General features: G+C 40.5%; 2 protein-coding genes across 2 annotated transcripts; both read left to right on the plus strand.

Moving 5' to 3' along the window:
* Positions 1–37,376: 37,376 nt before the first annotated feature.
* On the plus strand, positions 37,377–92,024 carry LOC117491237 (voltage-dependent calcium channel subunit alpha-2/delta-1). Its single transcript, XM_034141115.1, has 39 exons — positions 37,377–37,523; positions 42,788–42,869; positions 43,085–43,201; positions 55,746–55,805; positions 56,542–56,577; positions 57,434–57,563; positions 63,539–63,670; positions 64,645–64,714; positions 65,101–65,151; positions 65,368–65,467; positions 68,852–69,010; positions 69,525–69,629; positions 70,357–70,435; positions 70,777–70,826; positions 70,920–71,009; positions 71,282–71,356; positions 71,445–71,525; positions 71,868–71,942; positions 75,352–75,423; positions 75,794–75,865; positions 76,541–76,602; positions 77,030–77,106; positions 79,586–79,646; positions 79,728–79,819; positions 81,699–81,780; positions 82,315–82,377; positions 82,978–83,078; positions 83,624–83,713; positions 83,813–83,880; positions 83,983–84,021; positions 84,149–84,220; positions 85,631–85,783; positions 87,165–87,217; positions 87,580–87,635; positions 87,801–87,930; positions 88,651–88,763; positions 89,562–89,644; positions 89,973–90,052; positions 91,858–92,024. The coding sequence occupies exons 1-39, from the start codon at positions 37,435–37,437 to the stop codon at positions 91,892–91,894; spliced, it is 3,237 nt and encodes a 1,078-aa protein (XP_033997006.1). The 5' UTR covers positions 37,377–37,434; the 3' UTR covers positions 91,895–92,024.
* Positions 92,025–102,549: 10,525 nt separating this feature from the next.
* LOC117491207 (hepatocyte growth factor) lies at positions 102,550–119,727 on the plus strand. Its single transcript, XM_034141065.1, has 18 exons — positions 102,550–102,678; positions 103,861–104,020; positions 104,271–104,383; positions 104,999–105,113; positions 106,956–107,104; positions 108,508–108,628; positions 109,806–109,924; positions 111,638–111,803; positions 111,887–112,020; positions 113,497–113,590; positions 114,818–114,948; positions 115,658–115,687; positions 116,222–116,327; positions 116,868–116,942; positions 117,161–117,310; positions 117,413–117,519; positions 117,975–118,117; positions 118,642–119,727. The coding sequence occupies exons 1-18, from the start codon at positions 102,630–102,632 to the stop codon at positions 118,819–118,821; spliced, it is 2,142 nt and encodes a 713-aa protein (XP_033996956.1). The 5' UTR covers positions 102,550–102,629; the 3' UTR covers positions 118,822–119,727.
* The last annotated feature ends 24,452 nt before the right edge of the window (positions 119,728–144,179 follow it).

The following is a 144,179-nucleotide window of genomic DNA, read 5'->3' on the forward strand; positions in this document are numbered from 1 at the left end:
TCAGTCTCTCATCCAAACACAGTTATAGTTACAATACCAGATGTGGTGTGGGATCCATCCAAAGCTCAAACCACTGAAGCAGTTCAAGTTAAAGCTTCTGCAGCTGGAGCCTCAACCCCAGCCCTAGTGGGGATGTCTACTCCTCTACCTGTTGTGGTTCAAATGCCGGACTTGGTTTCATCCCCTTCTCAGATGCCTATCAAAGCTCCGGCTGTTATACAGGTCTCAGCTCAGAGTCCAGCACCTGTTGTTGTCTCAGCTCTACCTACAACACTAGTAACAGTTACACCTGTTGTAGTCTCCAATCCAGAATCAGCCATAGTCCAGAAGATGCCGGACTTGGTGTCAACTACATCTACAAACTCTGCACAAACCCCACTGCCAGCAGTTGTATCTACCAACGCTCAAGTCCAAGCCAAAGTGGTCCCTCTACAAGCAGCCGTCACATCAATAAACCCAGTAATCCCAGCTTCATCTCAAGCAGCCCAGGTGTCTGCAGCATCAACGACTATAACTAAGAAGAAGGTTCCCCCCCCTCCACCCCCTCGGTCTACGTCAGTGTCATTACCAGAGCTGCCACTCGTAAAAACTGTTCAGGATGTTACCACTACTATGACCACAACAATAGCCAGGGGAGCCACAGTGACTGGCCAGCCAATGCATTCCATAGTTGTGGATATACAGCCAAGAATGGAAGAGATGCAACCAGAGAGTGCAGGTGTACCTCAAATAGTGACCCCAACCAGACATGGGCACGTTGTCATAATAGTGCCTAGTCTAGAAAATATGTCTTTGCTTGGAAAAACCCCACGAGATTTAGCTAGCATAGAGTCAATACCTGCTGCTGCTTCTCTGCCACAAAGTAGTGAAAAAGCTTCAGAAATACCCAGCACAGATATAGCTTCTTTATCGACTAAGGTGTCATCAGTGCTAGTAACTTCAGCTCCACCACTTCCGCCTAAACCTATGGCCAGGGCGCATTTAGTAGAAACAGTAGAAATACCTCTAGCATATATAACTCCACCACTTCCTACCACATTACCCAGGCCAAGTGTTTATCCAAAACCACTGGTTCCAACTGCAGTGACAACTGGTAGAGCAATAGTAGGACACGTTTTTGATACAACAACTGGTCATGGTCAAATTGCCAAGCCTCCTCCTCCCATACCACCTAAGCCTGTATCAATTCCAGCTGGACTGGTTTTCAGCCACAAACCAGGAGAAAGTGTCAAGCCACCTCCTCCTCATGTGGCCCCTAAAGCTGCAACACTACCCAGGGTTAAAGAACCTCCAAATGCTCTCTCACTTAGCCTGACACGACCTGTTGAATCTAAGTTGGGAGCTATCTCCCCTAAATCACCTTTGTCTCCGAGACACGCCAAATGTTTGCAGACCTACGTGGTAATAACACTTCCATCTGAACCTGGCTCACCAACTGAGGTTATAACAGTCCAGGCACCAGTAAGACGGAGCTCCATCCCGTCTACACAAGTGTCTGGGGTACGGACGACACCTTTGGAGCAAAAAACACTTACTGAAGCATTCTCAGCGCAGGCTACAATAAGAAGAGCCTCTGTCCCTACTGTTAGGCTTCCACCTCCAATAACCATAGCTCCAACTGTGGCAGTAGAGCAAGTGACTACCTATGGAGGAGTGGCTAATCAACTGCAGAGAGGTGATATGCCTTCTGAGAAGTTAGCACCATCTTTCGCTGATGTCATAGTAGTGTCATCAAGTCAGGAAATGTCTATTCAGGCACATAGTGTACCTCCCCCAATTAAGAAACCATATGTTCTACAGCAACAATCAATTACTCAGCCACTGACACATGATACAACAATGGATGAAGTAATGTCAACAACCCAAGAGCCTAAAGTTATTTTTCAACCACTAACAGTCGAAGCAGCGGCAAGAGCCCAGTCTATGCCACTTGAGGTTTCAGCTGAAGCACTAGTTCCTCATGCCCCTATACCAACTGTACCTGTGCAGCCACAGCCTCTTACAGAAGTTGTTTGTGTACCACTGCAGCCTGAAATACCGTTTGTTTCACTTGGTCCCGAAACTAGGGCAGCGGCAGTAACTACAACTGTTCTTTATCCACAATTTGCAACTCAAATTGAAATGCTACAAAATGAACAGGATGTGCCTTCTCATGTCATAGTCACTGAGAGAGTTATGGTAAGATCACCAGTAATAGGAGTGAGTCATCACATTTCCTCTCAACAGCAACTTACAGAGATTGAAGCTACAGAGCAAGAATTGCCTCCAGTTTTTAACTATGCTCACGCCATTGCTGAATACCCATCAGTACCACAAACTGTTCAGCCTTTAGAAGATATGCCTCTATTGACACAGCAGCTATCTTCGCAGCACCCATGGCCTCCAGCTGAAGGGTTGACCCTCCCTACCAAGTTTGAAATACCTACAGAGGTGATAACAACTGACATTGCTATTACTATACCAGGAGTAGAAACAGTGTATCCAGCAACCCATCCTGTACCTCAAGTTGTTGAAGTTACCCCAACACCGGAAGTGAATAAGTTAATGCAACTGACTACAGTTTCTAAGATGATAACTCCTACAATTGGTGAAGTAACACCTGAAGTATCACCTCTTGTAATGGAAGTCCAACCAATGGCAGTAAAACCAGAAGTACCTCATGTTATTCATATTCCAGAGGTCTATGGAGGACTTACATCCTCAGTCATGTCATACTCATCACCATTACTGGAGGTCATAGCAATGCAGCCTGAACGTGATACACCCACAGAGTTTATAACAAAGGATGTTGATGCAGGTGCTTCATTGCCATCATCAGTGTTGCATCCCCTAGTGGCAGGGATGCCAGTTAGAGTTGTTTCAAATGAGGAAACCACCAGTGGAATTTGGACATCTGTATCTTCCATAGTACAGCCAAGTTATAGCACAAGTGAACTGTTTTCCTATCCAGCAGAATATGAAACACCTAGGCTTACAACTGCTGCCTTTGCTACCCCCAGGGGAGAATCCATACCTATGCAGCAATCATTACCATTGGCACATGTAGTGAACATGCCAGCTGAAAAAGATGTTGCTTTTGATCATTATGCAGTTCAGGTCCCCTACAGGAGAGAATATGTTCATTCAACAGAACAAAGACCACAGGTATTAACTTATTCATCGGAATATGACCATCCTCTGGAGATAATAACCACTGAGGCATATACTAGGAAAACATCAATCCCCACTGCACAGGACATTCCACATGGTGTATCTGTTGCTCCAGTTACTATAACTAAGATTCAGCAAGAGTCTATTGAGAGCAAAGAGATTCGAGGACCAGAAAAGGTGGTCTCTAGAATGAGTCACATGATTTCTTCTTCAATTTCCACTTCAGGCCAACCTCCTGAGAGCCTGCCTAGCCTGGTCACGCAGGTGTTTACCACTGAGGTCCAGAGGACCACTGTCTCAGTTGTTCAACAAAGACTTCCACAAGTCCCTCAACCCAGTGTACACATCACTATACAACCAGATGTAGCTAAAATACAACCTCTGTCAAAACAGAACGGGAAGATAATCTACCCTGGTGATGTTATGGATTTACGAACAATGAAGGTTGGCATAAAGATGACAGAACAGGGCATGGACCTGACACCACCTGAGTCATGTCGACAGTCTTTTTCAAGTGACTCTAGTGGGCGTCAAATCACAGCAGTGCAGCCTGAGATAGTCAATCTTAGTTCAGCGATCACACCTGCAACCACGCTGTCTGTGGTCACTGACAGCATCACAATAGTCACATGCACAGCAACCATTGCCTCATACAACATCACTCCAGCAGAGAAACCAATGGATTTGCAGGGCCCTGATACATCATTGCCTCTGTCTCTCGCCACATACAAATCATTTGAACCTCTGGCTCAGATTGTTTATAGACCTGTGAATTCGCAGCCCGTAGTAAGTTCTGTAGCATCCACAGCTCAAGACATACCTATAAATCTTTCCTTTGGAGCTCTGGTCACAGGAGGCAAACAGCAAATCACTTCCCCTGTAGCTATAAGCAATGGAGGTCCTGTCCTTTCTTTGGAGGCCACAGGGGCCATGGATCTTTCTAACTACAGACCAATGAGAGCTATGGTTGCTTTGTCTGATTCAAGCCCAGGAGTCGTGACCACTATTGTAGAAGATGATGGGACTCCAGTAGACCTTACAGCGGGTAGGAGGAGTGTTTGCTGTGATGTCATTTACAAGCTACCATTTACAGGAAGCTGCAGAACACTGCCCGCAGTTACAGAGCAGCCTGAAAACCGTTTTGGCTACAGAGATGACCACTACCAATACGATAATGCTGGAATGTATGGTATCAAAGACATGACCGGAATAAAAGCTTCAATGTCTGAGACCAACCTGACAGAGGCAGGACTGTTTCCCTATGATCCAAAGAATGACTTTGACTATCTCAGTGGATCTTCAGATGGCGCTATAGACCTCACTGCTGCCAAACTTTCAGCTGGTGAGTTTGGGTGTATTTCTGCATGTTTACAAGTGTTTCATTACCATTTTCTGTGCTTGCTTTACGGACTTCCATTAAATGTCTTACTATAATAGAAACCTTTATTTTAAAAGTACCATTCGTCTAAAGCTTATACTTTTACGGTTCAATACTTTGCTTATTGAAAGCATATGTTTTTGTGTTCTTTTTCCAGTCTATCAATTCATGCTTGCGTAACTGTTTGATTTGCTTTGGTGTTATATGCACGTTTTCATTTAATATTAATACCTGCTTGTTTTGTTTTTTTCTTCTTACAGATGCATGTGTGTGCCTGCGTGTGATACCTCAATTTTTTGGTTTTGCATCTTGCTAGCCAAAATGACTGCAGATATGCATGTTGCATGAGCCTTTTATATCCAAATTGCATGACCTTTAACTTGTTTAAAAATGTCTCTGAATTATACTGTATTTGATAAAGTAAATTAAGTAAAATATATATCTTTGGACTTATTATGGCAGGTAAAGCAGTTGACTACACTAGCAAAGCAACTGGAGTCTACCCTGGGATGACTACTGCTCCATACTCCAAGATCCCCGCAGCTGGGTTTGGAGTAAATGGAGTTCTAAGAACCTCAGATGGAATAGTTTACTCCTCTGTTGCTGCCCCAGATCCTTCCACATATGCAGTTACAACTCAACCAGGCTCCATCTTTAGCAGTCCCCTACCACCTACATCAACAGTCCAGAACCAGTCATTGCCACATCCATATGGTTTTATTCCCAGTGCAGAACCTGGAGAGATTATTCCTTTTGATACAGGGCTACCTAAGGAGCTTCTCCCCACAGCTTTGGCTGACATCATAACAGGCTATCCAGACATGTACTCAGACACTACCCTGGAAGCAATTGCTGCCTCTCTGGATGCCTTGGCCTCTTCCTCAATATTCCCTGGTTTAGACAACACCAAGATGGCCCAGTATCAGATGGAGAGGGAGTTTCTAGAGCTAGAGAAGCTTAAGCAGCTTTGTCTCGCTGAGGAGCTGGAGTGGGAGAGGCATGAGATCCAGCGTTACCGTGAACAGGAACAGCTCATGGTCCAAAGGGAGCTTGAGGAGCTCCAGGCTTTGAAACAGCAGCTTCTAATGCAACAAGAGGAAGAGCACCATGCCCACGTGGTGGCCCAGCAGGAGACCTATGCCCAGCAGAAAGACCAGTTGCAGCAAATCCAACAACTCCAACTGCAACTCCAGAGCCAGCTTGATGAGCACTACGGTAGCACTGGTACTACAGGAAACTTGCTAGAAGCTAAATATGCAGGGGTAGGGGACAGTGGCCAGTACTGGCCTGTCAAAGATGAGTCTACAACTTCATCTATTGGGACACAGTTAGAGGAGGGTCAGAACCAGCTTAAACTAGTTAAGAAACTACAAGCTGATCAGGACACAGGGAAAAGAATAATTGATAGTGGGGTGCAGACAGATGATGAAGACTCAGCAGAGAAGCAGCCCGTAGGAAGGAGAAAGAAGAACAAGAGAAATAATGATAGCTCAGCTCAGACTGATGATGAGGACCAAGATGAATGGGATGCTCCAACAAAAGCTCGACGACGCACTCGAAAACATAGCAGTGAGGGAAAACATGTCTCTAAGGTCACTAGCATTGCAATCCAGACAGTGGCAGAGATATCTGTCCAAACCGACCACTCTGGAACTATCAAACGACCACATGTCCAGGTGGACACTAGGGTAGAAATTGTTAAACATATCTCAGCTCCAGAGAACTTTCAGAGGGGTGGAAGTCTGAGCTGTCAGACAGACTATGACAGAAGGTACACACCCATTGACGTTGGCTACAGCACACAGGTGAAAGCAGATGTCCCCTCGAAGTCTAAAGTCTTCTACACTTCAGTCTCCCCCATGTCCCCGGAAAAGTCACTTGGAGGGCAAAGAATGCTGACTGCGGACCCAACCAGATTTTCTTCTGGACCTCGGCCACTAAAGGCTGGTCAGAAGTCTCTCTCTGATCCTAAATCCCTTAGTCCTGCCACAGACGACAGGATCGGTGGATATTATGCAGACAGCTATTCTGTAAGTCATAGCAGAATATAACAAAAATATTGTGATTATTGTTTTTATTAGAAACAATTATTTTTGTACATATATTTTTTTAAGAATGATGACAATTATTTAAAGAACTATCAACAGGGAATTATTGGCAGAAATGGGACGTTTCCAAACTGTTTTAATGAGTGTATGATCACTTTATATCTTAGAATCATTGTGTTTTTGTGATCTTTCTATGAGGCCTTCGTATCTCCATTGGCAGCAGGTACTTTTTCCCATAGTTAGCCATGTTGTATTGGCATGTTTCTCGAGTAGCCCATTTTCAAATGAACTAAAGGCCAAAAGTGAGGGATTTGTGGGGAAGTTGTTTGCAACCTGCAACCACACCAGAAGATATTAAATACAAAAATAATAGTGAAGTATGTAGTTAATTGTGTTTGAATTGTGTTTATCATAATGATTGAAAGATTTGTATCATTTGCTTCTATTTTCTAGAGCCGTGGCTCTCCCTCTGGTACAGGTAAGAAGGTAAAGCGAACATTACCAGACCCCCCTCCTGAGGATGACTCCCTGACAGGACGTTCAGGCTACAGCACCAACTCTGCTCGTCGCCGTCTTGCCCGCAGTACAACAATGGCCCGGGCAAAGATCCTTCAGGACATTGACAAGGAGCTTGATCTGGTGGAGAGAGAATCTTCTAAACTTCGCAAAAAACAAGCTGAGCTAGATGAAGAGGAAAAGGAGATTGATGCCAAATTACGGTGAGATGCCACCAATCTAACATTAACTATTGAGGATATACTGTAGGCTTGCACTTTTTTGTGAAAGTCTACAGCATATCCTAAATAGTGTAACCAATGAATACGTTATAAGTGATATAATTGCGTTTATCCCTCTCATGCGAATCATTACTCCTAATTAATCTGCATGATTCCCCTCTTACCTTGATAGCTTAAGGGCTAAAAGGCTGCCTTGACATCATTCAGTGAGACCTCTCCACATTCAAACATGTCACACTCATATCAAAGGTACTAATGTGTGCAAACCCAGAACATTTTTGCCTCTTTGGTTGAAATGGCAAAAGAATAGTTTGTGCTAACAACATAAACCAATATATGCCCTTTTTCTTATTACTGTAGGTACCTGGAGATGGGTATCAACCGACGTAAGGATGCCTTACTTAAGGAGAGAGAGAAGAGAGAGCGGGCTTATCTCCAGGGGGTGGCGGAGGAAAGAGATTACATGTCAGACAGTGAGGTTAGCAACATCAGAGAAGCCAGGGGTGATGGCCTGGAGAGACCACGGACAGCTCCACAGTCTGAGTTTGACCAATTCATCCCACCTCAGACAGAAGCTGATTCCCAGTACAACACACTTACTAGTCCCTACTCTCACTATGCCCAATATGTTCCTCAGACCCAAACCACCAGTCATTACACCCAACAGAACCTATATCAGCAGCAGTCCCTTTACCAACAACAGGTATCTCCTTACTCAAGCCTTTCCCTCTCTCATGCCCAGGCTCAGTCAAGCAGCTACCAACATGCTCTGCTTTTGCAGCAGGGTAAGCAGCGGCAAACAACCCTGTCTGATTTAGAGCCTAAGATCAGAACAAACTATGAAGTTATACACAACCAGCCTCTGCTCATTGTGCCAACCTCAACAGAAAGTGGTTATGGGGTTGCTCACCTTGGGGGCAAGTATGGCAGTTTGGACTTAAGGATAGGGATAGGGGAGAGGAGCATGGCGTCCAGTCCCATGTCTAGCATTTCTGCTGATTCCTTCTATGCTGATATTGAACACCACAATTCTAGGAACTACGTGCTGATAGAGGACATAGGGGAACTCACCAAGGCCTCAACAGGTCTGAGCAACACCGGTTTGGGATCTGGATTCAACATTCCTGATAAGGAGTTGTCCAAGGCAGACAGACTACTCAGGGCAGCAGAAGTCAGGCGCTCAGCGGAGGTAAATCACGTGTGTATATCTGTCATTGATCACTTATTCTCCTAAATTTAACACGTGTACATTCATGCATTTGTTATTGTGACATTTGTTAATGTGTTCCATATTATTCTTCCATTTTAGGTGGCAGATTTCTTAGGTTCATCTCGACTTCAGGCTTATGGTAAAGGAGAAGATGACACTATGGAGGAGCCTTATGAGCTAAAACTACTGAAGCAGCAGATCAAGCAAGAGTTCAGGCGAGGAAATGAAGGACTAGAACACTTAACAGGCCAGCCCCAGTATCTCCCTAGTGATGGCAGCTTTCGCCACTTCCCTAAAGGAGAAAAATATAGCATTGGCAGGCTCACTCTTGAAAAACAGGCTGCAAAGCAACTCCCAGCAGCTGTGCTTTACCAGAAACAAATGAAGAACAAAAAGGCCCAAATAGACCCGAAGGCCATCACAAAATGTTCTCCAATTCAGGAGACTAGGGACCTGGAGCCCGACTATGGCAGCTACATGGGATCTGGGGCCTCTTCTGTGACAAATCTGGCTGCTACAGCTAGGTTGCTTCAGGATGAGATTACATTTGGGCTAAGAAAGAACTTGTCTGAGCAGCAAAAATATTTAGGCTCCTCCCTGGGTGCAAACTTAGCTGGTTCTCTTAATCTTGGGCAGTCCCTTGGACTTGGATCTACCATCAGGGCCACTGCCCATGATGATGGCACCTACCCAAGTGGCACCCGTTCCCGACCCTCATCACGCCCCTCTTCCCGCCCCTCTTCTGTCTATGGCTTGGATCTATCCATCAAAAGAGACCTATCCAGCTCCTCACTTAGACTTAAAACAGAAGGAGAGGTCCTGGATGCAGCATTTGCCCCTGGGGTGGCCAGAGCAAAGCCAACTAGTTTACCTATCAGCCAAAGTAGGGGCCGAATCCCCATTGTGGCTCAGAACTCTGAGGAGGAGAGTCCTCTCAGCCCAGTGGGGAAGCCTATGGGTATGGCTAGAGCCTCAGCTGGACCTCTCCCTCCCATCTCTGCCGACTCCAGGGACCAATTTGGGTCAAGCCATTCCCTGCCAGAGGTACAGCAACATATGAGGGAGGAATCTCGGACAAGAGGCTATGATCGAGACATCGCATTTATCATGGATGACTTACAAGGCGCCATGTCTGACAGCGAAGGTAAATGGAGCCTCACACTGTTGCAGCAACTTGACTGTGTGGACCTGCTTGTCATGCATGCTAATGCTGAGTGGTCTTACTGAGTTATCTGGTTCTATTTCAATCAGCATTCCAGATAATTGTTGATGTTGTTGGTTTCTATATTTCCCTCTATACGGTAAATGTCACATTAGATGTTTGCACGTTGTTTCTTTTTTTTTTTACGTAAGATTTTACTACCGGTACATAATACTCTGCTTGAGTTTATGTATGTCATTAATCAGTTCTACCCATGTTTGTCCTGTGATTAAATCAGCATGCTTTGGCTTTTTATTTTACAATAGCTTTACTTTATAGTTAAATTACCATCTTTACTCCTAAAACTCTGTGGTAACACAGCTGGTATGCACAAGTTCAATGGGCTTGAAGTCATTTTGTCCACATTACGGATGCCTTATTCTTAGAGAGAGCCCAACATTTATTCAAGGTTCAAGGTTCAAGGTTCTTTATTGTCAAACTGACATAGCTACAGAGTAATTATGTCGTTGAAAATCTTATGTCACAGGCTTCTCCAACAATGCAACATAATAATAATACAGATAGTAAAAGTAATACAAAAAGAAAAATAGTTCTAAAATAAAGTGAGTATGTGGAATAGTGCAGTACGAGTCTATATACAAGTTATTGGAATGATATATATTAGATAGTAGATATATATTACTAAGTAGCAGATGAATGTTTTGAAATTGTTTCAGCAGTTCAATTGTTTAACAGTCTCGCTGCCCGCCGGAAGAATATTATTATTATACCCAGCAATATATGTTTCACAGTCACCCTAAACTAAGTTTCTGCACTGGGGACACTCAGTGAATGCATCATAGATTAACACAGTTCACTCACTCACACTTCAAGTGTTTTGGCACATAATGGCAGAAATCAATGATTTTTCAGAAACTAAGCTATATGGCATGTAAAATCTTTAAAAGTGCGTTTCTCTGGAAAACGTGTAGTATAAGTTAAGCTTTGTATTGTGAAAAATCCCTTAACTGTGCATTCTTAAATAGAACATTATTATATTAAGTACTTATTTCATATGTGAAGTGCCTCATAAACATACATTCTGTTAACTTTTACATAATATATGTGTGTGTTTCAAAATGTTTGGTTAAGACTGTTTAAGCTGATGAACAGACTAGACCATCTGGAAGTTGCAAAGCTGTGGTAAAAGTATGTTATATAAACAAGGTATGACAAGGAGTGTCTAGGGATTCTCTATATTTTTACAGCCCCTCCCCCACCAACCAAAAATAGTGTCTTTGTGAAAAGTAGGACCTTACCTCAGAAAAAAAGTATAATGATTTACACCCTTTCAGCTGTTTGGGAATGAAACTAGAGGCAGCCAGTTCAAAAGAATACTGCTGAATCATTGTGTCTAGATATGTATTCAGGTGTTCTGCAGGTGGAGTGTAGGCATTCACTTAGTGCAGTTACTTCCCTCTAACTCCAGGCTAGGCAGTGACACACACCTACCAATATAAGGGTAATCTAAGTTTCAGGAGTGTCTGTGGACGAAAAACTATTCTGCAATGCAACGACTTTCATTCAAGGACTACATGCAGTTATGTTCAGCCTTCTGTTACAAATTACAAGTTCCACATTATTGTGTCTCTTATTTTGTTTTATTTGTATATGTCTTTAATTTTGTATGTGTATCTGCATGTGCATCCTTGCATGTTGTGAACTATATGTTATCCATTTCCATTTTAATAAAGTGAATGTTTTCTGCTTGTTGTTTGTTGCTGTGGGTGTCTCATTGCCATGTGAGATGTCCATGTTGCATAGTAATGAACAGCAAATGTTGACGTGTACTATCTCCATCTTTGTAAGTGTGGGATTGTAAGTGTGCCATTAGGTAAGGGAAATCTAGTTTGGAAGACTTCAATATAACACTTAATAAGTAATACGTAAGATTTAATTAGGTACAATATGTTTTGCATTTAGCAGTAACAATTGTACTTAGGCACTGCAAAAAGGGTTGACTTTCGCAAAACACTTGCCTTATTAGGACCAAATGGAAGAAGGTTTAATGTCATCCACATTGAATATGAGAAAACAATGCTTAATTTGTTAAGCAATTTTGCCTTATTTTCTGGACCATTTGCAAAAGATCATCATGGGTAAACTCTTTGTCACGATATTTGACCCAAGGTAAAAGTGTCCATTTGCCTTGATTACAGCACTAAGTGATTCCATGCTGGCTTTGAACAGAGATGATGCCAGAATCTTTCATGAAAGTATCAGACACGGTAGAGTATTTTACAGTACTAGTTAAAAACCTTTACTTTAATGTTTTTGCTATGACTCAACTTGATATTAAGTGATAGATGACCTTTAAAATGCCCCCGTCACATGTATTTTCTTATATTTTTCATAATGCTACTGCTCCAATTTGTAGAATGTCTGACTCAGACCTGCAGTATTTTGAAGCATGCATCTTGACTATTGATCTCAATGCATGTGCTAAAGTATACCTTCAATACAAATCTAGTCTTAGCACATTTGCTAGAGTTTGTTAGATTACTTAACATGTGTTGAACGCATTTCTGAAAAATACTTTGTACCCCAGCTGGAGGCCCAAACTGGAATATAGAAGGTGAGACAGCATCACAATTCCATGTAGTTGAATAGACGCTGTATGCCTCCATGCCACATATCATGGTTCTGAATGATCCGCTTTTCAGGATGTTTTTGTAAACACACCCAACTCATTCTAGTATGACCCACATCTCAAAAATATCTTCGTCATTTAGCAGATCTACAGCGTTGACATGTTAGAACCCATCTTAATGGCACCAGATATGTTGTATGTGTAATATACTTAAGTGAGTAAAACATCATTCTGGAATGATCATAGTGCTTCTGTAAGCATATCACACCCATTTTCAGTATTCATGTTCATGCACTTTTGCATCACAGTCACCTATACATGTATATTATATGATCATGCGTGATAAGTGTGAATTATTATTGCAGTGTGCATATGTGTTAAGGCATTTTATCCAACTTTAAAAGATATCTGAAGGCCGATGTTACCACTGTTGACTGATTCTACATCACCAAACTCTAATACTGATTAGAAGGGACAAGTGCCTTCTAATATAATAAATGTATCCACCAGGCAACATTTACCTTCAGAGTATATAGTCATCAAGTCATTTCTCCTCTTAATTATTGGTGCATTTCCTTGGTGGAATTATATCACTGATAATAAAAAGAGACATCTGCCAGAACTGCACATTATGTCCTTGGCGACAATGTATTTTGTCACATGTGATGATTCACATTTCTAAGGGAAAACATTCTCCACCAACCTGACTTGACTTGTCACTATGGCTTTAGATTACCTTTGAGCTTTGCAATAATTATGCTAAATACAACCAATACCATGTGTTAAAAATCCCACTTTAATAGTGTTAGATATCTGTATAAGGAGCTTTTGGGGGGGGGGGTCACATCACATGTTATTTTCAGTACATTATAAATACATTACACTGCCAGTTCACAGCTATATTTTGATCCTATAAGCTACTGTGAAGGACTTAAAACATTTATAAAATAATGCAGTGCTAACAATTGTTTGGAATTTGCATAAGTAAACAAGGTGTATGTTTATATATTAATTTTCTTATCTTGTTATAACTTGTATTGTCGTTTAGACATTGTTTTGTCTGAAATGATTAAATACAATAGATCATTTCCAAGGGTTTCTTTCAACAACAATATTTCATTTACAGCAGTTATTAAAATATGTACACAAAAGAGCCATCACACTGAGACGGGATGCACTGCATGGTATCAAACGCATGAAAAACCTTAGGCTTTTGAAACATATTCATCCTTCATTAAGTGCTTGTAGTGATCATTGGATCCCACAGACAGCATGGATAGGCTGGAACTGAGTTTATACTTCTTTGTTTTCACCTATCCAGTCAGGACAGATCAGAGATCTTCCTGCATCTCTGCAAGTAGGGATGAATGTGTGACAAACCTAATGCATACTGGAGACTGTTTCTAAAGCTTGATCGCAAGAATGATATCTGCCCAAGTAGACATTACCATGAAGAGATTTGTCAAGCTAATGAGCATATAGTGTGTGTAGGCTTGTAACAACTATATTTTCCTGTCTAGCCTACCACCTAAGGAGAGAGGACACCGATTGGTTTGATAAGCCAGATGAGGGGCATCCGCAGGCCAGGAGACAGGTGAGATCCAAGCCAACACAATTTAACCTCAAAATACTGTATGCCGTTTCCTTCCCAGATTTTTCAGCGTAAAATGTTTTCTAAAATGAAAATCTGTTTTCTTCATATTGTAAATATAAATTCAAATCCATCTCAGATGAAACTGGTACCATACGCCTTCCCTAACAATCACATCAAGCTGAAGAGAGACCCAAAGGACACCAGTGTGTCAGGTACAAGGCGGACATAAAACACACAGACATGCCATAGTCACACTTCACTTTTTATAGTTACCAGCTACTGTAATTAAGATTTGCATGTTTATTTTTCCCTCAGGCAACGGACTTGGTATCCGGGTGGTAGGTGGGAAGGAGATTCCAGGGAGCCGAGGACAGATTGGAGCCTACATCGCCAAGGTTATCCCTGGTGGTGTGGCAGAACAAACAGGACAAGTTGTAGAGGGTAAGAGAATAATGAATAAAAGGAGGGGGTATGAACTAAGTGTTTATCTGCCCCATCTGGCCCCTTAGTAACTAGTAATGTGTATCCTTTTTTAAGAGAACATGTTCAATTGACACAATAAATTCATGACTTTGCAGCAGATGGAAAGAAAATTCATTTCTGAGGCCTGAGAGATTAATGTTGAAAAAGCAAATATTTAAACTGTTGTTATTTATAGGGCAGTGTAAAAAGCCTTGAGTAAAAATCCCTTCCTAAATCACTGAATTCCAGATGGGGATTTGAGCTGCTGCTGCAGTGTTGTGGTCTGTCATGTGTGTCATCCAAAAACGTAAAAAGCCTATCAACTCACCGTCCACAGCACAGGCCTGTGCCGTGTTAGTCATTAGGCTATATTTAGCATTGTTATGGACACACAAATACACACACACGCAAGCACGCACACACATACACAAAATGTATGAATGCTCAGAAGTCTTTACTCAATGTGTACACAAGTCTATTCGAATGTTCTAATGATTAACCTATAGCGTATTGCTGGACAGAGAGGAGCCTGAATATCATTGGCAATTTACACAGCTTGATTATATTTTTAGGGCCAAATTGGTTCTTGTTTCCCTCTTTAAAAAGGGAACTAGGGACTGTGATGACTTTGCTATTACACAGGGGAGGGGGTGAAGGACAGATCAACTGTGTATTTCTTCTTGGTCTATTTGTCCATTTTGGATTGAAAATAATAACACTGAACATGTTAAACTGGATTATTTTTTCATGCTAATAATAGCTGTGATATATGGAAAGGAACAGTGGTCAGGCGGGCAAGCTTCACTTTGCATACGCAGAACTGCAACTATGCAAATGTGATGTTTATTTTTGTCTGACAGAATGGCAGAAGAACATGCCTTCAGGTGCAAAGAGAAATACAGTGGGGGAGGATATAGCGAATTATAGAGAGCAGAGGGAATTATTATAGTTTTAATACAAACATTTAATATAACAGCAGCTTATGAGATGCTTTGAAAGCAGAAGTAAAATCGGAAGACCGGATTCCAGTTGTTTAAGTGAGGCCTCATACAACTCAGACCTAGGTTGGAAGTTTGAGATTGCAGTGCACCGATGTTTGTAATTATACCATTAAGATACACATTTGAGTAATATTAGTAACTTATTCAGTCTCATTTCTTCTACATCTGACATGTCATTCATTGTTTGAGTAAAAACTGTAATAGTCCTTTATGCTCTATACTTGACCGCAGGTCATGGAGTGTAATAAGGTATCCGTAGACCTTTCTATGAGACATCTTTATTTACCTAACCATGGTACATACATGCATACTAGATGCGGGCTTACATCAAGCCCCCAGGAAGTGCGCCGGACTCTGTGCCCAAAATTCGTTGTGTCCAAACGGCGGTACTACAATTTCCGTATCACTCCGTGACGTCACTGGGCCCAGAAATACTTTCCCCCATTGACTAACATGGGGAATGAGACGTCTGTAAATCAGCGGATATTTTTTTTTAAACTAAATAAACTACCCAGTATGAACTATGTTATAGCCCTTATTAGAATCATTAGGTCCTTAAAGTTGTAAAATGCACTAAAAGCCGAATCTAGATTTATTTTCTCTCTCCATTCATTCTAGTGAGCCGAGAGCATGGATGTATAATAAGAACTGGATACAGCGTCCGAGGCGGGGTCTCGTTCTTTCCAATGAGAGCTGCTCATAGAGTGCCACAGTGACGCGTCCTAAAACCCGGAAGTAAACTTCTTCCGATTCCTTCGACAAAAACCAATGCAATTTCTCCATAGGATTTTGGAAAATAGCTCGAAATAAATCATAAATCTAATCGATAGATTTATGATTCGAAAATTATAAAAGTAGGGTAGACATGTGGATATTATCCGGCTGAACAAAACGTGATCTGTCTCTTCAATTTGTGTCTACCACAGACCTTATTTCAAGCTATTTTCCAAAATCCTATGGAGAAATTGTATTGGTTTTTGTCGAAGGAACCGGAAGTGGTAAAATGCTAACTTACTTCCGGGTTTTAGGACGCGTCACTGTGGCACTCTATGGAGAGAGAAAATAAATCTAGATTAGGCTTTTAGTGCATTTTACAACTTTAAGGACCTAATGATTCTAATATGGGCTATACAATAGTTCATACTGGGTAGTTTATTTAGTTTAAAATAAATTATCCGCTGATTTACAGACATCTCTTTCCCAATGTTAGTCAATGGGGAAAAGTCTTTCTGGGCCCAGGGACGTCACGGACTGATACGGAAATTGTAGTACCGCCGTTTGGACACAACGAATATTTTCCTCAGAGTCCGGCGCACTTCCCACTCTTGGCCGAGAGTGGGAGCTTGGGGGGCGGGGCTTAAGGGGCAACTCAACTGCGCATGCTCTATGAGCGCACATACGGGTACTTCTGCTCTGACAGCCAGGCATGACGGGTAATCTGTGACGTTTCGCTCTCTCAAAAGTTGGGCCATTTTGCCTTCATGCGCCAATGAGCAGCTCTAAAAGGAAAGAACGAGACCCCGCCTCCGACGCTGTATCCAGTTCTTATAGAGAGCCGAAGTCCCTCCCTTTCCGGTGGAACTCCATGGGACCTTATTTCGGAAAAATTATGTATTGAAGTCAAACACGCACGCACGCGCTCAGTCACAGGCTTAACATTTCCGTTCTTACGTAGGCTAATAGTTGTAACAAACCTCTATATTTACCCTTTTTACTTCCCCGTTTCAGTAGTGCAACCATGGACGCACTGTTTGTTGTATTTTTCACATTTACACTATCATTTTATTGACTTACGTAAAGTACGTAAAGTGTGCGTCAGATTGGCCACCTCCAAGTTAGGCCAAACAGGGAAATCATTAAGTAGTGTGTTCTCGCGTAATTTCAAGACCATGTGAGATACACAACATTTTTTTTTTTTAATGTTTTTATAATGATAAATAATGATGCAAGTAACCACAAATAACCTGTTATGTCTGAAGGACAAATTATTTTGGAAATATAGATTATTCTTGTTTTATATCAATGGGACTTAGAAGCTTTATGCTTAGAAACTATATTACCTCTATGTAAAGGCAAAGCACTTTCCTTAGCATCACGCTTCGTTTCATGCAGAGGGAGGGGTGAAGTTAATTAGCCTAGAGTCTACAACATATTGTGTGGGAATTGATAACACACTTTTGACTCTGAATCTGCTTGCTTTCATCACACCACAGGAATGCAGGTGTTGGAGTGGAACGGAATCCTTCTGATGGGAAAGACTTATGAAGAAGTGCAGTGCATCGTGGGCCAGCCATGCGCCGAGGCGGAGATCTGTGTTAGACTGTGAGTTACATCTGTCATCATTTACCCCTCTATCCCTCTGAAACTCCAATATGTTTAGCTGCAATATGGTAACTTCACAACCTTCTCTCCACCTTCCTTTCCCTCCTTTTTATTCCACATCCCTTCATCTGACAAGTATCACCCTCTGACTGATAACTGCTATGATACACTGGTTTATGTTCCATTATAAATGTCCTTTATGGATCCAAACAGCGACCTTGATATGCTGTCTGACCCTGAGCACCCACAAGCCCTGGAGCACCATGTCCAGCTTAAGGCTGGTATGTACAAGGATTTGTTGATTCGTCTGCATGCATGCATATATCTGTGTACCAATTTCACATAATTTCAAGGTGAATTACTGTGTTCATTGGTTTCAGTAGGTGGGCAGCGTTCCCCTGGTGTGGATCCTAATCAATTGGCAGCAGAACTGCAGAAGGTGTCCCAGCAACTGGCTCCTGGTTTGGCTGGAACAGGGCTCGGGTCTGGGGGTTTGGGGGTCCTCTCTGCACTGGATCGTTCTGCCCTCCTCCACTCGGGTACTGGCTCAGCTGCCTCCAGTGGTGTGCCAAGCCCTGGCCAGCCTGCATCCCCAGCCATAAACAAGAAACAACGACACAAGGTTGTGGATAAGACTTGCATATTTCGCTGCCACATAGCAGGCACACTTTTCAGTTGTCAATAATTGACCTAGATAAATTGTGTAAAACAACAATGTATTCTAAATGAATAATAGTATGGATCTGTTATAAGCAGCACTCTGTTTGATCTCTCATGCACCTCCATCAATATTAAATCATATATACATGACACTTCAAATGGAAGGTGGCATGTGAAAGTCAAACAGTGTGACTGTGTTCAACAGGACAATTATAATGGAACAAAATATAGTGTGTTACATTACATGACCTAGGGTGGTCTGCATGAAATTGGAAATATATGCATGTAGGCTTTGTAATAGGCAAATGTTTACATGTATTTTCATTGAAAGGCATGTCAAACTGATAGAAAAAATAGGAAGCATTATGGAATGATAAATGGAGATGAATGTCAAGCAGAAATATATTTGTACTTAATTATCTAAACTGTAAAATACAATTTTCACTAATGATTATGTAAAAATGAAATAATTAATGAACCTTCTCAAAATTCACTAGAGGACCTTTCAAGTCAATTGCACTCCTCAGATAGTCATATATCTCCTGAGGCTCATAGATCCGGTGAGAAATCTTTACTCAGCATCTTTTCTACAAGGACAACCCATTCATCCGTAAGATTACAATATAGAGAAGTCAAGTTAGGTCAAAGCACCTTTTAACAAAACCTAATCCCAGGGGAATGGCTTGCCTGAACTTTTCTTTGTGGGTCAAGTCATGAAAGAATCATTTTTCAACCATTGTATGCTCTCCCCTATTTCTGTAGCCGATAACAGAGGTAATGAGGATACCTCATCCCATCACTGGAGAAATTCAGGTATTAAAACACAAAAAGTACCAGATACTTTTCATCTGTAGTTAAGTCTGCCTCACACAGCTTCCCCATCCACTCTTTTTCCCTCAGCTCCAGATCAACTATGACAAGAACCTGGGAAACTTGATCGTGCATGTTCTGCAGGCCAGAAACCTGGCCCAGAGGGACAACGACGGCTACTCTGACCCGTTTGTCAAGGTCTACCTCTTACCTGGGAGAGGGTGAGTTCTGACTGTGTTTCACTGTTCATGACTGTCTGGTCTGTGTCTGCCTTTCTGCTTCTGTGTCTGTCTTGTTTACTCTCCCCCTATTTCTTTCTGACCTTATATTGTGTCTTGTACGAAATTGACTAACTACCTGAGCTTGTTTGAGAGAATGAGACTGGACATGATGATATGAGGCATTCAGTTGTAGTTTAATTTGATTCAATTTGATTCAATTTGATTCAATCTCTTTCGAATTTCTGGATGGGTGTTTTATACCTCATAGGAAGTTGTGAGAGGAGATCATTTGCCATACTGAAACATTATAATATGTTCAATTATCTGGTCATAGACAGCATATGTGTATGCTATCATACTCTAAGCTAGACTTTTGTATTTTCCACTAGTTGTATGTCCTGCTTTTACTTCTCTCGCTTGATCCACCCAATAGCTTTGTACAAAGAACCTGTGAATAGCAAGAGAAAGGATCGATATAGCCTTATCTGCTCTGTAACCGTATCTGCTCTGAGATAAAAAACCCATTAGAGCTGTTTATGAGATTATAAGACCCCTCTATTGCTCACTTAGAATGAAAGCTGTACAGGAGAGCCTTTTTGTTCCCCTGCTGTTTCATTTGAAGAGTATTTTGAAATGTATTTGTGGGTAGAGTGCACGGCCACGGTACATCGAGCAACAGTTCAGAATAGTGAATTAGTCATCCACCCATGAGCCAGTTGGAATCATTGTGAGATTTTTTGGTCTTGCGTCACATACATTGCTTGGGCACAAAAACAGTGCACCTGCAGAGAATATTGATTGCCTCAGCTCTCTATCCTTTACTGCCTTTTATTTAAGCTCTCTGGGCTTCTCTGACTGTGTTTTGTGTTTTTGCTTTCTTGTTTGTGATATCTGCCCTCCTCTTCCTCTTCTGGACTCCCTCAGCCAAGTCATGGTTGTCCAGAATGCAAGGTAGCGTGGTGCTGATCTTTGCTTTTCGTTGGTGTTTTGTTTTTTCTTTCTGTAAATTATGTCTCCAAAGTGCTTCTCCATCCTTTTGTTGTGGCCTTTGTTGTTCGTCTAATTATCTGCTCAATTTCATGTCGTTTAAGAAAACTCCTGTCATTGCTTTTTCTCTCCATGCCTCTCACTTTGAGCACTTCTCAGCTTCTATCTCTGAAGTGCTTTGTGATTTTGTAAAATCATCCAAGACAATTTGAACATTGACATTTGAAATTGTTTCTGATGTCTCCAGAGCAGGAGATTTTACAAGCATCTATTCAGCCCACAGTTTTTGAGCATATCATAGTGTAGTAAATGTTTGCCATGGGGTCAGGCAGGGAAGAGAAATTTCAATTTATTACTGACAACCAATCATTCTGAATATCATGACTTATCAGTGCTGATAACAAGAGAAGGACCAAGTATGCCCAGAAGACCATGAACCCAGAATGGAACCAGACTGTCATCTACAAGAACATTCATTTGGAGCAGGTACTGTGCAGAATAACATTATCAAACACCTTACACACAAACTCTCCCTTTGTCGTGCTTGTGCAGTCAGTGTTTGTGCTTCGGGCCACTTGAGGTGACGTTGATGTCTCATTATACTCTTCTTAGGATTCTGTCCCCATGCCTTGTCCGCAGGGCTGTCCTCCATATCCCTGTGCAAACTCTTATCAGCTCTCCAAAGACTCAACTTAACAAGCATCATTTCTGCTCTCACTGCATCAACACAGACAGCCTAACTATACATTCAACAAAAATGATTATAGAAACATTGTAATTGTGCCTGTGTGCTTTTCTGTCACACTGTGTTAGTTAGTGTGCATATGGGTGCTTGTGTTTTCTTCATTGATGACTGTGTCTGCTTGTGTTCTTTGTGTACACACAGACTGTAATTACAACAGTGAGGAAGTGCAGATGCAGTAGCTTTAGTGGTCAGATAGAGGCCTTCATTGGACTCTCTGGGGCTTCCTTCTGTTAATCACATCTCTGATGGCTGTAGCCTGCCACTCTTAAAACTGCTGCGGCATCACTCATTCAACCATTCACCCCTGATATATGTTACAATCTCCCCTTACACATACCAATATACACATTTATGTACATGTATTGGAACAAACCAAATCTAATGTAAGTCCTTATCTTCCGAGCATATTCAAGTCAATAACCATTCTAGGTTTGTTTCCTTTCACACTTTCTCCACTCACACGTACTCAGACGCAGGCCTACGCACACACAGTTATCTCCCTCACACATACATATGCACAAACCATCGTCATAATCTGTTTCCCTTTCTCCTTCACTTTTTCTATCCAGTTAAAGAAAAAGACGCTGGAGGTGACTGTGTGGGACTATGACAGATCCTCTTCCAATGACTTCCTGGGAGAAGTGAGTGCTTTTGGAATCTCAACAAAAAACTCAAAATGTCAAATGCTTAACTCACACATAGTAAACAGCGGCATTATTTTTTCGATGACAAAAGCTTTTCTTGCAACTTTATAATACAAGCCTTATCTCCCTCGCACAAATTCTGTAGTCAATCTTTGCTACATGCCTTTACCTTTTTTTTCTGAGAAGTGCTATTCGTCTCGTGCTAAATTCTGTATGCATTACAATTCTGTAGCAAAACAGTTTGGATAGGCTTTGATGTTATCTACCATCCAAATTCTACTCCGTTTTCCCTTGGGACTCTTTATACCTGTTGTACCTGAGTGATGGGCTTTGTCTTTTGAGTTTTTAATGGTTTTGTTTCTTCCTAACGATGTGTGTTTGTATGTCAATTGTGTCTTAGGTGTTGATTGACTTGTCGAACACTACCCAGCTAGACAACACTCCTCGCTGGCTGTTTCTGAACGAGCAGAGTGAGAGCATTGAGCACAGCAAAGCCCACCATGCTGCTCAAGGCCCACCAGGGTCTGGGTCAGGTCAGGGTTATGGTCAGGGACACAGCCTGGGCCATATGTCAGGCCCTGGGATGGGGCTTGGTATGGGACAGGGACCAGACGGGAGTCAAGATTCACCAAAGAACTCTGTCATCAAGAGCAGAAGTCATGGAATCTTCCCTGACCCAGCAAAAGGTACAAAAAAGTCTCCATTAATAACTTATTTGTTAGCGTCGGAACGACTTATACTGTATACATCCTCAATTTCCATAATTTCTGTGAATCGCCACAATGACACAGATTTTCTTTGGCAGGCGTTTGGGTAAAAAACTGTGATTCTTGATCTTGTCCTTTAATTATTTCTCATAAAGAAAGAGGCTGTTACCATAGAAACATAAATGAGAATAATTTCCTGACTGCAATAATTACACTCTATGCGCTCGTTAACTGCTACATGGCACAATAAGGACCGCTGTGGAGCAGAACAAAATAATAATGTTAACGGTGTGAATTGATCTTTCTAGTTCAAATAGCATTCATAACCCACCATCTCATCTTCCTGCAGACATGCAGATGTTGCCTTTGGAAAAGTCACACAGCAGCCCAGGCAGCTCCAAGTCTTCCTCTGACGGCCAACTGCGCTCCCATGGCCCCTCCCGAAGCCAAAGCAAGAGCAGCGTCACTCAGGCCCACCTTGAGGATGCTGGGATAGCCATTGCTGCTGCCGAGGCGGCTGTGCAACAGTCCCGCCTGCAACCAAGTAAATCCCACCCCTACCCATGATACACTTCCTGTGACATGCTTCCTTTTTCCTGTGCATGCAAGCTACTGTATGTTGATCGTTTGAAAAAACCTGAACCGCTGTGCGATTACCTCCTTAACATTCTACCTTTGCCTTTTTTGTGAGCACACAAATATTTGTTTTTAAACAAACATCTCTTAAGTTAAATGTTCTACTCCTCCTAGTTACAGTAGAGCAATCCTTCTTTCACTAAACAAAACCCAAGTTATTAAACAAAATAAGTGAGCTATATCAAATCCTCAACTTGCTGCATAATGTCTTTAAATCTTCATTTCAATGTTTATAAATCTGGCACATACAGTGCACTAAATAAAATATAGTGTTTGACATTTCCCATCTGTTAAACATTTTGCTACCTACTTTGATATCTTAAAGGTAGGTAAGTTCGAGAAACCGGCTCGAGATCGCTAGAATTTGAAAATACACAACCGGAGAAAATCTGTCACTTCCTTACAGAGCCCCTCCTCCAACACACACGAACGCGCACATGACCAATGAGGGCACGAGATAAGTTTGTGCCCAGATGGAAGGCTGACAGGCAGGTAGGCCATCCAGTTACTTTAGCCGGGCCGGCTAAAATGATTGGTCGTACTTTTTACAGTATTACGGCTTCCACAGATGACATTTTTTTATGGATTTTTTGTCAAAGCACAAAGATATTCATTGCTATCGGGATGTTAAGAGCATTTCATGGAATATAACAAAAAGTGTATCTCGAGCTGGTTTCTCAAACTTACCTACCCCACCTTTAAGTAGGACATTAAGCTGATATGTTGCTGTGAGTTACATACACAGAAGTATAGTTCAACCTTACCACAAAACTAAAGAAACATTTATATTTAATTAGCTACAAATAAGAGCCCCTGAACCCCTGTTTCTACATTAATTCTGCATGTGCCAGTCCCAAACATATTCTACATTATCTACATGCAGATCTCTAACCCAAATCAAGAAACCAAACCTCTTGGTCCGTATTAACATAATTTTAACAATATCGATTCATGTTTATGCATCATTTTAGTGTGGTGTCCTCAAAATAAAGTACTATGCTGTCATCCCTTCCTTAGATATGTTTTCCCACTGTCAGAACTATTTAAGCATGCAGTTGCAGCTTCCCTGGCTACTATTCCCTGGCCACTGAGGACTTTGTGATGCTGCAGTCGCTCTGTGTGTGTGCATGTGTGTGCCATATGAATGAACCCTCAGATTAGTCACAAAAAATGCACAAAGACACACACAGGTTTGGCTCCCCTCCCTACCCAATCCTCTCCCAAAGTTGCCTCCTAAAACAAAGTGGAAACAAATCTGAGACTGAACCAGTCAAACCAGGAAACACAGTCAACAGGACGCGCTCTCACCGGCCAATGACAGTAAAGCGGTCAGCTAACCATGAGAGGAGCAGGTGGGGAAGGTGAGGCAACATAGGAAAAATGTACTGCTAAATATGACTAATCCTAACTTATCAACCACAACACTAAAAACAACAATGAATTATTGATAAGAAACTAAATCAAGACATATAACCAAATGTGTAAAAATATTTAATTTATAAAAATATTTCTCATTTAATTATTTTCATTCATTAAAGTCTGTTAATGTTTGAGTGTGCATGTGTGTTTTAGTATGTTGTTGTTGCGTTGTTTTTGTGATAATTATGTTTTTATGTCTAGAGATAAACCTACTCCCCAGCTATTTGTGCCACAGATCGGGCTTCTATTAGTCCTTTTTTTAAAGGAAACGTAGGCAGAAGAATGTCGTGTACAGTAAATCCATCCTAAGCTAGACAGAAACACTTCACATATTCTCTGAACTAATCACACTACTGTATGAGCATAACTCAGCAGCAGTCAGGACCCAAGAATAACAAGGAAATATATCAGAGGACATCCAAATGATCACACCCTATTCATTTTCATTTGTGAAATAAACGTAGTCCTTAATTTAAGTCTACTGTGGGCTTGATGAGTTAACCAAGGTCCTTTACAAAGCACTGCTAAATGCAAGGACAAGCTGTCATCTACACTTATCTGCCTTCCCCTGATTTTCTGTTATGTGATGCTCAGTCAAAGTTATGTGACAGACAGTGGCACTGTCAGTGAGAGATAGCTGGGGGTGTAAAGCATTTCTGTTGCATGAGTCAGTAAAGATGTGCCATGTTGGCAGATAGATAGATAGATAGATAGATACACACACACACACACACACACACACACACACACACACACACACACACACACACACACACACACATACATACATACATACATACATACATACATACATACATACATACATACATACATACATACATACATACACACACACACACACATAAATACATACATCATTTCATCACAACCATCACACTTTCTCTTGCCATCCTAAGGACCAGGACACCGATTGGGTGATGTCTCAGGGTCAGTGGTGCTGTCGGCCCCGAGTCTTGTTGGAGACGCATATGGAGGTCTGGATGGGGAAGATGGGGAGGACACTGGAGTGGACAGTGCCATTTTTCAAGTCCCACGCATGTAAGACTATTTATAGCTCATTCGAACCACATCCAGTAAGGCTTGAGGCTGACAGTAATCCATCATTCATAATGTCTTATGATGCTCATATGTTTTGTTTCTCACAGCGGAAAGACTATTCCTAACGGCACAGACAAACACCAACTAGGGATCCCGGAAAATGAAGGCAAGTTCCAGAAATGGCCTCTGTTAACAGATGAAACTTGGTTGTAGGTCTCCATCTGCTGGGTACTTCATATAACAGCATTATTTATTTATTTATTTGTTCATTTACATAGACAGTCTTTTAACAACTTTTAAACCGTGTTTTCATAATGACTATTTAAATGTGTAGTCAAATGCTCAGTTAAATGCTTATTGTCAAGAGGCAATATTTACACAGCCTAATGACTTGGCTGGGGTGGAGAAAAGAGAAGCGGATGTCACACTATCCTACGCACTGTCATAACTATATCCACGTTTCATGTAGCTCAGGTGTCATGGTGCCTCCCTTTCTTCTCTAGTTACAATTTGTAACAAAGAGCCTAAGGTCATTTTAGGCTGTAGCGTGGCAGTTGTTGGACAGATGAGGGTCATGAGGTCATTTCCATGGTGCCTGATGACTCATTTAACACAGTTAAACAAGCCTTTCTTTGTGAAACGCTTACATTTAAATATCAATAGAGACGCATGACAGTTGATAAGTCCAATTTGAAACAGCTAAAATGTGGTTATGCTCTGAGTACATTATGCTTTGAGCACAGGTTTAACAATGCATTATTGTAAAATAATTTAAATATATCGCTTTCCTGTGCAACCATAGGAAAGTGCCTTTGGGAACGAAAAATTCAGCCAGCAATATCCAAATGTAGACATTTCCAAAAACTGATCACCCAATACCTCTTTTCATTTCTTTTTTCAGCCGGTAAAACACAAGTAATAGGCGAGATCAAGGTGGCTCTCAAGAAGGAGGTAAAGACAGAAGGGGACCAACTGGTTTTGGAGATCCTTCAATGCAGAAACATCACTTACAAGTTCAAAAGCCCCGACCACCTACCAGGTCTGGAAGTAGTCTGTTTTTTTGCACATGCATTAATGGCAGTATCTATGTGTTTTTAGAACTCTAAATAGTTTGCAGCATCACTAATCCTTATTCTTGATTTATCTTTATTTGCCCTTAGACCTGTATGTGAAGCTATATGTGGTAAATGTAGCCACTCAGAAAAGGATCATCAAGAAGAAGACCAGAGTTTGTCGACATGACAGAGAGCCCTCCTTCAATGAGACCTTCAGGTTCCCCCTAAACACAACTGGACACTCCATACAGGTACAAGAAAACACACAAGGACACCCTTTGTCCACCTGTCAAGCATGATATGTCATGCTTCAAATTGATCACTATACATGATTTTTAGCAAATCTGGTTGGTCTAATAATCATAGAAAATGAAAAGCTTTGCAGTAATTTGGTGTATTCATCCAGTTTACTTTACATCCAGCATCTCTAAAATGGTATTGCAGTTATTAAAACTGGAGGCTTGTTACTTCTGACAAAACAAGTCATAAACCTCACAATGGTAAATAAACTGGTCTGCTGCCTCATGTAGCAGCTGTACATATAGAACCCCCTCGTGGTGGGATGCAGGAAATGAGCAGGTACAAGTTGCTGATAAATTCTATAAAAAGTCAATTCAACACCGACAATTGCAGTTCAATAAATACTGGCAAATATAAAAGAAAAACATGCTCACTGACTCTTTTTTGAACTAATGCAAGAGAAACATAGATGTAATATGTAAGAAATATGAATGCATTTTCTGATAGTGTTGTTTGTTATACAGGACAATCTTAATGTGTCTATATTTCATCTTGATTTGAAGGTTTACCTAATCAATAGATGACACTTTGTCGGGTTGTAACCTCTTCACCCAATGGTGCTTACATCATTCATGCTGAATAACATAGCCGTGCACGTTTCAAGATGGAATGGGTTCTTGAGCTGACAAAGCATAAACACTATCAATCAGATAACTACAGAGTAAGTCATGACAAATGTGTTTCTCTCCGATGTATTTTCAGCTTTTCTTGGTGTCCAACGGAGGCAAGTTCATGAAGAAGACCCTGATAGGGGAAGCCTACATCTGGCTGGACAAGGTGGACATGAGAAAGAGAGTGGTCAGCTGGCACAAGTTGTTTGTTAGCTCCAATCAGACCAACCCCTGAACAGCACAACAACAAGCTGGAGAAAAGGTGATGGCAGCGTTCAGAGATCCATTTCTGACAACAAGACAAGAGAAAAATATTTCAAAAGAGGAACTAAACAAATATATTTAAGTTCATGAGTGTTAAGGAGGAAATTATCTGCTAATACCATTACAATTGTATCTTTCCAACACTGCCAGCACACATGTCCACCTCCTCCCATATCGATTCTGTGCTGACTGTGATTGTAGGATGCAAACATGCAAATACCACAGCAAGCTCTGAAACACACACAGCAGCACTACGGCTGTGTGAGCAGCGATGTCCATTACCATGGTTCCAATTCAATGATCGACATGATGTTGTTTTAGGGCTCTGCAACTAAGCTAACATATCTCTCAGAGGGAAAAAGGGAAAAAGAAATCAGCCACATTTGCATTGTGTTTTCTTCATCTGAGAGTCATTTTCTAAATGTCCATATGATGGTTGTGATGTGTGTGGACATCAGTGGTCTTGAAATGTTAAATATGAAGGAATGCATATTTTTTCTGTATGAAAGTCTTTCAGTTTTATGTAAAAATATAAAAAAACATAGTCAGACAGATGACTTTTGCTATGTGATGATAGAATATGTACAGCACAGATTGTAGATATCACACATGCAGATTACAGAGCATATCAGAGAACCACATTGTACAGTGTGATGTTTATATAATATACAAAGATATCAGATGCAGAATATATCTAATAACATATACAGTACAAGAGTTGTTCTCATATTACTAGATTATATATAATACAAAATAGAGTCTGTTTGAGGCTGTGAGTGACGCACTGACAATCCAGTAGGCTACTCTAGTCTATGGTGTAGGCAGTCTTAATAGCCGTTATGTGAATGTGGACCTATGTGAGCTCATGGATGTTCATGACAAAAAGCTCCTTTAGTCCTTTGATCACACTGATGCACCATTAGATATTCAACAGGGCTGTGATAGATTACAACATTTTAAATGTCAACAAGCAGTAACATTTAGCTATTTCACTAGCATGCTATTGTGTTAGGCAGGTTGAATTACAATACAAGGACCAGCAGTTATGCGTTTCAAAGTCCAAATCACTTGCTGTGTTGAAAGTCACAAGCCAACTGTTGAGGATGAGAAGAGTTTATTACATCTGTTTCAAGTGTATGACATTTTTACTTTAAGGCTGTTGCTTAGAGTATGCTAATATTTCTTTCTGTGTAGCCTATCATGTAATTACACTGTTGGTATGGACATGTAATTCACAAGTTGTGTCAAAACCATACGTGTGTCTGCAACTGTCATCACCTCAGTATGACGGCTCTGCTTTATGTGTGTAAGTAACGCCCATCCTAGTTTTACCTAAAAACATTTCAAATGAAGAAAAAATGTTCTTACCAGTCAAATGTCAAGGTTCCTCTGTGTTTCTGGCTGTGCTGTAAAACTCACCAAGCTGTTTTGTGTCAGTGACTCCCACAACACAGTGAACCAGCCTCTTTCACTGCCTGTGACCAAAACACTCACTCAGGCCCATTGGGGTTCACTCATATTTTCAGTCAGTCAGATGGGGCCACAATTATCTTGCAGAGTGTTGCCACCATATCTAAAGAATAGGGGGAAAAAACACTTTGAGTGACCCTCAGATCGACTGTTGTTGTGTTAAGGCATATCATAGGGCTGATGCAATTTTTTTTAAAGAAATAAATATAACAGAAGAAACACACCTAAAACAAGATGTCACCTAAATCTTATACCATAGGGTAACAAGAGAATATAATATGAAGGGAATGTGGCTGAGTTTTCCAGTAATTATTTTGTTGTGCCAACCTTGTTTTTTAATTCCAGAAACATTGATTTTTAATTCTATGCAACATAGATGTGTTTGAATGCATTTGTTTTTTTTGGAACTAAATGTTATTTATGTGAACATGTGGTCTAAAAATGGCTTACAGAAAAAAGAAAAAAAACTTTAATTTGTACATTATTGAAGAAAATATAAAATAAATAGATTTTTTTTACTGATTTTAATATAAATTGATGTTAAAAGCTGTTAACATCTTCATAGAGATTGTGCACTTTATTATTACATAGTTTATTTTCTTGTCTCCTTATAACTGTCATGACATGCAAGATTATGTGTTTTGTGTTTCTGCATTGAAATGAACTGAATAATGGTGTATGTGGTGGCAGAAAATATTGTGGTGTGCATTTTGTATCTATGTGGCAAAAGAAAAAAACATGCAGACACGTTGGGGTTTCTCAACACAATGCACAATTTGGGGAAAAATCACCTGTCTACATCATGCTCATAGTCTAATTACCAGTCTCTGTACAGTACAGTAAATAAGACATATTCCCTAAATGCTCAGTCAACCCCTCGTGTTTCATTAGACTTCCCTCAAGCTAATTAATGTTTGTTCAAATCAGCTGTTGCCTGTAATTGTGAAACCATCTATGTGTTGTCGTTCTGACAGGTGTGAATGTGACTCAAGTCCTTTGACATGTGTATATAAAGTGTTTATTTTCTACAAAGATTGAATGTTTATATTGTCTGAAGTTTGAGCATGTGAGTGTCGAAAAAAATCACAAAAGACTTATAACTGTACAGCAATGTGTGTCTATAGTTGTACAAGGGGAGTTGACTGTGTAATCAATCAAAACATGTTCTGTCAACCAATGACTATCTGTGCAACCACGTACCATACACGGCTGAAAACAACACAAAGGGAAAAAAATCTATTCAACTTTAATAGTTGTCTAAGACTCTATGTTTTGGATGTTGCATGTTATGTTGATGGTTTGTCTGTATATTTTGCCTACAGATTATGTTTAAAAGAGACAGAGATATGTATAGATTTATCTGTATGCTGACTGTAAAGAAATATGCTTGTAAAATTGTCTTGTTTTTCACACCGTGTAAAAACAAGGAATCTAACGTTATGGTTTTGTGGTTGTACACAGGATGTGTTGAGATATTATGCAAATTGTTCTGTAAAGAAAATCAGCTGTTTCCCCTGAGTCTAAAGAATAAATATTAAGAAGAGCTATATCAAACACGCAATGTGAAGCTTGGTTTTATTCTGAATAACAAAGGGAATTTTGAATAACAAAATGTGTTGTTCTTTGGACTTGACTAATGTGCATTAGTTAAATTCAATTGGTAATCAATATTATACTTCTTTCTGTTTTTTACAAAGTATCAGTTGCAGCATGAAGAAAGCATTTTACGTATGTTGTTGAGTGATGAGACCATAGATGTATTTAGACGCTGGGGGTAAACTGCCATTTACAACCAAAGAAGAAGAATACATATTTATAAAGAAACCTCGGGTCTGAGCATGCGCAGTGTAGAATGGCGCTGACTTTTAAATGTAAGAAGAGGAGAGGCCGCTTGGAAATGTACCGTTTGGTATTGTACAATGTTGTCTTAAGGTAAGTTATCAAGCAATACATAATTGTGTTTGAAAGTAGGTTTCTGACTGCTATCGCTAGCTAACTTTGGCTAAACTAAATGTAAACTAGCTAAAGAGAAGGAAAGCAAATCGCTCCTGTGTTTAGATTTGGGTGAGTCTGCTTCTTCTCTGTAGCTCATGACTCTTTTAACGTGTAGCAGAGTCTCTCCCACACATTGCCATAGTTAAATATAGATGAGCCAGTGCAAAATGAATTCCACTTAAGTGATTAAAGTCTGGATAAAAAATGTGCAGTTGCACACCACAGCTCCATGGCCTCCTATGATGTGTCAATTTGTCCTTTCCTTGCCTCTCTTGTCAGTCAGCAGCCTGTTATCTACCTAGTTTATTTCACTGCAGTCAAACAAATAGACAATTAGTGCATGTTTTTTCGAGTAGTAAAAAAGCAGTCTGTAGCTGTCATTCTTCATGCTACCACCAGATGGTGCCAAAATAATGCACAATGTGTTTTTGATTATTACGGGTGTATTTACAGTGAGAAAGTAACACCTTAACAAAACTACATGGAAAAGTATTCTAAATTATATTAAATGTTTCGATATGCTTTACATTTGTTTTTTGAATAGATCATGTTGCCAGTAGAAATCAAATCAAATCAAATCAAATCAAATCAAATCAAATCAAGTTTTATTTATAAAGCACATTTAAAAGCGATTTTTGGTCGAGCCAAAGTGCTGCAGAAAGGTAAACACTATAATTAATTCAGGGGAATAAACAAGATTATAGCTTTTATGTTTAAAAAAAGCTATTGACCCCATTCCTTTTGACTAAATTGTTATTATTTATTTATATTTACCTGCTGCAACAACAAAAACGTGTTCATATATTGTGAATCTATACATGAAACACAGTGGCGGCTGGTGGAAAATATTTTAGGTGGGGCTATGGAAATGGTGACCAAACAATACTAGGGTGGTCCGGGGGGATGGTCCCCCGGTAAAAAAAATTGAGAAATGACCCCTTAAATTATGACTTCTGGTGATGTTAGAGGGGGGGGGGAAAGGAGGCTTAAAAATATGAGAAGACTGATCAATACCTCCATAATCTTCAGTGTGGTTAGCTATGAATCTTCCAAAACTTCGAAACACCTTGTCCTGGACATAGTTTCTACAGTATAAACTGTGCAACAATACAGTAGGCCCACACAAACTGCAGAACACCGGGGCTTTGGGAACACTCAAATTATTTAATTCCCATTTAACCTGTTAAGGGGCTTTTCCCCCCCGTTTCTTTTCTCACGAAACTGTGTCTCAGGGCTTCTTAAAATGTAATAAACTATTCATGTGTCATACTCATTTAACGGGAAGAAACTCAGCTAACTGATGATATGAACCATTTTTACCGAAATAAAACACAAGTCTCACAAGAAGCTAACCTTTTGCTAAATGAGCCCTGAGCGAAAAAATGCTAACGCACTCTAGGTATAAATTGATCGATATACTTATCGGATATGCACAAACAAGCTTATGCTAACAAACTGAGATTCCACAGATTCTAGAAATATAAGTATCATCACTGAGCGATCAGAACTCGCGACAGGGGAAGCAAATACAGACATCACACGACGTAGCTTTAGGTAGCAAAACACGGAGATACAGTATGCTCACCTTTTGCTGTTATTCTGATCAAAAGTTGTGTTCAATTGCATTAAAACGAGAAAAACGCGGCTGAAGGTTAATCCATAGGTTAATCCAATGTGTCTGTCACTTTGAAAAAATTATTGATGATCCATAATTACATTTTTATGTCAAAAACTGAGTTTTCATATTAGCTGCTAATGATAGCTTCCAGAGTGTATGACAGCTCCCTGTTTTGTCTCCTTGGATACGAGTCAAAACAACTCACAGACTGCCTTGGGCCGGGCGCTGAAATTGTAGCCCTTGTATGGAGATCTGACGACGCTGATTGGCTGAAATTATGTTTCGGCGGCATAGTACTTTTCAAGTAGCAGTCAGCACTTGGTTGGCTGCTGCTGCACTTAGGGCTCTTTTCTTACCGCCCAGACGAGAGAAGGTAATGATACACGGGCAAAGATTTCTGCGGCCAGGCAGGAAACACATTACTTATCAGTAACTTTAGACATTGTAACACAATTTTAAACGAGATTTTATTGTAGATTATACATTTTTCTGATACCAACTATATAATATGGACCTTGTTTATTAAAAATAAAAATGAAAATAAAAAATATATTTTCTTTTTAAATATATTTTTTTATTTTATTTGTAATGACAATCTAAAATGTGGGAAGAGGGGGGGCAGCGCCCCTATGGGCCGGCCGCCACTGATGAAACACCTGTAGCAGGAACTAATATAGAAGATGTCTCAGTACTTTACCAAGTGTATATATGTTTTTGGTCGGTCTGGATACTTTATGTGTTTGGTGGTGATAGTTGGTATTAGATCAGGGGTGCCAGATATTGAGGGTAGGAAGTGGGTATTGGAACATTGCATTTGGACTTTAGACATATACTTTAGTAATATCATATATTTATATTTGGTTATGTTGATGTTTATAAAAAAGAACAACAAACATCTTGAAGTTCAGGAGGTAAATCAAGCATGTTCAAATGTTACTAAAATAAGGCAACTTACGGTGGCCCTGAAGTGCAAGTCAAAACAACATTTCACAAAACACTACAGCATTTCATAAAACGCTTCAGCATTTCAGAAAATACTACAGCATTTCAGAAAACGCTACAACATTTCACAAAACACTTAAACATTTCAACTTTTACGGAAAGGGTATTCCTTTAGGGAGAACACTTCTTGTTTGTGATTGGACAGAGCCAGCCAGAGAAGCACTGCTGTGATTGGTTGTTTTTGCTGCCAGTCAAGAAATGACGCTTCGTGATTGGTCAGCACCCGACAGTGCAACATGTCCCAAAACATCAGCTGTTAGCCGTTAGCACACAGAGCTCACAGCTCCTCATATCTGTTCAGAAACTGGACAAAAGTTAAACATGTACAAAACACAGACTGTCTGGCGAATACAGTCGCTGCTTTATTTCTGTCTGTATCATGTTGTTGTGAGTGTGGACGGAGCAGCTACAGGTTAGTTTAGCCTGATCGATCCGATCTCCATTCAGAAAACACGCATTTTAAAAGGTTTTTTCGCCTGCCGTCTTGTCTGCAGACTTGTCAAAGCACTAATTCATGGTTTTTACTAACTGGTATCAGTATGTTGTTACTTCGGCATCATTTTGAAAAGTGTATTACAATTAAATCACGGTAAAATATGTTCATTTTGTTGGCAGGCGAAAAACCTTTTAAAATGTGTATTTTCTGAATGGAGATCGGATCGATCAGGCTAAACTAACCTGTAGCTGCTCCGTCCACACTCACAACAACATGATACAGACAGAAATAAAGCAGCGACTGTATTCGCCAGACAGTCTGTGGTTTGTACATGTTTAACTTTTGTCCAGCTTCTGAACAGATATGAGGAGCTGTGAGCTCTGTGTGCTAACAGCTAACGGCTGATGTTTTGGGACATGTTGCGCTGTCTGGTGCTGACAAATCACGAAGCGTCATTTCTTGACTGGCAGCAAAAACAACCAATCACAGCAGTGCTTCTCTGGCCGGCTCTGTCTAATCACAAACAAGAAGTGTTCTCCCTAAAGGAATACCCTTTCCGTAAAAGTTGAAATGTTGAAGTGTTTTGTGAAATGCTGTGGTGTTTTCTGAAATGCTGTAGCGTTTTGTGAAATGCTGTAGTGTTTTGTGAAATGCTGAAGCGTTTTGTGAAATGCTGTAGTGTTTTGTGAAATGCTGTAGTGTTTTGTGAAATGCTGAAGCGTTTTCTGAAATGCTGTAGTGTTTTCTGAAATATTGAAGCGTTTCCTGAAATGCTGTAGTGTTTTTTGAAATGTTGTTTTGACTTGCACTTCAGGGCCATCGTAGAAACTAGTTTAAAGCATAATATTTCACAGCAGCTAATAGATGTGATTTGCATGAATTACCTCCAGATGGCAGTATCCTCTATCAAATAACAGCATCTTTCACTGACTTGCGATCCTTAACCAGTGGGGCTTTCACAAAGTATTGCATTGACATGATTACCAGAGATCTCCATGTATGCATGTGGTTCTCTCTTATAGGAATGCTAAAGGGGCTCAGGGTTAGCCTATTAGGCTAATATTAAACATTTTAGTGAGTGCATTTTTACTTTGGACCCAAATAAGTATGTTTAAATTGTTTGCTAAAATTCATGTTTGTATGGAGTAAGTTATGCAGGTCCATAGGGAATAACAGGTTATTACTGTAATAGGTCAAGTAAAACTGTTGCAATATTCCCGAGTTAAATTAAGTTTATAATGGTTCCAAATGTGAGTGATGTAACCATATAGAGCCTACGGAATGTGTTGGTGTTGCCCGGTGTCTCAGGCTGTAGAGAGAGGTGCATGCTCTGTGAAGTTCTGTCTGACAGATGTTATTAGTAATATCCATTTCTAAGATTAAACATGAGGAGATGTGTAGCAGTGCAGGCATTAGTCTGACACCTCTTCCTTTTCAGGATATAGTGTGATATGTTCCAAATGGACAAAAAGTATTGAATGGGAATGTCTGCAGTAGAGTACTCCATCCTCTCCACAACTCTCTTTGCTATTATGTTCCCTTACTCCACACCACCTCTCCAGTTCTCACCATTTACTTACTTTTCTGCCTCCCATCAGTAGGTGCATCTGTGCCTCTGCTGGGGGAAATGAGTGTGAGAAAGGTGCAGCGGGAGAGAATGTGGAGAGGGTGAAGTGACACGGAGGGAAGGGAGGACAATGGTGGAGAAACTGAGGGAGGAAGAGCAACAGTGCAGTGCAGTGAGAGCAGGGGGAGAGGTGGTGATGGGAGAGACAAAAAGAGAACTGGGGGGAGGGAGGAGGGGGAAGGGGAGAGGACACGAGAGATGGTGTGGTTGCCAGGCAACGATTGATAACCAAATCCCCAAGCATCTCGCCTGTGCTGCCCTGCCCTCCCTCCAGGCCTGAATTACACACGGACACACACACACACACACACACACACACACACACACACACACACACACACACACACACACACACACACACACACACACACACACACACACACACACACACACACGTGCACACTCCAACACACACACAGTTAGGTTTGTTTTCTCGCTTTCTTATTCAATTATTCAATCAAAGTGTTGATGTTCCTAATTTAAAATGATAACAGAAACTATGATTATATATACTTCACTGGTGTGGGAGATTATATGTTTTATAATTTGTACACTCATGTTGGGATGCACGGCATATCACAGAATCCAATCTTATAAAACAGGTATGATTGATGGCACTGAGATTTATTGGGCTCTTACTGTACTTTGCCCATAAGATTTTACACTATATGTGTGGAATCAATAGATCTGTCACACTAGCATTGAATCCCATGTGGGACGGCTTCTCTGCTTGCTGCCAATCTTACTACCAGGATGACTGATAGCGACCGCCAGAGATTGTGCTATCAAAGCCAGTAAATTCTCCCATTCGTCCAGGTTGCAGGGATTGAAAGGTTGCCGGGCATTTTAAAGAGCCAAACCTGAATCTGTATTCAGTGTACGTGCCGTTGTATGTGTGGTACCTGTGGTCAGACCCTCCTTTTAGCAGGTGTTTCTTTATAGGGAGGTAAAAGAAAACAAATTGTTGCTCCAAATAACAAATGCTGTGCACCTTGAGTAAAGGAAACACATATATAGTGATGCTTTGGAGCAAAACATATAGGTCATTTAAATATCACACCCATTGTTGTTTTTTGGGTTATATTTGCCATACCAAAATAAGATTTGATAATATAAAAAGTGGGTGTAATCAAAACGGCATTATATGTCAAAGCACTAACGAGTCATATTAGGCTACAAGATAAAAGGAGCATATGTTATGTGGAGCTAGGAGGGGAGACAGCAGTGTAAATGTAAGAGAGAGAGAGAGAGATTGAGAGATTGAGGGAGTGTGTGAGAGAGAGATCCAGCTCCAGTACCTGTTAGAGCGCCGGGTGATCAGATTAGAGGTGTCAGGGCTCGTTAATCTGACAGGGAGCGACACACTGCCACTCACGCTGCTGCTGCTCGCCGCTCCCATACACAGGCGGCGGAGGGTAGCGGAGCCCACTTGGTGTTGACGCGCGTCGGGGAATTTCCCCCCTTTTTTATTAACAATGGATACCTGCAGGGTACGATCCTGGGTGTTTCTGGTCCTGTTGTGGCAGGACGGGTCTTTGGCATCGCAGTTTCCAACACAGCTCATGTAAGTATGGCCCCTTTAATCCCATGTTCTGGTGTGCGCACTCCTGGTTTAAAGTGCTCGTCGTTCAGGCTATATTTAATGAGACAATCACGGTGGTAGAATTGGATGGGCAGGTCGTTTCATTCATGCATTATTGGTGATTTTGAAGGCAGACACTAGTTCAGCTTTGCTCTGGCTGCTCCTCTCCAGGCGGTTGTAGCCTACTGTCGGTGGTAATCAGCAGTTTGTCGCCGGTAGATGTCTGCGGCCACTCCGTGACAGCTCGTCTATGAAGTTGTAAAGGAGTTATAGGGGCTTCTGGACTGTTCATTTATTTAAATAAAAAATAAAAACTTGGCCCTTGTCGTTTTCCTTACAACTTTGGAAGGTCTTGTAGGTCCTTGACGTTAATTGATAATTTAAAAACGTGCTACACAAATAGGGCAAAACAATCTTATATTAATTTGCAAAATCAGAGATTGGATTTCTTAAATTGTATGCCTTTTTAGATTGGTAAACCATACAAGATTATCTGTAAATCCAGTTATTTTTCAGGATGGTTGCTTTGTTCACCAGAGCCACCAAACCTGTTTGGCAACGATTTAAAGTGAATATACAATTAAGGGAAGTTCACATATATTTAAGAGTTTGTATAATACAGGCTATACCTTTTATTAATAATTAATATACCTCATCTTCTTTAGAGAGACCCATGCCATAATAGTGAAAATGAAAGTGTATCAGTTACCTAATAAGTCTGCATGTTATCACATTTACTGTAGCACACATTGAATCATATTACATTTTTTATTGAATAAAAGGTTTGGTAACCCGGTCAGTTATTTCCAATATGTTGTTCACCTTATTCAAATCAAGGTATACATACTCTCAGCACATTGAAATACAATTATACAGCACCAACATAATGTTACAGTCAAAAACTCATACTATAGTTTGAAGTCACTAATTCAAAGGAGCTGGACTTTTGAAGAACATCATTTACAATCAGCAACTCTCTGGTGTACACATTATTAGTGTCAGCAAACATACCTATAGTTGTGCAGCCTATAGTTAAAACACAGAACTCAGTTAATAGACTTTTGTGCTAAATCTGCTGATGCCAAGTGTGAAACGTTTCAGCGTTGATTTGAATTTCTTTGTATTGGCAAGAAAAACAATTTACGAGGTATATACAGTTTGTTTGTTAAGCCTCTCTCCCACATTGCTCATGTAGTGTCATGTCCTCCGTAGGTTACACTTACCGCATGAAGAACTGAAAAGGGTCTTTTGGCGCGTTCACACCGGAGTACTTTTCCCACAATAGTTCATCAGAACTCAGATATATTTGCGTTCACACCAAAAAGCCCCCTGAACTAAATTAGTTCATCAGAACCAGTTTTACCCCCTTTTCAGTCCCTGCTAGAGAGCAGGGACTTTCGTGGGAGAAAAAGGTTCCTATGTCTGATTGGCTGGGCGGAATGCAAACCACGCCCCGTAAAACTCCCAAAAAGTTTTGTGAAGCTGCCATTTTATTATCCTCGCATTAGCATTATTAGCATTAGCCGTGCACAAACGCAGAGAAACTAACTTATGGCAACACAAAAGAAAACATGGGAGCGGTGGAGATGAGGAGGTGTCGGCGTTCTGGCGATTTACTCGAAAGGCTTCAGTAGAAGCAGCTGGGACTCCCAGCAGCTTCTACTGAAGCCAGTCCCCAACTCCGGGGACTTCCGGCCGGGGACTCCGGGTGGCAGTATACGCCGTGAAGTTGTTTGCGGCCTGCCAGTAAACCCAAAGCAGAAGAAGAAGAAGTGACGTCAGCGGCTTAATTTGCCTAATCCTCCCCCAGGGACTTATTCCGGTGTGAACGCGATCTGCTTTAGTTCATCAGAACTAAAAGAGTTCTCATGAACTGAGTTCTCATGAACTATTGTGGGAAAAGAACTTGGTGTGAACACCCCTTTTGGATTTGACGGTTTCAGGCCCCATCTATAATAAATGCCTATAACACTGGGCACCCTTCCATAGGTTTACTATTGTGATCGTGACCATTCAATATCACTATTTTTATATTCATGGCCTAACATCTTTTTTTTGATTGCGTTCTGAATTCAATTTCTATCGTTGTTTTCGTGCATCGCTGCTGGTGTGTCCATGCCTCATTCCGCTTTGCTGTCTGGACTTCTGTCTTTGCCTCTGTAATGATGTGTAATTACACTGCAGTTTAACATAGCGGCCCACTGAGATACACACCAAGGGCCAGCTCATTACTCTATCTAGAGCCAAAGTGATGGCATCACAACATCTGTCTCTCTCTTACTTGTACTGTCTCTCCAGCTCTCTTTCTGTTTCACTCTCATTTGCTCTTCCTGTGTCTGAAAAACAATGTAGGGCAGTGTCTGACCCAATTGCCATTTGTACGTGTGTGCTTGTGTGTGTGTGTTTAATTACCCAGTGTTATACCAGAGGCTGCAGTAATCAAAGCACAGCAACCAGAGCAGAACAATTTAACTACCTCAGCTCAACAACAATGACTTTATTAATGATTCGGGATCTCTGAATCACATTGCTATTTTAGCCATTGAAAATAGCTTACATTAAATATAATAACATTGTGATTATGCCAAGATTATATTCCTTGTCCTTCACCTATTTGTGAATGTTTAGAAAGTAATGAGAAACATTACATGCAGGAAGTGATCTGACTTCACATAGATCAACCGGGACAGGCAGAGAGCAGGACTCACCTTATGACATTTATGAAGCATCGCCATTAAACTAGGTTGGGACCTGAAGGGATGGTTGGAAATGCATGATTTAAGGATAAGGAGTTATGCAGAGTTGTGCAGAGATTTTCTATGCCTATGGATAATACATTTGACCGTTTAAGGCATATTTAACAAGGGAATTTCACTGCAACTATTCATACAAAGCAACAAGCTTTGTGGAGTCGGAGCATAACTTTGTATTTTATGGTACTTACTGTGTATAATGAGCCAAGTGAGAGTTTTACAGGGAAGACTTTCTTTGTCTGCACATTGCATTGTTTGGTTACAATCACAGACAACGCAATGACATATACAAGGGATTCAGTATGGTGAGAATTGGGATGAGCTACTCTGCAGATGAGGCACTCTCATGAAGCCAAAATATTATAAATAGATTTTAGGGGGGAAAAGTCCATGTCATCAATATTGGACATGCACATTGCCCACACACTGCAACCCAGCCTGTGTTGTCTCACTTATTTGTCAGCACCTGGGATTCTTGTTATAGAGATTAGCAGTACATTTCAAAGAAGCTAAACTCTCTAGAGAGGCATTCTACTTCTCTGGATGTCAAATCCCTGGAAACACACTCACGTCCAGACAAACATACACGTAACTCACAATTGTCTTGTCAATGCTTCAGGCTTACGAGCTTAGGGTACCAAGGTCCACTAAAACACCTTACAAACAGTTTGTTCTTTGTGGATTCAGGGACAAGGAAGGGTAGGGCAGAGGAGAGAAGAGAAGAGGATCAAGGGAAGATCATTTAGGAGAAGAGAAGAGACTGAAAAAAGGCTGAAAAGTGCAGAAAAGAGGAGTGGCAGTTTCTCAAAATCTCAATGCAAAGTTGTATTAAGTATGCTGTAACGACTACTGTATGTTGCAAGGATCATAAATATTGAGTTTTTATTAATAAGTTTGTTTACATATTAGGATCTGGGCACCCTCCATCCAGCGTCAAAGATTGATGTTCTGCTTTGATGTTTTCTTTAGGTCAGTTTGCAGGATCAAGAATGCACTTCATTCAAAAACAAACATTTGTATCAAGCAATATTGTCTCTATGTTTCTTTAACCCTTTTAGAACTGATACAATTAATAACACATTTCATGCTACTTTTATTGACCAGATCATGTGGTTGCATCCAGCACAACTGATGGTTAAAAATCTGTACCCAAACAACATTTGGTGGATTTAAATCCTCCTAACACCTTTTCACACAGCCATGAGCTCTACCAAGCCAGTACAGTGTTGTCCAACACTCCTCAACCATAAGTCTTTGCAAACTAAAAAATATCATCTGAATTAATTACTGACCCTGTTTTTATATCTCTACCTACAATTTCTGCCTAAAACATTTACCATTGTGCTTTTCCCTCGGGTATTCCTGCTATTTCAACATGTCTCATCTTTTTGTACTTGCTCCAAATGATCCCTATCCACTCTGTATTTTGTGTCCCTGGTGCATCTTCCCATATCTTTTCTGGCTTTCTGATCTTCTCTACCTTTATCTCACTGTTTTCTACCATCAATGTTATGCACACATATCTTGACTTTCACGACACTTATTCCACTTCTCCAATGACAATTGTTGTGGAATAAGTATTCATATCTTTGTTTTTCTATGTTTATATCAGTGTGTGTGTATGACATGTCTCTTTGATATTTGGGAGGATTGCAACTGAGTCTTTGCTGGTGTGAATGCATGGCAATGAGAGCATCTGTATCACATGCCAACCTGTTATTATTCTCATACAATATGAATAACCCTGTTTTAGTGTGCATGTGTATGTGTGTACTTGCATGGCAGTATATAAGTTGAATTAATGCATCCGCATGCACACATCTATTTCGCTCCCCTAGCCTCTCATTCCAGGTGTGCCTTTAGATGAGTCCGATAATAACAAGTCACTGTGTCACTTAATGCATAATGTCTCCGGTCTTTGACATTCTTAGCGCGTCTATCTCTATCCACAGCCACCGTGTTCAGGATGCAAGCAGTGATTTACTCTGTCAGTGTCTTATAATGCATGCAGTGAGCTTATTGTGGTTTGACAATTGATTGGAGGAGGATGAGAGGAAGGTATAACCCAGTTTGTGGCACCAGCAGGCTGGACCTGATGTCCCCAGAGCACTTTGATATACATAGAAGCATGTCGGTCCTGACCTGTCCACTCATATCACTGTCAGCGGTCACAACATTGGCTGACACTTATCTGATTGGTTGTCTTCATGTTTGAACTCTCAGAAAGTAATGGTATTGGTTGACACCCAGTGACACGTGTTTGATTAAATGACATTGTATTTGTTCCCGGTGATTGGAGTTTGATAACTTGACCTATAAGAGTGATTCTCTTTGTCCTTGTTTGTTTTTTGTCGGTCCAGGTGTTCTCCTGAGATGAAATGTTGACTTGATTGACAGTTTAATTGCACTGTGAAATGTTTGTGATGTCTCTTCTAAGCTGGTTGCATGTGAGTTACGATTAACTTTGGTTGTGTGCATTGCTTTGTCCCATAGGATTAAAGAATGGGTTGATCAGATGCAGAAAGAGCTTGTCACCCTGGCAGACACAGCCACAGCTGGGAAGAGCCTCACGGAGGTATAAACACACACATGCTACACACACATGCATAAAAAGCAAGCATTAAGCACATTCAACCCTGCTATGGACCTACCACACCAGTCATTCCATAATTTCAAGTAGTTGCACTATTTCTTAATAAAAGGTATCTTTTTTTTGCAAATAACACATTGTGTTTGTTAAATCGATAACTTTACAATTGTACATGTTCACTACTCTCTCTTTATCTCAAGATTTTTCTGCAAAACCAACACCTGTACACTGTGGAGCAAAACGATGCAGAAGAGCTGGTTGCCAGAGCGGCAACGAAAATTGAACAGCTGCTGCGGAAGAGATCTGTTGCCTTGGAGGTAAGACTCACTCCACTTAGAGGAACCAACTGTCACTTTGCAATTTTACTTTGGCACTAAAGCTGTACAGAAGGATATCTTCATTAACTAGGGCTATAATCTCCATCTGCTTTTTGTCAAATCATTGTAGACTTGAATTTGTATAATTAATAACCAAAACCATGTGGTGATTTTAATCTACTTTTTGGTTCAACTACTGGTGACTATTTGTTATTCACATGGCCCTTGTTGTGTATCTCAGTGGGCCGCTATGCTAAACTAAACTGTTGTATACTTTGGGACATGGTTAAGTTTGTGACGATCAATTATACAAATGTGATATTGTAAATTCCTTTTTTGATTACCAAGAGTGCGTTTAGCTTATATGCACATTTTGATGGACCAATACAATGCAACTAGATAGATATACGTACACTAAGAAAATAGATTTAAATGTTTAACATCACTATGGAAAATGTGTCTGTTGTTCTTGGCAGTTAATCTTTAAAAAGGAAAAACATGGATTAAACCCGAAAACTACCACAACTCATATTTGTAGGTGTTGATGGGAAAGTCTATTGGATTTTAGTCCTGGAAAAAAAAAATAAGAATTTCCATTTTTTTTAAATGTCCCCGCTGTGGGACAAATAAAGATTTTCTGATTCTGATTTTCTGTTTCCCATTTAGCAGGCACATGTACTACCACTTGTGGGTAATAAAACACACATTTTGAAGTGAATATCTATTTGATATCGAATGCCCCCAAAACATAACAAATCCTACTGCAGTAACCCTTCTGTCTATGTTTTAGTTTAATTATTTGTCTGGCTAAGGTTTCACACTAGTAAGATTGCTGTGGGTTTGGTTGAAATGATCCATTACAACAAATGGAAGCATGGGTAAAGCACGCACAGAAAGAGTAGAAAGTGAGGACTGAGATATTTCTTCTGCAGGATCCATTTGAAAATGAGAGCTTTGACCGTAGGGATGTTCTCTCTTTCTCCCCCTCTCTTCCCACCCTTTATTTCTACTTAGAAGTGAGTCAGAGATTCTCAACTATATCAAGACTTTAAACTGTTTTTATACATTCAGAGCGAGTTCACTTTGCCCCTTACTCTGCCTTTATAAGGCATCACCATTGTTGTCTTATTAGTAATGGAAAGGGAGTATTTATGAATGTCCATAAACATAACTTCTGCCAAGTGTCTGTCTTGTGTATTTTAAGTAAACACCCTGGTGTTCTTATCATTTTTCCATGTACTGGTGCCACAGGATGCGTAAGCAGCTGGGATAAAATTGGCTTCAGTGCATTTTCAAATGATAGAAGTGAGAGATAGTTGTGAGGATCAGCTTTTTGTCTGATTGTGTGTGTGTTAAGGGTAGGTGATGGGTGGCGGATCATCTAGCCTGATGCGGACAGTTCATCCAACCTCTGGACATCGATCACTTTTCACTCTTTATTGCATCTTTGTGTCTCATCTTCTACTGCGAGTAACCTTAAGGCGCTCTGATATTGAATTCTCTGTCCTGAGATATATGAATGGGGAGATAAATGGGTGATGTGAACGAAGGGCAAAAGCAAGAACTTAATGGATAAATGGGGTGATTGACAACTTGACCGTCTCTATGTCCACCTTTACATCCATCTCTATATTGGAGGAGACACTGAGGTTAAGCCTGGAGGAATTAAGGACCGGCAGCGATCCTAGCAACATGGATTATATCTGCCAAGCGTCCTGCTTGTCAATATACAGGCATAGGATAATACACTGGAAGACCTCTGTATCTTCATCAACTGTTATATCCTTTGTTTCTACAAACTTGTGTAAAATCCTGAAATTCGGAGAGTGCCATTCAACAGTTTAATCTATTTCTATATAATGATACAACCCAACAGAGGACTCTTGAAAGAGAAAAGGAGGAAGATTTTGCTTTATGGTGAATAAGGATTGTTATTACAGTAGGAACATTAAAATGCTATTCTGTTCCTGCTCACCTGATTTTGAGTTATTGGCTTTGAAATGCAGACCGTGCTTTCTACCAAGAAAATTCACTTTGGTCTCTATCCAAGTGGTCGACATTACACCAGAAGAAAGTACAGAAGCTGCCCTCTCGGACCTCTGCCTTGAACTGAATTGCTCACAGACCAATTATCTTTACACTGTAGCCGTTGTTGCTGGAGACTTCAATCAGGGTAATCCTAACAATGTTATGTCTGACTTGCATTAACATATATAGACTGTGGAATGAACTCTCTCGATTACTGATATTCATATTTGCTACAGAGCTGAATAACTATTTACTTATGGGAACAGCATCCATCTTGCTGAGGTGGTCGAAATATGTATACAAATGACGACACATGCCTCGATTGACACCTGAAGCGAACTAAATGATGCAGTCTGGAGCACGTCCCAGGACACCACTGTTGACATCACCAATGACATCAATGAATCATTCTCTCCAGTCTCAGGTGGACTTAATTTTAAAAGCAAAAATCAGTAACTGTACCCAAAAGTACAGTTAGATTTATTCCAAAACTAAAAACCATAGATCACTATGACCTATGGGACGCCATAAACATACACTGCAGCCTACAATTTAGGGTCTCAGTCTGGCAGTATGGACTATTATAAAGCAGCTAAAAGAGAAGTAAAAGGGGCCAAAGGGGACTACGGGAAAAAAAGTACAATTCCAAAAGGGCAATCCCAGAAGCATTTGACAAGATCTAAGAACTATGACGGATACAAGCCCTCAAAAGGAGTGTCCCCCCCCCAAACACACATGTATTGGTATTATTACTGGCAGGATTACATTTCACTGGAATTGTACCTTAAATGATTTGAATATGAACATTAAGGTTGATTATTTGATTGACTCAACAGTTTTATCTTTTTAAGACTTCTAGGGTACAACACATAGCAGTGACACCAGCTTTAAGACTGCATACACTGTCCCTGTAGATTGGATACCTTGCGATGAGCTGATTTTTGTCGATGGTTCATCTAAATTAAATAAAAAGATCACGCTGTTTAGCAGAAAGAATACAGCAGGAGAATCCTTATTGAAGTTTGGAGATCCTTTCTTGTTGAGTGTCTTTGATACGGTTGACAGTGACTCTCAATGTCAATATATTAAGAGATAGCCTAAGGCTCTTGAACCACTTTCACTAAGTTTATAACTACTTCCAAAGTTTTATCTTCCCTTTGCCTTTCTCTGTCATCTTTCTGTCTTTCCATCTCTGATTTCTAACTCTGAATGAAAGGCCACAGTTTACCTAACCACAGGTGTGTGAATGAAGTGTGTGTCTTTGTATTTCTACCCATGCGCCATAAATATGTGTGTGGCAGAGTGTCACATGCATTATTAATGAGTACTTGGCTGCATACTGTTAGGACAGATCGCTTTATCAAAGGTTTTACATTGTATACCCGGGTTTGATCTCAACAGGAAACCCACGGACACTCACACACCTACTGGGATGTATACCTACAGCGGCTATACTGTAGCTCAAGCCAATTCCTCTTTTCATTCACATTTTGCATATCTACTTTACCTTCTTGTAGTGAGAGATTACTTTGAAAAGGTTTGTCAAATCATTTGACCACATAGTGAAAGTGTGCGATGTGCCCGAGGCTAGAGTCAATTACTCTTTCTCTACCCCGTACACAGCCTGTTCTCTCCTGGTCCGGCTGCCTCTGTACGCTGTAATTAAACACTTAATTATTGATGAGTACTGTTATGAAAAACTGTTTATACAGTGAAGACAGATATGACATGGATGCTCACACATCAATATATTGTCCACCTAACAACCAGCAATCATGTGTGTGTGTGTTTGGGTAGGTGTCTACAGTATATGTGTGCCTGTGCAATTTCCTCTCTTCTCCTGGGGTGAAGGTGTCTAGTGACTAATGAGCCAGTCTACAACATTACTTAGAGTAATACCTCAACCAGCACCACTAATACTCTACAGGACACAGGTGGCCCAGTCCTGTGTGTGTGTGAGTGAGTGAGTGTGTGTGCTTGTGTGCTAGACAGAGAGATAGAGAGAGAAAGGGAGAGTCTCAGCATTGTTTTGTAGATGTTTTTGTAGATGTGTGTTTTATCCCTGTTCTTTACATGTTTGCATCATGTTTAGCTTGATTTCAGTCAGCTACATTTGCCTTGAATGATGATCTATTTTCACTGAAGGATAAATATTAAAAAATGTCCATTGAAATTCTAAAACCTGACCTGAAGCAGAATTCACTTCTCTCTTCTCGATCAATGGGAACATTGCACTAGTACATTTCCTAAAGCCAAACATGGCCCCATGTCCCAACCAACAACATAAAGGCTTTTCCTGTTGTGTGTAGTTAAGCCACATGCTCTTTAATATTATACACTTCAAAATGCATTGTTCATCATTAGTTATCCTTTAAGATATTATAATCATCAGTTGCCACCACAGTATATTCCACAATAATGTCATAGTCACAGCATAGTTCCATTGAATATTGAACACTTTTTATAATTTACTTCCTTCAATATCTATGCAATTTAAGAGAACGTCAGTATGCTGGACATACTTGATTCTGCTATTATTACTTTGCCTTTTGATACTGTCACCTTCAGTAGACCTTCACAGTCATTGTAACTGTAGTAAAATAAACTGTAATTCCAACGTTAACTCAAACAGCATATCCAAAAGATGTACAGATACAGTGAAGTGAAGCCATTTCATTGTGTCACAGGCTTAACCTGTATGTTTACATGTAGCATTTCACTGGATAAGTGAGTATAATGTTTGCTATAAAATAATCTTACAATATGCTAGACACCATGTCGTTTTTTTCTATTCATTGTACCAGTTTTGATTTTCAAGTAGAATTTCCCTTCATGACTTGCCCTTGAAGACATTACGGAGAAAACATTGGGAGAAAAAACAACCTGCCCTGGCAAATGTTCAAACATTCTCATTTAAAAAAGCTGAACATATTGTCAACTCATCTATTTAGATTAGATTAGATTATAATTGTATATTGTAACAGGAAAGACTAATTTTCTCTATTTGTTACATTGATACCATCTGTATATATATATGTAACTTGATTGTCTATTAGTCATTTTTATACTGTAATCTTTGGGATTCTCTATGCAGTGCATTTTGGTTCAGTTATCCACTTCCCTTCATTTAGAGGTGTGTGGTAAGTGTGTGTGGTAAGTATTCGAGGGTTATTTGTGCATGTATTCGATAGTCTTTAGGGCCCAAGTCTAGGACCATATTTTTATAAATCTGTTGCCTGCTGTCACAATGTTTTACTAATGAGCACAAGATGTGACATTAAGATGTTTTCAGATGTGTGTATGTGTCTGTCTGCCAACGTAACATAGTAATGAAAAGAGGATATGATAGGATCAGAGATATTTCAGTCTCCAGAGCAGATGTTACTCAACCTCCCATCTCTGCTTTGCACTGATCATATTAAGCAGACAATAGGTTTCTGCATGTGTTTGAATGAGTGCTTACATTTGTGTGTATGTGCATATGTTTGATATGCAGAAAGGGAGACAGGGAGAGTGGGGTAGAGCAGCGCAGATGGGGAATTCAAACTAGACGTATGGTTGGCCAGGGACAAGTGTCTGCAAGCATGTTGCGATTCACTAACGCAGTTTGGATCTCTTCTCAATTAATGCATTAGTAACATTTACTTTTGATTAAGAGACAATTACAACCTTTCACTGTCAACAGATGCAGTGTTTTCATATATAATAATACCCACCATTAATTAATTGTGACATCGAGTAGAACTAATATTGTATTGCTTTTTTATAATTACTGTCATTGAGACAAGATAATTAGTGACTTGTTCTTACACCAGTTAAGTTCTCAACCACTATCTTCGTGGACGTTGTTGCTTTCTGCCCCTGTTGCTCACTGTTTCCATCAAGCCTTTCAAAAAGTGTGTCTTTTACCTTTTGCCTTATTTGCAGCTTTTTAGATTTAGGATTGTATTAGCTTTAGTTACAATTTATGAAGTCTTTATTACAAATCCCTTCTTAGGAAATGGTCCCTGTATCTTTTTACCTTTTGAAATAGAAGATTATGACGCTCAATGTTTGTGTTGTAGGAGTAATCCAACTGATTCCCTGCGAACTCTGACTAGGTGACAGACTATAAATTCTCTGAAGTGGACAGTGGAGATACACACACCTTTAAGATGTGAGCCAAAGAGAGGAATGAGACTGGAAGCAGCTGTAGATTTACCGATCCCAACGGAGGGTTTGGCCTCTGAGAGAAGTCATGTGGAGCCACACGGCTCTCCCTATGGGCTCTCACGGCTGTAGATTCCTTTACTCTTCTTTGTTTCACTTCCTTTTCCTCTCATCCGTGCGTCCCCCCCTGTCATCCCCTGCTCTCCAGTCTACTGTATCTCTCATGTGTCCAGCTCCTGGCCTTTTGCCACACTTCTGTGTCAAACTGGAATTTCAAATCAGCCTTTCTTTATCTCTCCTGACCTCTGTCTTACTTTTATTATGCTCCCTTCTTTCTCCTACTGCATAACTTTTCCCTCTCCCTCCACCTCTGCTCTTTTGTATCACCCCTCTCTAACACTATTTTCCTCAATTTCATTCTGTCCTTTCCATTTCCCCTCTTCTCGATTTCTTGTTTCTCCCAAGTGTCTCTTGTTTCTGACGCACCTTTGTTTTCACTACTCTACTCCTTATTCACACACCTTTACACAGGAAACAAAATAATGCATTGCTGGATAAAGCTCCCATCATACCTCTCTTTTATCATCCCACTGCTCATTTTCCTAAGCCACATTTAATGAGAACTATGTATACTGTGATTGTGCTGAGTCTGAGTATTGTTACTTTTTCTCTGGACTGTCCTTTCTTGTAATCCATCTGCTCACAATATATAAGCCTTTTTCTCTTCCCTTTCAGACTCTCCTCTTTTATTTTCCTTGTGCTGACCCTTCACATCTCCCACACTTTTACTTTGTTGTCATCCCCTTTGAGTTTGGACTAATTATGGGGAAAAAGATAACCAGCGTTCACATGTGCGGACATGTAAGAAACAAGGATGGGAACGATGAGACTGGATGTGGGTGTTAATGATCTTTTAGACCGTTACTACTCTTGTGGGTATTGCTTTGTTGTCTGGGAGAGAAGGCAGTGTGCTCTGAATGGCCCATTGATTTCAGGCGTGTGGAGACTTTGACACACACACACACACACACACACACACACACACACACACACACACACACACACACACACACACACACACACACACACACACACACACACACACACACACACACGCATACACACACAGGGAGTCTGGGAGGCTCTGTGAGGTTTAGCAGAGCCTGTCTCATCTTCCCTGTCTATCCTTTAAGCTGTGCTCTGCTTTCTCACTAAATGCACGGTGGGCTGCTGGGCTGCCCTGGCAGAATGACAACTAAGACTGGTGAGAGCAGGGCAGAATATCTCTCTCTGGGGCTAGTCCAATGCAATCCAACACTCAGGCCAGCTCTGAATGTTTCCGTGCTCTTTATGGCTGCAGTGTAATGTTCTCAAATATCAATGTACATGAACAATAGATAGTGCATTACATTAGAAGTATTATGATACAGATATGGCCTTATTTGTCAGTTGGAATATAGGCCCAACAGTTGCGGTTATCATTAGGCTGTTCTCATGTTCATCTAAGACTAAGATAAAGCTAACCAACATGTATCAGCAATGCTGCCTGCAGATAGGAATAGACATTCTGTGCCTCGTAGTATTAGATTTCATTATCATGAATTCCTCTTTTCTCGTTTTTCTCACTGAAGCACCTCATTCCAAAACCACTCCACTTCCCCACGTCCACAGAACCAATTCCCAGTCTCCTCGTATTCATCCCCCCCCCCCCCATTAAGGCTGAAGGGGAGCTGTGGCTCTCATAGGGACTCCAGTGGTCATCCAGTGACAGAGTAGACTAATTATGATGTGGAGCTGGGATATCTTTACATTACATTACATTGCATTTAACTGACGCTTTTATCCAAAGTGCATTCGACCAAGAATATACAAACTTGAAGAAAACAGAATCATATATGTACACAGACCCGGCGGCAGACATACGTCTCTGGGCGGGCATTTGATTTACCAGGGCGGGCCCACCCCGAAACTTACATTTCCCGGGAAATCATAATTGTCAACGGGGGAGGGCTAGTAGACGCTCGAGATTTGTCAGGGGGGGGGGCATTTGATTTACCAGGGCGGGCCCACCCCGAAACTTACATTTCCTGGGAAATCATAATTGTCAACGGGGGAGGGCTGTTACGCTCGAGATTTGTCAACGGGGGGGGGGGGGTGAGGGAGGCGCTCGTGAATTGTTGTTACGGAAACAGAGGGGTTTTAGGTTGCCATAAGGCTGTTGACGGTCTTATTATAGGCTACATCCATTGATTGGTTTTGTGGCACATTTGTAACGCTAGCTGTGCCAACTTGGGCAAGCACAGGCAAACTTGAGGAGCGCACACAGGGTGGAGAGGTGGAGTGAGGTTGAGCGATGGAGAGAAAGGGAGAGAGAGAGATTGAGCGAGGCAGGCAGAGAGCGTGTGCAGCGGTCTGCTTGCACACAGAGCAGGAGTTTGTGAGAGAGCCGGCTTGAGAGTCAATTTCTCTTCAAAATATAATTGATTGCCAGCCTCCCTTGTCCCTGGCTGGCTTGCTAGCTCGTTGGTAACATAACTGATTTCTTCTAATGTGGCTGCATCTGGCGCTGAGTTGCCATATTCCTTTCATGAACCACTTCCTGATATCCATTGTTGCAGATAAATATAAATGATAATAGCCAAACTAACCAACAAGAGTAAACTGACAGGCTGCTGTGCCGCATCTCACTCAAAAACCCACACGACTCAACCCAGCGAAAAACCAGTCTCGCGCGCAGCCTTTCATTCAGAATTTCATAGCAAAATACAAAAATGATATTAAACTAATCTTTCAACATAGTTTAAAACAAAAATAAATATTAGGACAAAGCCCTACAAATAACAACAATAAACATAATAATAAAACAATTAAAATGTTGTATTGCCCTGATTAAAACAGCGGGCCCAAATCCTGGATGGGCGGGCCCGGCCATGACGCTGGGTCTGTAAGTACATCAGTTTTCATAGAGCCAAAACATTTCAAGTGCTACTCAACTGGCTTTAGATAAGCCAGTCCTTTATTAGTATATAAGTGCTTTGTTAGTAATTTTATGGCTCGAAGTGAAGTCGAAAGAGATGAGTTTTCAGTCTGCGCCGGAAGATGTGTAAGCTTTCTGCTACAATAGCAGAGAGGGATACTTATGAGCGGTAAGATCAAGCACTCTCACGCAAGTGTGTTTTCCACTGCCATTAAATAAACCGTTGTAGTGTTACATTTGGATGCTTTGACTGATTAATGCTGGTTTCTGATCAATTGGCAGAGAGGCAACATGCAAGGCCTCCGTAATGAACTGGTATGCCAGTTTGAGAGGAAAGCTGTCACTCAGGGAGCGGCCTCATCAAATCAAAGCTCTGAAGCTTAGTGCGTATTTGATTCTGGTGCTGCTTTCTTTAGGAAGTAACATGTTTGACAAAGAGAGAGATAGAAAGGGATAAAGAGGAAAAGGGAGAAAAAAGAGAAGGGTAATTAGGTATCTTTCCTCACACAACCCTCCCCACCCTCCCCCATATCTCCCAGAGGGGAGAGGAGCCTCGTCAAAGCCCTGTCATGAATTTTTAACAACCCTGTCGGCCTGCTATCTTAGGAGCTGTGTGTATCTGTGTGTATTTGCATGTTCACATACAGTAAGTGTGTGAGGAAGAATATATCTATATATTGACCCAAAATCCTGTAGTCCAATATTCTCCACTATTGTCAATCAAATTGCTAGAGCATTACGCTTAATGTATGGAGTATTGAACAGCTGTTGCTTAAGCTTCTGTATCATATCACTAACAAAATCAAGGAGTTATAAGCCATATGTTTATGCACTGCTTTATGTGTGTGTTTATTCATGCATTTGCAGTAGTACGAAACTATCTTTATGCATTTAGAATATTGAACATGGTAAAATAAATCTGTTTTTCAATAGTGTGACATTACCGTGATGATACATTGACATAACAAGAGCCTCAGCACTTAGCACTTTTAGCATAGCTATGAACTGTTTTCCCTCAGGTGCGCTCATTATTACAGTCTTAAATATGATCTTGTCTTCTATTTTCTCATGAAACACTTATGGAAGAATAACCAAGCTTTTGTTATGAACGTCGTCAAACTGTTAACTGTTTGATTCAGACGCAGATCTCTAGAAGGAATCAATGAAATAGTCTTAACACTTCTAACGTCTGGTCAAGGAAGGCCTCATCGTCAGGCATTTGATGGACACAAATATACATTTAAAACATATGTTTCAGTACTTGATGCAGACAGTTATGGAACTTGATATTTTTGCACATGACGAAATGGTGTATAATAACTTCATGGTCACTATTTAGTTTAAGTGTGTGTGTGTGTATGTGTGTGTTTCTGGCTTGATGGGGTGTATATCTAGCTGCTGACAGCCAGTGCAGAGGAGGTGGAGGCAGGTCTGGAACAGAGCCCAGGACTGGAGGCCAAAGGGATGGGGCTGTTGATCAAGAATAGAATCATTGCAGACAGCAGACACATGGTCATGGACAAACACATTCATACCCATACTCACAGAGCGAAATATACTAAAAGCAGCATCCATCCAGTTACTGCTTCAGATCCAATATGACGTTTGTTGTACTTCCCTGCAAGCACAGTCAGGCAGATGGGAATCGGATGGAAATTCATCCATTAATACATTTAACTGTCATGAATTATAATTGCATCAATTATGTCATGGTACTATGGTCACTTGCACTGCTTTTGTGAGGTAAGTCAGTGTGCCAGACAGATGGGTTTATTTAAGGGCAGTGCTTCCCTCCACAGTCTTGTCATTATCGGTAGAGTTTGAGGAGGCCAGACCAGGGCCAGGCTAACATTTGACCTGTGTGGATTTGCCTGGGTGAACATACACACTCAGTAGTGTCAGTTTTGTTTCTCTTCCTGCTGTCTGCCTTCAAATCTCCTTGTTTTTCTATGGTTAATTTTCAGCACTGCAAACACTTCCTATCTGAGTGAGATAATATTATATTTATTCTAAATACATTTTAATTGTAATTTTTCTAGCCTAACAATTACTCTCATTCTGGACCTGATCTTGCACAGAATATAGTTTTTGTTACAAATACTGCAATTCACATTCTAATCAAACAATCAAGTGATTTTCAGCCAACAAAAGTCAATGCAGATAATAATGTCAAAATCAACAAAGATGCAGTAATATTGTAAATTGTAGTTAAATTGTATCCACTATGATGTCCATTTAGTGGATCGGTGATACATCAGAATTGCCTCCAACATAAAATCTATACTTTTTCACATTTTCACAATTACAACACTCCTTAGATGTTACTTAATCTTCCCTGGTTATATTTACTAGGCAAATATCTCTGACTATGGACGGATTGACATATTGTCCTGAGCTGTTGAGCATTTCTAGCGTCTGTGGCCCTTGATAAAACTGTGTCGCACTTACAAGGGATAGTCATTGTATAGGGTGATACACTAGTGTCCACTGTGGTGGATGATGTGTAACTATACAATCAGAACCCATTCACGTACAAGAAAATGGCTTTGAATAGCTGTCTCTGCAGTGACCAAAATATGAGTGAAAGTAATCTAGTCGGACTTGTTTAAGTATGGATAGTGCTAACTAATCAATACTGTTGAGGTTATGGCTTGGCATGGTTCCTTACAGGTACTGCCTGTCTGAAGTTTGTGGTTGATCTTATTCTCAGAATTCTGGTAGCTGGACCTCCCGACTTATTTTTTTAAGGCATTTTATCAAGTGAAGCATTTGCGTGTTTTAAGCGTATATCTAAAATGAACACGTCGAAAGGGCATTTTTGCAGTGCATTTCAGTGCACTGTGCATTAGTAGTGACATTTTTGAAAGATCTTTTTGAAATGCATTTTCAATAAGGAACTACTCTTACCTCTGTTTTTCATTTTTCTCTATTGCTTGTTGTTAGAGATACGTGTAGAGCATTTGTCAGGCTGATTACATTTATATCCCCCTGTTATTTGATCCATTGTGATTGACAGCCTCTCAGTTGGTAATCTATTAGCACTTGACTTTATTCACTAATCTACTGTTTCTACACTGCTGACCCCCCCCCTTTCTCTTCCTTTTTCTTTTGCACTCATTTTCACACACAAAAACACGACTCTCTTACATTACAACCTTTTCATTCTGCTTGTACAATACTGTGGTGTGGCCTTTAGCTAACAGTGCTGTAAGACCCTGATAGCCCTGTGGTTTTAGATTCTAATTACTTCTCTGTCTCCTGAATGTTCTCTTTCGTGCTTTTTTTACATACTCTTCTTTGCTCAGGTTTTCTATAATTAGACTGATGCCGTGCAGGATGCGTGCTTTGTGCGATTTCCAATCTAAATCCCTGTCATATTTCACTCCCCAGAAACTGGCCACAGCTGCTGAGAACTTCCAGATGGAGCACGACTGGAAAGACGAATTTGAGGTAACGGAGGGACACGAAACTACAGACACACTCTTACAGCAATACCTACATAGGCTAAATGTTTTACCTATGTGTTCGTTTTATGCGTGTGCATTATGAACTGTATGTTTGTAAAACAAAGGGAGAGACATGAACACAAGAACAGTAACTGCCAATCACTAAATCCGGATTTACTGGCCATAAATTCTAGTCATAATAGATTCAATCTGTTTATGTCTGTGTCATTAGCAGTTATTACAGCGTCAATGTGTTTATTGCATTTTATACACTGTGTGATGACACCCCTAATTCCACATGGCAGATACTGTGCTTTCTAAGAATCACAGTGGCACACAAACACAACGCAGAGGAAAGCGGTGGTCAGGAAAATGACTTGTCACCCAGACAGTCAAAGATGTGTCTGAGCTGTGAATTACCATATTGCTTTCTCAATTGCGAGGAAAATGTATCCATGGAGCATTGCAAATGGCTGTGGGCACACAGACACAGATGTAAAAAGAGGATACTTTGCACACTCAGCTTAACTCATGCAGTATTCATTTGATCGGAGGCACAGACTAGTGTCTTCATTAACATAAAGCTGGAGAATTCACTAATGGAGTTGACTGCCAACAAAATAAAGAGCTGTTTAGAAATGTATTAAGCACTTCACGATGCACAAATGTTGCCCTTTTTTGTGCAACACCCTAAAGCAGCCACAAAGTGATATTTGGGCTTCCGTGTGACTTGTTTACAGGGCGATGACATCTCCTACTACAACGCAAAGGACAATGTGAGTGTGCTTCCTTCCGCCTATTTGCTCTCCCCTTCCATTTTAGCCCCTGCAAACACACAGGTCACACTCAGACACCGGCCGGTAATATGGTTTTGCTACACAGCTCCGTCTGTCTCTTGTCCTCCCTTTCAACTCCTCATTTTCACTCCTCTCCTCTGTTTCCTTTCCCTATTCACCACTTTCACATGTTATTCCTTTATCCTTGCCTCTTCTCCAGGCTTTTCTTCCTGTGTAGCTTTCTCTCCCTCATCCCTCCTCCCACCCTCTCTCAGGTGAAGAGGTTTTCTGCCATGTTTCTCCTCTAATTGACAGATGAGATGTATGAGCTGGCTACACTGTTGCTTTATTAGGAAGCAGCGGTTCACACTCTCTCTCCCTCCCCCCTCTTGCATTTTCTCTCTCCCTCTCCACCTCACCATCTCATTCCCTCTCTACTCTGCATTCCTTCCTCCATATCTCATCATGCTTTTCTTCATATATCTCCCCGTCTGTACTGCACTCATTGATGTAAATTGGTGAATGCACACTATGAGTTATACATCTCCACAAGGGGCATCGGCAATCTGGCTGTCTCTTGCTACTGCTCCAAAGTAAAGATGATAAGAAGGCGAAATAACAAGATATCATCAAGAATACGATGATGCTACATACACAGTATTTTCTTAAAAGTGCAGCGATGACATTATCTCCTCAGACAGCAGGATGTAGAATCAGTCCTGTGCTTTTAAATAAACCCGCAAACTGTGTCATGCATGCATTGAAGCTTCAGCAAACAAAATAAAGGCTTTGAATGATATCTTCAACACACAAAAAGCATTACTGTCTGCATCTTGATTTTCCTTTTTCCCCTCAGCTGGATGCAAATGAGACGGAGGGAAGGAAATTCAGGATTCGTCCAGACTTTAAAGAGGACCTGTCATTTAAACGTGTGACTGATTACAACCACACGGCTGTCCACATCCCCACTGACATTTATGATGGCTGTGAGTAGACACACACACACACACACACACACACACACCACACACACACACACACACACACACACACACACACACACACACACACACACACATACACACACACACACACACACCACACACACACACACACACACACACACACACACACACACACACGCACACACACACACACACACACACACGCACACACCACACACAACCAAGTGGTAACCATGGATACAAGTGACACACCAGCCCATTATGAAATGTTGTTTACAGATTGCTCCTCTAGCAATTTTGCCCATGGTTAAATGATGATTTAAAAAAAAAAAAAGCAATACAGCATAATAGCATCTTCTCCTGAGCCCCATTCTCTCTTAGCTAAGCTGTGTGTCCTTGGGAAGTAAATGAATGGAGGGTCCTCTAAATGAAATGAATTGATGTTTTTTGGCCTTTGTCCTGAGCAAACCCATCAAGCTTTTGATAATGAGTCTTTTGATTCCTTCTTTTAATGTGTCCTGAGGCTTAAATGAATTATTTGAAGCATAAGTGTACGTAAAAGTTGGATTGATTTAAATTCAAGCCAGTGGTCACACTAAAGGTGAATTATTCATTAATTTTAATACAATACTGTATTGACAAGGTGCTTATGTTTTCGGCTCAGTTTGTCTGCTTGTCCACTTGTATGTGCATGATTTTAGAACAACTACTGGCTCGATTTTCATAACATTTTGTGGAAGGAAGTAGTATATACCAAGACATAATCCAATACATATTATGTTTTACTTTTGTTAAAAGTGTGTGTTGCATTTATATGTCGTAGGAAAATTGGAAAACAGCTATCAACTTATCATTCAAGGGTGGTTTTCACTATAAGTAATGTTTTTTTTTTTAGGCGGAGGTAAGAATTTACCTTTTTTTACTATGTTCCATCTGAATTTACTCTGACACAGAAACATCTATATTGATTCTGACACTTCTACATCCAACTCACAGATGTAACCTTGCTTTGATAAAATAAATTATTCATATAACCCTTTTAGAAGTTAAGTTATAGTCATTTGTTTTGGGCATAGCATTTTCGAGCCTGAAACCTGAAAAACAGGCTTGGTGCTTAACAGGTTAAAAGTTCTGGGCAAAAGATCACGTCTGATGTTTTAATCATAATTATTTTACCTACACTTAATAATAATAGCATGTGTGCAGGATAAGCATTTTACAACCAAGAGAGGACCATTTCACTGTAGTGCCAGAACAGAACCTGCTTGATGGCCCTTTGAATGCATCAGGTTGTCAGTAGTTCTGGACGTGTATGGCATTTTAGTTCATGTCTTTTTGAAAAGAAATTAAGGTTATTACAAAACTTACTTGCATCCATTTAATTTACTGTGTTAAAAAAGAGAAATGTCTGATCATTTCATCATCATGTGGTGACATTTACCTTGAGTGGTTCAGAATAATTTGATTCTCTAGAGTGCCTGTGACATTAGCACAGCTCAAGTTGAATGTTAATGACTTAAGGATGTTTTTTTGAATATCTTAACTGTTGCCTGAATTATAGGCATATTATAATTGAACTGCTTTCTTTTTTTATCAAGTGGGACTTAAGAGCGATCCACACTAAGAACAATAACTAAAACCATAACTATAAATATAACAATGTGAGCATCCACACTGTTGATGACTGCTGTAAACACCGGCGCCGAGCCCACGCTGCGCACTCCAGCTGTGCGGGGCCCCAAAAACGATGTTGATGACCTATTACTGCTGTACATTGCGTAAAGAAAGAAATTAAAATAAGGATATGATTAAAAGACAAACAAAACAGTTGAGAGTATAGCTACTGCTGTGCAGCATAGCCATGGTGAAGGAGTGTGGTGAAAAGAGAGGCAGTATATTACAATAAGTAGACACACTTTATTGCAGCCTCCTGTCTTGAACACATACAGTACACCTTCATATTCGATTGGATTTTTTTTTGGATTTCTTCAGTGTTTTTATTGTAAATAAACCCGCTCTGAAAGTGATCCCAACAATATCCCTGCCACTGCCTGTCATTATAGGGTCTGGACTCTGGCATGCACTTGAGTAGGACAATTTCTTTAAATTATCTATTCATAGTGGTCTTTAAAGTTCTTGGTGTTAATGACCCTTTACAATGAGCAGTAAAGTGCACGGTGCCTTGCTCAGGGATACTTCACCAGGAGACATGGTTCATGATTACTTTAACAGTCCAATCACCGAGTACTTCCTCCAAACACCAGCCTGCTTAGCTTGTGCTTGTGTATTTGTATATGTGGTTGTATGAAACTGAGTTTCTTTGTGGGTGTGTTTAGATATTCAGTAATTACACTGGGATGTTGTGCGTCAGCAGTGACTTGGAGGGACAGCAGAATAGAGTGACTTCCTCAGCCTGCTGGGGAACCGTCTGGCCCCAAGGTTAACCACTTTGCCTGTCCTCTTAACCCCAAACACAGGGTCAGCAATGAGGCATGAGATGGGCACACACTTTTGTCTTTGTATTTTATCTGTAAAATGCAAGCCTGCTTTATTAGCATGCCGTTGAAATTGTTTCTGACTTTGTGATTTGTTCCCAGGGATACCTCTCTGGCCATAATCTGGGCTTGGTGCCATGACTCCTCACACTGCTTTTTTAGTTAAGGGTTGTGTTTATTGGTAGCCTGTAATGAGTAAACATAGCTGCTGGGACCTATACAAGATGGAAGTCTGATCTCAGTGAGATAAAACACACTTTTTTTAGAATGGTTCAAATAATATATATATATATTTTGTAAACAAAGAAGAGTCCCCACAGGAATAGCAAGAAAATATGTGTGTCTTTCAGTGTGACCTGTCGTATATTGTGTCAGATATTGGCACACATGAGGGACAAAAAAAGATTTGATCTTCACCCTATAAATGTTCCAGGAATAGCCTCTGCTCAACTGGAGAAAATTGAATTTTCCGGGTAAAGTGGGAGGCAAGTTTATGAAATCACCTTCTATAGGCATCAGCATGTCACGTGTGTGAAACGAGTGTACAATAAGAAGCAGATGTTCAGATGACAGAAAGGTCACATCTGTTGGCCTGTTAAGGACATGGGCACATGTGTGGCAAAGAAAAAAAAATGGTTGAATTCAGTGTATTGCTTTTGGAAACAGAAGCTGTAAATATATTCATGCAATTTGTCACCAAGGCTAGGTAAAAAAACACTATCTTCCGAGACGAACAGAATAAACCAACCAAAAAGAAAGACAGCAACACTCAGAGTCACAACAGAGAGAGTGAGACCGACATAATGAGATTGACAGATAATAATAGTATTGAATGAATAATGACATTCATGTTTACTCCTGTAATAAAGGAAGACCCCAGTTTGCCATAAATTAATTAGTATAAGTTTATTCAAGCCAATATATTATGTTATTCAGGAAGAGCATACCTTCTCTGGCCAAGGCTTGCCTTCTACGTGTCACCCTGCCATTCTCCACCCCTCTTTGGTTGTGATTGTGGTCTTTCTCATGACACTTAGCTCACCTCTTCATTGTTTGTAGGCGTTAGATAAAGAAGAACATTTTGATTGTGAATTTATTAAGTTAAGTCAGGTGGTTTTGTTACATTTGGTCCAGGCAAACTGTCCATGTCTTTTAGAGTCAAGCAAATACTGAAGAGCATTAAACCTGCAATTCTTTGTATATAAATGTGCTAGTTCCACATCTTCAATAAAACGTGTAAATTATGTTCCAATCTGGATTGAATTAGAGGATAAAGCAGGGTATGTTTTAGGCCATCTTATGGTTGACAGGTTGCTACCGTTGTCTGGTCTTGCTCTTTTCCTTTTTATAGCGTTTACCAACTTTAACCCTTTCACAATGTGTATTCAGTTCATAAAAGTTAAAAGCTATATATTGGTTGCATAAAAGTATTAAGTTAACTTGTGACTTCTAGTCCCAAATACTAAGATGGCAGCAGCGAAAATGCAAAATGTAAGGCTTAAAAACAGTAGTCTAAAACCAACTGGTGATGTCATGGTAAATAATCTTGCTTTTCATCAAATTATCAACAGAAAATCAATAAAATTATCTTTTGAAGAAGCCTAACTATTGCTTTGAACCTTTAGGACACTGTGATGATCTAGTAGGAGCTGTTGAAATCACTGTCACAACAGGATGAAACACATCCCTATATCATAATGAGTTGGTGGATTTATCATTATTTTTTATCCTTTTAGCACATTATGTGAGAATATGGGGATTGACTTCCTTATCTAATGCAGTGAAAAATAATGTACTCCTTTATTGTTCATTATAAACTAATCCATGGTATGCAAGTGAATTATATTGCAGCCCTTATATCCCACAGAGATGAATTCATCATAGGGTGTAGATTCAGTGTGGCATCAAAGCCACGCCGCCGAGTGCAGCCAGGGAATTCATTAGTGTCAGAGGCAATATGGGCGACTAGAGGATACTCTATCCCTTTTTAAAGCAGCAGGAATTTAGCTTAATAAATATTACGACTGACTCAGGACTACTCTGTTGTATGAAAAGTGCTATATAAATAAAGCTTTATTATTATTATTATTATTATTATTATTATTATTATTACTCAAAACCACTGGAAACACTAAAAAGCAACATATGACCACTGGGTTAGCCTTTTTGACTGTTTGTGTATGTATAAATGTGTATCTGACTACCCAACTATGTGGCTTAACAGCTTTGAATAGGTCTTTGTGACGATAGCCTTGCACCTACCTGTCTGTCTTCATCAGTCTTCACTCACAATTCACACATACAGTTAGTAATTTTCTCATCATCTAGAAGGGATGTCGTGTTATTTTCTCCTTCTTTTTCCTTTAAAAGGATACCCTTAATGAGGGAAATACATTACTGAACACACACACAACATGCTCTCTCTCTTTCTCTCTCTCTCTTTCTATAATACAAAACATGCACTCCTGGCAACTGAGGCTTCATTAACTCTCCCCTCTTGAGAGATGCATGCTAATGAACAGTGTTTGCTTTGCACATCAATGAGCCACGTCACACCCAATACAGGATACCAATCTATCTCACACGCTTTTACATACACAGAGGCATTCACATCTGGATGTACAGAGACACATTTCAAAGCTTCTATACAGTGCTACATTAATATAAAGAAAGAGAATGGAAGAAATGAAAAGAGGGAAAAGATAGCTGTATATAGATAGACAGAGCAAAGATGGAGTTTGGGCAGCATGTGCTGTGTCTCCATCCATCATAGTGAGTGTTATGTGGCTCTGAGCTGTCTGGCTGCTGTGTCATTACATCCATAATGCCTGTTGCCTCTCACAGCACACACCATCAATCACACGCATGCACACATACAACCACACATAGACATGTTAAATAAAAAAAAATGTAAATCATCGCAACGCCAGAAAACCACTCCTCAGTATCTGTTGCTAAATACTGGTGCAGGCTGGGTGTGCTGTCCTAATATTTGATCATGCGTCCCACTGGGTGAGTGGGCGGGCACTGTGCGGCTGAATCTCAATGAATGTGTTGATCCGCGATGTCCACATGTCTCGGACAGTCCACAATGTCCTTCTCTTCAGCCATGCTCTGTCCTTCGATCGTTATTGTGGAATACACATCAAGGCATGAATCAGAATCAGATTAGTTTTGTATTAACTTATTTATCCTGAGGGTCAAATTGGATACAAAATTGAATACAAAACCATAGAGGAGTTAAAGTCCAAATGTGTACATTGCACCGCAATAGATAACAACAATAACTGTACAAATATACGGCAGTGACTTATTACTAATAATTATATTAATGCTCAAAACCGGATTATTGCTCAAAATGTATGGTGTAATGCAGTGATCATTCTGAGAGTATTATAAGGGTGTAAACTGTAGCCCAAGTATTTATGAACACAATCTTCCTACAGTGTTTCCTGTTTATCTTGTGTATTGAAAAGTATGTGTTTGTGTGTGGATTTCCAGCCACCATCGTGCTGAATGAGCTGAACTGGTCGGACGCATTGGAGGACGTGTTCAGAAAAAACCGAGAGGATGACCCGACCCTCCTCTGGCAGGTGTACGGCAGCGCTACAGGCCTGGCTCGCTACTACCCAGGTAAAAAGCAAAAAAGGGCAAAAAAACAATCTTTCTTTGACATTTAGCAGAGAGAAGAAACATGATCGGTTATTTGGCCTCCTTAATTGTTTGTGTATCTGTTTATATGACACTGAAGCTGTTTGAGTTTCCTACCATAACAAATCAGAGGTGCACTTACTGTATGAGCCATAATAATTAGCTTGACCTCACGTGCAGCATCTGGCTGTTAATCATAACAACAAACAGCAAGGGAATATGTATCAAAGTGGCCTTGTTCACACATCACTGAGCAAATAAGCTCAATAAATTATCTCTATTGCACTACTGGCATTGATTTTGTATGTGGTTCTATACATAATGTCAAACTATCTTAAACTGCATTAGTCTAGTGCTGCACGCTATCGTGAGTTTTTTCTTTTTGCCAAGCTATTTCTATTCATGAGATTCCCTGTCATCATGGACACTATATAGCTTTATGGGAAAAGTTTATGTCTAATATTCATGAATTTTCATTGTCCCTGAATTAATTCCTCTTTGTTCCCGTTGTTACCTTTTAGCATGCATGATACAACAGGCATTCAGACAAGCGCTTACTTGTAGTTTGGTGTTCTTCACTTATAGCATACTGATAGAAATCAACTGAATATTGTCAAAGCAAGTGAATCCATTGACTTGAGCTTCACTTATCAGATACAAATGTTGTTTCATTTCCTTGCTGTTTATGTCTTCGTGAAAACATGTAGATGTGAAGTGTTTAAAATGCATGAGTCCAGCCAGCAAGCAAACTTTTCCTTTGTCAGAATTCTAACCTTTTTTATATCTTCCAAAAATGATTGCCAGTGATTAGATACGGCTAGACTTAATATAACACTGCATACTGCCAGATATTTGAAGATCAACATTTCAGTCAGTGTCAGAAATTGGAATTTGTGTTTTATTCCCTTTTAATAATGAAACGTTTTAATCAACACATACATTATGTCCTCTCAAAGCCTCTCCCTGGATGGATGCCCGCAAGACCCCCAGTAAGATTGACCTGTATGACGTCCGCAGGAGACCATGGTAAGAAACATCTATTTACTGTCGGTGCCAATTCAAGCCTAATATGTATAGTCTTATGGGTTTAGGGTTATACATGATAGTTAACTTATTCTAGTTAATTGATTGGTTGTTCTTTAAATATATGTGGCTTCAAGTTTTTGGGCTAGTTCTGATAAATTATTATTGTATTATTATTAACATACAGTGCAATTGCATTGTGACATATTAAAGTCATATTGTGTACTTTTTTTGACCAAATGATGTTTCATTCAAATCATAAATGTACAATTTGGTTTAAAAGAATTAGAATTGGTCTGAGAGATTTTTGTGATTAAGTGTAACCTTAAACTGCTCAGAGTGTGTGTGTCTCAGACCAGCTTGTCTTTCATTCATTCATGTTCATCTAGGTACATTCAAGGAGCTGCCTCCCCCAAAGATATGCTAATCCTTGTGGATGCGTGAGTTACTTTAAAACCTAATTGATCCATAACCTTCTCACATCAGTCAAGATTTCCCCTGATTGTAACACATGCCGTCCTAGATTTGTAATATAATGTTATGCATTTCCCAAGACAGAAGCAATTCTAATTATATTGAGTCAATTCTCATCTTACCAGAACTGAGCAGACAGATTGCAGTGAGAAGCTGCTAGATATCCTGTGTTGTTGTTACAGGAGCGGGAGTGTGTCTGGCTTGACTCTCAAACTGATCAGGACCTCCGTCAGTGAGATGCTGGAGACCCTGTCTGATGACGACTACGTCAATGTAGTTTATGTGAGTATTATGAAACCCATCACTTGCTGAGCGTTGGGTGGTCTGTTTGTCAGAGAGGAGGGGAGCATGATGCACGCTGAGAAAAGGGGCAGAGTGACAGACGGATTCAGAATGTAGCGCTTGAATGGGCTTATGTACATTTAAAAGAATATACACACATGGAGACCTGTTGTGCACATGCCCACACGTACACAACATACCCCTCCCCACACACAGACTCACACAGGAGAGACAGAGATGGATGACACGTAATGAAATATGGATTTCTCTGAGGCCTGGCCACCCTGAAACAAACCTTTAATGAAATACCCACTGCTCTATTTCGTGTACAGGATTACAACTCTGCACTACATGCCCTCTCCCCACCTCTTTCCCTTCGTGTGTGTGAGTGTGTTTGTGTGTACATTCCCACTTCACCTAAAGGAATTAAAGCTGCACTTCTGACAAGAGTGCACCCTAGGATACACTCATTCATCACCCGCTTGATCTTTCCATCACTCTTACCTTTCATTATTGAGGCATGCAATTCCTCTCAGCATTTTTGCAGTACAGTATAGCTCCATTCATCTCTTTGTGTCAAAGAATGATCTCCCTGTACATTTTGCGCACCTCCTCTTCTATATACATTACCCCAACTTTCCTCCTTTCACTGCCTCCACTTTCTTTCCCTTCATTTTGACTTTTCTCCCCCACCAATCACTTCCATAGCTCTCCATTTCTCCACCTTTTTCACCATCTATTCTAGGCCTTCCACGCTTGTGATTACACTCAGAAAGAGCCAATCAGAAGACTGTGTGATGCTAAGATGGGTGCCTGTGGAGGTGTTTATTGAGATGGGTCTTTATAGAGATTGGAGCTGTCTTCTTTTGCCTAGCACAAAGACAGCCATTCAGACTCTGTTTCCTCTCTCCAGGGATCCTTTGTCTTGGACACAATGTATTCTGTTTCATGGTGGACTTGTGATTCTGCAAAGATTCGCAATTATCGGAATCTGTCAGGGAGCTCAGTGTGTTCGATGTATGAGTGTCTAAGAAAGAGACGCACACATACTGAGACAGAATGAGTGAAGTCCAACTAAGTTTTGACTTACAACTTTTTAGTCTGAGTTGTTTTCCCACAATCCTGTACAACGGCATCTCCCCCACTGCTGTTAGCAATCTGAGAAGGATTGAAAGGCTTACATAGATGTTTTAAGGAGCTTAAAAGATAACTTTCAAGTCCTCGATTTTTCCAAAGCTACCCAAATGAGACAACAATACACTTTAATAAACCATAATCACCATTAATTACTTTGCAAAACCTCATTATTCTGTCGCTCTGACACCTCTGTTTCTCAGTTTTTTCATCTGTTTCTTTCCCTCATTGACTCATCTACTCATTACACACACACACACACACACACACACACACACACACACACACACACACACACAGACACACACACACACACACACACACACACACACACACACACACACACACACACACACACACACACACACACACACACACACACACACACACACACACACACACACACACACACACACACACACACACACCCACACACACACACACAGCTCCTTACGGTTTTCCCTGAGGGTGTTGTAACCTGACACTAAATCATTAATCTCTGATATTGCCCATAAATCCCTGCTCATTAACAGTAGCCCAGGGACGTTGGCATTTGGTCATGGAAGATGGCCACACACTTTCTTAACAGCTGGAGTAGGTCAAAAGAATGCTAATGGCTGTTCCTTTCTGCTCATTCTTTCCACTTGTTTTTTTCACTTTCCCTCACCCTGGCACCTCACTGGGCCTCCGTCACTTTCATCCAGCCTGTTGGGCCGTGATAGCAAGGTGTCGGTGCTGTTAGCCAGCGTCAGTCCAGTGGGCAAGCCAGGGCACAAAACCTGAGCAGCAGGGAGTCCCGCGGGATTAGGGATTGAAGATTAGCCTTCTCTCTTGTGTCATCACTAATCCATTCCCAAAGCAAGTACCTCTACATGCACATACAAGCGCACACACGCACATAGACAAGAGCTGTTGTAATAGGATCACAGGGGAACAGTGGAATTTGCATTAGATTGTACTGTATGCACATTTGTTTGCACAGCCTGCATTACTATCTAAATACAATGTGTTTTTTCCCTAATTGTAAAGGCGTTTTCTACATTTTTGACAAGAACTGCTGATCTACAACAATGGTATCTTTCTAATCAGACTAAGATTGATGTGTCAAATACTTGAGCTCATACTTTTTTGTACACGATACACCATCTCACTGCTGCTTTAAAACCTGCTTTTTAAACCCTATATTCACTATTCACACCTTCCCCCCTCTCTTTATGTCCTCTTCCTGTCACTTCCTGCTCCTCACGCTCCCATATCTCACCTTCCACACTTCCCCTTTTAATAGATTATGTGATAAAAGATCCCTGTCTGTGCTACGGGGGCAATTATGTGAACTTCCATTGTGTTTGTGTTCACGTGTGAGATTGAACGTGTTTATGTGCTGTCGCCTTGGTTCAGTCTTTTTGTCAAACCACAGCCGTGTGGTATTGGCGTTCAGTCCAATGGATACGTGTATGTCTGCTATTGTCAATCTAAAAGGAACTTCAAGGCTGTCAGCCTCCTTGGAAACACACACACACACACACACACACACACACACACACACACACACACACACACACACACACACACACACACACACTCACACACACACTCACACACACCCATACGTTCATGGCTCTTTTGCCTCCTTGCCTGCCTGCCTCGTACGACACATAGATTAGTTTAGAGCGATGAGGTAGAGTATTGTTTTAGAATAGTTCTGCAACACAATATATGTGCTGGTTTACTACGCTGCTATCCTGTGTGCTTCATATACCACTATTAAACATTGTACAATTGAAATCTGTTTTCTGTTCCCACTTGGACAGTCTGTTTCCTGTTGTTCAGACATTTAACAATGAAAAAAATGCACCATCAGTTAAACTTGGAGCACAGTACAGACGGAGGCAGGCTTTTTGTTAGTGGTGGGTGGAGTGTTTGTGCATATGTGTTCTGTTGGGTGGAAATGAGTAGGTCTCACCTTTTTTTATATTTAAAAAAAAAAAAAAAAACGATGGTGCTGCCTAACCTTGATCTAATATGGCAGAATCTTGTTTCCATGGGTACCAAATCTTTGAGCTCCTAGGATGTGAAGCAATTAGTGGGCCTTGATGAATGTTTCTGTTTACCACAGCCTGATAACAGCCAAGGCCAGGTGGGAGTGTTTGTGTGTGTGTGTGCTGCATTTGTAGCATTTATTACATATGCATACATGGCGTAATTGTATGAATAATTTGTAGGTCATAACTCCTTGCCTCTGTTTCCCAGTTTAACACCAGGGTGAAGCAAACGGCGTGTTTCGAACATCTGGTTCAAGCCAACGTAAGGAACAAGAAGTTGCTGAAGGATGCTGTTAAGAACATCACAGCTAAAGGAATAACAAACTACACAAAAGGCTTTGAGTTTGCTTTTGAGCAGCTCTCTACGGTAAGATTTTGCAGAAGATTAATTTTTTGTTGAAAAAAAACAACATTTTGTCTCACTTGAGTGTAATTAAGAGCGCAAGAGGGAGAACAAGTTATGATGAATGTTACCTGTGATGCCTTAATATAGTAAGCAGCTACAGAGCATTGTCTTTCACTGCCATCTGCTGGTTGAAAGTGTTACCTCGACTCTACTGTCCAGAACAGAGAAATAAACATTATTAGGTGTCTGACATAGACATAAACTGACATTTCTTGAGGTTGGTAAAGGTAATTGGCTTTCTCTTCTGAGAACGGTGCATATTTACAGCAGAATATTGCTTTTAACATACCTTTTTAGAATCATTGTGTGGTAGAGAAGTGGAGTTTTGACTCTTGAAAACACGTTTATGATTATCAATAAAAGATTATTTCTCTAGCCAAAATGGGATGGACAAACAGACTGACCCATCTTGCCCCAACCTCGGTGAAAGTACATGATTAACAAAGAACTGTTGCCATATTTTTCCTTTGACTAGACGAATGTGAGCAGAGCAAACTGCAACAAGATCATTATGCTGTTTACTGACGGAGGAGAGGAAAGAGCTTCGGCAATACTGAAGAAGTACAATGCTGACAAAAAGGTAAGTTGATGAAGCACGGACACACACACACACACACACACACACACACACACACACACACACACACACACACACACACACACACACACACAGACTGGGGCGTTTGATACTGCAGTGTGAATATTTTGCTTTTATCTAAGTGGAAGTGTGCCTGTGGTAGTGTTTATTTGGCTCAGCTTGTTGGATTTCCCTTTGGGTCCAAACTTCCTTGTGCATATCCTCCCAAACTAAAAGTGTATGCAGAAGGCAAATAACATATTTTGCATATTTTGTGAAACAAAGAACTACTCACACACACACACCCTCATACACATGGACACCCACAGATGGGCATGTATCAGCAGGTTGTACACACACTTCAACATCACTGTCATACAGTAACAGCATATACATCTTAGATTAAAAATGTATCTCATTCATGTTTTTTTGTAAATGTAGATGTAGTTGAAATATACACCACTACATGTTAAGATTATTTCTTCAAAAATAGTCTTCTATATTAATTTATCCAACTAAATGTATGTAAATAATAAATTACATTCATATGAATTGTTTGTGACCATAGTTCTTCATAACATTATTACAGAAAAGACAATATTTTCTTACCTAAACTGAATAATAAATAATAGACATTGCCGGGATGTACCTACCAAATTGAAAAATAACTGTTTCTCATGTTAAAGGTTACATCATGTTTTATATTGTTGAATTGAATCTTGTGCTCCAGGTGAGGATCTTCACCTTCTCAGTAGGACAACACAACTATGATAAAGGACCCATTCAGTGGATGGCCTGTTCCAACAAAGGTACAGTACAGTTCATAACACACATCTATACTGAATATAGTTATCAGTTTATAACAATCCTGGTATTAAATCAAGTTTCACTCAAAACTAGACTAGAACTTGGTAGTGATTACAGTGATTTTAACCTGGTGCAAGGGTGGTATGAAACGATACTAAACATACAAGAAGGGTGGGGCAGTGATAATAAACTAATGTGGTTTTTAGAAGGGGGTAAATGGTTGTAAATGTGACACAGTGAATTATCTTATCAATCATCTCATAAATAACATATTTTTCTTGAATCTAACTTCCCCTGACATTGTGACTTTAACCTTTGGTCAATGTGTCTTACATTTATTTAGGTTACTTTTATGAAATTCCTTCGATTGGAGCCATCAGAATAAACACACAGGTTGGGGCATGATATATATATAATGTTACACATGAATTAAGAATGTGAAAATCATTAAAGCAGTAATTTGGAAAATGTGTTTGTATATTGTAGGAGTATCTGGACGTGCTGGGTAGACCAATGGTTCTGGCAGACAAGCAGGCCAAACAGGTCCAGTGGACTAATGTATACCTTGATGCTCTGGTATGATACACTTTGTGTGCTATAATTCATTTAACTGTACAGAAATAATGCTCCTGCTGTGATAATATTCCTGAGTTTTTTATATATCTGTTGTAATTTATTGTCTTTTATTGTGATTGTAGTAATGTGTTTTTATTACATGTACAGCACTTTGGCTCGACCAAAAATCGCTTTTAAATGTGCTTTATAAATAAAACTTGATTTGATTTGATTTGATTTTGATTTGATAATATTCCTGAGTTGATAAGAGCATTTGCTTGACTCTCCATCAGGAGCTGGGACTGGTCATCACTGGAACTCTACCTGTCTTCAATAAAACAAAGACCAAAGATGACAGGAATGTCGAGGTGCAGTAAATATATACTTGAACACATGACGAGTGGAGACAACAGTGGCAGGATTTGATGAATACATGTTTTATCTTTTTATCATCAGCACCAGAATCAGTTGATCCTCGGTGTGATGGGGATTGACGTGTCTCTGGGTGACATCAAGAACCTCACACCACGCTTCACAGTGAGTGTAACATCCATATGTGCAAACACGCACGTTGACAAAAATATGTTTACAACCAAAAGTCTTGTGACAATTCTCTCTGCTGTGAGTGATGTGATTTCATTAGATGTGTTGTTCTTTTCTAAAGTCTATATAAAGTCTTACTAGAATAAAACCTTTTGCTGTTCATTACAGACCCATTGTTGCAAGGTATAATCTTGTACTTTATGACCACTAAAGCCTTTATTTTACACATGTTTAACACCTATTATCAGCTGTTTTCACAACTTTTATCTACAGGCATCATGTGGCTTTCTCGACACATATTTAATTCCCCACTCCTATGTTATTTTTTTCCTTCAGATTGGTCCAAATGGATACTACTTTGCCATTGATCCTAATGGATATGTCCTGCTGCACCCCAATCTCCAGCCAAAGGTATGGCATCTGGCCCAACACATTTATTTATCTCTTGACGCAAAGTATTATATTCTGAATATTCCTAATGATTACAAAATCACTGCTTCTGCTCAATGAGAAATATGCTTTCTAGCAGTCTGTGCTGGTTCTTTTCAGACTGTTTCATACGCCATCTCCTTATTATTTTCATAAAAAGAACGCATTCTCCAGTTAGAGGATGACTTGATATCGTCAGTTCTTGCTAGAAGGTCACTCATTACCATGTGTGATAAAATAGATATGTAGACTTGGCAGGGAACTGGCATAAATGTTTAAAAATGAAGGATGAAAAGAAGCTGCGGGGCATAAAGTAGAGATAATGTGTTTGAAAGTGAAAGTAGTACACCCCATAATAAAATTAAATGTTTTATCCATAGGAATATATCATGCTAATGGTGTTTGCGTTTTGTATGTAGATTACGTTTTATATGAAGGAAAAGAGGAACATATTTGTTTTATGGCAGCTTCTATTGTACAAGCTTACTTTGAGGCAATTCAAGTATGTTTGATTTCACAACAACTTCAATTATGTTTATAATTAGGCTCAAAGTGAAAGATCCAGCAAATCCAGCAAAACTGCACATGGTACCATATCAAATTTGTTTTGTCTGACTTAAAGGAAGCAGGATTTTTTGTAGCCAATGGCAGGTATTAAGATGCAACCTGGTGATAATTAGCCACGACCCCACAAGAGGTTGAAACCCACTACCTTCAGCCCGGGGCAAGCAGGTTCTGACAGGCTGCACAGCGGACATGTGCTGCATGGGAGTTCAGTGTGTGGGGCCATGATGACCTATCTCTCTCCCCCTTCTTTGAACAAAGGAGATTTCCCTCTGTGTGTGTGTGTGTGTGTGTGTGTGTGTGTGTGTGTGTGTGTGTGTGTGTGTGTGTGTGTGTGTGTGTGTGTGTGTGTGTGTGTGTGTGTGTGTGTGTGTGTGTGTGTGTGTGTGTGTGTGTGTGTGTGTGTGTGTGTGTGTGAAAAGTTGTTTTTCTGAGGAACTTTGGAACCCCAAGCCCCCACACAGAGACATTTTTGAAAACCAAAATGTATCATTGTGCATCTTTTCATAACTTCCCTAGAAAAGGATTCGAAACAGGAAGCTCAGGCTCACTAATAAATATGCTGTCACTTTTCACGAGGTGAGATAAAGTAGAAGTAGTGAAGATAGCAGAGGTAGCTCCTTAAGGTAGCAGTGTTCAGTGTTCTAAACTGTAGTAGATATAGCAGCAGTCATAGTCCTAGAGATGTTGTTGGCTTCTTCTGCTTTCCTATCAATTTTCCATTTAAACATTTGTTGTTACACTTTGGTTTTAGAAGTGCAGCTTGCATATGTGGGAACTAAAGAAAATACAGTGGGAAGAGAACAAGGTTGTATTGAGATCAAGCTTGTTAGTCAAGCGATAACCTTGGAATCATTAGAGTGAAGCTGATATGAATGTGCCTTAAACTTGAATATTTTCTAGTGTCCTGCAGGGGGCGAGTGAACCGGCTGCAAAAATAAAACAGATTGCATAGAAGTTTAGGTTAACTCATGATAATGAATATGAGTGTATAATCCCATTAGCTAGTTGTATGTCCTTATAAATACAGCATGTTTATTTGTAAAGTATGGTCCGATTTAGAGTTAGTTTCACAATAAAGCAAAGTATTTTTTTTTAAGGCATGGCCCCTTGAGATTGACAGGTTGATACCACAATTTGATAGAACCTTTACCCTTTCACACTTCATGAAAGTTAATGGTACACATTTTTTAATTTGAACTTTCTTGGATACAGTTTGGTTGTCCTTCGCCCCACCCTCTTGTGTCACTTCTGTTTCCAAAAAAACAAGATGGCTACGGCAAAAATGCCATCCTCGAGGCTTAGAAAACACCATTCCAAAAGCCAGTTCTAGACGTTAGGGTGGCTACGTCCACTTTATACATATGGTCTTTGTTTGTAGCACATATCACTGATATTGTGTATTCAAGCTAGACGGCGTGCTTATTATTTCCCCCCCCATCAACCGTTAGTACAGTGTGTATGTGTGTAGGGCGTGTCAATCACACACTGTGTCATTGAATCAATCATGGGATGGGATCTCAATGGGACATCAGGTGAATAGTAATGCTGACCTTCAGCCCTGTCAACATTTCCCTTGACCCCTGTTCCCTTTCTTTAACTATGTTTGTACATATTTCATATTCATTGCACAAATCACCCCAGTTGCAGAAGCATTATTTTAATCTGACATCTAAGCTCACCTTTACAAATCATCTGCTGACATACAGTATTCTCTCTTGTGCTCTTCTTTTCTGACTTCTTTTTTTGCATTTGATCTCTTTCCTTTGCCGTTCCCACCACCAGTGTTCCCATTTCTCCTCTTTTCATATGCTCTCCTGTTTTTTCGTTGTTGTGTGTGTTTGATGTTTCATTCAGTGTTGTACCGCTTGATCTCTTATTCTTTCTTTTCTCATTTTCATGCTGAGATGCTTCCTCTTCATCACTTTTCTTTGCTGCTTCATTTCATTTAACCCTCCATCAAATGTAAGAAAATTAACACGTGTTTTTTATTTGATTGAGTATTTTTGCTTTATTGTTTATTGCATGCTTTTTTATTTTAACCTTCAGTGTCTACTCTTAATTATTTTACTTCTTTCAAAGTTGAAATGCATCCTTGCACATGTCAACATAAAATAAAGACTTTTTTATTTTTTTGAGTGAACAAACGCTTTGGAGGAGAGGCTCGTATCAGATTCCATGTAGTGCTGTTTTATAGAGAAGCACTAGATTATTGCTACCATTTTATACCACCATAAAGCCACTCAGTCGTATTGGGTTTTTAAGACAAGACATTAATAGGGTCCAGTGTCACTTTGTATCAAATCTGATTCAGCTGTGTCTGGTGTCACAGATATGTTGTCAAAATACTGCCATATGGCGCCCTTTGTTTTTTATACCACAGACTTCATTGGAGTCATATGTTAAGGAAAATGATTGGCATTACTCTTGAATTGAAAATAAAAGAGCAGTATGGCTAAAAGAATTGTAGTACACTTGATGTAATTCAATGCAATGCCAGTTCTAAGATGCAGGGGATTTTCCTCTCAATGGCCGATTGCCATAGCAAGAACCCATTTCTGAATAACAATCGTAATACGGTCCACTGAACTTTATAACATTTTACTCTATCAACTCAGCAGGCTTTCGATAGAGTGATATGAAAGGGGGTTATTACATTATAAACTTTGTTTCAAGCCATGCAGGATAAGGCTAAAGGTTTCTTCTTCTTTGTTCACATCAATCCTCTTATTCTGTCATCAGGTTTGTGCGTGCTTGTGTGCGTGTGTGCGTGCGTGTGTGCAGTATTATTGGACTCTTCAGACTGAAATATCATCCTTTTTCTCAGAATCCTAAATTCCAGGAACCTGTTACTCTGGACTTCCTAGATGCTGAGCTGGAGAATGACATCAAAGTGGAGGTGGAGTGTTCTGATATATTGAAATCCCCCTGACACACACACACACACACACACACACACACACACACACACACACACACACACACACACACACACACACACACACACACACACACACACACACACACTCAGGCAAATATTCAGAGGAGGATATACATCCAGGCAGGTATTCAGGTGCCAGATGTCTCATGTCTCCTCATAAAGCTATCATGACAAGCCCCTGCATGTGATTTACTCAGTGTTCCTAATTTATTAGCCTGCCGTTATGAGACAGAATGTTTTTAAATCAGCTGAGACTCACTGAATCAGATCCAGTGACGTTTGAAACACAGTTCATTTACACTGTCTGTTTCTTCATCTCTCCCACTAGATCAGAAAAATGATGATCGATGGTGAGACAGGCGAAAGTACCATTAACACTCTGGTAAAAACTCAAGATGAGGTAAGAAAAAATACTCAAATAAGCTTAACATTTGGGAGAACTTTAAATTAGTTTGGATGCTTTTGTAGAGGTCGCCTGCCATGACTGTGCCTTGCAGCTGAATACTCTGCAGAGATGTTCACTGACTATGTAGGCAAACTGAAATACCAATATATTAGGAGTGCTAAGTGTCTATCATTGTACAAAGGAAAAGGTTTCTTTTTTGTAACGTAAATATACTGTTGCAAAACGAACTATTTAAGTCATTCATATTGAAGCAGCAGTTAGTTTCAATATTTATTATCATATTTCATCACAGATTATATAAAAACTATTCTAAAAGATGCAAACCCAATATGTTCCACTTGTATTTCATGCTCCTACATAATCAAAGTTGTTTTCCTGCAAACATCTTTACTTGTACTTAAGAGATAAAACGTGTAGGAACTGCCGATTATGTGTCAGGTTTCATTGAGCTGAAAACTGTCTTTTATATTCTACCTAGATTTAAAAAATAAATGTTTGTATTTGTGATTTGTATTATTGAAAGAAAAACTTAATATAACTTTAAACTGTATTTAAGGATAGCCCCTTTTTTTCCTTTAAAATTGTAAACAATAACACATTGAACAATACTTACCTTAACATTACATAGCAGTTATAAATGCCAGTTCCTGTGTGTATTACCTTTGCCAGAGGTACATAGATCGAGGAGTCCGGACATACACGTTTGCACCGGTCAATGGAACAGATTACAGGTAAACCAGCTCAGCAATTTTGTATTCAGCCTTCATGGTTTATTAATCTGTCTCTTTCACTTAGGACAACTCACTGCCACTAACTCCTAAGAGCACTCCAGATGATGGAGGACACTACTTAAGCCAACAGGGCTCACTCTCATGTTTCTAATAGCAGGCTCGGCTTAGTTGATGGGAAACACATTCAAGGGATTATTATTGAACATGCAGCAAAGCCTTCCTGAGAAACATGGACACCTTAATCAGCTTTGTGTTTTTTCTGTGTTTCAAATACATCCTCTCGTGCCTCATGCAAATACTCAGTATGTAAAACGACTTCACAGAGCAATTTAGAAAACATTGCTTGCTTTAGTTTCAGTTTCCAATTGCTTTAATGACGACTAAGCTTGCAACCTATCATCAATGTGACTGTGATTATCTTTTTCAGCCTGGCTCTTGCTCTGCCTAAATACAGTGAACACTTCATTCAAGCAAATCTGGGGAATGATACAAACAATGCTATGTGTAAGTATAGCGTACACTCTCATGATTAAAAAGTGTTCAAACAAATCAATCAGATTTAATTTAGCTGGTTTCTCACAACCAGCTCCCATGCATACTTTCCTTGGGTTGTCCTCTTCAGTATCTCCTCTTGCTCCTAGCTGGAACCACAACCACTCCTTTGTATTTGCTGCTCAGATCAGCGGATCCCCACGGTGCTTTTCTTTTGTAGTGTAACCCACTGGTCAGTCGCCCCGCACTCCCACACATACTCATCCACATGCCTTCTTTCTCCCACACCCAGCCAAAGCACAGGATCTTTTGATCTTGTCAATTTTTCTCTTCTCTTCTTATTTACTCCCCTTCTCTGGCCCTCCTTCAGGGTTTGGAGAAGAATAAACTTCCCTTGCCTCCTCTCCCTGCTCATTATCACCTCTCATACCAGCTTTCCTTTATTTTCTTATTCTGCACTCCACACTTTCGCTCTGTCTCGATGGCCAATTTCATCTCTGCCATCCTCTTATAAAGTCCATCTGTACTTTAGCAGATCTGTCTCAGGCTAACAGGCAACCTGAAGCAAACAGATTTACTCAGATTGTTCTCCTTTGTCTCTCTATCTAATCCGTAAAGTTGTCCTCGCTTTGTTCTCCTTACTCTCCTTTATCCCTCTCCCTTTTTTCAGCTTACTTTTTTTTTGCTGTGTTTGCTCTCAAGGCTGTCTCGCTGTATGAAACACTTTGGCTGCTTCTCCTAACAGCTCAGAACATGGCTAATAATCACAAGGACAAATCTCTTTCATATACACACATACTGTACACTCTGTGTGATGTTCTTGGCATTTTGATTCTAATGCATGTTTTTCTCTTCTGTCCTTTCACATTGGAATCTCACAGCTTCCACTTGGGGCAAGTACTCGCTATTCTGTGTCATCCATGTCTTTCTCTTTCCACGTGATGCATTTCCACTTCATATGTGTCTTCTATAAACAGTATTTGCATGATTACATATAGATGGATGGACTCTGAGGCTTATTCATTACTTTGTAGAGGCATGGGTAGACACTTTGATCAAGGGATATAAATGGAAGAAAATCATCGGAATCAGCACAGAACCATCTGGCTTTAGTGGATTTTTTCATATCTTTGATGTGACACCACAAAGCATAAATGGCTAATGGTGCAGTTATTCCAACAGATGAGATTTTGACTGAGTGTTTCGGCCTCTGTATCACTCCCTCTCTGCAATAACGAGTCTGTCACCATGCTATAAAGACTGTCAGAACGTTTACAGGCCTGTTAAAGAAAGTAACACACCATGCCTTGCTGCCACAGACTACTCCGATAAGGGAGTTCGGGACTCTAAAGTTCTCCGTACAGCCGTATAGAGTTTCACACCGGAGCCAGACCACCAATGCCTCGATCCATCTTAGCACTTTCCTGCAGTAGGTGGTTCCTGCGGCCACTTGTCCTTTTACTACATTACGGAGGGTCCCTAGTCAAGTGTGTGTTGAACAGTTTTTCTGTCCATATGGCAGAACTGCTACATGCATTCAATAAATGACCTAATACTGGCGTTGAAGAGATGGTGACAGAGAAAGAAAGAGAAAGAAAGAAAAGAAAGATGTGTGGCGTGGAAAGCAATTGGACATAGAGACACCCTGCCCGGTCTATAGAGACAGAGGGACAATGAATCTGCCTGTTATCTTTTATGTGAAGGACGTTGTTTCATCCTGCACCAGATTTTCACGACCTCGAGGAAACTCAGCGCTCAGTAATTTTTTCTGCAGACTGCACCACAGGACTCAGTATATTTTAAAGGAAATGTCAAAAATGTCATCATTTTAAGAGACCAGTGAATGAAGGCCGTCCATGCCTGTCATGTCATTTATGAGATAAGAATTACCAGATAGTATTTTAAATGAAATCCAGAGCAAGGGCAGTCAAAGCATAGAGTAGTAGGTCTATTATTTATTAATATTGTATATATTTATGTGCCGTCCCTTTCATGCCATCCTCCTGCTCCTTTACTGTTCTGCGTTTCTCAATCTATTTCAAGTTTTTCAGTTAGATGTGATATTGTTTCACGGCATGATATATTTAGTTTTACCTACTGTGTAAACTATTTACAATGTTCAGCATATTTTCCAAGGTATGGCTCTATCAGAGGATGAATGCATTTTAATCACCGTTTGTCTTTCCTACTTTCTCCTCTCCTCAACTCGACTTTTTCTGGGGTCACTACAGGGCAAGAAGGCAAGTATTTCTCACTCAGTAATTGTCTCATGCCCCCCCTTTCATCCTCATCCATACTCTCTACCTTAATCATTCACATACAAAATGTCCAATATTATATGTGTGTGTGTATGTATGTGTTTGATCCATCTACTTGTGAAGTGTTTCCTGATTAACATCGTCTTATAAATACCGACCACACCTTTAAGCACCTAGTTCGGATAATCCATAATCTCTTTTTTCCTAAACCAAATGCTTTGTGTTTTCAAAAGCTTTGAAAACCATACTGCAGGAGAGTTTTGATGAGTATGGATACACCTACCTTGCTCCGAGGTGAGTGACCCTAACACTATTGAACTGTCACTGTACTGAACAAGGGAGTGATATTGAAACTGTTCAATACTGTTCCTTCAGGGGATACTGCAAAGAGCTGAAGTTGTCACTCAACAACACCCAGTTTGTCCTCGACTTCAGCCAGCACATTGATAGGAACCCCCCAGATGCATGTGAGTCATGCATCTTCTTCACTGTTATCTCACTTGACACACCTGCACAGGTTGTGATATAAGCTTTCTGTTTGTATGCATATGAGTATTATGAAACCACTGATCAACACATATACAGAATGTAGCTTTGATTTGTGTACAGTAATGAGTGTTGGAGTGTTGGTGTGTATGCATGGTGTGTTTTACTGTTAGTCACAGCGATACTTTGATATCACAATGGTCAACATTTGAAGGTCAGAGCATCACTTTGGTCCTTAGATCAGTGCGGTCGAAGCAGAATGACATCAGCTTGATATTACTGAGTTTCCAAGAAGCTTGATGTTGTCATGCTACACAATGACTCACTGTGTTTGATTTGTCATCATCTAATGGATCTCCCCTTTAGTATGGCTTACCACCATCATCTAGCTAATGGATCTAGATAGCCTTGATCCATTTCAACCCAAGGTCAAGCCATATAAAGATGCATTCATTCTGTTGCTGTTTGTGCAGTATGGTCTCACAGTTTACTTTCATTTCAAAGTATTTCTAAACAAAGTTATGGACATGATTTAAAGGTCACCTATTATGCAAAATCCACTTGTTCATGTCTTTTATACATCAACATGTGTCCCCTCTGTGTAAAGAGATTCTGAAAGTTTCAGGAAAAAAGATTTGCTCACTTTTTGTCCTGATCCATTTATATAAAAACCTGTCTGAAAATGAGCTGATCAGATTTTGGCCACTTTATGATGTCATTACGATTTTTTGTCTTGTGTAACCATTAGCCAATAACCAACCAAGGTAACCCCCGCCCACCTTATCACCTGAATCTCCTCCTAGAGCACATTTGGGTTCTTTTTAACCAAATATCTCGCAGTGGGGCGTGGGGAGTGGCTACTTATTTTCATCTAAAGTAACAGACAGAGAATCAGCCCTTTTGAAACAGGCCTGAAACAGAGGGGATTATGGGATGCTACAATGATCTGTTTGGTGTTTGGAGCCAAACACTTCAGAGACATGTTTTGTATCTGAGACCCATAATAAAGTAATGAAAAACAGTATAATAGGGTACCTTTAAAACAAGACTCAATAGAGTGCCACAGTGACGCGTCCTAAAACCCGGAAGTAAGCTGTGCATGGGTTCCTTCGACAAAAAAGCAATGCAATTTCTCCATAGGATTTTGGAAAATATCTCGAAATAAGGTCTGTGGTTGACACACATTTAAGAAACGGATCACGTTTTGTTCAGTCGGATAATCTCCAAATGTCTACCCTACTTTTATAATTTTCTAATCATAAATCTATCGATCATAAATCTATCAATTAGATTTATGATTCGGTTTTAGGACGCGTCACTGTGGCTAACCTGTGCTTACTTTAAAAAAGTTTTTTTTTTTTTTTTCTTTACAATTTTCTTTACAATGGGGTTCAAACTCAATATCTTGGCATTGTCTCTCTTTTAAAGCAGCAACAGCAAATGTTTCAAAGATTTTTCCCTGCTGACTGACTGTCTAATAATCACTCAGAAAAGACCTACGAAAACATGTCTCCCAGCTGGATGATTTCCTAACAAGTTCCATGAGAGCAACTTTTCGATTTGGCTCGACATTTGGCTCGACACACCTTCTCTTTGTCTACCATTTTCAAACACTTAAACACTTGTCTCCAGCGTATCATCCATGCTAGCCAGTTAACAGATCAGCTGAAAAAGAGAATACTGGATTAAGTGCATTGCTCAGTGGCTCATCAGTAAAGACCAAAAGCACAACATAACCATCTTTCCTGCCAAGATTCTTACACAAAAGACGGACGTTGCTTCAACCGTATTTCCCTAGTGAGCAGAGTTTTTATGGTGATGTTTGAAATATGCTAAATGTATCTTGTCTTATATTGACAGGTAATATGTCCCTGGTGAATCGAGTAATTCTGGATGCAGTTCTGACAGCTGAACTGGTTAAACTTTGGAACGAGCAGACAGTGTGAGTCTCAAATATTTCTCTCTTTACAACAATACAACTTACAGTGCTTATTAAAAACATTCTTCATATAGAAATCTGTGTTGCATGTGCAAAATATTGCTCTGTACTACAATAGCCAACGCTTATTTCATGCTCAATTTACCGAGTAACTGAGCCAGAGTTTCAATCTATCATTTCTACTCTGGTTGATTTGATCATATCCAACTAGAGAAATACGATGAAAGCAAAGCACAGAATGCATATCACACCCAACCAAGAGCTCTGCCAAGACATGCTGTTTCTAGAGGAAAATAAAATAATTGCATCAGTGTGTTTCCTTTCATGGTAGGCCCACTTGTCTGAAATAATCTGAACAAACACTTACACTCACAATGCAGGGTGTCTGTTTAGCGTTAGCACATATAAAGGCAAGTGACTGTGGGCACATACGATTTGTGTCATGTCTGCAGCTTGCTCTCACAACTCACAAACACTTTTTCTAATCAGTGCGATTGGCTTTGATGTTTGATTGGAGGCTGTTTTCCATGTTTTCAGGGATGGGATAGTGGCCAGGTTTGTAGCCACAGATGGAGGAATCACAAGAGTCTTCCCAAGAAGGTAATCTCCTCTCTCTCTTGACTCAGTTTCACTTCTCACGTTAGTGCTGGCGTCGTAAAACAGCCCGTCAAGCCTTGCCCAAATATTTGCTGGTGTAAATGTGTGAGATGAAAATGGATACAGACTGTAATGCTCTTGAGCTGAGCGTTTTTTTTGGCTGCCTTACTCACCTGCTCCACTGGGTTATTTTCCAGAACAGAGAGGATTAGACACTTAAAGCTGAACTCCCAGAGCTTGCCAAGCCAGAACAGGACACGGGTCATAACCACACATCCAGCAGCTCATTTTCCTCAATTTCCTCGCTGCTTCTTTTGTCTAACCTAAATGTGGGGGGTTTCGCTTGGTCAGAATATTATACTCCAGCTGAAGATAAATGCATATTCCTCCTGCCTATAAAACCTGGAACTCATTCACTTGTTCCTTTAACAGGGTCATGCTCTTGACATATATCAAGTGCTTCAGATTTGATTGCTATTTTGATGACTCAAATCTGGCTAAAGATTTAAATACACATTTTCCAGATACCTCAAATACTTTTGCTTGGTGTTTTATGGAAATAATGGCGCATATATAATACTATGATACAATACTAATTTTCAGTGCTGGAGAAGATTGGGCCGAGAATCCGGAGACATACGAGTCCAGCTTCTACAAAAGGACCCTGGACAATGAAGTTTATATTTTCACAGCTCCATATTTCCGTAAGTTTTCTGAAAGGTTGGACAGTGTGTATGTTTCGTGCACTTTTGTATGTTTGAGGATCCTCAATGTGGTCTGGCACTGAGCCTATCCTGCTCTCTGCCTTTTGGACGTCATCTCAATTCTCCTGGCAAAGATCACACTCTCAGGCCTCTGATATCACTCTTTATCCTTCTCCTTTTTCCCGCTGTGTCTGTCAGCACTCCCCCCCCCCCCCCCCCCCCCCCCCCATCTCCCTCCTGCCCTGCTTCCTGTTATCTCCGCTGATCTCTCTAACAGACATCAGGACAGGCAGACGTAATGTAGCTGCGCTTTCAGCTACACTTGACTGGATTAAACACATGTACGGTTTACAGACTCAGCTCCACTCACATAAATTACAAGCAGCTAAAAATGCATGGAATTCCCCACGATGGATAGCGATTATTCCTATTTTACTGTGATTCCCATTATGAAAGGTTCCGTGCCAAGGTTTTTTTTTAACATGATTTTGGTTAAATTGCCATGATTTCATTCCCTTCCCTTGTGTATCCCTTCTCCACTGCAGCAGAGGTGAGGGAGTCTGTTACTGACTCAGGTATTCTAGTGAGCAAATCAGTGGACGTCACGATTGGTGAAGTCACGCTCAAGCCAGCAGGTCAGTCTTGCTAACCCAAGTTTGAGGATTTGTTCGATGCAATATAAATGACAAGTTTCAATATATGTGCATCTGCCTGTTTTGTGGTTTGCTTTGTAGTGGTGGGTGTGAAACTCAATGTCTCATTCTGGATGAACAGTTTAATAAATGCTACACTGAAACTGAACGTAAGTTGTGTTTATAAAGACTCATTGTATCATATGTACAATTTGTTTACAGCTTTGTCGTTATAAAATACAAATGATCTGGTTCACTTTTTTACGTTTTAGTGCAAGGATGAGATCTGTGGCTGTCTAAGGAATGACAAGGTACAGCAATGAAACCTTTTGTAATAAAGCTTGACTAGTACCTCTTTATAAATAATGAAAGCTCTTTTTAAATTCCAAATACTTGTTACTACTTTATTTGTACTCTTTATCTTTTTTCCCCCCACAGCATGTGGACTGTGTAATCCTGGATGATGGAGGATTTCTTCTGATGTCAAACCAGGAAGAGTATATCACCCTTGTAAGTTACCCGAAAAGCAGTTTTTTCACGTTATTACAACCATGTATACTTCACTTTTCTGCTGCCTTTGTCCTTGTCCAATTATTTGATAAACCCTCCCACAATAAAACATCTGATTCAAGATTCAAAGGCTTTAATGTCATATGCAAACTAGCCACAGTGTAGAAATGACAATGAAAATCTTAAATCCCGAGCTCATGTGGTCATCTGTGGTCATACAGTCAGAAAAGTTCAAATCAAATACTTTGCCATCGTTCAAATGTCTTACTTTGCTCTACCTTTCTTCATACCTAGCTTCTCTATGCCACAGGGATCCATCAATCCCATATAGAGGTCATATAAAGGGCTTATGACTCTGCTGAGGTATGATAATGGCCTGTTAGCTATGAGCTGTTTGAAAGCTCCTGTAGGACAGCAGTACATCGATGTCTCCAGTAAAGTAAAGCACTAGCGACTGGAGGAGGATCAAAGGAAGATTGTGATGGGTTTTAGTCAGTCATGGAGGCTGTGGTAAAGTGAAGCAAGTCCCCTGTGAATGCAAGAAGTCAGCTCTGCTGTGTGAACTCACCTCTCTCAGGCTGCTATAGGCCCCTGTGTGTCAGCGGTAGGACATGCAGAAGGTCTGGAAACGTTGCATGACAGACAAGACGGGACATCTGCTGTCTTTGATCCATTCTGCTATTACAATGTCTTTGCATTTGAAAAAGCACCCTCCTTTCCCTTTTTAACATCTTGGGATCATGCATCATTTTAAGTCTGTCTGCAGCTTTAAAACAAGTAGCCATAATTCTATGATGATGGCTCCAGCTCTTCTATCAGGGCTATATGTATTGTTAATGCTCAGGTAGTAGGAACGCTGCAACTAAGAAGACTTATAACCTGAGTGCTCCTTGAGAAGCTACAGTTAACTATTCTGATTTTAATCATGGGATAACATAACACAATAACACCTTTATTCTATGTTACAAACATTCTGCCTTAAATTGCTCTTTTGGTTGAGCAAGCAAAGCCTACCTGCTGCGGCTGAAAACCTGCTGTGAAACTGACAGCAATGTAACATCGACACCCAGACAGGGGACACTGGAGCGTGACACCACACTTGCCTATCCAGAGCGCTTCAGCAGAGGGTGAAAAGGGCATGGCATTAGAAGCGAAGTGGAAGAGGGACAGGCTGACTGCCACCTGGTAAAATGTGCTGCCTCAGAACATTTTACCACTCGTCCTGATTGGCTCTAAGCAACCTAAAAGCAAATGTTCAGTGCACTGATGCAGCAATGAATGGCCAAGTCTGTAAAGCCCCATCCGAGGAGATGTTACACAGCTGTATGATTTGTTTGTACAAGTAGAGTCTTCCTCTGCTTTTGTTGACAGGTTTTATGTGTTTGTGTGTTTGTATTTGAACTCGTCTAGATAGGTCAGTTCTTTGGAGAGGTTGATCCTGTGCTGATGATAAACCTGGTCAACACCTCTCTGTACTCCTTCAACAAGACCTATGACTACCAGTCTGTCTGCGACCCGGAGAAAGGCGGCAAGATTGCAGCAGGAACCCGCTCCGTCTTTGTGGTAAGACACACACATGTTTGATTAACAACTATATTGGTTCTTGATTCATTTGGAATATTAGGTTTTAGGGTGGTTTGTTCATTTGTCCCATTCTATGAAGGCGTTGGCACAAATATCCTTTCGGACCAAAGTATGAACGTGACAACTGTTTTACTTTTCGGTCATAACTTAAAGGGGACCTATCATGCAAAATGCACTTTTGTACATCTTTTATACATGAATATGTGTCCCCGGTGTTCCAGGGAACTCACCAAGTGTCAGAAAACACAACCCTCTCTATTTTCCTCCATACCCAAATCTCTAAAAAAGGGGGCTGCAACGGATCTGATAAAAACTGATCCAGATTTGAACACTGTCCTGACGTCAGGACGGTGGCGCTACGGCTATTGGGCCAACTCTCCACCTATCAGGGGAATGTGGGGTTGGGCCACGGCCGGCCATTGCCGCTCGAAAGCGCTGGAGACGATGTAGTACATATGCCAGGCCTGTAAGTGGCGCTGTAGTCTGCCACAAAAGCAGCGAAGAAGACTTCCCGCCCATAGTACCATGGTTACCCTTCTGTTTTATTCTCCGCTGTGGCTTTTTTTCTCCCTCCCCGAGGCAAGCGTTTGCTCCCGCTGCAACGCCTTGCCCGTTCCCCTCGTTCCTTGGAAGAGGCGGAGAGGTGGGTGTTTGTCCTCTGCTGGTGGACTAACCGGAGAGAATTACAGTGCTTGCCTCGACGGGGAGGGATTGCTCAATGCAATCCCTCCCCGTCAAACACCCACCTCTCCGCCTCTTCCAAGGAACGAGGGGACCGTGCGGCAGAGTTTTCAGTTTGTTTCGCCGGTCAAGATGTCCGTTAAAGTTTAAATCTTCCGGACAAAATTTGAAAAGTGCCGGTCAAAGGTCTTCTTTGTTATTTATTGAGCTTTAAAACAAATGAATAACGACTCTATATAATAAAACACGGAGGACGTAGATCTCTTTTTCTCCCCCTCTTCTGACAGCCCAGCAGCTGATCAGAGCACGTCTCCCCTCTCCTGCAGGGGGGCGTGGTCAGCAGAATCAGACCCGTAGACAGCAAACAGCACATAGAGCGAAATGAGGCATGGCTAAAATGCATGATCTGTTTGGTATTTTGAAAACAGAAACGTATAAATATACCTTATATAGGTATGGCCCTACAATATATCATTTAAATATAGCATGATAGGTCCACTTTAAATACAATCACTCATCAAGTATATCACACAAATGTTGGAAAAGGTCAAATGAGTGTTAATTCTAGGTATTTCTTGTTTCATGAAAGTAATACAAAATGTAAAAAGAAAATTCCTTGTCAGCTTTATTTTGGATTTTACTCTACGGTATATGACTCTCTTTTATTTTCCTTCTTCAGCCTACCATTGTAGACATGCTCAGTATTGGCTGGTGGGCCTCCAGTGCTGCCTGGTGAGTGTACAGTTTATGTTTCTGTGTTTTGTTTTTCCACTTTTTGTATTGTTTGCGAGTGGGAGTACATTTGTACTTTGGGGTAGGAGTTTAAATGAGAAAGAGATGTATGTTGTTGAGGGATGAGGCTGACCGCTAAGTGAAGGGCAAGAGCAGTTACACAACAATATACTGATATTTCTATGACTGTCCAACTGCAATATACACATCTTTTAAAATCTAATGACTGATACATTTGACATTTAGATCACCAATGACTCAAACACTATAAAAGTGTTTGTTGTTCAATGTAATATAAATTATAGATGGCTTAATGAATCATCTGTGTGACTCATTTTGTTATTTTCCTTCTCTGTGTCTAGGTCGATACTTCAGCAGCTCTTCTTTGGTCTCATGTTCCCTAACCTTCTAGAAGCAGGTAAGCAACACAAGCTAGTACATCGAAACATAACCGTAAGCCATATTGAGATGACAAAGCAGTATTTGCAACCTCTTTCTAAATTTGACAGATTTATATCTCACTTTTCTCTCAATAAATCTTTTGTAGAGTTTGTTTTTATTCAAAATGTCCCCTTGTTTTTAGCGGAGTCACCGGATGATGACATACCAGATGCCATGTTTAAGGAAAGCTGCATCACAGAGCAGACTCAGTACTTCTTTGACAATGAGGAAAGATCCTACTCAGGTGTACTGGACTGTGGAAACTGCTCCAGGTATGTGGGTCTATTGTCATACGTGCAAAATGTACATGTGCTCCCATTTTAATGACTATATCCGCTCATGCATTACATGGGTTTCTTTATTTTAGATTTGTCCCCCTTTTTACTCTTTCTTCTTCCTGGACATCCTTCTGTTTATGGGTGTGCAGGGATGGGTCCAGGATAGTGTTAGTTTCCTGGCTTCTCTCTGTTTTCCAGCCTGATTTCAGGCAGCTGTTTTCTGGTGAGTTTTGATCAGATGCAGATTACCTTGATCTGTCAGTGCCCGGAATTGCAGAGGGAAGCACAAAAGCTCTTTTATCTGTTTTTCTTCCTTCGCTCGCTGGCTATACTTCAAACTCACTAACACACACATTCACGGACCACTGCACATCCCCTTTGCTCTAACCTCCTTTCTGTGTCAATTTGGGCTGTGGGAGGGAGTTAAATATGGCTGTAATTACTGGGTGTTTTGAGTCCCACGTGTCTGCTGCTTTACAATGTTAACGACTGTAGACACAGAAACTGCCATAAAAAGCCAATCCCCAGACGAGAGAAGAGGTTTAGCTTTGTAATTGTGTAGCCAACTGCACACATACCTGTCTGTATAAAGCATATTCTATACACTCTATATGCAAATGCAGTATATTGTACAGAATATCTCTTTCAGCACAGCTATATTACTGAATAAATACTGTATGCACTGTTTACCACTATGAATGTCTTTCTTTCTAGGATGTATCGTGCTGAGAAGCTGCCAAACACCAACCTAGTGTTCCTGATCACTGATGCCAAGGCAACGTGTTTGTCCTGTGACCCCAGGCCGCTGCGACAGGCTGAACAACCCTGTATCCTTTCACTCGTAAAAATCAAACATAGTTACACTTCCTTTTTACTTTCCAGCCCTCCATCCATCACCCTTATGACAGGGGGGCTTTACACTCTCAATACAAGGACACACACCTCAGGAGTTTGCAGTGGGTCCCTGCTGAATGTTAAGGGGTGAACAGTAAACCAGATGCACGGCATATGAAAGCCTGTCTCATATTACTCACAGATTACATTTCTTTGTTTAATTCATCTGGTCTGCATGCTGCCATCAGGATGAATTAAGGCTAAGAGCTGCAGTGTGTTTGTATGGATGTACAATGTGAGTTTTGATATACTGTATGTTTGTTCAGCGTATCTGTTTGACAGATGTGCCGTGAACGTAGCTTCCTACTGGTGTAGAAGTGCAGAGGTCATCATGAGAGATCCCCACCATGGGGTCAAAACAGCCTCAAGTTGCTACACTAATAAGGACCCCACTCAACCCTAAAATAAATACACACATGCTGCTGTATTTTAATATATATACACACGTACATACATATGGCATGGCTTAATGATAAAGATTCATTTGAATGTACTCATACAAATAGTTTGTATCATTAATAATCATTTCTAGAACTGCCTTTTTGCCTTTATTGTTCTCGTAAATTGTAATAGCAGGTCAGCAAAAATCTTGGAAGAAATATCTCCAGCCAAGGTTGATGAGTTGGAAGAACATTAGGCTTTTTGGCAGGCAGATTAGATAATCCAATAGTTGCTGTTGTAAGTGTTAACTGCGACTGGTGTATCGCTTTTTCCTGACATTTTCTGTTCAGCCGAAGGTCCTGATCCATGCGAGCTGGCTCAGAATCCCAGATACCGCAAAGGGCCTGACGTGTGTTTCGACAACAATGAAAATGTAAGACACAACCACACACGTGCGTCTGTCCCGAGAACATTGCTGGAAACAGCTGCATTACTGAGCTGTTGGCTCCTGTCAGTTCTGTCTGTTTCTCATCAGTTCTCTCATCCGATTCAAAGCACTGTGCCGTCTTTCCCTTTGATCCGTTCTTGATTTATTCATTCATTTAATTATTTTATTAAAACATTTTTGATTTAATGAATTTTGCATGTATATGTGACTCAATTTGTATTATTTATCTTGCTTTATATCATCTTTTTACTCATCCTCTGTCATTCTTTTTTTTATGATTTTCATCCCACCGGCTGCTGCTCCTGTCTGATAGGATGAGCCCTTGTGTCCAATCAGCAGAAGTTCTTCGTTGAGCCCAATACCTCTCTTGTTGTTTCTGGTGCTGAGTTCAGGGTCAGTGCCCTCACACAGCTCCATACAGATATATTAACTACTTACATTTTTACTGTCGGGTCATCCCAATGTGCCTGGTAAGGGCACATCAGGAAAAGCTTGGTTGGAATTAGGTATTTGCTGGATCATTACCTATACCTATTTTCCCAACATTTAAGCACCACCCATCCTAGTTATATTTGATAAAAATAATCTAACCAACCTGGTATTATGCAACTCTGATCCACCTGAAATACTCTCTCAAACACATTAGTTATTGTACTTTTACACAATGATTGCATAAGTTTATAGGTTTTGTGTCACATTAACAATTTTTCATACACATTTAAAAACAGTGAGAAAGAATTTGACAACTAGAATGAACTAAATACCACATGTTAAGTACAAACAGTTGTGTATGATAATGTTTTTATTTGTGGCGTGCCTATCTCCCTAACAGACTGCTACATCTTGCTTTGGCATCTTTTTTTTTGTTTTTTCCCCCTGTTTTTTCCACCAACAGATGGCAAGCAGATTGTATCTTGGCAGTTAAAAGTGTTAAACCAATTTGATATAATAGCTTCACAGCACCACTATGCAATAATAGCTTCACAAAACTATGTATAAATATTCGTATATGCAGTTTTTCTTCAGCATTGCTAAATGCTTTGTCAGCCAAATATGTAAACACATTTGGATGCATTTTGCCTCAGACTGAGATGTCTTTTAGGTTTTAAGAATTCCAATACAATATCCAGACCTCATACAGTAAGACATGAGCTTTTGTAGAATCCCTTAATGGGAGAGATGGGAGTTCATAGTGGTTCATTTGAGGTAAATCATTCAAACAAAGGAGCAAGGTGGATAACTTGTGTGTGTGAGATCATTGCATCATCACCCAACTTTGAACAGTTTATAAAATGTCTTATTATTGGGGGAGGTGTGAGGAGGTTGTGCTTGGACACAAAGGAAAGGGGAAAAATGGCTGAGGAAGTAAATGAAAGTTTTAAAAGTAGGCCGAGTCCCTTTTCCTCCTTCCATCTGTTCCTTTACTTTTGGCTCAGCTCCTTATAGGAAGACCGTTTATGACGAGGCCAGTCAATTTTGTCACAGGAGTAAACAGAGGAAGCTCCATGTGTGTTTCCTGCCCTTTGAATACAGTGGACTCCCACCTCTCTCTCCTAGGCCTTTGGCATGCAGGGACATCCTGAATACTCCCATCGAATACTAAAAAAAATACACTGTCAAACAAACACATGCAGCACAATCACAATGAGGTCTGGGACGCCTCTGTAACTGCACCACAGCATTTAAATTAACAGATCATTTCGGGATAAGATGCTTGTTTGTTTTCTTGTCAAGAGTTAAACAAGAGAATGCTTTTCTAGTAGATGTCAAGCTACCATTGGCAGGCAGTTAGATTAGCACAAAGACTGCAAACATAGAACACTGCCAAGACATAGTCCTGCACATGTTCACTGTATAACCAGGGATTCTGTTTTTTACATTTCACTCTTTGTAGGAAATAAACAAATGACATGTGTTTATGAGTACGTTTTTGAGGTTCTCCTAGGAGCATTGTGTCTACAGAGAGCCATGCTAGCCCTGTTTCCAGTCTTTTTGCTTTGCATTTCCTGGTTCCAGCTTTATTTTAATAACATATGGGATGATGGATATGCGAGTGCTTTTGCTCTTCTCATATAAGTCATAAACTGCTCGTTATTGTTTGTAGAAAAGCAGTGATGATGGTGTAAAGTCGCAGCAGATATACTGGATAAAGTAGAAGACTGTTGATCTGATTGATTGACAACTGCTTTGTCCAACAGGAAGATGATTCTGATTGTGGAGGAGGGACCAGCTTGAGCCCATGTCTTTGGCAAATGCTTGGACTCCAACTACTGATGATGTGGCTCATCACAGCTTTACAAAACTCATGACCCCTACACACACAAACACATCATTATCTCATCCCACACAAGGCCAGAAGACACTCCAGTTATGCCATGCAGGATGTATGCAGGAAAGTTGCAACAAGACATTATGCTTTATGATGACCGTATCATTTTTTCAATGCCAAAGGGTGCTCAATTGTTTCCTCCTTGTCATTTCCAAAAATAGAGACACATATACTGTGCTCAGCTGCATTCATTTCCATGATATACTCCATAATCCTCTCTTATGGTGCAAGAGTAAGAGCTAACCAAACCCTTTAATTCTGCCTCTTTAGTTTCTTTGATTTATTTTTGCGGAGGTTGAAGAGTCCCACTATGCCAACTAAATATCCTTCAAAGACTGTATGTTCACTGACAGCGTTGATTTGTGTCGTTGTCAATATTGTTTGTTGCTTATTTATTGCGTATGAATCATAATGCTGTAATGATGATTATTTTAGGCCACCAGTGCAACTATATTCCCTTTTTGTTTAAGTGTTTTTAAATGTACTGTACTGATATATTTATGAAGTTGGGATTTTTTATACTCAAAATCAAATAGCGTTACATGACTAACTAGGTGTTGTATTGTAGCAGCATGTGCTCAGTACAGAGCTAAAGACAACACCAGTCCTCTGACACCAAAGCTCCACACAGTACCAAGGATCACAGATACACTACCCGACTACAGAGAATCTGATAGTTTATTTTAAGACAGACCTCAGATGTGGGTCTACATCAGTATTCAAGTTATGACGTTAGATAGATAGATATCTATACCTCACTGAGATGAAGTGAGATCATGTGAATCTAAATATATTAGGATATTACAATTGAAAATGTGTTTGTCCTTGGTCTGACAGCTTTGGTTGTCTTCAATTTTAACACATCAAATTCCCAGTGCCTACACAGTAGCTCAATCAGTGTGTTACTGAATGAAACAATGAATCAGAGTTGTATTATCACCATGTAGGCTTTATGCTAATGCTGCTGCAGTTGAGTAGAAAATGGTAGCCCTTGCAGTAAAATGTTGTGGAATGGGCCAAATCAGCTGCAGTTGTTATAATTGATGTGGCCCAGGCAGCAGCAGAAACAAGCAGGGATTTTGATTAAAGAAAGGGATTTAATTTTCCTTCATGTTCAAAACAAACCTAAACCAGACTCGAGCCTCGCGTTCCAAAACCTCTCTTTATTAGGCCTGTTCTGTTCCCGTTCTGGATCACATGACTCAGGAGCCAAAATGACTTGTGAATGAGATCAGCATATCAAAATGACTGTTTCCTTGTTTCCTTCTCCTTGCTGTGTTCCTCCCTATGCTTGTTTCCTCTTTGTTTTGCTCTATAAGTGCTGTGAAGCAGACGCTGAAGGCTCGGTGTTGAAATGCTGCAATGTCATGGGATGAGCTTGTTCTGTGTTTGAACGCTGTCTTTGCCTATGATCAGCATCAGGGCCTGTTGGAGAGAACTTAGAGAATACACTACTCCCAGTGGTCATTTTTACATTGCCTCACATTACCATACAGCATTAAGATCAAACTCAAGTTTTCCTTTTTCATTGTAGCTATTTAAAAAATGAAAGTAGAGTTCTCTCCACCTAGCCTTCATGCTGACCCTGTTGAGTGTTCAGGTTATGCCTGTCTATCAAAGTTGCGTGTTGACATGTGTTTTACCCCGGGGATCCCGTGTCTATGTGCAGGCATGTGCGTGTCCCTCCAATATCTGATTGTGCTTTAATACTGTACATGAATTAATCTTTTTGTGGAACTTGACTAGCCTGAATAACTTTTGTATACATTTGTACACTTATACTATTTACTGTAAAAAAGAGAAAATGAAAGTAAAGAAAAATGTTTATAATATGGTGTTGATTATTGTGCAAATATAATATATTCACAATAAAAGTGTTGTATTGTAATGACCTGAGGTGCTTGTTTTTATTGTCACATCTGGCCAGTTGCTTTGGCTCTACTCGGACCAGACCGAACATGTCATACTTCCTGGAAGAAGAAACATCTGCTGAAAAGCGAAGTGCATCCACATCTGTGTTTCACTGTTTGTGTTTGTGTACGAAGCACATGTTGGTAATTGCTACTTTGCCAAAAAGTCATTTTATAATTAATCATTTTACAGCGGAGACATATCAAATAATTGCAAGAAATTAGGATTAGGCGTTACTTAATAAGAGGCGGAAAAGTAGTGTTTTGCTACCATGTTTTTTCAAAAGTTTAAAGTCTGTTTAACGTCAGACCACACTGGGCATCACTGACGGGTGTGATTTGTGGTTAGGAGTTGTACAAATTGTGATATATTGCAGGCGTACAGTAACAATCAGTGACAACATGGTGTACTGACACACCATAGGGTACACTTCGACATGGCTCAAGGTAGATGAGAAGTTAAACCAATGTCTGTCAGCAATAACAAGATTCTCAGTAGGGATGCAACAGTAAGGAACATTTTCAGTCGGGTAATAAACTCAAGGTTCAAGGTTCAAGGTTCTTTATTGTCAAACTGACATAGCTACAGAGTAATTATGTTGTTGAAAATCTTATGTCACAGGCTTCTCCAACACTGCAACATAATAACAATACAGATAGCAAGAGCAATACAAAAAGAAAGATAGTTATAAAATAAAGTGAGCATGTGGAATAGTGCAGTACGAGTCTATATACAAGTTATTGGAATGATATATATTAGATATTAGATACATATTACTGAGTAGCAGATGAATGTTTTGAAGTTGTTTCAGCAGTTCAATTGTTTAACTTGTGACAATACTAGTGTTACTGATTACACTGAAAAAAGTACAAACTAAAAGTAATTTGGCGATGAAACTGAGAGTGCTTACTTTGAATTCTAACACTGGATATGTGTGTGGAGCTTTACCTGCAGGCCAGAGGTTTCCACCAGGCACCAATTAACCATCTTTTGCCAAAAGCATCAGAAAGCCAGATGCCAACACCAGAGTTAGAGTAGTTCTTCTTTCCCACTACATTACGAGTGCTTTACCTGATGGTATTTGTGTTTATCTGATGGTAATCTAAGAATCAATAAGGCCATAGTTTAGAGTGGAAAATATAAAGATGTTTGTTTTTCTTGGAGATGTGTCGGACTGGGAGGTCTTGGTAGGTGTGCTATATAGCAATATGTACAAGGGAGGTTGTAACAGGATACTCTTGTAAATGGGGACGAGGTCGTACCCTTTAACATGCCTGGGTTAAGAAGTTACAGACGCAGGATAAGCAGGGACAAGTTCTACATCTATTTTCAATTTGGAAAACAAAGGTCAAAACCCACAAGAGAACAAATAAATTCATGTGTTTTTGTTGTTTAGTTCTGGGCAAGGATCCTTTTAACTGTGATAGCTTAGCATCTTACATGTGGTACCAAAATGACTTTGCTAATCACAGCTTAACTGAGTCCATTCCGCACATGCAACTGCTTTCCTTTCTTCTGTTCTAATTTATTTGAGCATTTTTACTTTATTACGTTGTTGACAGTTAAATGTTACCAAAGTCTTGGTAAGAGAGCAAAAGGCAGTGAAATGCAATAAAGCTTGCAGGCCAGAATCAAACCGTGGTATTACAGTTAAGGCATGTGGCTTAGACCGCTGGCCAACCACAAAACAAGTCTACGTTTTAACTATGGATTATAAACTGTTCGTTTTGGAAAGATAATAGAGTCAAACATTAATATAAATACATTATCTGTCTGTTAAACATGTTATTGTCTAATTTAACTTTGGCATGCTATTCTTGTAGCAATGATGTGCACATGTAGATTTACAATTCAGATATTATTATGGTTCACCCTTGTTTATGCATCCAAAGAAATGGTTTGGATAACAGGGCTACATTTGAGACTTGCGTAAAACGGAGAACTCCATCCTGACTGGTTCTTTCCCATCAAGATGTTGATGCAATTGTTCTGGTATTGTGGTAATGTCAAACAGAACAATGATTCATACAATAGACGCATTTACATTTGAGTGACAGGCCTTTTCTTCTTTGTTTTAACTTCGTTTTTCTGGCCATCCGTTATTCTTTTTACCAGCTTATCCAACAATTCCATAAAGCAATTCACCCAGACTAAAGCACTCAAAGCTGGAACTGTGTGACTAACTTAAAGAGGCTTTCTTTTATTTTGTTTCACTAATTGCAGGAAGTAACACATAAGATTAACAATGCATCAACAACATGAACCGTGACTGGACTTCCAAGGACCAGCATGTTATTGGTTAACCTCTCTGAAGTTCATTTGATAAAGATTTAACATCCTTTTGCGTAGAGTTTTACCAGCGAAGACTATTTTTGGAACAGCATTGACGCTCAATGACGTTTTGATTGTACCATTAGAGCTAAATTTAGTCCCGACACCATCAGCAGCCTCCAGGTCATGACAGGCCCAGGGCAATCAACCCAAGTCAGAATAAACTTCCCTCAATCTGGTAACAATAATGTGGTTTGTTTTTAATTGGCACCATTTGTTTTTTTCTAATACGGAAAAAAGTGTACACTTCCTGTAAGCAGCAACAGAAAGGTCACAGCGTTTTCCATCATCATAAAACACAGTCCAGGGATGGGCATTAGGGTCACTGAGGTTTCGTTCTACTGTAGCTCCCGTAATGAAAGCTAAACCAATATAAGTGACCACCAACTCACTCATACTGTATATTCCAGTATGAGACACACGCTTTCCCTTTTATCAAAGGGTATTATAAATCGTTTTGCTGCTAACTATTATGTAACTCTAAATGGATTTTGTTTGCTGCAAAAGGAAAATACAGATAACATCCAAGTTTTTCTTTATCACAGAAAAATATCCTGAACACGCTTTAGATATTTTCCTGTGATTTGGCACCTGTTCCTTCAAAACCCCACTAAATCTGGCAACAACATTAGCCAAAGTAAGTCTTAAAATATATGTGTAAAAGGAAGACAACGATTGGTGTTATACAAACTGAGGGTTGGAAAGAACACCAACAGAGGCTTGGCATGGATGATCAGGAAATGCCACAGGCTTTTCCAAACCCATAAACATGACTACCTTGGTTTTTCTCCCCCTCCGTCTCTCAGATTGTAAGCAGGCTGTGCTGTGTTGTCTGAATGCTTGGTGTGATTGGCAGGCGTAACATTCGAAAACTCTGTCCAGGTGAACAGCCTCAACGGGACACATTCCATTCCAGCGCAGATTGGAGATTGATTTGTGGATTTTCTCTGTGTTTAGAGTGGGGCCTCACATACATTAACTGGTAACATGAGGTGTTAGATTTGTGGGGGGCATGCACATTCAGCAAGGTTAAAGCGTGTATGTCATTCTCTTGCTTGCAAATGCTCAGGTTTTCGGATAATCATCTTTATAAATACATTTATGGGGAACATGACAAGGTTTTCAAAAGATAAGCTGCAATATTTTGGTGGAGTTATGTACAGTACGTCAAGTTCAGGTTTGTTGCTCTGATGAAATGACAACTACTGTAGGTTGCCATTTGTTGTAGACCCTTACAACTTCCTCTGATGATAAAATAATATGAACCAGAATAGCAACTACATCAATTGCACATGTTCAAGGCAGAGCTAAAATAATGTAGACTCTTTATTAAACAGATAATTTGGAAGAATCTCCATTATCGGTCAAACATGTCAACCAAAGTAATATTTTCCCAATGTGCACTGTTAATAAACAGTTAGAATGAATACTTAATAAAAGGTGCGGATGGGAATGTCCTTATCTTTGCAGGTGTTTGGTCAGTATTGGACAAGTTGAAACTTTGACCTGATGATGGTGCTAGATGAAAGGTGAGAAGATCTCTAAAGTTATTAGGAAGCTTCCTCTGGGGATAAAAAGTCCCATATGTGTCCCAGTCCAGTAGGTGTAAAGATATTTCACTAACAATAATCATCATGTTTCATTGCAGGATAAGATACTGGGGGAGTAAGATATTCCTATAGCCAAAGGGAATTTAGGCAATGTTTTGCCGGATTATTAAAGTATTTAAAATATTGATTCACTTAAATATAATTATAATAATAATGATGATAATAAATATAATATTAAAATAATAGATATTGCTTGACAGCTGGTTCTGGTTGAATTATGTATTATTGATGACATTTAGTATGTCTCATAAAGAAGAAAGAAAAATATAATTATAAACTAGATTATGATGTAATCACAAAGAGACCAAAAATGGGCGAAAACAAGTTCTTGTTTGTTTGTTTTGTCTTCAAGTCATACAGAAATATGCTTACAAGAAAAAGATAAACATGTTAGATCAAGAGAGAAGGGGGGGAGTTTGTGGTTGAAGACACTTTGATGAGTGTGGTGCTTCTCGCGTCTTTGCTGTGCTGGCCTTCCATTAAGAGTGAGTAAACTGGTAAAACTATTGCAGCTGGCTCCTAAAGACCCCACAGAACATGTTTGTGTGTTTCGTGCTTCAAGTTACCTGAGTGCGTGTCTGGCGAATCACTCAGGTGGGCCCTGAAGACCCAGACTGCACGCTGCCGCTCACCCATGCTATGTTCATCATCAACATGTTAATTACTCGTATGAGGTCTGACACAGACACATGTGGGATGAAATGTACCTGCTGCCCCAGAGCAGCTTTTCTCCCTCTCTGTTCTTTAATCTTACCGACCACCCTCCCTCCCCTGAGTGTCTCCCCTTCTGCATGAGTCATGCGGGGTAAATTAGCAGTAAGCAGCAGACAAGACAAGCTGAAGGTTAGCAGATGTGTAAGAAATGAGCAAATACAGGTTTAGTCACTATTTTAAGACCTGCTCTCCCTTTTCTCCTTGTCCTCTTGTAATATTTAATTGTATCATCTCGTGTCCAAGTGGTGGTTATTACTTTGTTGTGATAGATGTTGGAATTTTGGATAGTATTTAGATCTGCAAGTTACATTTTAAACACTTTTTAAATAACTTTGATGGTTACATGGATTTTATGAAGAAACATTCATTGTGTGTGGTGAATGACACATTTTAGTAAGTCATTCTAATTAATTCCAAGTATTTATGAACAGGTCTAAGGGGAGTAAAGGTACCACTGTGTCCAGGACTGTGGTTACACAAATACATATTTTGTGAAAGCAAGACAATAGCACAAAATAGCACTTCCTCTAAAAAAATAGCTTATGTATAGGTAACATGACCTATTTGAGTGTTTTCTCCGCATTCAGTGTTGTACTCTTTTGAGTGAATGACATGGACTGTCAAAGGGCCGGCACAATAGAGGGCGTGGATATGTTGATGTGTTTGTGCGAAACATGTAATGTGTTCCATGCTAAAGGATGTGTCATTTAAACAGTTATGGCTTGAGTGGATATACAAACTCACGAGGCCATTTTGATGGTGAATTGTTCCAAGGTTGTGTCTCAAACGTTCACATCAACTCCCATAAACACAGGAGGGGGTACAAACAAAAGGCTGAATGAGGACTATGCAATGTGAACTCAATCTGTGGAGTTTACATGTTTAGTGTGTCTTTAGACTTAATATCTCATTGTAATACTTTTCTTATTAACCTTTATGAGTTTAAAATGCTGTCAAATAAGAAACTGACTGCAACTCAAAATATTCTAAATTTGACTCAGAAAAGGTTCCCCTGTGAAATGTAAATGATTTAGCAAAATACATACACATATATAAATATATAAATAGATATCATTTCCAAGACACTTCATTGTACATTATGACTTAGTTGAAATTTGATTCAACATGGTCTTGAGTCATGAGTATAGCTTTTTATGTTCGATGGAGACTTTCAGTACATCAATGACAAAAGCAGTGGTTCTCTGTTCTCTGAGTGAAGGAAACTCTTTGGCATATTGAGTGCTTTCCTGATATCTGCTATGGTCCTTTGTTCCTCTTTAATACTATTTATAGAAATGTGTTGGTGACTCAGTCTGCTAATGTGCATTGTAAATTATGCACTGATGTTTAAAAACTCAAGTTTCTCATTACCGTCTGGTGCCCACAGCCTTTTTTCAATGTTGCAATTTTATAAATCAAATAGAAATGTGACGTGAATGCACTCCACAGGGCTCAATGAAAAGAAAAGTCTGGTTTTGCACATGTTTAATCCGAGAAGCCATATTTTTGAACTGTTTGTGTGGACAGATTGTGCTTGTGCGTGGTTTATTTGTGTTACCCATAACTGTCGGCAGATCTCAATTACGAGCAGTGACTACAATCGCTTGCACTGACAACAGGAAGTGTGTGTTTGTTTAAAGGAGGATCTCTTGACAGTGTATCTGTGTTTACAGCTTCTAGGCCCACAACTGTCATCACTACCCCCAACACACGCAAAGGCACACACACACACACACACACACACACACACACACACACACACAAAACCCACTGCCCCCTCCAACACACACACACAACCCCAACATTTTTCTAATTATAGTAAAATACCTGGGCCAGCTCTCTTCTGCACTCCTACACTTCCTCAATCAGAGTCCCTTTCTACTTCCTTATCTGTTGCTGTCTGCCTCAAACTATCCCCATGTCTGTCCCCTATCCCTCTCATTCATTCTTTTAATTTCCAACCTACCCTTTACACAAGGACATATAGCTCAAATCTGAAAAACAGGCTGGAACGATAAAAGGTCACAATGAGGTCCAAGTCATTTGCTGCAGATGAAAACTCACATGGACATGTACCTACATGCACATGCATGGAGATATAACAGTGTACAACACATGACTCACACAATGCACACACAAACTTCTGCAGGATGTCTATTTATACTCCGCACACTCCACAAATATGCACTCAGACAGCCCGGCCTTCAGCACACTGCTTTGTATTGGGCCTCTCTGCTACAGTCCATCCATTTTACTCCCATTGCTCTTCATCTACGCTATCTCAGTATCAGCTTCTTGGTTCTCCATATCATCTCCATCTCCCACTGAACTTCCTCCCGCCATTACAGATATGAACTTTCTGGCAATAACAAGCCACAGATGTGAGGAGCCTCGTATGGTGACGGCGTTCTCATGAGTGAGCAGTGGGCTACCGGCTCTCTCTCATTTCCATCTTCAAGCAGAAAGCGTGGCTCTCAGACGCAGTTGAAACACCCACTGGATTCTTGTTTGGAGAGTCAGTAATAAGATTGTGGTGATGAGGGTTCAAACTGGTGAAGGTTTGAGCTCTCATCTGCTGCTGGTTATGTACGAGCATGCGTGATTGTCACAGTGACAGAAGAAAGTCCGAATTCGTGTTTGCCTGCGAGAGAGAGCGTGTGTGGTTGTTTTGCACACGTGAAGGAAGGTAGAGAGAGAGAGAAAGAAAAAGAGACTTGTGCTCCGCTCCAGTGAAAGTATCTGACTCATGGCTGATTGTTTATTATTGCGAGTGACTGTGGTCCTCTCAGGAAGCCGCAAGAGCATTACTCATTGAACCAGAGAGGAGATATAGATGCAGTCTGTCTCCTCTTACATATGTATTCATCTATTCCGCAGTTTAATGAAATGCCGGGAATCCCCGCAATGCAGTAACTTTTTAATCTGAGCCAGGATAAATAATGTGATTTCTATTTACTGCGCACCCCACCGGACTGTCACTGGAGGAGAGTAGTTTTGCTCTGTGCCTGCCGCATCAGAGATGTTTAGAGAAATGTTAGGGCCAGCTAGTGTCACATCTCCTATCTCATGCTGTCATCGCTGGAAATAGAGATGACACTCAGGAGATGGATTGGGATGTCTTGTCCTCAGCCACTAACCACTAACTTCACTTCTTATCTGACAAGGGGGAAGAAGGAAAGTAGCATAAACAACCCCAAACACACTCCCCCCCTCCTCTTTTACATCCCTTGTTTCCCGGTGCTGACAAGTGCCTGCCAATATCTGTTTCATTGTGCACACAGTGCAGCCTGGTGATCTTGGGGAGAAAAGGATGATTGAGTGGTATGCTGCTGTGTGACAGCGAGGGATGGATGGACACATAATATGTTGAATAAATACACAATTATAACTATTTTCCTCCTATTTTTGCTCATGAATTTATAGTGTGCCTCTGTCAAAATGAATTGTAAATATTCGTGTTTGATTGGATTCTTAAATCTCGTTAATTCATTGAAGAATTCAGAAGACCCCAATAAATGTATCTTTATGTGTATTCTGAGAAGGCCTTATTATCTTTTATATACAATAATAAATAATAATACATGGTAAAACTAATGCTGTTTTTTAGGATTTCCAAGTGGTTTTGAATGTTTTTTAAAGACAGGAAGGGGGGGGAACAAAGAAAGATCCAAAGTATAATTTAATAATGTATTAGTATAGGAGGATCGATTGATGGCACATGTTAACTCACAATAGCCTCTGATACCTACACACAGTGACATAAATGTGATTTACTGATAAGGGTATCAACATTGACATATCACTGAAGTTTATTTATGTCACAATCAGGCCACTAAAAAACACTTAATTGAAAAAGAAAGAGAGAAACAAAAGGCGAGAGAGGGAGCAAAAGATAAAGTCATACACACGCGCGGAGAGGGGGGAGGAAGGGAGGGAAGGAGGCGAGGAAGTACTTAGAGAGGAGACGCATCATCTGTGCAGTGGTAGAAGCAACATCTCCTGGTTGCAGTCCGACAGCACAGCAAGCAGCATATTCAATTTTTATTTTCTGAAACAGTTCCTCTGTGACGCGACGATGTGGATTTACAAGCTCATGTTCGGACTCTTCGTCATTTCTTGTTCTGGTAAGTTTTGACTAAACCGTTCTGCTCCGTAACGTCTGCCACTGACTGGAGCTGGTGCCAGAACACGTTGCTTTGCGCTTTGTGCGAAAGGACTGTCAAACTTGTGGGAGGCTTTAAAATGACTTTATCATGTTCGGCTGTGTACTGCATACCATCGCTATCAGTCACTTGGTTAGTTTAAGTGACTCTTAGTCTTGAGAACATTTATTTAATTGGCCATTCCTGGAAGAAATATGAAAGCGATGTCTTCATCATTCCTGAGTAGCAGGGCTTTTTAAAACTCAACTCTTGCTGAGTGAACGTAATGCAACCATGCACTCAGTGCCACCGCGCACCGCATGGACGCGTTAATAATATGAATATTATATGAATGGATCACAAGATTAATAAACATTCTACGTCAAGTGAGTAGAAACAATCCACTTTCTCACGACCCGTCTTTAAGTCATCCTGTAGTGCGATTTTGCAGCCCAGTGCTCATAGGCACTCAGGCAGAGAAACTGCTGAGACAGTGAACTCTGCTACCCTCAGATCACAAACACCAGCTCTGGGGTTGTTTATGACACGTGATTCCAAGAACCGATGGGCACTTTTCCAACAGAAACCCCACTTTGTTTATGTTATGTTATTTTTGGTGTTATTCAAAGGTATTAGATCAAGTGAAGTGCATGTAGGCAGAACTTTAAGATATGTAGGAGGAGGATAAATTCGTTTTCTGACTAAATTTAAATGTCTTGCTCTGATTTGCAGAGTTGCAGGGATCTGCCAATAACTTGGGCAACATACAGATACAAAATTGAGTGTTTATGTGTGTTTATGAGTCTGTTGATTTATAACAGTTATATCAGTCTAATTGACACATTGCATGCTCTTGCACAGTGTTCTCAGTCGAAATGCAATAATTAGCAGATTATCCATGATGTCTCCCAGACCAAAGAGAAGTGTTTTCTATAATGCATGTCTATTCATCAATTATTAGTATTAGCACTTTCAATGTAAAACTCAATTCAGTGTTTATTTTCTCATATTATCTAATAGTCCTAATAAAAGTAAAACATCAATAAAGTATGTAGACTTTCTTGTTGTAATGATGAGTTCAGTATGTTATTGTCATCAGGCCACAGGGTTTATGATGGCAGACTAGTTGAACATGCTGCTGACATGTTATGTAACTGTGTTAAGAGGGCAGAAGAAACGCTCTCCAGGACTACCAGAAGACAGATGGTTTGCGACTGGTTGTCGAGTCTCCGGATTCCTCCCACCTGACCAAAAGCAAGAAAATAAGCATGGCAAAGTGTGCCAAAGCCTGTAGCCGTAACAAAAGATTACCTTTCAGCTGCAGGTATGTCTACACTCTCAGAACATATTTAATGTAGTCTCCAACACTGTGAATGAATGGCTTTCAGTGCAAAGAGAGTTAAGTGGTACTAATGTTCCTCAATTACATGTTCCACATGTAAAATCCATTTGTTGTCCTAGCTTGTTAAGCAGTCAATCTAACTGCTCTGTAACAGCTGTGTTAACTGCCCTGACTTGATGTACTTCACTCTTTCTCTGTTCTCTGTCCCTCCTTTCCTTTCCTTATTCTCCAGAGCGTTCCTCTATGATCATAAAAACAGGAAATGCCAGTGGCTGCCGTTCGACAGGAACTCACCAGGAGTTCAGAGCCAACAGGATTTCAACTACCAACTGTATCAAAAGAAAGGTGAACTATATTGTTACATCTTCATTCTCAATCAGCTGATACTAAAGTGCTGCCCCCACTGTTACAATTCCATCAGAAAGTAACTATTTCTGCCACTTGAAATTAGCAGCGTTGCTTTAATGTACTCCATGTTGTGTTAATGAAACATTTTAAACCATGTGAATACCTATTTTGAGTGATTTCCTAAATTGCAATTCCTTAAGAGAGCATGTGAAGGAAGGGCAAGGAGTCAGGACCGTTGTTGTGTTTATTGTGTCGCAGCATATTATGGTTCATTTTCTGTCATTAAGTTTGTGTAAACGCTGGAAACCCCCATCCCACTTCTCTCTGACTGACCACAACAGTGAACATGCAAGCTGTGTAGACTATTTTAATGGATCCAAGTGTTTTGCAGAAGATTAGGAAAACAGATTTGGCTTTTGGCATTGCTGTGTCCTTGTTAAGCTGAGCATTATAGCTGAACATCTTCTGTCTGTTTTCCTCATCATCCATACTGGCTCTGCGTACACAACACTGGAATCAGATTGTTGGCTCATCTCACTAACTCACTGTGTTTCTGTCATCTTGTCTTTCTGTCTCCATCTCGCCTCCTCTCTCTTTCTGACTCTCGTTCAGACTATGTGAGGGAGTGCATTGTGGGTACAGGTCAGAGCTACAGGGGACGGAGGTCGGTGACAGTGAGCGGGATCCTGTGCCAAGCCTGGGCCTCTCCTATTCCTCATGAGCACAAGTAAGAATCTGACACACTTTTTACCACAATGTCAAACAAGTAGTGCTAAAGCTGCTTCTTACTGTTAGTATTGGTCAGTGATGCAATTAGCTAGTAGCCAGGGGCTAGACTGTATGTGTCTGTGTGTGTATATGAGTATGATATATTAGGGGTTGATTAGGCTCCTGGGAGCAGTCATTCATCAGAACTGACCTCATTGTAACGCTTTACAGAGTCACAGATCATTTCCTGCTCCAGCCCTACTGTTTATCTAGGTGTGTGTGTGTGTGTGGTGTGTGTGTGTGTGTGTGTGTGTGTGTGTGTGTGTGTGTGTGTGTGTGTGTGTGTGTGTGTGTGTGTGTGTGTGTGTGTGTGTGTGTGTGTGTGTGGTTGTATTTTACTGGGATTAGGATCCTATCTAATATGCAGCTTTTAGTTAAGCTTTGTGTACATCCCGCAGCCAAATTTCAAGATAAAGCTCATTTTGAAATGCTCGGGCATACTTTTTGATGCAGTGTGCCTCCCAATCGAAAGACGAACACAGAGTGTAATGACAAAAGATGCAATTGAAGTACAGCCTTCTATAGAATTATGAAAGCTTAATTAACACAAATTGTTAGTAGCAACAAGATGAATTTGTTTATTCTTTACAAAATGTCTAATAAAGTATTATGTATCATAATGAGTGTATTCGAAATGTAACTTATCTGAAAAGGAGGCTATTAAAGTTTCTGAAACACGACATATAAAACGAATGACATGCAGTCCGAATCTTGTTGGATCAACTTTGTTGAAATAAAAATGACTGCAAACTGTTTTTTCAAGTGAACACAGCAAAAACAACCAGTAAAAGAATAACTACGTTTATCAATTGTCAGATATTAATATCCATCAGAGAACCTAACAAATGAAACATACAACTCATCTTAGACCTTTATTATATTTGAACCAAATGCTACCTCCTTCCTTCTCCCCTTGTCGCTTCTGGGAGGTATTAAATGACTTTGAAAGGCTTTGTAGTGAGATGTCGAATCAAAGAGGGCAGTGTACGTTTGTACCTAAAGTGAACCTGCTTTATCAGTCTGCTATTAATGTCTCTGTAGATCGGGTAATTGAACCCAGCCGCTTTGTATGTTTTATCAGTCAGCTTACAGGCATGGGAAACTCTGACACACACACACACACACACACACACACACACACACACACACACACACACACACACACACACACACACACACACACACACACACACACACACACACACACACACACACACACACACAGAACAAATTGCATTTGTATCTGTGATAGCCTTCTACTCTTCTTTGATTGTCCAGCAAACTCCTTCTCATTTCTTTCCCTGTCATTCCTAATTCCACTTCAGAATGTTATCTTTTTATCGTCATGGGAAGAAATTCAGCTTGACTCAAAGACTGCACTACAGTATGTCCATCTTCTCAACTGGTGACCACAGCCATATGCTAGCCTGATGTAGAAGATATGAGTCATTTGTCAGTGTGTTTACATTACATTCAGAACCAGCCTCATTCAAAACTAACATTGCTTCTACATTATAATGTGTTTTCTGTCATTATTAACATCTTGTGATCAACAGTTTGACCTTTATGCATAGCAGTCAATTATTTGTACAGTTGGTAATGTTCACTGGTCATGTTTACAGCCAGGTTTCAGCCATCAGAGATAAACAGCAGCTGTCTCATAAATGAGGAGAGGATTCGGTCAAAGCTATGTAAAGAGAAACCGAAACTGTGACCTTGAGTTTCTTTGCTCTTCATGCCAGCTGAATATTTCTCTAAGTACATGTGTCTGATTGTGTAACTACGGCTCTGCTCTTCACAGATTCATGTCTAAGAAATTCAGGAAGAAGGACCTCAGGGAAAACTTCTGTCGCAACCCAGACAACTCCACCGTTGGACCATGGTGCTTTACCACTGACCCCAGCCCACACCTCAGACACCAGGAGTGTGGTATACCACAGTGTTCACAGGGTAGGCCACACACACAAAGACACACACACTCACGTACACAAAATATGTCTTAAATCTTAAAATAATGCCCATTCCTTGTTGCAAATTGCCCTACCAATTGAGGCTTGATTGTCTGAAATGAGTTGCTGCAAATTAAGCAATCATGTAGTTCCTTAAACTAAGCAAAGCTGGCTCTTACAGTGCTCCGCTCTACATCTGTGTGTGACCATGTGTGGTGGGGCACAGGTTTTCTGTATTTGCTGAGACCAGCTGTAGCCGTTTCCAGGTCTGTGGTTCAGTTTAAGCTGTCCACTCTCATTCCATCAGGTCCAGGATTGGTAAATAGTTTGAACCTTAAGAGGCTGATGCTGGAATGTTAGAGGATATTAATCCCCCTGTCGTCTCCTATAGATACATTGTTAGCTATTTCATCCATCCCTGTGGCACACTTAAAAGGCAACTACTTTTTTGAGTCATAGGTCTGTAGAGGTAAAACTTGTAATGAAGGAAAAGTGCTTTCCACCGCAGCCTCTATGTTAAATCACAGAATATTACTGTCAGGCACTGATATCACGCTGAAGAAAGGCCTGATAATGACCTTATCTCATTCCTTGGGATTTGTTCTGTCAGAAGGGTTTCCTCTGCATGTATGCCACTGGATCAGCTTAATAAGGAACCAGACCGAGGCTCGATAAGAGTGCGGGAATTCTTCCTGCTTTCAAACTCACATATGGTGTCCTGCTGCTTTATCAGAAGTTAAACAGACCAAGATAATTACTTTTTATCTTGAAATATAGCCTTTGTTAATTCTGAAGAAAATGACATGAAATGTTTCTCCAGAAATTAGCTGGTCATAATAGGAAACATACACACAAAACATGGCGTGCACAAACAAACATACGCATGCAGTCAGTTGAAGTAAGTGTGCTCGGTCATGATAGCAGTGGACTCATAAACATCTGCTTCTAATCTGCATGCACTCTGTTGTTTACACTAGATGGTGAGTCCTAGTCACCATGCAAAACACGGTGCCTTCTAGACATCAAAGAGATAATGGGCATCATTAGTGTGACACATATTATGTGCATCCAAACACAAGTGTACATGTGTGAACTTAAGGTAGATTTATGAAATATTTAACTGTATTCCCTTTTCTGAGTTTATTGCTTTGTCCCACTGCGTTACAACCAAAAGTATCATGATTTATCTAAGGCTCTTTTTAAGTGAATTTTTAGTAGTTTGATTCTGTATTTCTCTAAGCTGTTGCTCTATGTCTTTGTGGATGTGGTCGTCTATGTGTGTGTGTGTGTGTGTGTGTGTGTGTGTGGGTGTGTTTGTGTGTGTGTGTGTGTGTGTGTGTGTGTGTGTGTGTGTGTGTGTGTGTGTGTGTGTGTGTGTGTGTGTGTGTGTGTGTGTGTGTGTAGTTGAATGTATGCACTGTAATGGGGAAGATTACAGAGGACCCATGGACCACACAGAGAGTGGAAAGGAATGCCAGCGCTGGGACCTGGATGATCCGCACAAACACCTGCACCACCACAAGAGGTAACACACACACACACACGCACACGCACACGCACACGCACGCACTCACGCACGCACGCACGCACACACACACACACACACACACACACACACACACACACACGCACGCACGCACGCACGCACACACACACACACACACCACACACACACACACACACACACACACACACACACACACACACACACACACACACACACACACACAGTATCACTCAGCATTACACTAAATCGTACATGCTCCATCAAGCTTAAGCCCACCCACATGGATACACATAATTTAAATGCACAAAGCATGAGAATACTTTATGTAGTAATAATTTCACGCAATAATTTCAGAATAATAGTGATTTACAGTCAGCCAGTGTGCCTTTCCCTGAACGAATGCCAGCAGAATCCAGTGTGTAATTGTGTGTTTTTAGCAGCAATGATCTGGAAAAACTCTTGACTCCCACTTTATTGGCCCAAATTAGTTGAAACTTTTAAAAGATTTAAAAACAGACTTGTGTCTAGCAGTAATAATAATGATACGGTATTATACATATCTTAGGGATCACCAGGTTTCCGGCTGTATTAGTATTCCTTACTGTCCTTGGTTGTCTAGGCGTGTCTGCTTTCTGTGTCAGGAGAGTGTTCCAGCTAGTCACATGGCAGGTGGTCTGGATAAGTGTGTACTCGTTAACACATCCTTAATCATCCCAGTGTTTGTGTAAACCAGGTCCCAGACTGCTCATAGCACTCACATAATGAGTGGGTCCCATAGCCTGATACAGCACGCCTGGAGGCTGGAGGCCTGAAGGGATGTGGGACTGTGGGATGAATTACTGTAGAACACCTGTACTGGTGCAACCTATTATCTTCAACTATCCCCTGAGCTCAGAACAGATTTACAGATGGAGTCCTCTCACCGTTCCAGCTATTAATGCTTCCGTTGCGTGCAACACTTTTGTGAATTGTCTCACCACTTCTATTCTGTTCTCCCAAGAATTGAGAAGGGAAATGGAAATATGATTTCCCTTTCAGGCACCTCTGGGCTTTGAGAAACGTGACACATACTGAACTTCAAGTCAGAGATTTGTGGGCCAAGTAACAGTTTGATGGTTGTTTTGTTCTATGGGTTTCACTCTTATATCGCTATTGTCTATACATAATAATTTTTTTCCTGCATGTTTTGCATTAGGTACCCTGACAAGGGCCTGGATGATAACTACTGTAGGAACCCAGACGGACGCCACAGACCCTGGTGCTTTACCACAGATCCAAACACACCCTGGGAGTACTGCAACATCAAAGTTTGTGGTAGGCATGCATGTGTGTTTGTTTGTGCGTGGTTAAGATGTCATGCATGTTAAGTAGAAGTCTATGTATGTCTGTGCGGGGGTGTGTTTGTGTTTTTTACAGGCCCACGAAGTGTGACTGACGGCACCAGTATTTACAACTTCCTGTACCTTTCATTTTACCACTCCTCTCCCACTCACTTGCTGATACTAAGGAAAACACACACACACACACACACACACACACACACACACACACACACACACACACACACACACACACACACACACACACACACACACACACACACACACACACAGTTCCCCTCTTTAGTTTGGCTCTCTGTTATGTCTTCTCTAATAGCCAAAGTGTTTATTTTCCCCCTGCACCACTGGACTGCTGTTTATTGTTCTATGCCAGCTCTTATGTGCGTTGGTCAAACTGCTCTGCTCAGTTACTGCTTCACATTAACCTCCTGTTACACACACAGACACAACACCAGGCTCACACACACACTACAAGCAGATCGCTTTCATTATATCTTATACACTTAGGGAAAGCAGTGTGATTGATGCGTAAGAGCAAGGTGTATGTGTCATATCTGGCTTCTTATTCTGGGTGTCAATGCAATGTAGCACATCAGCAGATACATGCTCTTTGGTGACCTATAATCAGTGACGAGTGGCTGAGAAAACCTCAAGAACACAAAACAAAGAGAGCAAAGCATTGGTGTTATTGTTGGGCTCAGCTTCTTTCTCTTGGGTCGGGGACTGGTCTGTTTTTCTGCAAGAATCATCAGCAGTCCTGGCACAATGTTTACTAGATGGCACTCCTCCATGTGGACCCAGTGATTCACTATTCCCCCCTTCTTTTCCCTCTCTAAATAGTATGTCCCCCTCCTCGATCCCTCCACCTCTCTCTGTCTCTCTCTTTCTCTGATATGGGGGTTTGTTGGGAACAGACCAAGTTTACGACCCAGTTGGTCTTAATCAAAACAAGGCAGCGAGAGCAGAGAGGAGAGAGACAAAGTGTTCTTGTGTCAAGGCCGGCTATTTTGTTTACTGTCACAACTAGTGCATATCTATTTTTAGACACATTGTATGGACACAAAATGCCTTTTTTTAGAGTCTTGAATATGAGCCACTTTACAGATTTTTGTTTATAACCACGCACAACGTTCAGGCTAATGAACCCTTGCAACTCGTGCGTAATGAGCAGCCCTTAAAAAAAGTAGGGCAGATAAGATTTCATGCCTTGCTCTTGCAATTTCTGGTCATTTCAGCCTCATTATAGTGTGTTTTCTAAACTGGAAACATTTGATGTTCTGTGGAAAGCAGGTGGAAAAGACATTTAGGCTGTTTAGATAACTTCTACAACAACATGAAAATAACCAGATAAATGGTGAGAAACTTGAAAAAGAGTGTGCTTACATGGAATTTAACGACTGTTTTTGAATGTGTTTTGCAAAAGAGTGTCATGGCATGCACATGTTTGTTTGTGTGATGTTGAAACACCTTGCATGTTTCACCAATAAACAACAAGGTTTAAAGTCTTAACTACTAAAATAGTTTTTTTATTACCCTATAAAACTTCTACAAGCTTTGGTTGTTTCTTAAGACCTTAATCAAACTATTTCCTTCAACTAGGGTATCCACACAAGCTATGTGTTCGAAAATACGTATTACCTTGACCAAAATCACCCACCCCTCATTGTATTTATTTTTTTGCTCCCAGAAACAACTCCTACAAGTGACGTGGTGGAAACAACCGAGTGTTACCAGGGCAGAGGAGAGGGTTACAGGGGGACGGTAGACGTGTTGCCAACTGGACTCATCTGCCAACGTTGGGACTCTCAGTATCCCCATAACCACACATTCATACCTCAAGCCTACCCCTGCAAGTGAGTCAGACACCATCCACTCACTCACCCACCTGCATTCACTTATATCCGAGCAGATTACAGCATGTCTCTGTGTTTTCCAGGGACTTGAGAGAAAACTACTGCCGGAATCCAGATGGCCGAGAATTCCCATGGTGCTTCACTACAGACCCAAGAGTCCGCACCACGTTCTGCACCAACATCCCTCAGTGCGGCACCCGAAACAAGCCTGGCAGCGGTGAGAGACTCTACACAGCTTTATTTGATGCCCAAAACAGCAAGGAGATAGCTTATTTTACATCCCAACCAGAGAAAATGTCTATATCTTCATATTTGGTGGATGAGTGCACAGGAGACCCAGCTACCACACATATTGGTTTGTAACCACGTATTCTCCGTCCCCCCGGAGCACTTTAGCCCTAAAGGACTGTGGGAAGGGCTGACCACCCCACCTCACATAACAAACTCTGACAGCAGCTCACGATCGTCAGGTCTCCCCGGACAGTGAAAGATGGAGTGGAAGGATTAGTGCTGGATGGGAGTTTTTCTGGGGTAGCAAGAGATATTCAAGTCAAAGATTTAGATCTATGGCTGAGTACACACATTTAAATTTCCCAAGAGATCTTAGGAACATGTCTTTGAAAATAAGTCGCCTTGCATTGGGACTATAAACCCCTTCTGAGGTTGGATTGTGGTCCACCCTTGAGGGTTGAATATGTTCTCATATAGGAATGAGTTTAACAGTTAGAAAGAGCTTCAAACCCTTATTTATGACCTGGGTCTTAGGGCATCATTGTGGGCAACTTATTTGTATTCCCAGCTCAATATAATGTAGATCCAATAATAGCTTAGAATCTGAGGGATGTTTTTATTTTTCTGCATTTAATTGCCTAGTTTTTTTCCTAAAAGTGTGTTGTATGGCAAAAGGCGCTTTCACACCGGAGTACTTTTCCCCGTACTTTTCCCGTTTAGTTCCGATAGTTCCTGGGATTTTGCGTTCACACCAAAAAGAGAACTTAGTTCATGAGAACTTTTACCCCCTTTGTAGTGCCTGCTAGAGAGCAGGTACTTTCCTGGGGAGAAAAAAGTTCCAATTTCTGATTGGCTGGGCGAATTGCAAACCACGCCCCGTAAAACTCTGAAACGTTTTTTGAAGCCGCCATTGTATTTGCTGGCATTAGCATTATTAGCATTAGCATTAGCCCCGCGCACCAACGGAGAGAGAATAACTTATGGCAACACAAAAAAAAACATTGGAGCGGTGGAGTGATGAGGAGGTGTCGGCGTTCTGACGATTTACTCGGAAGGCTTCAGAGTCCCAGCAGCTTCTACTGAAGCCAGTCCCCAACTCCGGGGACTTCCGGCCGGGGACTTCGGGTGGCAGTATACGCCGTGAAGTTGTTTGCGGCCTGCCAGTAAACCCAAAGCAGAAGAAGAAGAAGTGACGTCAGCGGCTTAATTTGCCTAATCTTCCCTCAGGGAATGTATTTCGGTGTGAACGCGATCGGCTCTTAGTTCCATGGGGGTACTAAGTGCTGGGAACTAAGTACGGCAAAGTACTTGGTGTGAAAGCGGCTAAATACTGCACAAACAAGTTTATAGGTTTATAGAAGTACTGCAGAATACTGCCTATTGTGCTTTTAGTTTTTATTGTATTTTTACATACACAAAGTGTGCCTGTCTCATTTAATTTCTTCTTTGTGTCCAAATACAGACTGCTATGAAGGTTTTGGAGAGAATTACCAGGAAGAACAGTCGAGGACTAGATCAAACCTGCCCTGTACTCCCTGGAGAGACCACAGCAACAGGTTAGCCCATTGGACCCTGCTTCTTTCTTACCTAATAACTTTTCCAAACTCCGTCTATGATGTAATAAACATACCTTCACCTTCAATAAACTGAGACAAGCTCCTCTTCCTAAAGAAGATATCAAGATGTCCCACAGCTGTAGTACTGTACATGTAACCCTTCAGAGAGAGTGATATGGTGTAGTTTTTTTTTTAAAGATAAATGGGATCGGAGTAATCACTGTTTTTACGAGCAGAACAATTACTATATCCATGGGTTAAAGAGCAGACATTATTGAAAAATGAAGTCTTTGTGAAACAAGTTTATGCATGAAATCATCAGCGTGCAGCAAAATGGGTCTGTGTTATCGAGAACCATGTGTGCGAACCTGAGATGCGGTGGTTAAAGCAAGGGAGCGCCCTATTATTGACCTCTAGTTACGACTTATTGTTGTTAGCGGATCAAGTCAGGCCTCTTTTTCTCGGAGGAGAAAACGGCTCCTGCGGGTGCTGTGACTAGCCTCTGAAGCATCTCCTAATGGCTAGAGAGGTTGGAGAAGTGTTTCCCTGAAGATGACCTAACTCAGCAGGAATGACTCCAAGTGATAATTTAGCTGGGGGATATACACTTCACTTCTAACCCTTGACCCCAAAGCCCTCCTCTGCAGGAACACTTCAAAAGCCGATCATTTCCATGGCTTGGCTCCTGCCTAGGGGTCTAAGGTCAGGGTTAAGGAGTAACAGTGAGAGCTGGCAGTTGAGCTAGCTGTGAGGAACACAGCGCACTCTTGATCGCTGTGATTTGGTACTCAAATATGTTTCCATTCTCCTTTACCATTCTTAAATGTAGCATTCAAGAAATTCAAAGTGGGAAAATATTAGTTTTTTTAAACAATGACGAGAATACCCAAAAGTGGGATAAGTCTGCATGAGCAAGTATAAGATAAGTGAGTATAAGTGAGTGCATACTGTCCCAGTGAGTAATCCCTTGCAAATCACCTCCCTATCGTGTCCAGAGGGACAAAGTCCACACAGCTGTTTAGTTTGACTGTCCAGATAATATCTGGCAAAATGTGTTCAGCTTTTACTAATGGTGATAAATCACCAGCAAATCTTTTTTACTTTAATCAACCGCTGGATTAAATCCTCAAAGAGAGCAAAACTAATCCTTTTGTATTTATAATTATGTTTTGGGCTTACTGAGTGTTGATGAAACATACGTTATTGTATCTTTTTCTGTGTGTCCAGTGGTGAGAGGGGCATGCTGACGGCTGGTCTGGAGGGAAACTACTGCAGGAACCCTGATAAAGACAAACATGGCCCCTGGTGTTACACCAACAACTCTGCCATTCCCTGGGACTACTGCAATGTAAAGCCATGTAAGTGCACAAGTGTACATACAAGCTTCACACAATGACACAAGGAAACACTATGGTACTGGTCAACAATCTGAGACTGTGAAATTGAAAGTTTTTCATTCATCTTGGTCCAAGACGCATGTAGCTTGGATGTGTTTTCGCTCTATCTGGTTGTATGTGCACACACACACACACACACACACACACACACACACACACACACACACACACACACACACACCCTTTATTTGCAGTGTGTAGATCTGTCTACACTTGCAGGTCAGTGTGTGTAAGAGACAATTCACATCTCATAATCAGAAAGATATGGGAGGGTTCCCCCTAACTTTTTCCACATGGACGAAGAGCAAGCGGCATCATGACTGTGTGTGTGTGTGTGTGTGTGTGTGTGTGTGTGTGTGTGTGTGTGTGTGTGTGTGTGTGTGTGTGTGTGTGTGTGTGTGTGTGTGTGAATGATAATGTCAACAAATAAGTGTAACATTGATGTTTACTTTCACAGACTACAATAGGACAGTCTATGCAAACATATACTAACTGTCTTATGGTCCTTTTAGAATTGTCACATTCAATCAAAGCCTTTCTGATAACAAAAATAATAGTCGTGACAAACCCTAGTGGCCAGTATGACATGTGCACCTCTTTTAAGGTTTCTCCTTATCTTGTATCTGGAAATATTCCCTGATCCCTCGTTTGTCTCCACTTCTTCCTGCAGGTGATGCTTCGCAGAACACCATTCCACTGGGTGAGTGTTTCTTTGTGTCTGTCTGTGTTGAGTGGCTCAGCTGCTGATCTGTACATGACAGCCTCCAAGGAAAGACATCATTTAGTCCTTTTTATGTCCAGCTATTATAGTACATAATGCAGGACATTAAGTTGTCATGCTGGCATCTGTTTCCTTGTATCTGTATAAGTCGTGTGTGTGTGTGTGTGTGTGTGTGTTGGACTTAATTTTCTTCACATAATAACTCAAGAACAGAGAATAAACCCTTGATCTCTTTATATGGAGCTCAAATGACACCCATGTGTCGTATGCGCATATTCAATAATGACCTTAATTGATGACCTTACAAGAATGATGCTTATGTTTTATATATACTAATGATGATTATAGCGGATCATTAAGCAGCTCAAGCACCTTTTGTATTGCAACTGTGTAAATATTATGTAATTAACTACAGTATGTCTCTGCCTGCAAATGCATAATTATGATATCAATTAGATGCATTTGATATGACATTTGGTATATCAAAATATGTCTGTGTGTCTTTCTTTCCAGGTGAGCTATCCTCTGTGGGGTGTTTTGTCCATAAAACAACCAGGATCGTGGGAGGAGGTCCGGTGGGCATATCAGACGGCAGCTGGATGGTCAGCATACAGAGAGGGTACGCCGCTGCGTTTAATATTCTTCACATTGTTCTCTACCACTGAAGAAGAACAGTAGGCCGTGCTGCTTAGACCACTTTTGAATTCAAAACAAATGTTTCTTCTTTTTCTCTTTTCTTTGCGGTGGAGGGTTCATATGCTATTACAGATGCACTTTTTACAGTAGTATAAGATACAGTAGTAGCATTGATGCCACACATGTTTATTCAGTCAGAAGGTTCATAGATCGAGAATACATTTGAATAGAAGAAGACAACTACCTGTTGTAAAGGGAGATTTTTAATTGAAAGCCCACAATTTATTTGTTCAATCTTCTTTTTTCCAAACAATGAAAGGAAAGAGTCCATCAAGTCACATCTATATTAAATACTGTTTACACTGCAACTGCTTACATAACTGTACACACTGTTGGTCTTGCACTATTCCCCTTTAGAGTTTGATACTGTATGTCATGTTACTCTGGAAATATATTGTATTGGTTTGTGTGCAGTGTTTCACAGCTTTATTTGATTTTGAGTTGTGATATGTGCTCTTTTCAGGTCGCAGCACTGGTGTGGGGGTTCATTAATACGAGAGGAATGGGTACTCACTGACAGACATTGCTTCTCCTCATGGTAACTTCAATGCACTCACTGTCTGTTTAAGTCATTTCTTTCTTTTTGCCTAAACCTTGAACTGTCAGTGCAGTTTCTTTTCTGCTCCTATGTGTTTCCACTGATTCAAGCATAAGTAACTAACTGTCTTCATTTGCTAGTGTCTGTTCCGCTTAGACTGGAGTTTGTAGAGAGCAATAAAAGTGGAATATTTTATTGAGTTTTAACTCTTTCTTCAGTGTTCCAGACCTCAGTGAATATCGGGTGTGGCTGGGAGTCTCAGATCTTCAAGATGGTGCTCCAGACTGGTCCAGGAGACAGGAAGTGAGCATAGCTCATGTGATATGTGGTCCTGAGGGCTCCAGCTTAGCCCTCATAAGGCTGTCCAAGTAAGTATACCTCGTAAAATAATTCCCAAAAATATACTGATATATCTTTTAGTGTTTGATGTTGATCATGCCTTGTTCTTTCTGTATTTTAAAAACTTCCAGGCCTGCCCTTCCTGCAGACAATGTGCATACACTTCAGCTACCCGTGGCTGGGTGCTCCATCCCAGAAGGAAAAATATGTAAAATGTATGGATGGGGCGAAACAAAAGGTACTGATTTTCGCTACAGCTGTTGGTTTTACTCAGGTTTGCAATACATTGCATTTTATTGCATTTCTCCTGCAGCAGTCCTGGAATATTCAGTATATTCTGCAGAGGTGAAAAAGTATATTGTAACACAGTCCTCTCTTAAATATTTGGTTACTGCCAGTATAGCTAAGGCCATTTTATTTCTCAACTCTGGGTTAGGGCTGCTTGCTGGGTGGCAGATCAGAGATGATTTATATTTTTAATAAAAGTTAAAATGTGCCATGATTTCTGTATAAACCATTGAGACTTCCCCAATGCTCTTGAAAAAAAGAAGCATGCTAAATATGATACACCACTATATAATACGTATTTGGATCATGCCAAAATATACAATGTCTACTATAAAATGTTGGCACGTCTGTTGCATAAGCTGCAAAACAACAGAGGCAATAAAGTGAAACTTTTAACTCTTTCAGGCACTGGCCATGATGACGTGCTGAAAGCTGTTGACCTGCCCATTGTCAGTAATGTGAGGTGCAGAGAGATGCACAGAGGGAACCTTCACATCACCAACACCAAGATCTGTGCAGGAGGCAGGAGGAATGAAGGAGTGTGTGAGGTAAACTCATTTGTCACATTATTTTTCCCAGTGAGGTGTTATACAATTTAAAAATTGTTTCTGTGATCAAAAAGAGAATCTGACAGTATATATTTGTATAATATTTTCACGCCTTGTTGGTAAGAACTACCAGGCAGCCTTGATACTTTTTGGGTAAAGTAACAGTGCTCAGTGTGAATGTATGAGTGTATTAGTGACTTGGTTGAACACAAAGCTTTTAGAGCTGAGTTTGATCCACATCTCAAACGTTCTTTGAATCCTTGAGCTTTGTATTCAGTCCGTTGTAAATAGAGCAGCTGGAGTGTGTTGCACTAAATTTCATCAGCGATCAAAGCCTTAGTTCTGTGGTTTATAGCTTTAGAGGCTAGCTGTCCGTGTTCACTAACACTGGTGGTGCTGCAAGGCACTGAGAGCTTAAAATGCATTGTGCTTCCATTTAACCCTGTCTTAAATGTAAACTGTGATGATAACCATTTCTCAACCAGCGATGTAAGGAAATGTGTTAACTATTTCTTCTTCTACAGAGGGATTACGGCGGCCCTCTTGTGTGTCAGGACGGTGAGATCAGGGTTATTGTTGGAGTGAGCGTCCATGGCAGAGGCTGCGCTCGGGCAAACCAGCCTGGCATCTTCATCAATGTGCCCTTCTACACACAGTGGATCTACAAGGTGTTCAAACATTACCCTAACCCTGAGACTCAGTAGAGAAGGAAACAGAACCAGGGGACTAAATCAAACGTAGAGCTTCTACTTCTGTAAATACAGCTGTGCTCTCAGGACACCTGGTTTCTATGTTGTTCATGGCCCATAGATCCTTGAGAACCTGATCTGAGCACCGTTAAATGCATGGGGAAACACTGTGATTTAAATACATCATAAACAGATGCTGACTTACTGGTTATTTGATTGAGTTGGGAGCAAACATTTAGTTCCCTACATTTGTAAAGGTTTTTTTCTTTGCAAGCACGGCCACCAGAGTGGTGTGTGTCTGTGGTAATACTCTTGAGTCCTGGCATTACTTGAATGTTAAAACACCAAAGTGCAGTGGTTCAGCAGCTCCTTTTGAAGAGTACATCAATGGGCCACTTAGAAAACAACCCAGTGGTAGGGCAATGTTAAGGGCACTCTTGTCAAGCTTCATGTATCTCCAGGGGGCTTAGATAAAGTGGCCCTCACTGTACATAGTATTTTAATGAGTGTATTTGTGACACTCTAAAGGTTATCTGGGTCTTATAGATCTATGACAAGAGGAATAATGTTGAGGTAGGCAGATAAATGATGTACAGTGTGTTATCTGCGGTTCCAGTTTTCAGCCAAGTTTTCTCTTATAATGATTTCAGCTGTACTAAAAACATGACCATTTTCAGTATTATAATGTTATCACAAAGCCACTGACTGTATATATGAATGTGCTCTTTTCATTCTGTGTAGATGAAAGGAATGTATGGCTTGTCAGCCTATAGGATTTGAAAAAAAAGCAGAAAATGTAACATCAAGTTCTTTCCTCTTTTCAATGTGGAATATTTTCCTCTAAAGCAGTGACAATATAGTGTGGTGTGTGTGTGTGTGTGTGTGTGTGTGTGTGTGTGTGTGTGTGTGTGTGTGTGTGTGTGTGTGCGTGCGTGCGTGCGTGCGTGCGTGCGTGCGTGCGTGCGTGCGTGCGTGCGTTGTGTGTGTGTGTGTGTGTGTGTTTTGAGACTGTGTATGTGTTGTTTAAGCCTGAGCTGAATGAATTATCATCCCCCTGCACTCAGACCTTGGCAGACCTCCAATTTCAATCCACTCTGGATATTAGCGTCACAAAGTCTGTCACTTCAAACTTTGTCATGGAAAAGAAGGGACAGTCTTTGTAACTGCATTGTCTGTAATGAATGCTTCAATGAGATGACTGAATGGCCCTTGGAACAAATTAACACATCTCTTTAAGCAGTGTAAATGATCGAGATGACTCTATATTACAGTGCATTATGTTTTGTACGGATGAGAACATGTTACTGTGTGTGTTTGTGTGTGCACTGAAAGATGCTGCAAGCTGCTATATTCTACAGGTTGTACAGTACTGTCTTATGTTGTAAGCTCTGTATAATGTACATTAACTATACACTTCATGTCATCTAATACAATATGTTAAACCTAATTTTAGCAATGATTTGGACATTATGATAATTTCGGTCACTATATTAAATATGTTTTTTTAAATCTATGATTCTATTTTTCAGTTCATTGTTTAAACTATTGCATTTGAATTTTGTTTTGTTATTAATTGAAATGTGCATTGTCCTGTTTGCTGTATATTTAAGTCAGGGCTGTTATGCTTCCCTACCAGAAGATGGCACCACAGTAGCACAGAGACTATAAAGATGACTTGGTAATCCTACTTACCTCTCTCTCTCACACACACACACACACACACACACACACACACACACACACACACACACACACACACACACAGTCAGTCATCCACTTACATGCAGATGCACAAACCTACATACTATTAGCCTTGTAGCTGTCCTTGATCAAATAATACCACTGATAGACTATTCTACTGTTAGTCAAGAGTTTAATGGATAGGGACTGAAGGATAGATATGAGGGGCATAGCAGTGCATGGGTAAGTGTGTAAGAGTGTGTGACGGGGGTGAGATTTGGAGTGAGTGAAGGTGAAAGAGTGCAGCAAAGCAGGGACTGAGAGCTGGAGATTAATTGTGAATCCATTGATGCTGTATTAGGAAACTTCTGGAGCAAGCAGAAAATACATGAGGATCGACATTTCTGTTGCTATGTACACTGTGTGCGCTGATGCTGACACAAAACACATATGCAGCACACACACACAGGCACACTAACAGACACAGTAGAAGCATCAAAGGGAGATGAGGTGTAAGAAGTGTGCTTTCATCTGCAGGTTGGATGGACAGACAAACATGTAACATGTAGACATAAATAAGAACACAGACAAAAGGACAAACGCATGCACACACACACAGGCACACACACACACACACACACACACACACACACACACACACACACACACACACACACACACACACACACACACACACGTACTGACTGGCTCACTTGACTTACTGGCTCAGTGCACTGTGAGATCTACAGCATACATGGGGCGAATGATCCAGAGAACATGGCTTGTGTCAGTGCTGTTCAGGTTGGCGTGACAGCATTGTGTGTGTGTGTGTGTGTGTGTGTGTGTGTGTGTGTGTGTGTGTGTGTGTGTGTGTGTGTGTGTGTGTGTGTGTGTGTGTGTGTGTGTGTGTGTGTGTGTGTGTGTGTGTGTGTGTGTGTGTGTGTGTGTGTGTGCAGGAGATTGTATGATAGAACAGACTAAGAAACTAAAAAGCCATGTCTTTCAGTGTGTATACTCATTTACCAAGATGAATTGTTTATAAATGTGTTTAAAGTTATGTACGTGTTAATGTCTCGTATGAAGTAGAACCCTTTTTGGTGTTTATTATTATTTGTACCAAAATAAGGTTATTCTCTATTAGATGATTCCGAATCATAATACTCAAATCAGCAATTTATTCAATATGAGCTTCATCAAATCAGTAACTGAACATTTAAAAAAGACTACATCCATAAACAAAGAATGTGCACTGCTGAAATGTAGGAATACATGTCGATCGGTACAGATCTGTTTCATCCTAGCTTCTAACTTTCAGTACAATAATAAGTTGATTCTGCCCTTCTTCTGAATCTCTGCTTTTCATGAGAGGGTGCATGGTTCAGATTCATCCTGAGAGTTTGTGAAATGGATAAATATGGTATTTCCTGATACATTTAAAACTGAAAGTCTAGCTGGCCAGGAGATTGAAATTCAAACAAAGTAGCAGCACACTCGCCGCAGCTGGCTGTTGATTTCACGCAGAGATCTAACTGCGACTGGTTTCCTCTCTATCCCTCTGTATGAGTGTTGCATGTTTTTGAGTGACTGAGAGAGGAGAAAAAAGAAGAGAGAGAAGGGAAATGCTTTTATAAGCCACAGGACGCCCATTACAGATCATTGAGTTTCAGATTTAGTTAAGAATATCTTTCATAATCTAATTGGGTTGTCTTTGTAATGTCATTTAACCTCTCTTCAGCCACTTTACTTCTTCTCTGTGGACTCTTCAGTTTAATAACTCTGTGGTGTGTCTGTCTGTCTGTCTGTCTGTCTGTCTGTCTGTCTGTCTGTGTGTCTGTGTGTCTGTCTGTCTGTCTGTCTGTCTGTCTGTCTGTCTGTGTGTGTCTGTCTGTCTGTCTGTGTGTCTGTCTGTATGTCTGTCTGTCTGTCTGTCTGTCTGTCTGTCTGTCTGTGTGTCTGTGTGTCTGTCTGTGTGTCTGTGTGTCTGTCTGTCTGTCTGTCTGTCTGTCTGTCTGTCTGTCTGTCTGTCTGTCTGTCTGTGCGTGCGTGCGTGCGTGCGTGCGTGCGTGTGTGTGTGTGTGTGGCATATTATTTCAAGTGTCATGAGTATTACTTCAGTTGTGTGGGATAATAGATAAGCTTTTAAAATGATCCTTCCCGTATCAGTATTTCCTCCAGTAACTTGACCCACCTTTCTACCCTCACATTAATTTGACCATCAACACCAGTCTCACTTTTCATTGTTGCCTACTCTATGATGCACAAAAAAAAACACCAAACAGTCAAATGCAACCAATAGAGTAGAAATGTTTTGGCTTCTCACATATTTCATAAAAGAAAAATGATCTGACAAAATCATGAAGTGTAGCCTTTCTCTGGGGAATTCCGAATGTGTGTTGAGATTTATCACATCTTAAAATGCATTTGCAGATTATTGCGCCTGTTATTTTACCATCTTACAAAATAAGATTTTATTGGGCTTGAAAGAAATGAGAAACTCAGGAAGGGAGAGCAATCTATATGCAGTACACACAATAGAGCACAATGCTCATGAAATTAACTGTCCAAATCAAGCCGAGTGCTCAATAACCTTCTGGACTGACTGACTAACTGCCTGACTGATGTCTCATTGTGGAAAAAGCTCAAGCCTGAGATGACGCATGCAGCAAATCGTCAATAATCAGGTGTGGTGAAATCAGCCCCTTTCACCTCTTTCCTTCAGCTATTTTCTTTTTTTAGCAGTGCATCATGTGTATATAGTTTTTAGTGTAAGTTTGTTCATTTTAACATGGATTATGGTTCATGGTATGGGGTGGTATCAATGTTTTGGAAGTATTATCGCATTCTGTCCTCAGGAATTTCAGGAGGCCAAAATAGATCTACAATGGCAATAACTATTTTACAAAATATTCACAGTCAGAACTTTCACTTTACATAATTCAAGTCAAGAAAGTCCATATTGTATTAGCTATTTGGTTTTCTTTTGTGTAATGAGTATTGCCAAAAAGCTCACTTTTATCAATGAGGTCTCGCTTCATATATCTGGGTTTATAAATCTAGCAAAAATAAATATAAGTAAACTACTTTATCTTTGGTCAGCAACTGCTTTTCAAACACCCTGTAGAAAGCAGTAAATCCACAACAGTTCAAAAGAAGCTGCTAACCAGCCAATAAATGTACATTATAGTTATACTTGCAGCAACCAGGTGTGAATACTTAGAAAATCCAGGGCTTACAATATTTCTTATAACACACCTGGTTAAATATATGATATGATTTAATGCTTATAACTAGACATACAACGTTCTGTCCTGGGCAGTATTTTTTAACAAAGCACACAGAAGTTTGGTTGTCAGCTTTTGATAATTTAGTCTCACAAAACCTTGCCTGCGATTCAATCTGCGTCTTTCTTTCATGACATCTCAAGGTCTGGATCAATGGGTGCTGTAAATCAGTCGCTGTGGCAGTGGCTGTGTAGATATTAATCATTAGTTATTCAATCAGGGCCTCGGGAGGCAGCACGACGGACAGAAGACAGACACACACACAGACAGACACAAACAGACACACACAGACACACAGCAGGGTGAATCATCAGAGGAGGGCTGGGGGAGGCTGGGGGACATTAAACAGCATAGTCTGGGAGATCACTAAATCTCAAAGTGACAACCAACTTCCAAGTTCATGCCCAGAAGTGTTTTTTTTACATCAAAAAAGACTCTCCACGTGTAAACTTGATGCAGATTTGATTCGCTCTGACTGCTTTACATTGGTTAAAAACTGGTCCAAAATTGAATTTGGTTGAGAATAAATATTCAAATAATCGTACACAGCAAAATGAATGTAGTTTAATCAAGAAAGACTTGTTTGTTAGTGAACAAATATGTATTGACGTGGACTTCTGAAGAGCTAAAACTGGGCCCTGGACATGACAACTGGAGGTGAATGGGTTGGACGAGGACCACAATGTAGATTTGTAGATAAGAGTGATAATCCCCCCTGAAAATGTGTGCGACATCTGTTTGGTAGTGATCCGCCGCAATAGGTCTGTGTTTTCATTTCTGCTGGGACATCATGCTACCTTTGTCTGCACTTATCTTGACAAAAGATTTGTCAAAAGATATATTCTGCATAATCTAATCCATTATGCTGCAACATGCATTTTTAAAAGGAAGTGATCAGCTATTCCGCCCATCTTTTGTCTGCCATTCTGTCTGCCTTTTTGCCTCTTTGCCTTTCACCTTGCCACTATCTGTCTGAGTCTTTTTATCTGAGACGCAGGGATGTTTTATCTGGGTAAAGTACACCACAGCGCAATAATATCTCTGGAGACAGCCAGGGAGCTGATAGGTATCACTCTACAAACAGGCTGTTCCTCCCAGGACTTTACACAGAGATAATGTGCTGCCTTCTCTTCCTCCTATTCCCTTCAGTCCGTGTCTGTCTGTGACTCCGTATCAGACCCTCTCTTTTTTCTTTCTTTCCTCGCCTTTCTCTGGATGTCTCTCTCTCTCTGTCTCCCTCTTTCTATCTATCTCTCTCCGTCAGGAGGATCTCATGGGGATAGAGGTGTGTTACCTCTCCTAGGTGGAGATTCTGCAGATATTAGCCTTGTGTGTTCTCTGTAACCCAGAATGGAATTAGCAACACCACCCTCTGTGTGAGCGAGACGTTAGTGCTTTATTCAGGTGTGTTGGAATTGTGCCTGTCCGGGTAAAGGTGTTTTTGCGTGCATTTGTGAGGCGTGCCAGTTGTCCTGCTGTGTGTGAGTGTCTAATGCGTCAACCTGCTTTCTCCGGCCCAGGTTCCCAGCCGTTTTCGGCATATGGTAACCATGGGATACAGGCTACAGATAAGGCTATGTATGCCACCAACTACCCTTTGACGTCATAGACCTCTCCCGTCTCCTCTCCTCCTTTGCACATAAATCATTGGTTTTTCTTTTAACCATTTTTATATTAAGAAAATACATTCATTATGCTGTGGGTCAAATTTAGCCAGACTGTTAAATATTTTTACAACAAAAGAAGAATCTAAATTGTCTAAACGTACATTAAAATCCAATGTTATGTAAGGGTTGATATCAACAGTATGTTGTTGAGAGTATGTTGTTGGTTAGTCATTAGTTTGTGCAATCCACTTCAAGACACTGGTACTTGCGTACCATGCTGTGAATGGATCTGGCCCTTCCTACATCCAGGACATGGTTAAACCATACACCCCAGCACGTGCACTCCGCTCTGCATCAGCCAAACGGCTCGCTGCACCCGCACTGCGAGGGGGACCCAAGTTCCCATCAGCAAAAACACGTCGGTTTGCTATCCTGGCTCCAAAATGGTGGAATGAGCTCCCCATTGACATCAGGACAGCAGAAAGCTTACATATCTTCCGGCGCAGACTAAAAACTCATCTCTTTCGACTCCACTTCGAGCAATAGAATTACTAACAAAGCACTTATATACTAACAAAGGACTGGCTTATCTAAAGACAGTTGAGTAGCACTTGAAATGTTTTGGCTCTATGAAACCTGATGTACTTTCCTGATTCTGTTTTCTTCAAGTTTGTATCTTCTTGGTCGAATGCACTTATTGTAAGTCGCTTTGGATAAAAGCGTCAGCTAAATGTAATGTAATGTAATGTGCAGGTTTTTGGTCAATAAAATGTTGTTTGGTGCAGGCAGGTTAAACCTTACTCAAATTATTAATTTGCATGAGAAAGTTGGTCATTTTTAGTATTATTTATTATACTCAACCCTTTAAACAACATTAAGTGTCTTTCATGTATTGTAAAGCAAAACATAGGATACATTTAAAAGGCTTGGATACATATGTGTGTAAAAATGTGTGTGTTCTTGCACATTTGTTCCAAATAGACACATTTTGAGGTTTACCATGCTCGTTCAGATAAGGTCAAAGAGTGCTGTCCCAGCACTGCCCTTTGAATTTGCTCACGGCTACACACTTAAAGTAATTTGTGTTCTGCTCATGTATCGAACGGTGGCACAGAAACCACTTCTCTTACCCCCCCACCTCTCTCTTTCTCTCTCTCTCTGTCTCTCCCTCTCTGTCTACTGTATGTGGCTCCAACTGTACACTTAACCTCTTAGGTTAGGTTGGTGGCCTGTGAACTTAAGCAAAGAGAACTGTGCTCTGTGACGACTGTCTCCTTCCTTATACTACTATAACCTAAGCACAGTCTTTATAGCCCCCACTACGCTCACATGAGACATGAGGAGTGAACTGCTGGGCTGAAAGACATACATGAAGAAGAGAACATAGTGCTTAGTTACATGTCTGCATTTCCAACTAAAGCAAGTGGGACAAGCTATGGATCCAACTGCTCAAAGCCATTATGCACCTTGTCTATCCCTACGGCCTCAGCAAAAATGAGCTGAATGATTTTAGCTGTTAATATGATAATCAATTATACATGTGTCAGAACTAATGGCCCCAGCTAATACAAAAGGACATCAATGTTGAACTGTAAGACCACAGGAATTATTAGAGGAAGCATTATTTCCCTAGGATACTAGAGAGGATTAAACTCCAGGGCTTGTGGGAGACTGGAATTGTTTTTCCTCTCCCTGGGGTTACCACAGGTAACAACTATTCAAGTATTATTAAAGAGCTAAAAATGGCCCGTACTGTTATAGCAACCTGAATTCAAGTGCCAAGGAGTATTTGCCTGTGTCTGTGGGTGGTATGTGTGTGTGTGTGTGTGTGTGTGTGTGTGTGTGTGTGTGTGTGTGTGTGTGTGTGTGTGTGTGTGTGTGTGTGTGTGTGTGTGTGTGTGTGTGTGTGTGTGTGTGTGTGTGTGTGTGTGTGTGTGTGTCTGTGCATATGCCATGATTGTGCATGTGGGTTTTGGATACATGTGTGAGAATGCCCTTGAAGACTTGTGTTTGTGTGTGCTGACAGAGGCAGTTGGTAGCCTGGATATGTGTCTAAGAAGAACTCAGGGTGAGAAGACCTCCTTAAATGTGCACGGCACTGCAGAAAACAACTTTGGCATTTGTGCTGGAGCACAGAAAATAAGCACCCGATAAGTAGGTCTATTTTGTCCCTGCAAACACTGCATATATTCCACTGTGTTGAGCAGTATTTTTCAAAGATATTTTGTTTGTTGTGCATTTGGAATGCAAAATCTGCTCCAAATGTTACTGTCTGTCACAGCACATGTTTTAAAATCAAGTCTTTTATCTTTTCTTCTGCAAGTCGTACTAATGTGTGCTACTGTGCTACATTTTTGTACTTGAACACACACAGTGACATCACTCCTTTACAGTTCATGTGCATCCAGAGTCATGTATATTGAGCTCTTTCTTCTCCCCTCTGCTCTACTCTCTCTTTTATCTGCCCCCACTTCCATCTAGCCATTCAGTCTTTCTTAATGGCATTGGCTGTGCTCTCTTGAAATGTAAACAAGTTTAATGTCTTTTTATGTAAGTTCATATGTGGTTATGCTGAGTGCTCTGGACATGAGGAAGATAAGGTCAATCACCAATACTGCTCATTATCCAGCACCATAATGGCAGACATCCACAGACATGGATTACTTTTTTATTCAGGCCTGGTTCCAGATAATAATGACTTACAGAAGAGTGCATGTGAAATTAGCAGGGACAGACTTTTAATTGTGACAAGTTCTAAGCATTAACGAATATAAACTGATTACACTAGGAAACAACTGAAGACTGTTGTTAACAATGATCAGTAAATATAGCATGTTGTTCTTTTTCAGATAAAAGTTTGCTTTATTGTTCCTCAAAAGCATCATGCATTTCACAATTACATACCCAGAATATATCCACTGTCCTTTCTCTCGCAGATACATCATTTGTACTACTTTTAAGGGTCCATAAAGATAAAAGGTAAATATAGCTAAAGAACCATTTCAGGTATAACACATGTTGAATGTCCATCTCAGACACATTTTCACTATGACTACTCCCTTGTAATTTGAAACACATTACACAAGCATTCCTTGGAGCTTTCATGCTAACAAACTACATGTTTTACAACTACCAGATTTAGAATAGCCAGCATAAGGGTGATACTAGTCATGAGGAGGTGAGTCCATGAAAATAACATGCTAATGAAGGTTAACTAATCTCAATCTTTATTTATTTATTTATACTTATATCTCAGAACTCCTCTTTTTCTTGGCGAAGGTGAGGTTAGGATAACATTAAAACCTTAGCTTCCAGGCCTAAAGTACAGCAATTTGAATTATCACCCACTATATTATTTACAAATTAAACATGGCAAGGATGATTAATATACAATGTATATTACTTGCCAAAATATTAACAATCACAATATTGTAAACCAGCTTATTTGCTAGCTAGAACTGTGCAGTGCTTGTGATGTGTCCCATGGTCCGTCTCGTGCTGGTTTGAGTGATTACAGTACGTGTCCACAGTATGTAGTGTGTATTTATTCCCCTTAGGCCAGCTCCTTTGTAATCTCGTCCTTACTGATCTGATGCAGGTTGAGTGCCGCTGACCTTGCGGAGTGTCTCTCGTGCCTAATGCCAAACCCGCTGCTGGCGTGACTCAGATCTTGGCCACAATCACACTGCGGGTTGCTAACATCCCAGGTCTGCTTCACGTCTTCCATCCAAGACATCAGAAAGACCCTCAAGCACAAGTCGCGTGCCAGTGATTCTCCCACAGCTGGATGCTTGCTTCTAGATTCCCGTTTTGCTGAAGTACCTGTATTTTGTTGCGTTTACATTTGAGCAAATAGCTTTAGTTAACTAATAAAGACCTAGTTGTGTACTATCTGCTACTGAACTGTCTTCTAAAGAAGGACATGCCCCACTGAGCGCTGACTGTGTGTGACTATAATTGATGTGAGCCTTACTAGACAGCTCCACAGCTACCTGTGTTCTTGTCCTTCTTTCCTGGCCTGTTCCCTGGTGAGAGCCACTGAGTTCACCTGAAGTTCGCTACACTCTGTGAAATCTTGTCGGGTGGCGTTTGCGTTGCGATTAGCCTGCCAGGCTGCAGAAAGCCGCAAGCCTTTGAGTACTTGACTGCATTCCAAATGAGTGTTCCTTTTAATGCCTCAATCTCCCTATACTCCCCTTCATCTTATGTTAGTTCATGGTTCCATTTGTCTAAAAGTGTGTTTGTTTGTGAAAGGGTCTTTTGCCCCCAGTGAGACTGTCTGTTAAGTTTGTTGGATGGAGAAATTCACATTTATGCCATTTAGATCTTAAGAAATGGAGGGGAGAATTGAGGAGAGATAAGCAAACATCACCAACACCTGATCATTGCATGCAGATCAAATATGTAAATATGTCATTTTGTCCAAGAAAATAACTTATTGTATATGTATTCAGCACATTTTGAGTGTGACTGCTGTTCAGTCTGGATAAGGTGACAGGTGAAGATATTACATTGTATGATGACCACTCCAATGTGGTTGCTTAACTTGACTTGAGACCAAAACTGTGTCCATAACAATACCTAAATGTATACACTCTACAGGGTTTTTGTTGTCCATTTTGTTACAATTTGTTTTGCCTCGAAATTCAGTCGAAGTCCAACATATTTAAATCTCTCCTGTCATAAAATCGAGTTTCAGTACTACTGACGCTTTTTACTGGCTACACTGCAGCGCACATTCAGCATGGGGCTGTGTGAGTCACAGGTCGAGACCAAACAAGATGATGTGCTATCGTTTAGGGATTGTGTGTGATGTTTTGGACCCAGTAAAGCGCAGTTAATCCTCAAATTCTTATTTACAGAGTTTGTGTAACATTGGTTAACATTTACAGATTACAGAAGGCAATATAAGGGATTAAGTTACTAAGCAAACACCAGCTGGTATGCTGGCAAAATGAATGTTGACAGAAACTCTAAAAAACAAATTGTTTATATATGCTAATTAAGAAAGATATAGACACTTAATAACCCATGTCTGTGTAAATGGGCTGCACAAACCTAATGGAAGGTGGAGATTAAAGGAAAACTGGCTTATTTTTACACATGTAGAGGGAATCTGATTGGTGCATGCACACCACTTACAGGAGATGATGCTATCATGCATGTTGTTACTAGTTTAATTGACTAAAGTGGAAGTGATATATCAAAAACATCAAAAGACCGGTATCATAGTCTCTTAAAACGCTGTACTGTATATCTGATCAAATGCCCAGTATTAAACTGTTTTAGCTCCTTAAAACCATTCACAAGAGCTGAATATAAATATGAAAAGATCTGAAAGGCTTTATTCATTTTGTCATGTTGACATGTTTTGATGCATAGCTGTACATTTTTCTAAAAGACAGTATGTGGTTCTGAAAGAAACTGTGCCTTTTACTCGTCCTTTAAGTCACTTTTTTAACAAGAATCTCTTTGTGTGTGTGTGAGTCTGTGTGTTCATCTTTGTGTATGTGTCCATGTATGTATGTCTGCCTTTGTAGTCTATTGATTGGGACCAGGCGTTTTCTCACTTTATGTTTATCATAGTGTTGTTGGAGGACTCACATTGGCCCACTTCTCTTCAGCCTGTTGACCATTAGCCTCAGATCTTTCATGTTGTTTTATGTCTCTGCCTCTGCCTCTGAAAATAAGCACAATGAGTGCACTCTCTGGACAAGTAACAGTGTAATGTGTTACACAACATATTCGAGAAAAAAAATATCACACTGAATTGCATCTAACGTTTAAAACAACAAAGCACAGAGAGATATGGTTATGTAGAGGATAGAGTTGGAGAAAGAGAGGGAGAGATATATATGGCCACTCTTTAAAACTTAGTAAAAAATAAGGCTTTTTAAATAGTTACATTAGAATATAATTGATTTACAGCCTATAGAGCCACATGAACACACCTTTTCAAATATACAAACCTGTATGTATTTCTCTGCCCCAACATTCAGACTTTAGCCAAAGCCACAAAAAAAACATTTTGATGAAGCCAGTCTGTTAAACTAGTGGGGTGCCTTTAAAAGAGATCAATTCGGCTCATGTTTTTGAGTTAGAGTACTGAAATATTGTCTCTTTGTTACACAACTCTGGGCAGTGTTTTTCATGTTTTCACAGTCAAACTTGTTTCATCTGGTACCTGACGCAACAAACCTTGTGTCACATCATGGGTTGTTTTTGGCATCAATGTGCACTTAGGAGCAAATATCTAACCTTATTTAACGGTCAGGCATCACAAATGTGTTTCCTAAAAAATCACCCTACTGTATGTTACTGCTTATTCTAAATCAACGCAGGTAGTACTGTTAAAAAGTAAGGCTACCTTGCTGTACATTTGAAATACAAGACTTAAATGTTTGTCACCTCAATGGAAACAAATTATTACAGTTAAACAATTTGACGATTAGGAGTGAATACATCAGAGCACACACACACACACACACACACACACACACACACACACACACACACACACACACACACACACACACACACACACACACACACACACACACACACACACACACACACACACACACACACACACACACACCAATAAAGTGATCTGTGTCAGCCCTTGGGGCAGTGTGATTGGTTTGGCTCCAGCAGTTCAGTTGCCTAGTAACAGCGCGGTTGATCCGGGGCGTGTGTGTGTGCCGGTCGGGTGTGGTTGGGGCGAGCTGGGGGTCAGGCCATTGAGATAATGAGTGTGCTCAATAGTCTTTACAGTATCAGTCCTTTCTTGTCAATTACCTCTTATCTGTATTTCAGCACTGTATCATGGAACATTTCTATTAAATCACAGATATATGATTGAAAGTCCTGGGAAATCAAATTGAATGGTCGTTGCTTTTGCTCACATCACCCAGGAATATTTTCCTTACAGAACATCAAAACATTTAGAACATGTTTGCTGTTGATTGTATATATTTATCATTTGACACAGTATATTGAATTCCCTCCATGACACTGTGGTGACAATGATGGAAAAATATGAGAAAATGTCAGCAGTATTGATACTGCTCATTTTCAATTAACTTGCACAATAGTCAATACATCACTCCTCTATTTCCGGACATTGTTCTCAAATAGAATAGCCTTAGGATCCACAGTCAATATCGCTCAACAATCACAACCTCAAAGAGAACAATACTAATCTCTTTTGCAAAACTAAGTATGCAAACAGAGAATACAAATACAAATGTTTTACTCATAGTTATTCAATATTTAGCAATGGCTAATGTTGAATTATTCAAAATGCTAGTTTTCTGGAGGAGAAGAACATTGTGCATTGGAGATCAACAACTGGTAATCAATCAGACAATCACTTCGACCGGTGACTGTAATACTTGGCTTGCTAAAAAGAAAAGGGTAATTGAAGTCTATTGGCTATAAAAAGAGAAAGAGAAAAAACAGTGACTTACATTGAAAGGATTTGTGTCAAAGTCTCAAGCACTGTGACACAGTCTCTCTTCAGTTGAGTTTTGTTTGTTTTCCTCCAACTTCGCTCGACTGTGAACTAAATGTTTTTCAAAATAGGATTATAAAGCAGCAAAACCAATTATAGTACTTGATAATACTGTAGATCCTGGTGCTCCTGATTTGCATCTGTAACACAAAATGTTAATATTAGGCTTTAGGAGTATGATTCAGTCATGCATATTGATGGATGATAATAATAATCTTGCTAATTCTGTTTTGTGAAAACCCTCTTGGGAATGCTTTTTGTTTTGGAAAAGTGAGCTTTCTCTCGATAGGCTTAATGTTTTGTTTTTTTACACAATTTTACCTTTGGTGGCTTTATGCTATTATTCTTTCTCCTCATCCCTTGCATTTACAGATCAAAAGCAAATGCACTGTACTGTTTTTATAAAAACAAATCATTTTGTTCTATATTACACAACGCTTTATCCTCTGACATATTCTACATAAGCTTGACCTTGCAGGTACATTCACTGTATGAATAGAAGACCAGTATAAGCCTTTAAACCCAACTGAGGGCTAGTGACCTCATTCACAATTTACCCTGCTTCAGTAGATCCAACATAACGGACAACTGGCCCTAAAATGTCAGGATTGGAGGGATTTGGTGGATGCCCTGCTCTCCTTGGGTGGATTGTTTGGTGCCTTTATCTTGGACACTTTATTCACTGGTGCCAGAGGCTAGAGCTGTGTTCAGCACAGCTGTGGCATCATCTTCCCCTCACAGTAAGGCACCCTGTCTCCTCCCAGGATACCAGTACAATGAAATCACATGGCATGAATGAGGAGCAGAGAGGGGCACAGGATCCTGTATTTGGCTGTGCCTTCTGCAATGGCTTCCAAACCACATCTGGCTGAATGAAGTCAGCCCTTGCAATCCCACTCTGATGGCGATGAAGGTGGCAAGGATGGTGGCCATGCCAAATGGGGGGGCCAAGAAAGTAAGAGATGTGATTGGTTGTAAGATGGCCTGCCCCTGTTGCCACTGGAAGCTTTTTAAAATTTCAGCAAGGGAACATATAGTGGAGCCCCTTACTACTTTATAAGAAGCGCTTAAATAACTGATACTCTAGTATGCAAATGATATCGATATATGTAGCTAATGTATTGAAAGTAAAAGATCAATTAAAAAGTAGCCCTTGTGCATTTTGCTTTATTATTTTGATATTAAATTGATAAACTTCCTGTTTTATCTGTACTTGTAAATACTTTTGGGTAGCCTACCTCATAACAAAACCACATATTTTAGTGGGAATGCTGTTAACAGCATTCCAACTATCTGTTCTTCTACGCACAAAATTCTTTATTATTCAGCCTGTTATTTTGGCACTCTTCTTCTCCCACATTCCACATCGCAGAAACTCCGTTCAAACATCAAAACGTTCAGCTCGGTCGGGAATCGATTGTTATTACTTTTCTCATTCATAACTTTCATAATTCCCGAGATACAGCCCATAATTCATCACATTTTTAACATTTTAACTTTAACATTGCGCTGCTCGTTAAGGCAGAGTGCGTGATGTCTGAGTTAGAGTGGAGGACAGTTTGAAATTCGCCCTAACCCTAACCCTTTTTTAAACCTGCCATAATTCCCAAACCCTACACTTCTGACACATCATTTTTCATGACAAACGTAGGAAAACATCTCGTAGCTTGAAAAATTAAAAAGAATTAAGCAAAAAAATTAAACAAAATGCCTCTTGAGGGCATGAAGGGACAAAAACTTTCAACATGTCTCCATTAAAGCCCATTGTAATTTCAGGCTGATATTTCCTCACAGCAGCAGCCTTTAGTTAATCTGCCAAAAAGGCCACATTATTGACCCGAAAGTACACAAAAAGCACACTTCAGATACTCAAGGTCCTTGAGATGCTTCACGCTTTGAAATTTCACCGATATCTGTTACGGTTCTTCAACAAAACGTTCACATGTAAGAGGTTTATCTCTCATTCAGAACAATGGAAACCTTTGATCTCTGGACACCTCGTTAGCTAATATAAACACCTGTGTCATGGAACACGATGATGTCATAACTCCAACTGACATGCTCAGAGCAGCAGACTTCAGATAACGGTTAATGGTCCTGCCCTCAACAGCTCTACGTCAATTATGGGGTGTCATCATAATCCGTTTCCATCCCTCGCCATAAAAGACGATGTCTCTAGGTCGCTATACATTAACTCCTATGAAAATGTTCAAAAAGTGCTCAAACTTCACATGTGTGCTAACAGTCCAGCCGTGAAGACATCTACGGGACAGTTTTGAGATTTCTTCAAATGCCGTTGCCATGGCAACACAATGCTCGCTATGAAACATGGTTTTCTCATAACTTCAGTGAAAATGCTCCAAACGGCCCAAAACATCACAGGTTTGGTAACGATGCAGCCATCAATGCATCTAAGCATATTATGGGATGTCATCAAATGCCGTTGTCATGGCGACAGATCATTCGCCATCAAGTTAGTTCAAAAGTTTGCAGTTCAAATATTCTGCTGCTTTTCCAAGCCTTTTTACTTTCTTTTCTTCTCTCATCACACATTCAAGCCCCCAGTGTTCATGTATAATTTCAATCTAAATTCTTCACTTTCTTCTTACACATTACATTTCAGCATAGCAATTCAGCGTCAGCTTTTCAGCATAAAGCATTCCCACTAGCAATTTCTTCAGGAATTGCATTCTCTAGTTAGTTTAGTTGTTCTGGAAAACCGTCCGACACCTCAGGAGGGGGAAGCAGGGAACCATCCAAGCTGTGTACAGTAAGGATGGGACGCTGTTGACCTCAACTGATAGGGTGTTAGGGCGTTGGAAGGAACACTTTGAGGAACTCCTGAACCCAACAACTCCGCCCTCTATGGTAGAGGCAGAGCTGGAGGATGACGGGGGATCAACACCAATCTCCCGGGGGGAGGTCACTGAGGTATAGTCAAACAACTCCACAGTGGCAAAGCTCCGGGGGTGGATGAGATCCGCCCAGAAATGCTGAAGGCTCTGGGTGTTGAGGGACTGTCATGGTTAACACGTCTCATCAACATTGCGTGGAAGTCGGAAACAGTACCGAACGAGTGGCAGAACGGGTTGGTGGTTCCCCTTTTCAAAAAGGGGGATCAGAGGGTGTGTCCCAATTATAGAGGCATCACAATACTCCGCCTTCCCGGGAAAGTTGACTCTAAGGTACTGGAAAGGAGGGTCCGGCCGATAGTCGAACCTCAGATTGAGGAGGAACAATGCGGATTCCGTCCTGGTCGTGGAACGATGGATCAGCTTTTTACTCTCGCAAGGATCCTGGAGGGGGCCTGGGAGTACGCTTATCCAGTCTACATGTGTTTTGTAGTCTCTGTATCTCTGTACTCCCAAAGCGAGAGCTGTGTCCGGGTCTTCGGCAGTAAGTTGGACCCATTTCCGGTGAGGGTTGGCCTCCGCCAGGGCTGCGCTTTGTCACCAATCCTGCTTGTGATATTCATGGACAGGATTTCAAGGTGTAGCCGAGGGGGAGGGGGTCTGCAGTTTGGTGGGCTAAGGATTGCACCACTGCTTTTTGCAGATTATGTGGTTCTAATGGCTTCATCGGTCTGCGACCTTCAGCACTCACTGGATCGGTTCGCAACCGAGTGTGAAGTGGCTGGGATGAGGACCAGCACCTCCAAATCTGAGGCCATGGTTCTCAGCAGGAAACTGATGGACTGTCCACTCCAAGTAGGGAATGAGTCCTTACACCAAGTGAAGGAGTTCAAGTATCTCGGGGTCTTGTTCTCGAGTGAGGGAACAATGGAGCGTGAGATGGGCCGGAGAATCGGAGCAGCGGGAGCGGTACTGCAGTCGCTTTACCGCACCGTTGTGACAAAAAGAGAGCTGACCCTCCTACCCTCACCTATGGTTGTGAAGGATGGGTCATGACCAAAAGAACGAGATTGCGGATACAAGCGGCCGAGATGGGTTTTCTCCGCAGGGTGGCTCGCGTCTCCCTTAGGGATAAGGTGAGAAGTTAAGTCATCCGGGAGGGACTCGGAGTTGAACCGCTGCTCCTTCGCGTTGAAAGGAGCCAGTTGAGGTGGTTCGGGCACCTAGTAAGGATGCCACCTGGGCGCCTCCCTAGGGAGGTGTTCCAGGCACGTCCAGCTGGGAGGAGACCGAGGGGTAGACCTAGGACCAGGTGGAGGGATTATATCTCTTCGCTGGCCTGGGAGCGCCTTGGAATCCCCCAGTCAGAGCTGGTTGATGTGGCCAGGGAAAGCGAAGTTTGGGGCTCTCTGCTGGAACTGCTACCTCTGCGACCCGACCACGGATAAGCGGGAGAAGATGGATGGATGGATCGTGAATGAATTTAGTAACAATCCACCAGTTAAGAATAATAGAGACTTGAGTTTATTTGTTAGTCTAGGCAGCCCACGGCCAATGCTCCAACAACACAAACAAAAGTGGTTTGGCCTTGGAGCCACCCGAAAATACATCTCATTTTGCTGTAAGGTAGTTCAGATTAAAGCATTCTCTAAATGTCAAGCAATAACATTATCGTTTAATCTTTTTTTTTGTCTTTCTTTGTTTGGGCTTAGTGGAGACACATAACACATTAAAGAGAGCTTGTTGTCTGTGATCAAACAAATCGTTCTTTAACAAGTAATAGCTACAAAATGTCTTCAGATATTAAGAATGTCTAAAACAATTATTTAAAATGCTGCATGCATCCAGAGATTTTTAAAGTAGACTCTGAGAAGCCACCAGGATCAGAGAGTATCACTTTAGTCTGGTCTGTTCCTGACAACCTGGTTTCAGGCTAAATCTATACGTCCTTCACTCTGTCTGCTCTCTTTAGTGTGAGTCTGTATGTGCACAAACTCAAAAGCTTATTGACTTGATACTGCTGTAAACACCGTCTGCAGCTTTTAGTGTTTGTGGGTGAGGAAATGTGTTGTTTGAGACAGTGTGTGTGTGTGTGTGTGTGTGTGTGTGTGTGTGTGTGTGTGTGTGTGTATGTGTGTGTGTGTGTGTGTGTGTGTGTGTGTGTGTGTGTGTGTGTGTATGTGTGTGTGTGTGTGTGTGTGTGTGTGTGTGTGTGTGTGTGTGTTTGTCATTGGCAGAGGTCGTGTCAGAGAGGTGATCTTTATCTACTTGTGTGTCTGCCTGATCATGTACCCTTGCCTCTGTTTCTGTGTCACAATTCAAGATAGTGCCTATCTTTGCTAAGGAAAACAATGTGGCTTAGGCCGCTTTATAGATCAGAGAACAGAGGACACTTTAGATGTATCAAGATTTATACAATTACGTAAGCGAACGTTTAACCTTGTTATGTTTGACGTGACAACCCCAAGGCCTAGGGCAGGAGAAACATTCTGGAGTTAACGGTTCAGACCGTACATCACACCAGCGAGGCTGCTCTGAGATTGAAGAGTTGTCCAGGAAACTAACACACACACACACAACACACAATCCACAGCCCAATAACAAAAACAGCCCTCTCTTGTTGGAGGTGGGCCTATGTGTGTGTCAGTCTCAAGGATTCTCATGTCCTTGTTAGCCGTAATGAAGAGATATGAGTGTGTGACTGGCAGTAATGACTAGCCTACAAACATGGATGTGCTATTAAGCTACCAAATGACCAAGTATAATACGAATACAAATACAGCCATCAGCCCGCGTTGCCACAATGTAATGTTAATAATCATATTACCACTTTATTAAAGAGATAGCAAGCCGCCCTGTCTTCATCAAATGACCACTGACTGGATATCAATGACCAATGTGTGTGGTGGAAAACTCATTATTATTAATAAGAGGAGAGGTCAGCTGGGGCCACAAAACTCTATTGAGAGATGGATAGTGGGTGGTGGGAGAGAGAGAGTATGTTTTGAATGAAACAGAAAAGCTAAATTGCAGCTGAGCCTCATAGTCTGGTGAGTCATCCAGACAAATACTGTACAGCAGGAGAGAAACAAACAGGGGAGTAAGAAAAGGGGAAAGACAGGGGGAGAGAGAAAAAGGACGGGTGGAGGGTGGAGGTGAAGTGCCCCTAAGGACTTTCTTAGAAATACAGGACACAGGTTTTTCCCTCAGGAACAAACTGTAGAAGTACTCTTAACTTCACAGATCCAAAGGGAGATGTAAGTCAAAAATAATAAGGGGAATGTAGGAACAAATGTAGAGGTACAGATGAGGAGGTATGCTTTCAGTTGTTGTTACTAGAACACTAGAAAATAATATATATGTTTTCCTATTTTTCAAAAATAAAGACAATCATTGGAGCTTCTCTGAATTTATAAAAGTGCGGAAATTAGGTTTTTGTTAGATTCACAAACAAGAAAAAAGGATAGCAAAATGATAGTCTACAAATCCTAATTTGCCCTTATTTTTGGAATTGTTTTAGCCAAGAAACAAAAATTACTATATTAATCAGATCTTGGCAGATGGACTTGAACCAGTGATTAAAAAGCTTTGTATAAATATGACAAACCATGGTTTAAAGATGTGCACAGTCACACGACTCCAGCACATGATTTGTTTGTAGCATCAAATACTGTACTCTCAAAACATTTGGCAGGTTTGGCATCTTGATACTTAGCGAGTCCTACAATTACACAGGTGTAAAATGTGTAAAGAACTAGTGATTCATTTATTTTCATCTAATTTCTGCAGCTCACCAGGGGTGCAGTTTAGATATTTTAATGTCATTATTTTGGAGAAGTTAGACAGATAACTGTATTGTTGTATTGACCTTTCAGCAATAGTTTGGAAAATGATTTTAGTCAGTCCTAGAAAGTAAGACAACGAATGGACCCTTACACAATGCTAATTATCTCCCCTTTGGTTAGACGGATTCCGCAGGTGTTACACTTTTCCAGACTGTGGTTTTTAAATAAACCTGCATCAAACTTTCTTCCAAAGTGTTCATACAGTATGTATCAGACAAATCAGCACTGTGCCTGATAAACAATGATTGAAAAAATGATCGAACAATGAAAGCAATTAGCTGTGTAAGCTGATGGCAAGTGGTCATCAACCATCATAACCTTAGAAAAAAACATGTTTCTATAAATAAAACAAACAATGGTTGGGATCCTCAGCTCTGGTTGCTGTTAGCATCCATTTGAGTTTTTGTTGGTCTTCCAAGTTCTGTTCAAAGTTTCAAGTCATCCTATTTTTACACACAGCGACACAGCTTCATCACAGCTAAGACTAGATGACATATTTTTTATAGACTCGGGCTGAAATATGACTTTGAAAGTTTTATCCTGTGAGTTAAACTTGACATCAGGTTTGCTATAGTAGCTAGAAGGGCAACACACTGAAAGGTGTGTGTGTGTGTGTGTGTGTGTGTGTGTGTGTGTGTGTGTGTGTGTGTGTGTGTGTGTGTGTGGTGTGTGTGTGGTGTGTGTGTGTGGGTGGGAGAGAGAGAGAGAAGAGAGAGTCGAGAGCGAGCGCTCTCTCTCTCTCTCTCTCTCTCTCTCTCTCTGACATCTCTCTCTCATCTCTCTCTCTTTCAAGGATAGCTATACAAACTATATACTTTTGCCACTTGTGTTTTCCCACTCGTCAATTTATGCTCGCCCAATATATATAAGTGATATATGGGTAAGAGTTATTCGTGCCTCTCCCATCTCTCTCTCCCTCCCTCCCTCCCTCCCTCCCTCTCTCTTTCCTAGTGATCGTGACTGTACTGACAAAAGCTCTCATCTGGGGAAGTCGGTTGCTCTCCATGTGCAGACACCCTGGTTGCCGGGGAAACCAGTCTAAAGTTGTGAGCAAGAGGCGGCGCAGGCCTCTGCAGTGCAGCAGAAAAACAGCAGCACAAGCCTGAACTTGGAGTGACGGCATACACAGCAGCACTCATCACGATACACACAGTCACACTTCCCCAAACTCTGCGTCAATGTCTCTCTCTCTCCCTCTCTCTCTCTGCCTCCCGCGCTCTCACCTGAAGAAATAAAACACACACTCAACAGCTCTCGTTGATGTGTGGGTGGGTTTCACTGTGGCTGGAGCTGTTTGCTGGTTCACATCAACAAGTCACTTGGAAATCAGAGTGAGAGGAACTCCGAGAGTAACACTTGATGTTTGCTGTTAAGTGTGTTAATCCGGAGCGGAAAATGTGCTATTACACAAGAGGTGAGCCAGACAAAACCTGACAAATATAGCGAGTAAATATATTCATCCCAGAGAAATTGAGCAGCACACAAGAGCAATTAGGTTCCTTGTTTTTCATTGATGGTGGCTGCCTCCTGACCCTGTTTCTTCACACTTATCACGGTTTCAAATCAGCAACACTTGAAGAATATCAACAGGACTCCCCTTATAACTAATATTGAGCAGGTGTAATGTTTACAATGTTCACATTCTGAGTTTATGTAAGCACTATGTTTGCTTCTAAGCAATTAACGTGGAGTACAGTTGTCCTGACGGGAATATCTCTAGTTTGTATTGGTAAAAATGATTAAACATAACAGGTATGTATGATGTAAGGAGATCACCAAAAATAACTACGGGGCATTTGTTTGCGTCTCAAATGTCATCCCAGTTCATCCTAGATATTTCACTCAAAACCATAAAATTGTTGTTGCAAGACGAGAAATCAGGACATCACCAAAGTTACTAGCAAATGTAACACAAACTAAATGAATCGTCCCAACATTACACCCTTTAGTAATGTGTGAAATAAGAATGCATAGAGTTAATATGTTATAAAATGTTATATATCTTATATATAAGTTATATGGATACTGGGGATAACCAGAGGTGGATGCTATGCTAGAGGAGCAATTTTTGCACATATGTATTGTGTATTATGCATTATGACCAAGAGGAGCAGCAGAAGAAACAGCAGTGTATGCAAACTAAGCATCGAAGCAGCAGCATAGGCATGCATATTAAAAGAGTGAGCAGTGAATGTCAGCTTTAACACACTGCCTTATTGCTGGTCACATAGCTGTGAGTGTAGCAGAGCAATTTGAGTTATGTGCCTGAACTAGCCTCACAGGCTTTGGTCCATTTATAGTTTTTTGACTTGGCCAACTGCATACACACAAATATTGGTTGTCTCAGCTCCTAGAAAAAAGTAATTTTCCCTCACCGATTTTGATGACAGGAATGGTTTCTTAGAACCGTTTCATTAAATACTCTATAAGCAGTCTGATGTGTGAAAAGTGAGTCCTTTGATCATGTGCAGTCAGGAAGAATCTAAATATCCTACTTATAATTTCTCAGGTTTCCAGGTTCATTTCACAGCACTCTAGCCGACTATCTCAGACGAGAAAGAGTACTATTCATCAAAATTGTGTATGCAGCAGTGGTTTATTGCAATTTGGCAAACACCTAATGTGGCTTAAATGTAAAGCATGGGCTCATTAGATGTAATGATTCATCCCAGTTCATTCTATTATGCGTGTCATCTTATCACCACGAGAGTGTTTTGTCAGTTTTATATTTCAATTGTTTCTAACAATTTTAATCGACCGTCTGAGTAACTATAGCTACTGTAAGCGTCTTCACGTATCCTGTCAGCAGTGCATCCATGGTGACGTTCAAGTGCCATATTATAAAGCAGATAATATTTTTAAAAAAAAATTCGGTTACAGTAGCTTAGAGACATTGTGTCAGCTAAGACTCAAGGCCTCCTCTCCTTTGCTCTCCTCTTCTCCTAATGTCTCCTCCCTCTCTGCCTCTGTGTGTGTGTGTGTGTGTGTGTGTGTGTGTGTGTGTGTGTGTGTGTGTGTGTGTGTGTGTGTGTGTGTGTGTGTGTGTGTGTGTGTGTGTGTGTGTGTGTGCGTGTGTGCGTGTGTGTGTGTGTGTTTGTGTACATTGTATTGGGCTTATAATGCTGACGGGCAGAATGAGAGCAGAGAGAAGCTCAGAAAAAGAGAGAAACAGAAAGGAAGAGAGAGGAAGAGGATGCAGGGAGGTTGGGTCGTCTGTCTCTCAAAGCCCAAATTGTATCACTTATAAAAAGACAAAAAGAGTAAAAGGGGAAACAGTCTGTATGTGCCTGTGTGTATGTGCGTGTGTGTGTGTGTGTATATGTGTGTGTGTGTGTGTGTGTGTGTGTGTGTGTGTGTGTGTGTGTGTGTGTGTGTGTGTGTGTGTGTGTGTGTGTGTGTGAGGAGGTGAAAGGGAAATGAATAACAAGAAAAAAGTGTTGCATCTAAATTAAGTCTATTTGTCAGCAATGCCAGTCATTGTATGTGGCCCCTGGCATTGTTATTGTGAGCAGCGTTGCCTTGCATATTTTAGGCTGAGATTGATATTGTTTGTGGTGATTGAAATACATGAGCCTTGTTAGCGAGGTTGTCTGCATTTGGTGTAAGGTTGGCCCCCCTCTCACTTTTCTTCTTCTTCCTCTTTACATGATCATACGAGAGAAAAATATAACTCTAGGCGTGATCAGATAAAATACTCTAAGCTGGCTTTAATAACTTTGGTGTGTGCATCAGGAAACTCAGACATGTATCAGCTCTTTTTATTAAAGAGGCAAAGCTGTGCATAGTCACTTCACAATGTTGTTTGCATCAGCTAAAACACAAGCTCTAATCTCATCCAAGCTGAGTAACCATTAGTGTACCTGCCTAACCCAGTCTCACGGCATTTCATGTTATAGTCACAACATTTAATCTATTGATTCGTGATCACCAACACGATTTTCCCCTTTTTTTCATTTCACACATGCAGAACGATTTTAAAAGCAATGTATTTCAATTGGTATTATGTTTTCGTGCCTGCACCACATCTTTTTGTCCGGTCGGGTCTTGGAAGACCGGAAGCTGTGTGGTTCATAAAAACATTGTCTTACTCAATATAAGCCACGATTATTGTTTTTATTTTAAATTCTATAATGTTGGACTTTTTTTGCCGTCCGCGAGGAAAATAAATGGGGCTCAGAATATTGAAATATGTATTTTTTAAATCTTTTTTTCCTTCTAATTTGTTATTCTAAATAACACACTGTTATTTACTCAACAATAACACACAATTATCCTTGTTTTTATTTATTTGTTTAATTCTATAATCTCTGGCTTTTTATGCGATTTAAAAAAAATAATAATAATACTTTAATCCGAGTGTGCTTGCTTTTTTCTTTGAATGTCATCACATAACGGCATTGTAATACACGGTTCGGCTGCATTAAATATTACACATCTGCCGCAGTTCTTTATTTAGAGAGCCCTGATTAGAAGACTTCTGGACAAACTGGAAGAACTGCCACCGAAACTGAATACGTGACATGGATCATAAATATATCAGCAACGACCTAGTGGTTAGAGCACGTTATTTAATTTTTTTGTTGAATATGTTATAT

This window comes from Trematomus bernacchii, unplaced genomic scaffold, assembly GCF_902827165.1.
Source record: "Trematomus bernacchii unplaced genomic scaffold, fTreBer1.1, whole genome shotgun sequence".
NCBI lineage: Eukaryota > Metazoa > Chordata > Actinopteri > Perciformes > Nototheniidae > Trematomus > Trematomus bernacchii.

What these genes read in the sequence shown, in the direction of transcription:
- LOC117491207 (XM_034141065.1), top strand. Translation starts at nt 102,630, where the DNA reads ATGTGGATTTACAAGCTCATGTTCGGACTCTTCGTCATTTCTTGTTCT. An exon ending in AGACATTGCTTCTCCTCATG is followed by an intron (nt 116,943 to 117,160) that starts GTAACTTCAATG and finishes CTCTTTCTTCAG; the next exon opens with TGTTCCAGACCTCAGTGAAT. An exon ending in GGAATGAAGGAGTGTGTGAG is followed by an intron (nt 118,118 to 118,641) that starts GTAAACTCATTT and finishes CTTCTTCTACAG; the next exon opens with AGGGATTACGGCGGCCCTCT.
- LOC117491237 (XM_034141115.1), top strand. Translation starts at nt 37,435, where the DNA reads ATGGATACCTGCAGGGTACGATCCTGGGTGTTTCTGGTCCTGTTGTGG. An exon ending in CTTTTGAGCAGCTCTCTACG is followed by an intron (nt 69,011 to 69,524) that starts GTAAGATTTTGC and finishes TCCTTTGACTAG; the next exon opens with ACGAATGTGAGCAGAGCAAA. An exon ending in GATGGCCTGTTCCAACAAAG is followed by an intron (nt 70,436 to 70,776) that starts GTACAGTACAGT and finishes ACATTTATTTAG; the next exon opens with GTTACTTTTATGAAATTCCT.